This window comes from Corvus cornix, chromosome 2, assembly GCF_000738735.6.
Source record: "Corvus cornix cornix isolate S_Up_H32 chromosome 2, ASM73873v5, whole genome shotgun sequence".
In the NCBI taxonomy this organism is placed as follows: domain Eukaryota; kingdom Metazoa; phylum Chordata; class Aves; order Passeriformes; family Corvidae; genus Corvus; species Corvus cornix.
The window spans coordinates 145,139,377-145,261,272 of NC_046333.1; the positions used below are offsets into that span (position 1 = coordinate 145,139,377).

At 41.2% G+C, this 121,896-nt stretch overlaps 1 protein-coding gene across 6 annotated transcripts; it reads right to left on the bottom strand.

Moving 5' to 3' along the window:
• Window positions 1-45,688: 45,688 nt before the first annotated feature.
• On the bottom strand, window positions 45,689-121,623 carry CYRIB (CYFIP related Rac1 interactor B). 6 transcript variants are annotated; one of them, XM_039548817.1, is made up of 14 exons: window positions 121,492-121,621; window positions 87,966-88,044; window positions 86,131-86,232; window positions 76,177-76,213; window positions 62,568-62,650; window positions 56,609-56,730; window positions 54,835-54,940; window positions 53,682-53,818; window positions 52,977-53,054; window positions 52,766-52,882; window positions 51,605-51,684; window positions 50,348-50,474; window positions 48,901-48,971; window positions 45,982-46,481 (listed from the first exon to the last, which is right to left on the bottom strand). In XM_039548817.1, the coding sequence occupies exons 5-14, from the start codon at window positions 62,638-62,640 to the stop codon at window positions 46,418-46,420; spliced, it is 975 nt and encodes a 324-aa protein (XP_039404751.1). In that variant the 5' UTR covers window positions 62,641-62,650; window positions 76,177-76,213; window positions 86,131-86,232; window positions 87,966-88,044; window positions 121,492-121,621; the 3' UTR covers window positions 45,982-46,417. The 6 variants fall into 6 exon arrangements, with proteins under 6 accessions (XP_039404752.1, XP_039404749.1, XP_039404751.1 ...); XM_039548819.1 differs by lacking the exons at window positions 62,568-62,650; window positions 86,131-86,232 and adding an exon at window positions 63,642-63,724 and having other exon boundaries at window positions 121,492-121,623; XM_039548816.1 differs by lacking the exon at window positions 86,131-86,232.
• Window positions 121,624-121,896: the final 273 nt, after the last annotated feature.

Here is a 121,896-nt window from a genome sequence, read left to right on the forward strand (position 1 = left end):
GGTTGTTTTGTGTTCCCCTGCGCGGGCAAGGACTCTCGGGTCCCGTGATTGCCTCAGTTCCTCGGCAGAGCTCCAGCCATGCGGCTGGAGAAATAAACATCTCTGAAACATCTATCAAGAATCGGTCCATATATATTTCTTTTCCACGGGCTTCGTTGTCTGTTACACGTGTTGCAGTATCCCCACTGTAACAGTTTAGTTTACATATTTTGGGGCCTGGGACAAGGTGTCCTTCAGTCTCAGGCCTAGAGAGGATTTGTTATGTCCAACCAAAATGGGAGAACAGGAGCTAACAGGCTATATGGAGTTTTAGAGTTACACACCAAAGCAGTACAAGATCTGAAAAATATAAAAGCTAAATCCTAAGGCGTCAGGACCAAAGCAAGTTCCACCAAGAGGAAAGCTCTCTTCTTGAAACAGCTGAGGATACCCTGTGCAGTACATCTGTCATTATTCATGACTTGCTTTATCAACTCAGGAACATGACGACTCCATCCTCAGAGTGTTTTGGGGTACATTTTTTGGTCTGGTTTGGGGATGAAAGAATGGTCTAACTACAAGCAATTATAAATTCCACCCAAAAATGTCTTTTCGCAGAAGTTTCTGACCAGACCTGGTCTTTGGGAGTTTTGCATATGTCTGCCATGGCTCCAGCATTCATCTCCAAAATAAATTACTCATCTGGAACTGTCATCTACTGGAAAAGATTTTTTCATTCCCATATACTTTAACATTCATTGTACAGGATGAGGATATACTGTTCACTGACATTCTGAATTCACACATCTCTCCACTGCTCAGCCTGCATGGATCCAATTCATAAAGCTGAAAGACTTCAGGGATATTTCCCTGAAGGATGTATGTGAGTGAAATCCATTTCCCCGCTGCAGCCTCATCTTTGGAATCAGCAATGCCTTCCCATCCTGTTTCCCAGAGGCAAACTATGGTCTCTTCACCATCCCACTCCACAAACCTGGGACACTGCCAAAGATATCTGCAGCCGAAGGAGGGGAATGCAGTTTCCTACCACAAGGAACAGAGCTGCCAGTGCAGATGTTTAGCGTGTACTCTTCTCTGCAGATCTGTGCTAAATAGGGAAGCACTACTCAGTTCATGTGGAAGAACTGATGTGAACCTTCATCCACAAGTCAAACTACAACTGCTCTGAAAAGCATGGGGAAATGTGGGCCGGGAGCAAATACCCTGGCATTGGACACAGCTTTGAGTTACTCCAGTGCTAACATTGCTTACTACTTACACCGTACTGCATAAGCCACTTCAAGGAGTGCCTTAAAACTAATGCTAAAACATTACAGAACAAGAATGACGCGGGGGATATAATTTAACCATGCACTGAAGCAGCTTCATCCCAGAGCCAGAGGTACAAGACAACACCAGTGGTTTGTTCACATGTGGAAGTTACCAGCAACACCTTCTACAGCAAGGTTAGGGCAAAAATTCCTGGGATGTGCTCCACAATTCAGCCTCTCCCTCTTTAAAGGCAATTGTAGAGGTAAGTGTTGCTCACACTGTTTGCAGCACATATCCCTGTATCTAAATTCACTCACTGAGATGTGTGACTGCTTCTTTTGGTCATACACTATGTCTGTGAGTTCACGTGACACCTGTAACTTACAAAGGAACACTTTCTAAGATGCTGTGACATTCATCTGTTTGATGAGTTCAAACAACCTCTGTTCATTTTTTCATAAAAAACTCAGTTTGGGGCTCCAAACTTCTGGACTCAGAATAAAATTACTCACAAAAAAGCACATCAAGAAATCAGGAAGAGCCCAGACATCTCTAGTTTAGCAAATCAGTTAGAAATTGAGCCTTTTTCTTTTCAGCTGTCCAAATCATATGCTTTCACCTTTTCCACATATGCAGAGTTTCATGCCATGAGACAACTTTTTGGAGAATATCAGCTCACCCATTAGGTTATATATGGCTATAGCTGAGATCAACACTTGCTGGCCTCTGTACAGTTTGGACATTAAAAATAAGGAACAAATGTCCTAAAGCACCCTAACTAAATCCACTGGAGGTTCATTTATCAGACACTCTTTACCCATAGAACCAAATTTTCTGAAGCATACAAAAATCTACATATTAAAATCTGCTGTTAACAAAGTTTTAAAAAAATCCTTGCAATTTGTACTTGTGTAATCACTCTTTCTTGCAGCGCAAATACTTAATTCAGATTCCAGTGCCTGCTCATGTTGAGGAACCAGCATTTCTTCAGGTATCTCCTTATTTTTGTTAGTTTTGCATCATGCATCAAGTTTTAGAGACTGATCCTTCACTATCACACCCCGCTGACCACCATTATACACAAAAAGAGTAGATGTAAAATTGTTCTGAAGCATAGAAATTGTCCTTCTGCATAGAAATTGCCCTTCTGCCATCATGCCCCATCCTCTTCCCACCAGCACTGGATGCAAACCACCATGCAAATAATTAATACGCTTGCCTCCCTTTGGGTTGACTGATAAAATGGAATCAGACAAATGAATTTTTGGTCCCCACTGATCTTTGAGTACACTGTGTTATGACAGGGTGTGAGATGACATGTCAGATAATGTATAGTGTCACACTCCCCAGCTATTTGATGCCATTTAATGTAATGCATCCTGGCATGTTGTGATGGGATGACACAAAATGAGAAAGAAGTCAAACTGGAAATACCAATTACCCACTCTTAACCCTGAGGCAATAGGGGGAAAATATGCCTGTGTCTGGGTGACCCTTGCTCTGCTTATTGCCTAAGCTTCACCATTCAGGGAGTTTGTTTCGGGTACTCCTCGATCCGAGGTCATTGCCAACCATTCAGATGGTCAAAGTGTCTGTAACCCTCCACTTCATCAGAAATCCAGGAGAAGCAGCAGAGAAATCAACTGAAAAAAAATTGTAAATTGCTGTTCCCAGAGTGTCAAGTTGAGCTGATATTTTGTGTCTAATGAGCTGCAAAGCCACAGGGTATAAGGAATAAAAGGCAGGAGAGAGCAGGGAGAAGGGAGAGTGTGCTGGCAGGCAGGCTGAGTCAAAGCATCCAAGGACTGCACAGACAGAAATGGTCGAGGCTTGTGAGCTGTCTAGCAGCGTGGAAACAAGCAGGATGTAGGAGCAGCACACCCTGTTCTGCTGCAGGTCAGCCCTGGAGAAGGTTACTCTCCCAGCCTACCCTGAGAAGATCACTGTCACCATTCCCTCCATCTGAAGTCAACTCCCTGACGTACCAATAAGCTGCTCAGGTATTTGCTGCCTAAACTGGTCTCCTCCAAAGATCTGAGTCAAAGCATTGCTTCCTGTTTGACCCCTCTAGCTCTAAATGAGGGCACACTTTCACATGTGGGAATGCTGGCAGAGTGGAGGGAAACCAGAAGAGAGGCAGGTATGATGCCATGGGGTCCCATGTCTGTCTGCTGCACCAGAACAACACCTGTGGCCAACAGGAATTAAAGTGCCAAAATATTCCTGGCTAGTGGTACAAACAGGATGCTACAGAGTGGTAGTTTCATGATAGCTGAGTGTAAACCACAGAGAAGGCAGATGTCAGCAAGGTTTCAGCAGTGTTCCTTCTCACCTTCCAGTGTTCCTTCTCACTTTCCGGAAGTTTCATCTTCTTTCACCCTCACTACATAACTCTAAAAGCAACAATTTCCATCCACTTGCCTAGATCCCAAATTTCAAAAACATCATACCAGGAATGAGTTCAAATCACAGAGACACCTTCCACTTGATCCAAATCTAGTGTACCCTGTTTCGTAATTTGTATGAGGCTCTGCTCTCCAAATACTCCTTTACCAGTCTCAGTGGCTAACATTTTCTCATCACAGCAGTGTTTTTGCCCCCATAACTGGTTCCTGTAACTGCCCCAATGACTGTGCAGCCCCATTGCCTGTTTCTTCAAGCATCAGTGTGAACACCTACATATGGTTGCAAATGCCTTGCCATTATTTTCTCATCATTTCCCCAAAACCCATTATGGTGGGTTGGCTAAAGACACTTGGTTCTTCAGATTTTTAAATGGGATTAAAGGAAGGCAAACATTTTGACGTGATATAAAACACTTCTCACACAAATCCTACCCTCAACATGTTCTGCATTGAAACTTCTAAAATAAAATTTGTATTTTTGAGCTTATTCATAATACTCTTAAAAAAAACCCCAAACACCACAAAACAAGCAAATAAACAAAGAAATCCCCACCACAATTCAAACAAAAATTACACCTCCATGAACAATGTCATAAATATATGAGACACGCACTCTAAATATCTGTCAGAGGCTGCCTTGGTCTGTTCCCACTCAGGCTTGCAGCACTCTAGAAACAATAGTATATTTTCATTAATTTCTTCCATGATTGAAGAAACATTATCCTAGCTGTTGAAAAATATTTTAGCAATATTGTGAGAAAGATGGGGAAATTCTCCAGAGCACAATGAACACATCTTCTTCTATCAATTAACATTTAGCAGCTATGAATATGAAATGATGGATCATAGCTACACTGGACTTAGATAAGGAAAAATTACATATTTTTCACAAAATTGGAAAATTCCTCTTGTCAAAGCTGAAGGAAATATAAATTTATCAAAAGAAGAATTAATTTTGTTGGGCTATATAGTGTAGTTTATCTACTTTATTTGAACTTCTATTTAAACATAAGTTCCCTGTTTGCAAAAGAGAAAAAGCCCAACCAGTCTCCAACAGAGTAGCAAAACTGAACAAATTGAAAAACCTTCCAGTGTAATTGCCAGAAAAAAACTGCTAAAAGGATGCAATCAAGTTCCATCCAGTGGAATACTGAAATAAAACCAAAAAGCCAAAAATCCAGACACCTGAAACTGTTGCACCAAATCATTGTGGCAACTGCAGGGTCTAAGTGAGGTCTCTGTGTGAAGTCCTGATCAGATGATTGTGAGCAGGAATTCGGACATGAAACAGTCTAAGTTCAGACGGAGACACAGAATAAGTGTCATGGGTGACACAGCTCAAAGCTGCAGGATTTTTCAGACCTGATGATGACAGAGGTGGTTTTTTTGAAACACAATGTGTTCAACACCTGTTCAATCCTTGAGACAGTCCTACAGAGAATCAAAGTACTTTTAGGACCTTAATGAAGGTCAATAGAGAAATCAGGAAACAGATCAGGCAGCCTTGAGGTGATCAGCAAGATTCACCTCCACCTGAAATGAAGAGTATAGAGTTGAGCTGGTCCTCCTGACCTCCAGTACACTGCATCTCTGCACCAAGTCACAAATAGCATTATTCAACACTGTCCCATTTCTGACTCCTCATCCTACAGCCCATCTGTGGAAAAACACCAGCATAGCCCAGCAATCAGTGCTTTTCTGTTAAAGTATGGGTGCATCTGTAGAGATGTGTATATACTGGCATATACACACATGAACAACTCTATAAATAGAATATATCAGTGAAACAAGCCTCATCCACTTCCCAATGCATGTTTAATGTATTTCTGTGTATTTCTAGTTTGTTTTTGCTTGTGCCTCCAGATCTGCCTGTGCTGTTATCCTCCCACCATTAAAGTAACACACTTGTGTTCAAAACTTAGATTTCTCACTTTATAGACTATAAAAAAGTTAAATCTTAAAGGACAGGCACTACAAGAACAAGAACATAAAATCATAAAGATTCCACAGGAGCCTCTCAATTGCCTTACTTCCTTATTTTATTACAGAAAAACTTTGCATGTTTGAGTCATTCCAGTCTCAACAAACTGGTAACTGCAGGTAAGCAAAGTGCTTAAACCATTTGGATAGTGACCAAAATCTCAGTCCTGCCAATCACTTCATTTCTGTTGTTAGAGAACTGTTGGTGCTCTGTGAAACTAAAACTCTGCCATCCAAAGGTCAAGCATAAAAGCAAAGGAAAGGCATTAGCTGGTTAGTTGATAAACCTGTGAGCATTATAACATCCTAGAAATTACTCTTATGAGCATATTTTTCCCTGGAAAACCCTTTTCTCTAATGTTCAGCACTTGATCGGTTGACACAGAAAAGACTCATCAAAAACCAGCTTGAAAAACTAACAGTGGACTCTGCAGGAGCAATTCCCACAGGAGTTACACTGAATTTTGCTCACAGGGCAGTCGTGTGCACTTAGTGGGAAGGAGATGCCAAATATGGTCACAGTGTCTGTGGCCAGAATGCCTCTTACCAGAGCACGACACCTGTGTTTGTGCCACAACTACTGGGGGGCTTCAGCAGAAGGGAACACACAAGTCAGAATTGGAGACCCGCAGTTATCCAAGGATTTTCCAGTCTGTAGTTCCGTGTCACTAACCCAGTATCTGCTTCCAAGTATTCTGTTAGTAGAACATTCCAGAAAGCCTTGGATTTCTTTTCAATCAACTAATAGTCCTCGTGGTTTAAATCAGGAGCACCCATAGAAGATGTCACCCATACAGCAGACATAACAACTGAAAGGGTCTAAGACACTTGGTTAGGAAAATCTAATCCAAAAGTTTATATTTCTTTCTAACTTAGTTCCTTAAATAAATAAGGCTTAGATAATGATCTCTTCTGTCAGACAATCCTTCACCAATAGCTTGAAGATGTCAATCCACATCAACCAAATGTGGCAAAGGAGTAGCAGCCTCAGAGAAGCTGAATTCCTATGGTTTTTCTGGATATTGGTAACTGATGGGACAAAGGCTTGTTACTGACAGCAAGGTCGATGTGCAGAAATTTATTTTAGATACCGAGAATCCATAGAAATGGTACCTCTCATTCTTGCCAATAGACAAACATGTAAGAAACAAGATTTCTGAAGTTCTACTGCTCATGGTGCTTCCCTCCCCCCATCAGGCAGTAGACAATACTTAGAAAGGCCAAGAGTCAAACTCTTGGTGTTAACCCAAAGCAGAACATCTCCCTTTGCAACTAGATTTTATAAATAGAGGAAAACCAGGATCAAGATGCTAAGGCACTTATTCACAAAGACAAGGAGCTGTTAAGACATGAGTTTATGTGACATTGCAGCTCATTCACAGCTGACTGAAACGAACTGTGCATCCTCTGGAAAAAGGTATTACTCGATATTCAGTCAAGTATCGGGTGCTAACCCATAAACTATTCCATCACCTTCATGAGGTTTATATGGGTATAAATTTAAAGTAGTTCTAAATGAAGTCTTGAGCACTGTAGCTACCAGGCATAATAATTCTACATGGGGTCCTGTTACCATTAGAAACATTTTTATTTCAGAACAGTAAAAAACCAGTCTTTATCTAGCTAATTATCACTGAAAGAACAAATGATACAATGCAAATTAAGAAACAGTAGACACAAAATATTATTATTCAAGGCAAGATTTCTGTGGGTAATCCCACCTGAATAGTTAGCAGCACCATCTCTGTCCCTCAGGGGTTCAACAGACAGGGATATACAGGGGTACATGTATCACCCTCTGATCCTATTTTGCAAAACTAATGACTTGGTCAAGAAATACACTGATGGAAATTGAGGGACTCTGGAAAAAGTGATGGAACCAAGCCAAAAGAACATCCAATACTCTGGTGAGATTCCCTAATTATAGTCTCCTAAAAGGACGATCTTTCTTAGAGGGTTTGGGGAAGTAACTTACTTCAATATTCCTTATAGAGATGTAGCTGATTAAAGGTTTTGTGGTTGGATTTTTGTTTTCACTTTCACTGAAATCTTGGGAACCAGTCTGAGAAATGATGTTGTTATATTCCAGGAAGAAATGCAAGAAGTAGGGAGTCCTCCTCCTTTCATTTCCCTGCAAAGCCATTCACAAATTATATCACAGATTGAACCCTGAAGTCCTGGGGACCTGTGGTCAGCCTTGGCAGGCTTTTTCCCACCTTCCTATACAGAGATTTTGGCAGCATTTTGAGAAGTCAGAAAAACTATTCTGCTTCTCAGCTGACATAAAATGTAATCAGAGTATGCCAGGAAAAGCCTGGGAAAAGCGGCTGAAAGAAACCATGATCCAGTGGAGCAAAATCCAAACAGATCTGCTGTGCAGCTTTCCTCACTTTCACTAAGGCACCTGCAGAAGAAAGATTTGTGAGAGAGTGAATGACTGGAGTTTTCCTATACAGTGGATGTCCTGGTACACTTAGGAAAAAAATAATTAGATAGGAGTGGAGGGATCCTCTGAAGCACACAAAGTTCAGGTGAGAAAGGAGAAAAAAATCCAATATTAAAAAAAATCTTTGTTTTAAAATAATCTTTTCAGCAAGAAATAAGCATTTTGTTCTGTTTATTATTTGTACATCAGTAGGACAGGGATCTCCAAGAACAAGGTTCTGTGTGTTAGGTTCCTCACATTGTCTTTTTAAATAGACATGACAAATACGGAGAGAAAGTAAGCAGCATAATTTTCTGCATGAGAAACTAAAAAGAAATTTAAAAACATGCCCCAGGACATTGCAGAAATCACTATCAAGGCACTCATGGTGCCTTGGTCACAGTCACTAGAGAATGACTGCTGATACAGGAATCACCCAACCTAGCACATTAACCACATATTAACCCTCCCTGACTTCAACTCCCTTTTTTATTCAGTCCTCTAGTGCTTGTAGAAAATGGAAAGTAAAGTACATTACAGAGAACTTTAAAAAATCTGATCACTTTTTAAATTATGAATATTAAAAACAAAAAAAAAATTTAAAAGCTGCCACTTAGTTCTAGCAAAACCCACTTAACCATGATCTTAGCCACCATCTTAATTCCTGACCCTAGGATCCCTGATTTCCTATTGACTGTGGGCTCTTCAGGTGCTCACCAATTATTCCTGCTTACTCCAAACACTTCCATCCCTTACCTAAAGTTTGAGGGATCTGTCTAGCTTTTTCAGATGACTGGTGCCAGTGCAGTGTCTGGACTGGCTGGTCTGAAGAAAACAAACAGAATCACACCCTTGAAATACACTTTTCATAAGTGTATTATTGAAAAAAAAAAAAGAGATCATGATGAGGACAGCCATGCATTGGAACAGAGAAGTTTTGCTCTCTCCATCCTTGAAGGATTTGAAAGCCCAATGGGATGAAGCTCCAATCGCACAGCTGGCCCTTCTTTGAGTAGGAGACTGGGCAAATTTTTTTCTGAGGTCCTTTCCAGCCTGGATTTATCCCATGATCTCATTATATTACTGTGACAAACATATTCTCAGCAGTACTGGAAGTGGATTCTTCATTTAAACGTGTGCCAAATTCTGCAATATGATTAGTTAAAATTATGTCTCACTGGAAGAAACAGAAATAATAGTATCTCTTTCTACATTGATTTGATACCAAACAAAAACTTCATTTGTATCATTGATACCAGCATTGATGTTTCCAACAGCATTCAGAAAGGCCCAGGTGATTTCCTAGAATTATCTAGGAAATCTGATAGCAGTGTGATAAATGAGTTATTGAAACCTGATCTCCTGGCCCATCCTGGATCTTGTGCTCTCTTCTCTGCCTACCTGAGTAACAACTCACGCACCCAGCAGAGCCACTTGAAGCACCACAAAGCTCAATGCCCTGTGCATGTAGCCAAACACACTGGTCTCACATGAAATATGTTGAATTTGCTGAACAAACTTGAACTGCAAAACACATGGGCAGTAGAGGCTGCATCTTTTCAATGATCAGTAAGGGCTGGGCAAGGCAATAGGATACAAACCCATAACAGAAGTGAGTATCAGTGTCTTACCTTACATAATGTCACTTGAGGCAGACAGACTTTGTCCTCTATGTTTTTTTAAAAATACCTGTTATAAAGGGTCCCACATTTTAACTAGGCATATTCATTAATATTCAACACATACCAGGAGGACTTCAAAGTTCCTAATCTACAAAATCATTCTTGCTTCTTACTAGAAATTTACGTATTCTATTTGTCCAGATGCAGGATATTATTTGACCCTGAAAACTTTGATTCTGTTGTGACCGTCTTCCCAAAATTATATGTCCCTCCTGTATGGCACGTTTGATTGATGCAGTGTTTTCTGGATAATGTGCCATGAGCTGTGACACAAGAGTTTATAGGATACACTCTGGCTTGATTCATTACTTACACTGTTGGCTGGAGACTTCCAAACTGACTCAAATCCATCCACACAACTTTGGTTTCTGTTTGCTGAAATGTGAAACTGACATCCTTTCCACCGGCACAGTTTTAGTCTGATGCTGGTGTAGAATCATTCTACAGCACATTAAAAGAGAGAACATGGGCTACCACTGTGACAATCTTGAGGTTTTATCACTTCACAGAAGCTAGTAGCCCTATCAGGTACTAATATCACCAAGGACTTGGTGCACACAGTTGAGAAACAGTGGTTTCATTAGTTATCGCTGCTCAGCTGAATTGTGGAGACTGTCCAGAGGATTGCTTATCTCCAGATATGTGGAAATATAATGCAACTTTAATGCTCTTTATCAAAGTTTAAGATAAAAGACTTGACCTCATTATCAGGTCATTAGCATATGCTCTGAGGGTTGTGGAGAGCTACATCAGCTCTGCCCCTACAATTCAGTGGGTTAAATGTCACATCTCTGTTCCATGTTTGAGCCCTGTGTATGCTTGATTTAGGCTGTTTGACCCCATTGCATGAGATCCCCGTGGATTACAGGGATCTAGATCTCCACAGCTTCCATCATACGTGTGCAAAAACACAAATACCAGCTTTGAATTTATAGGAAGGGCAAAGGAACCTGTAAACATAGAGATATTCGAAGAAACACCTGCAACATTCCAATAAAATCATATTGTGCAACTGTTTAAGGCTAGTTATGGTCTATAGTCAAGGATCTGCAAAAGCGTAGCAGCAATTAGAGGCACCACACTTTCTGTTCCCCTGAGCATCAGAAAACACATCAGGTACGCAGCAGCAGTTATGTAATAGGAAGCAGTAATTTCCGGCAATTTCCACATCAGCATATTATATAGTGAACACATTGATGTGGAGCAGACCAACGACCAAGCCACAGGAGGATGGAACACTGGCAAGAAGATTTATAACTCTTGAAAAAAAAAAAAAAAAAAAGTGGAAGAAAAGAAGAAAAGTTGTCAGCTCCAATACCATGCTCTTTCAACTAGAAATCTTCCAGGAACCCTACAAACATTGTGCAACGTGATTCCACAGAGCCCCAAGAAGGATGCTGAGCAGGTACAAGAGCCTCTATTTCATATCTGTGTAAAGTTAGGGGAGGATGAGAAGTTGTAAGGTAATAGAATGAGACTGCAGGAACCTGGATTCCCATGTCAGTCCCAACAGAAATACACAAGGTGAAATTAGGAAAACTACTTTGGCCCAAAATTCAAACACATTTTAAAAAATTTGATTACTCAGACAAAACTTTAAATACTCTGTAACTTGAGATTATTGGTTTTATGAGAAGATAGTATGAAATTTCTCAGGAATCTTTGGAGGAAAAAAACCAGCTGGCACCTCTTGAATCTGGCACTGGTGATTAGCCCTGGAGCCTATACATGTCCTTCATGTTACACATACGCCAATGTGTAAGCTTGTGCTTAGATCTCTCTCTGAAAACTAGAGGTATTAATATTGTCTTCTCATGTATTCTCATGTTTAGGAGATTTTTGGAGCAAAGACAGTCAGTAACCTACATTTTATTGGCTGAGAGAGCCCCTTGGGAGGAACTTCTGGAATGGCAAAGGAATCGAGGAAGGTTGGACGTTGTTCAAGGAGGAAATTTTAAAGGAGCAGAATTAGGCCATCTCCCTGTGCCAAAAGATGAGCCAGTGGGGAAGACTGACCTGACTGAACAAGGAGTTTTTTCTGGGACTTAGGAAACAAAGATGTCATGAAGTTATGCAAGGAGAAAATTAGAAGTGCCAAAGCCCAATTAGAACTTAATCTGGCTACTGTCGCGCAAGACGATAAAAAATGTTTCTATAAATACATTAACAAAAGAGGGCGAAGGCAAACCTCCATCCTTTATTGGATGAGGGAGGAAACATAGTGACAAAGGGTAAGGCTGAGGTCCTTAACAGCATCTTTGCCTCAGTCTTTAAGAGTCAGACCAGTTGTTTTCAGCCCCTTGAGATGGAAGACAGGGACAGGCAGCAGAATAAAGCCTCCATAATCCAAGGGAAATGGTCAGTGATCTGGTACAGCACTTAGACAGACACAGGTCCAGGGGGTCAGATGGGATTCATGCAAGGGTACTGAGGCAGCTGCTGGAAGAGCTGACCAAGCCACTCTCCATCATTTACCAGCAGTCCTGGCTCAACAGGGAGGTCCCAACTGACTGGAGGTAGGAAATGCAACATCCATCTACAAGAACGGCTGGAAGGAGGATCCAGAGAACTACAGTTCTCTCAGCCTGACCTTGGTGCCCAGAAGGGTTACAGAGCAGATCACCTTGAGTGCCATCACACAGCGCACGCAGGACAACCAGGGCATCAGGCCCAGCCAGCAGGCGTTTGTAAAAGGCAGGTCCAGACTGATCAATGTGTTCTCCTTCTATGACAAGGAGACCACTTGGAGAATAAGAGAAAGGTTAGATGTGTCTACCTGGACTTTAGGAAAGCCTTTGACACCATCTTCTACAGTATCCTCCTGGAGAATGGCTTCCTGTGGCTTGGACAGGTGCACTGTTCACTGCATGGTCAGGCCCAGAGAGGGGTGGTGAGTAGAGTTAAATCCAGCTTGTGGACAGTCACCAGTGGTGTTCCCCAGGGCTCAGTATTGGGGCCAGTTCTATTTAATATCTTTATCAATGATCTGGATGAGGGGATCGAGGGCACTCTCAGTCAGTTTGTAGATGACACCAAGTTGGGTGGGAATGTTGATCTGCTGGCAGATAGGAAGGATCTGCAGAGGGATCTGGACAGGTTGCATTGATGGGCTGAGGCCAATAGTATGAGGTTCAACAAGGCCAAGTGCCAGGTCCTGCTCTTGGGTCACAACAACCTCCTGCACTGATACAGACTGTGGGAAGAGTGGATGGAAAGTGGCTCAGCAGAAAATGACCTGGAGATGCTGGTTGACAGCAGCTGAATGTGAGCCAGAGTGTGCCCAGGTGGCCAAGAAGGTCAATGGCACTGGGTCTGTATCAGCAACAGCATCACCATCAGGACCAGGGCAGTGATTGTTCCCCCTGTGCTGGGCACTGGTGAGGCCACACCTTGAATCCTGTGTCCAGTTCTGCGTCTGTCATTGCACAAAAGACATTGAGGGGCTGGAGCGTGTCCAGAGAAGGGTGACGGAGCTGGGGACGGGTCTGGAGCACAAATCTGGTGAGAAACTGAGGGAGCGGGGGGTGCTTAGCCTGGAGGAAAGGGTCTTTGGGGGGGGGGGCCTTATTGCTCTCTACAACTACGTGAAAGCAGATTTTGGTAAGGTGGGAGATTGGTCTCTTTCCCCAGGTAACAAGCCTCAAGTTGTGGAAATGGCCTAAAGTGATGCCAGGATGGTTTAAATAGGATATTAGGGAAAATTTCTTCATGGAAGGCATTATCAAGCATTAGAACTGGCTTCTCAGGGCACTGGTTGACTCACTGTCCCTGGAGGTATTTAAAAGATGAGTAGATGTGGCACCTGGAGACATGGTTTAGTGGTGGACTGGCAGTGCTGGGTTAACAGTTGGATGAGCGACCTTAAAGGTATTTTCCACTCTAAACCATTCTGTGCCTAAAACAAACTAAGAAAGTAATAAAAAACTTACAAATAATTACTAATAATATAATTATAAGAGGCAATATTAAGTAATCTTTAAAGGGACAAACTCGACTATGATTATGCTCCAGCTCAGGCCATCACAATTTTCCTAAGGTGAAAGAAGGCCTGATTCCAAGCAGGGTTAAGGTTCATGCATGCCCCCTTAACTCCCTGGGATAGGAACACTTCCCTGGACATACCATAGAAAGCCACAATTTTTTTAACCTCAGTCTTGCATAAAGTACAGTTTACTGTGACTGATAAACAGATGAACAGGTCATGGTACTTCTAGGAAAATCAATTGAAACTTTGCACAAACATCAAGGAAACCACCTGTGGCCCAAGTAAAAAAATATCATTATCCCTGTGGGTTGTTTTTTTTCCAGCAGTGAAGTCTACAGTCAGGGCATGATGAACAGAAATATCAGTATATTAGTATCTATTCAGAAATGTCAGCATTAGGTTTTACAAGGAACAGACTGAATGCAACAAGTCTTTGATTCTGGCAGGCAGTTTCTTTCCAGAGTCCTGAAGGTTATGTAGACTAGGAGACAATTGGTTTTATATTCAGTCTGCAGAGTCAGGACTCTGGGGAATTTTTTTTGTTTTACCTTAAAGTCTTTGGAACATTAAATTTTTTAGACAAAAAATCACATCTGCTTCCACACTTCCAAGACATTTACAGGTGATCTGACCTCTTTTCAGCCTCATTAGACACAACAAATAATTGCAAGCAAACAATTAGATCCCCTTGAATGAGAAAAGTGGCCAGACTGAGAAAGTAGAATGCACTCTTAATTGGCACATCCATCCACCACTGGGTATTGCTTGGCTCGTTGCTGCTGTGTGATTTAACGTGGTGGTCTGTGCTTCCCCTGGGTCTGATAGTAACGTGACAAGGGATTTTAAAATGCACACATCTGGGAAACATAATAAAGGAAAAATACTGGGGAAAAACCAAGGGAGCAGCTGTATGTTTATGTTTTGTGTAAACAGTGCCAAAACACAGCTCCACCAAAGTTTGAAACTGGGGAGAAAGTGATATAAAGGGGTATTTGGATAAAAATTCATGACTTAAAAGTGACAGAACATGTGGATGCTTGGACTCACTGAAAACCATAGAATCATAGAATGGTTTGGGTTGGAAGGGACCTTTAAAGGTCTTTTAGTCTTACCTCTCTGCCATGGACAAGGACATCTTCCACTAGATTATGTTGCTCAAAGCCCTGTCCAACCAGACCTTAAATACTTCCAGGAAGACAAAATCTAAGTGTCTCAAATTGGGAACCTAAAATGAAGGAATAAAAAACCCAAGACTCCTTGAAGAGAAACACTGATAGTTCATTGCTTGGAACATGACATAGCCACAAGGATTTGCACAAAGAGTTGAAATCCAGGATTCTGTATGTGTTCTTGATTTAAGCCAGTAATATTTCTACAGTCATGCTTCACTCCCATAGCTCAGGAGGTGATAACAAAGGCAGCACTGTGCCAGTTCTTGGTTTTGTCTGTTCTTCATTTCTTCTGATCTCCGAACCATACATCACATTCCTGGAAGGAACAGAAAAATCATGAAGTGACACCTGTGTGGTCAAGAAGAACTGTGTGAAAGGAAGTCTTGGCAGTGCCTCCCCTCTCACTGTGACACATGGCCATATTGACCAAGGAAAGAATTTGCTCAAGTTATTTCAATTCTCCAAACTTTCTCCTCCTCCTGGGGAGAATTTTTCTTCAGTTCATTAAGGAGGCTTTGGTGGCACTGCCTGAACAAAATATTTAATGTGCCAGAGTACTAAATTATCTTTCCACAGGCATAAATATTGATTTACAAGGTTCTTTACAGTAGACTCACACTTTAGAAGTGGTCCAAAGGGAAAAGACTAAAATGTGCTTTGTGGGAAATCCTGGGAAATTCTAGTTACACACATGTGCAAGTTTAATCCTAAGTGTTTTGAGATCTCTGTAGAATATGAAGCAAGCTCAGCTATTAAGGGATCAAATGTGCCTCTAACTTTTCCCTCAAGTAGCTAATGAAAAATGTTGATTACCCACAAAACTGGTTCAACAAAACCACATCAGTACTGCCCCCAGGAAGACCGCAGTGGTTGAAGGAGGAGTTCATTTTCCACAATCAAGACACATCAAGGTCCCTGCTGAAAGCACAAGCAATGTTGTTAATGTACCTCCACAAGACTGCTGTACCCTAGGGTGAAAACAGGTGTGATCACTGAAACATGAGCAAACGCTACCAATTCATTCCACTTTCCATTTCCAGCTTCCAAGGAAAACTTTGACCACTGCCTGGAAGGGGTTGGTGCAGGCCGGAAATGAGAGATATCCATCCAGTTCTAATCCTGTCTGTCAGCTTTCTCAGGAGTCACCTGTGAAATGGCAGGGACATCTCTGCACTTAGACATCAGCATCAAACACATATCTCAACATTTTCTTCAGCTCTCATAGGTACAAAGAAAGTTAACAGTAAAAGTCTGGGCAACCCACACCCAGTACTGAGGTTCAACAACTTCTAGCCTGGAGTAATAAGAGGATAGAAAGAGGTTTCTCTGTTTCACATGGATAGGGAGATCCAGAACATTTAGTCTGAGGCACAATTTTGTGTCCAATCTTGGACAGCAGCCAGAAGCTGTAGTCTGAGAAGGTGGTGGGAGAGCCAAGCTGGGCCATGGATGTGGACTAACAAGGCTGCCTGAGGAAGACCTGGTCCTCCACTTCCTCACAGCAACAGCATTCCAAATCAAACCCTGTTCCTCTCCCCCTAGAGCAGCACAACTCATTCTGGAGTCAACCCCACCTTTTTTCTGATATTATTTCTAATACTCAGGGGATTTGGAGCAGCGTTAATGTGTTTTATTTTTGCTTTTTCAAAGAAAAATATCCAAATATAACTGAAGTCAAAAGGAGTTTTTAGGCCTTGATGGAATCTGGACAGAGAGCAACAGAGAAAAGCTTTATTTCAGAGGAGACCCAGCAGATACTCACTGACAGTGATCAATGGGTCCCAAAGTGGAAGAGAGAAGACTGGGAACACTGATCTCATTTGGCATGCAGACAGCATCTCCAGTTCCCTGCATGTCCAGCTCAGTGGCAGAGCGATGAGTAAAGGTCGCCCTGGTGACCCCAGTCTCAGTAATGTCCCCATATGGTGCACTGACACACAGACCTGGACAATGAGTTGTCAGAGCAGAAAAGACTGGACACTTCTTCACATTCAAATTGCACTGTCAAAAGCTTAAGACAGAAACATGTATTTTCAGTCTTAAATCACACTGCTCAGCACAGACTGAAAAAAGTTGGAGCTTGGAAGACTTTTCAGAGTCTGCTTTCAGTAAAACAAGGAACTCTGTACCAATTCCCCCATTAAAACATCATAGCTGATACAGTAAGATTTATTGGATGAGATTACACAGAAGTGTAACACCATTTATGAAGATTACTCTCAATAACTATGAAGTTAGTTCAAGAATGAGATCCTTAATAGGGGTTGCTGAATTCATTCTGGAGAAATCAATAACAATACAATATCTACTTTTCAGTCATACCACAGCCACCAGGACACTGCAGACACTAAAAGTGCTCTCCTTGGCTGCTGGAGAAGGTTCCAATGATTCCCTCAGTGGAAGTAGGTTGTGATTTTTGATCTGGTAGGCCAGGCCTGAAAGAGAGCCTGGAGATTTTGCAGACTGTGCGCAGCCAGTCTGAGCACCAGAGAGCAAGGCTTTGTGCTCTAGACTTTGTATCCCCATTCAGTACCTTACACCCCAGACCAAACCACTCCCACAGAGCTCAGCTTGATAGACCTTGATGAGGTCTCCCTTTAGTTGTCTGTTCTCAAGGCTGAACAGGCCCAGCTCTCTCAGCCCTTCCTCATAAGAAAGATGCTCCTGTCCCTTAATCATTTTTGTTGCCCTCCATTGGACCCACACCAGGAGCTCTGTGTCTGTCTTGTCCTGAGGAGCTCAGAATTAGACACAGCATTCCAGATACACCTCACTAGGGCTGAGCAGAGGGGCAGGATCACCTCCCCTGACCTGCTGGCAATGTTCTTCTTAATGTGCCCCAGAGAACCACTGATCTTGGATGCAAGGACACTGCTGGCTTATGGACAGCTTGTTGTCCATCCATGTCCTTCTCCACAGAGCTGCTTTCCAGCAGGTAAGCACTCACCCTGTCCTGACGCCTGGGGTTGTTCCTGCCCAGGTGCAGGACCCTCCATTTGCCTTTGCTGAATTTCAGTCAGTTCCTCTCTGCCTACTACACTCTTCCTCCTGCCCCCATATCATTTCCACCTCCAGATACCCCATCACCTGAGTGTCTTTGATACCTGTAAAACACTTCTGCAAAGGGAAAATTTGGCACATGCCTCTGCCCTGGCTCCTTTTTACTGTTGCTAGTCACTGTGAGCAGTGGCTGAGATCAGGTGCTGGGGGAAATACTGGCCTAAGAGCCATGCAGATCCTTGACACAGACCTGCACATGTCCTTGGCTAAACACGGAGGCGTATGTGACCATCTGATGGCATTGACCCTTTTCCCAGTACTCCAGGCTTGAAGACAGTCCTTGCTGCATCACCTCACAAGAGGCTCTGTGGCAAGTCACACACCTGTTCATAGGATCTCCCGTCCTAGAAGATACATGCATGGTTGAGGGAGCTTTGTGATTTCACAGTGAGACAGTGCTGACAGAGAGAGGAGCAATTGAGGATTCAGGGAACTTGGGAAATCCAGACTCCTCCCTCTGGATGTATTAAACGGACCAAGAAAACCCTTTGGGTCAGCAGGACCTGAAGATAGACCTAATCAACATTTCTCCTGAGGAACCTTGAAGTCCTGCCTGGCAGAACCAGTGTCTTTGCCTCCCACAGGCTGGATCAGAGCTGCACTCCTGGTGGCACCAGCCAGGACATTTCTGCTGGAAGAGGAACTCAAAGCACATTGAATCCAGGAGGGGCTAAGGATGAGGAGCAGCTACCAGGCTCCCATATGCACTTACCTAAAACATCCTCTAAAATGTGACTAACCTGCGCCAAATCCATCTGCTGGCACACGGGGGAGAACATGGTACCTGGCAAAGGCTTTCTGTGAACTGGACCACAGCACCCTCCTTGGAAGAGCAGGCTGGAGCTGCTTGCCCTCCATGTTCACTCTTCATCATGATTAACTCCTCTGTCACAGAGAGGGACAGAAGCATCCATCTCTGCTTGGCCAACTGGAATCACTGGCCAGCACAGCCCGTGCCATTTATCACCAGCATTTATGTGGGAGAGGATGACAGCAGGTGCCATTTGTGTCAGTGTTGCTATGTGAGTCGACTGATTAATTAAAGCCACACAGCCCCCCAGGCTGCCGGGAGGGTGAGGAGGGGCAGGAGGGATCATTTGTTAGCTCTCCCTAAGCCCTCGCTGTCTCCTTCAAAGGCCCTTTGAGTAGGTGAAAAATCCCACTGGGCCTTTGGGCATGGAGGTGGGAAAGGTGATGTCCCCTGGGATGGCTCTTGGAGGTCACTGTTGGTGGAGGTCCATACTCCAGGAGTGGGCATGAGGGCTCCATGGACTCACTCCATCCCCTGTAATCTTGTTTTTAAACATGCTGCTTTAAAAGATGTGACAAAAAGGAAGAAAAATGCCAGCAAACACTGAGATAATTAAACAATTGTCCCACATCCTGTAAATGAGGAATCTCTATTACTCATGGACCAGAGCTGACGGGTGCAATATCGCTTCTTTTTGCTCTCACACTACAATGCATCCATCCAGTTTCACCAGCCCTCACGTGACCCTCTGTTCAACCAATTCCAGTAAGTTTGGACAGATACTGATGTAAGTGAGACCAACACCCACCCCTGCCATGCAAGTCCCCAGGCTGTTACAGAAGGGCTCAACGACAGACCCCAGAGCGCTCCTTGCCCATTCTCAGCTGGGCTGAGTTTTGTAACTGCATGAGTCTCAGTGACATAAGAGGCCATTTAAGAGTTGCCCAAGGGAAATTCGCACATGAGGCAGGTCTGCCTCACAAGGGATGAGGCTACACATTGCATTGGAGCAGCCATTTGTGATTGCCATCCATTCCTGGTACAGATGCTAACCTACTTCCCACAGCACTGCCATTGCTCATTCACCCACAGTCAGACAGTTTTCCTCACTGCTCTGGGATGAAAAACTCTTCCTGATCCTGATCAGTGGCCAAAACCATTTGTCATACTTCGAGACTGGGAAGTAGAAGACACATTTCACTGTGGAGAGACATCAGCCAGAACCCCGCTACTTTTGAAAACTTGCTTACATCTTGCTGGAGCAAAGGGCATTGGTTTTTCTCTTATGTATTGTAATCAAAATAAAGAAAATTCATGAACTTTTAACACCCTGGAGGTATTGCCTGTTTCCTAGACTCAAAATAGCCAGTTGGCACAACTTAAAGGTGGCTTGCACTCAGCCTGCCAAGTAACATTACTTCAGTGAAACCATTGCAGCTCTCATGCCACACCACTTGTGCATACCCTCTGCCCTAGTCCTACATCAGCAAAAGCTAGAAGGAGAATAAAGAAAAAGATTTAAGGTGATTTTGCTGGAGACTGAATGTGGTTCTTTTATTGGATTGTCCAAGAGGAAAATACAGCTTTTCATATTGTCAAATACACGTGCTGGCCCTGATCAGTTTTCTAGGGCATTGCAACTGACAGTTCAGGGAAGAGTTCGTAAAGTAGAAGTCAAGTGGGTAAATTCCCTCTGCTCCCCAGCAGCAGTGCCAGGGACACCACAGTCAGCATCAGGCCAACAGCTGAGTTCACTGAGGAGCAATTATCTGGATGTATTCCCCTGCATCTCTCAACACTCTGAGTTTAAATGGTAAGATGGCTCCCAGCTCGGTTACCCTGCAGGGAAGGTACAGTGTGAGGTTAATGCACCAAAGCTGACCCATCAGTCAGGAGAGCCAGCAGAGTTTACCCCTAAACCAGGATGGGCATGAGTGATGCTCCTGAAAGCCTCGTGACACGCTGATCATTAGCCCCAGCTCAGTTAGGAACCCTGTCTTTTGTAGGAGCAAATGTCAGGGAGTGCAGCATAGAACACACTGTCCCACCTGTTGGCTCTTCGTCTGACTGGGAATACAAGGGAAAAGCAGCCATAGAAGCTGAGACACTACAGGTGCAGTTCAGGGCAGGCTCCATAACTTGCACTCAAAACCAAAATTTTAATATCTGCATATCCAGTTGGGCACTATAATTGAACCTGGGAAAAAAGTCATTTAGCAGCTATCAAAGGAGAGCAGCACGACAGATGATTTGCTGCGCCTCCTTCACTGTCCCCTCCTGTCCCTGAGCAGTGGACAGGTCCCTTTGCACCTGGGGAGGAAGCAAAGCCCTCTGGCCACTGCGTGCAGCACCAGCCTTGTACATTGGCCAAGAGAGGGACTGAGAACAGCAAAGCACAGGCGGGATTTGCACAGTCCAGACAAGGCAGTCAAGCACACATCAATGCTCAGAGCTCTCTTCTCCTCTCCCCTTCTCTCTGTCACACTCCCCTTGTCTGCAGGACAGATCCTCTCTGATATCTTCTTCTCTTCTTCACCCCAACAGGGGGTGAACACCCTTCCTCTTCCCACTGCCTTGCAAAACTCGGGCCATCATGCATCCACCCACCGTCCCCCTGGGAGCCCCTGAAACCAGCTCTGACTGTGACTTCCCATCCTGCAGCCTTTGCTGCCATCTACAGCCCCATGACTCCCCACGGGGACAGGATGGGGACTGGCATGGGTTGTCCATCCCAGGGGAATGCACCTGATATGGGATGCTGGTCTCTGCCTGTTCTCCTGCAGAGCTCCCAACGGGTGGCTGAATAATGCATGGGTAGTAATTCCATTCAGGCAATTCACCCTTTTTTTCTGCAGGTTTAATCGTTAAGAGATAAATTGCCCTCATCCCTGGCTTCCCAGATGAGGAATTGTTAGGGGCCAGACCTGCAATTTATTATATTTTGGCAGAGAGAAGGTTTAAATGCTCTGGGGTGGGGTTAAGAAGGAATGAGCTCTCACAAAGACCATGAATTAATGCTGCTAAATACTCACCTCTAATCCCATGTGTTCATAGGCAGAGTGATTGCTTTTATTTGAGGAACAAAATGAAAGTGAGGCAGTGGGAAGTTACATGAGACTCTGCACAGTCAAGACCAGGCATTCCTATAACACTCCATGTTACTTAAGGCTGCCAGTGGGTACATTCTCACATCATCTTCCCTTCTCTCCATACCCAGAAGCATCTTTTCAGAGCACCACCCCAATATAAAAATAACAAACATTCATTCCTATAGGAAGGGCTTTCTTAGTAAGTTTCCATGTATTTTCAGGACTATTTGTATATGTCCTCTCTCCTTGGAAGAAGACAAGAAATAGTTTACCCACAACATTTGGGACTTGAACTTGATTATTAATGCAGAAGCACTCACTGTCTCCTGATCTGGCTTAATCAGAGTACAGGTAGTACCTGGTCTTTATCTCACTACCTACCTGCATGCTCTCCCTCTCTTCCAAAAAATACTTTACAAAGACATTGCCAAAATCCAATGGGAAAAGCACAAATCCAGGTGTGATATTTTAAACACAGCAGGAGAGAATTGTGAATAGCTTACAATAGCAACGCCCTGGAGCATGCACCCATCCAACTGAAAAAATGAATAATTGCTCAGTATATGTTTTAGGAATGCTATTTCTGGGACTCAGGATTTCCTGAGTAGGTTCACAATGACCACACAGGTTCTTCAGGGTCACATTTAAGCGATAGGTGATTAGTCATGTGTCAGACCATAAGAATTACCTCTGACTTTCACTCGTTACAGTGAAATGAAGACTTCAGGGTGAGTGAAGAGGAGGAGGATTCATTGGCCCATTTGGCCCTGTGCATAGTGGCATTTGACACTTGATTACTCTGTACAGCAGATGCAAAGATAAAAGAAGAAAGCTTTAGGGATATCAAAATGCCTTTTTATTGCACACAATGAAAACCTTCTGCATAAGCCCACTAGATTTCTAAGATCACCAATTAGAATGATCGTAATTTTTGCTCAAGTAATCATTTCTCTTTACTGGAGGAAAAAAAAAGCATATTTTTAACTGAAGAGGGGAAAATATCTCTCTTTCATTCTTATTCTCTACCAGCTTAACTATAAAGTGACAGAAATAAGACTTCAAGTCTTGGATTATCAACAATGGTTGGTATTTATGGAAGCATAAATACCTTTAATTCAGTAGTAAGGCTCTGTGATAAATCCTTTGCTGAAGTAAATTTTCATCACTTCATTAATTCCATGTTAAAAAAGGATTGGCTGATTTTCACGAAGAAGAATGACTGTCCATAGCTGCTAGAAAGCTGGTAAGTCAATGTCAGAAATTTGTCATGCCAGATAATAAGACTGGAGAAGTTAGGAAGGCAGAGAAAACCTTTCAGCACCTGTAGCAATACTCTGGTCTGCTCTGTAATTTAATTAATTTGTAATAGCAGAGAATCTAGTTCTTTACAACCTCTGTGAATCAGAAAAAAATATTTATTTCAAGCATCAGATCTGAGACTTAAAGAAATAAACCCCCAATATTTTAAAGCGTGTGTAGGGGGAAATCTATCAGTCAGGCAAGAAAAATGTTTATATAAAATTATGTAATTCTACTTATATTTTCCAACTCATATAATGGCAAATCAAAGCATATGGTGCTTTGGCTCGGTAGAAACATTCTCTCCCAAATATAAGAGCAAAGGCTTCTATTGGAAAAGATATTTAGGACACAGCCACATCCCCTTCAGCATGTTGGAGTCATTCTGCACAGAAGCCTCACAGCTGCAGATGACAGGGCCAAATATCTCAGACAAATATTTTGACTTGGGTTTTAACAGGCTTTTGAACTTGTCCTATGTCTTGCTGAGGATATCAAGTCAGACCTTCAGTTTGCATGCAATTGTCTGCATAAAACACAGTAAAGCCAGAGAAATTTCATTATTGCTGTAGCATCTAGAAATCTTCATAGTAAACTGTTGAGCTTTTGATGGGATACCCTTCCTTCTTGGACGAGGGTGAGAGAACAGAGGAGGCTGCTGTTCTGCTAAGTTCTTTATTTCATAGTCTCATAGCTTTCTTGAAGGCAGAGTTCAAAGGGGTTACATGATAAGGCCAAGCAGCAACAGCAGCAGCAGGCAAACAGCAAGTAGTAAACAGCTTCTTCTTCTAATTCTAGTCCTAATTCTTTCTTAAAGAAGTGTGGATTATATTTGTTAATTCACCAATAAAATTAACACATGATACTAGTTTTTCTTTTCTTAACCTATCCTGGTCTAATTCTAATAGTCATAAATCTCACACAAGTGTTGCATAGGTATTACACAGATTTGCGTGTTTCTATACAGTTTCTATCAGCTCTTATTGTTTATGTGAACACTCTGTCTAAAAAATGTGAACAGTATAGTTCTATCTGTATTCTGTCTAAAGCAAAGAAATTCTGTGAAAAGGTAACAGTGCTGCAGTAAAAACTGTGTTTTAAGTGTGTTTTAAGGTCTCTACTGCAGCTTTTCAATGTTTAAAGCACTTAGCATATATTTCTACTAAAAGTTAAAAATCTATATTCCTATTTCACTTTGGTGTGGCTTAATGTAGCTCAGCTTGTCCAAAGGTTTTAATTCAACCCCTGTGCTTTGGCTTTCCTCTGGGCCTGAGTCCAGAGGAGCTTTCACTCCCACAGTAAACCAGTAAAACACTGGCAAGTTTCCATTACAAGGAAAGAGAGGGAAAAAATATATATATAGGACAAAAGAAATCATCTCTCATTAGAAGAATTTACACATACTAGATTTTTGGTTTTGACAGAGAAAAAGGTCTTTGTCATTCCAAACCAGAAAGTTTTCCTGTAGACATTGTTCCACCTGCTCAGTGGGAATTGCTGTGATTTACAGGAACAGACTGGTGCTTTCAAGGAGCCATGCATTGTCCCAAAAAGGAAGGGACCAATCAGTGTCCCCTGGAAAATAATAACTTCTACAGAATATTCTTCAACATGATAAATGCCTTTGCGTGTGCAATGCAGGTGCATTTTCCACTACTAGCGTTCTGTAAGGCAATGCAGCATCTTCCGCTCTCACACACAATCCTGCCCTACAAAACACACACCTACAGCAAAACCAGGGAGCAGGAGTGCTGTTATTACCACAGACTAGGTAAGAGTATGCTATTTCTTCCCCACAGCTCTTACAGATGTTGATGGCAAATGTTTGGCTCTTGCTGGGAAGCTCTTGATTGCAGCTGAAGAAGTTTAAGAACCAGCCTCTGGCAGTCTCAGCGACATGAGATGCTACATACCCCATACTCTCCAGATCTTCATTCAGAGATTTCCAGCCCTACAGCTCTTGGTTCAGAGCTCTGGCAGCCCATGGACCAAGTGACCCCACCCAGTCATCTCTTCATCAAGCCCCTCCTTTCTGGGTTTGCACAAACATGTGCACATGTACAAGTGGAGGAGTGCTGGGGTGGGCAGCATCTCCCCTCTCACAAGCTCAGCCACCAAAAGGGAATGACGTAAGTTTGCATCACTGGAGGAGGAAATAAGTCGTGGCTTGGACCACAACAAACACTTGCACTCTGGCATCCCATTGGAGATCTTGTGACTCTGGTTGTCCCCACAAGACAAGAATGCCCTTCTTGCATGCATCTGCCCCACACTGTAACGGGGGCCCGAGGCCTTGTTCAAAGGCTTGACATCAGTGACACAAGTGCAAAATCAAAGCCAGAGCTGGCTGCACTCCAAGGATTCATCCTGCTGCTGTCTCAGCTGTGCCAGTTGGAGTTAGTTATTGAGGAAGAGATGTAGAAACTGCACCACAAGTGCTGAAGGGATTGAGAATGTCATGTATGACGTAAACAGGAACTGCAGAGCTATGGCAGGACCTGCCTGACCTTTGTGGTGTGGGAGAAGACATGATGTGGTTTGCTTCAGCACAGCCTTCCTCTCCTTCAGCCCAGGGCAATGCTCAAAGACTGCTAATGCAGATAGCACAAGGGTAAAAACAGAGCCTTAAAACATCAGATGGAATTGCTGTCTTCTGGCAAAATGGACAGGTTTCTTTCCACCTATATTCTCTCTGACCTAGACCAGTCCTTTGCAGCTTAGACTGGTTCCATGGGCAAGCCCAGCGCCCAGGTTTAGGGCTCTCCTCAATATTCACAGCTGCAACAACTAACATGAAATCACACTAGGGAAGAAGAGATCCTGCCAACTACAGGCTCAGTCCCAAAACTATTTCTTGGTCTCAGAACCCATCTCCAGGAGTTGCCTGCCCCAGGCAGCTTCTTCATGGGCTACAGATTTCACTGCAATGGGATGACTCCCTGTCTGATGTCTGGAGCTACTGCAAATTCAGAGTCTTTATTAAAGGGGCAATTGATATAGGCAGGACAACATATTCTATGTCCTTCCCTACAACATATTCCCTTGTCTTTGCTGGAAATGCTTCCAGCACAGATAAGCAGTTTTTGAATTTCCTCATGTCCTACTCACTGCAGCATCAACACACTCCAAGTTCCGACCTGCCCCCAAAGGGGCAGACAAGACACAGTTTTCAGACAGCTTTTGCAGCCTTTTTTTGTTTCCCCAAATGAGTACTCTGCAGATCCTGAAAAGGTTTGTGTGCCCCGAGCATCACCAGGAATCACAAGATGACAAGAAATAGGAACACACTGACCTTCTGGATGCTTTTAACTCTGGCCAGCACCAGAGAGAAAACATGTAAGTCAAAAATATGATCTTTTTGGGAGACTTAAGATGAAAAAAAGTAAAATGCACCATTTAAGTCTGACAGTTGTTACCAAACCCACACATCTCTCCTTACCTCCCTTCCACTGATTTATGAATCAGATGCCTCATCCTCTGGACAGGCATACACATGTTTCACATTGACATAGGTTTTCTTTCCCACACATCTCTGCTGTGTAAGGTGACCATTTGAACTCATTAATTCACCATACAAAGTGAGTATGTTCCCTTAGCTGGTGTCCTACAGAGCTCAGGTTAAGGGCAAGAGAGTGAAAAGGGCTCCCAGTCTGGGGAAAGGACAGGAGGAAGGAAGGGAGCACATGAAAAGGCTGCCCTTTAAACCCAGCACAACTTGCCTTCTCTTCACCCACAGCATATAGTGTGCACACGACTTGAATGGAACAAAATAACTCATTACTTCACACAAACCAAGCTGAGTGTATCTGTAACTGATCCCCAAGTCAATTTGACCTTGAGGAGGAAACACTGCAGCTTTTTCTCAACAAAGATACCTGGAGAGATTCAGGTTCTCATACAGTGTTTCATGGTGTCTCAAAGCCTCAGCTGAAAGAGTGCTGAGGCTCAGATCAAACAGGTGAGAGAGGCTGAAATAAAGCAGATTTCTGTTGGCCTCACTCTCTGCCTGACCCCATCTGATGGCATGTCTTCTCCCTATTGTTGGCCCAGCGTTGGGAGGTCCCATATTTCACACCAGCAGCTTGAGAGAAACAAGCTCTTCTTTGCTCTTCCCTTTAACTGCACACAATTTGGTACCAAAGAGGTGAGAACTCGTCACTAAGGTGCAGAGCAGTAACAGCCTTTAGGTAAAGTGCAGATCCTGGCACCCCTATTGCTCCTACTTTGTACCTTTGTGTCCAAGCCCCATCTGTGCTCTATCACTGTGGTACCTGGGCCCACAAAAAAAGCACTTTTACCCATACAAAAGGCTAAAGAACCCTCACAGCTCATGAGTAATGATCTCCTTTCTCTCTCCCAGAGAAATCAGTAATAATCTGGCAAATTTGCACCAAATTCATATTTACCCTTGGATATCATTAATGTTAGAGGTTGGGAATGACTCTGTTTGTGGCAAGCAGAAAAACTGAGAGGAGGAAGCAGCAAAAAATAATTGGTAGATGAATGATTTTAAGGAAATAAATAAGTGGTTAAAAGTAATTCCATGGTCAAGAAACAAGTTTCTCCAGGAACTTTACTGGAGATGATGTGTAAATGATAAACCAGAGAAACAGGTGAACAAAAAAAAAAAAAAGAAATTACCCACAGCCATCCATATATTCACTTCTTTGTTAAAAACCCTGATGCAAAAACAGTGCCTCCATCTGCCACTGAACTTTGGGGTTCTTTGCCATATTTCACAAAACAACATCTGTCACCCCAAATTGTAATGGAGATGAATTACTTGCTTTAGAATGCTCAGTACTCCTGACTCCCACAGACAGCCCTCTGCAACTGCCTGAAAAACCCATAATTAGTAGCCATACACCATGGATGGAAAAAATCCACCCCAAATATTACTAGAATGCAGTAACATTATTTCCAAGGCATTTTGAGATGCATCCAGAGTGATAGAGTCCTGGCTAATTTCTTTTATTTTGCTTTTGGCAGAAAGAAGTGGAGAAAAGGGATTAGATTGAAACTGCCAAGCAGCAGAAGAAAATCATAAATCTCCCATGCAGAAGTTGGACACAGCAGGTCACTCAGTACAGGGCACGTGGGGGAAACCATTTGAGTCCCCTCCTCACCACTTCACAGTGCCAGAAAACTCAGTTGATGTAAATTATTGTTTCCCCTTTGACTTCAGTGGCATCATGCCAGTTCGTAGCAGCTGAGGATGTGACACAACAGTTTTCACTCCCAGCAAACACTGACAAAGTTATGCAAAAATACAAGAACATATGAGTTTGAAGTCTAACATCCTACTGGGATAATGCCACTGATGGCCCTGGTATTTACATGAGACTATAAAATAGGCTTTTTAATCTTTTCTTGTCCTGACCTTGGGTTTAAGTATTACAAGGGTGGGTGATAAACAAGCAAATAAATTCTTACAGCCAACAAGGAAAGGATCACCACTGCCACACTGCTTCTGAGCTCGAGTATTATCTCAGGCAATCAAAAGTTTAAAGGGAAGAAAAGTCAGCTGCAGCAAAACCGCCGGCTGTGAGAGCGGAGTGTGTCCTTGTGTCCATATGGCTGCAGCGTGCCAGGAGGGGAAATGCCTGGAGCCACTGACACCAGCCCACTAGGGGCCAATTCTCCTGGCACAGCATTGAATTAACAGGAAAGAAACGTGTCCTGCACAGCTCAGCACTCTTACCTTCACAAATGGAAAATCCTCACCTGGAGAGAGAGGATAATGCTGCAGGACGTGTGGAAGAACTCCCTTAACACAATGCAGGCGGGAGGATTTACTATCCTCATCTGTCCCAGGCCCCACGGTGGTTGTTCCAAAGCTGAGCTGCTCTTGCAGTTATGCTCCAGGAGATGCTCTTTCTTTCCTAAGGCAGACACCCTTACAAACAAGAAGTTGAACCCAGCAAACCTAGCTGAACCTTGCCATTAAACCACTTCAGGAATTGAGTGACAATGACCTTATGCCTAACAGCCTGCAAGTGAACATGCTCTTCCAAATATCAACAATTTTGAATCTTTCCACTGGAAGCAAAGGCAATGGTAAATAAAGCAAATGTTCTGGAACAGTAACAGGTGAGGACACAGGCACAAGCCAGACAACGCAATCGTCCTTCCCCTCCTGTCCCACCAGTCTAACCTGCTTCCTGCAGCCTCACAGCACCAGGGGAATATTCGTGTTGCAGCAATAAAGTTAACTGGATCTTGGAGAAGTTTAGTGCAATAGGCGAGATAACATTCAAAATTCCAAGGGAAATAAAAGCTGGGAGCCCTGCCTTTCCACTGTCAATATAAAGGGCATTTCAGTTGTAAAGACTCTGCATTTTATTTCTGCTGCATCCTCATAAGGCTGCAAAGCAATCCTAAGAAAACAATAAAACCCAATACACAAAATTCAGCATTGATTGTGTTTTCACATGTTAGCAACATCAGAGGTCTTTCCCTGACCTGGAAGAGGACAGTAAGCTTTCACTTTCTGTCTGTGCACTTCATTTGAAGCAAACATTATGTGCACACACACACGCACCCCCACACCCACATATATATATATATATATATATATATACACATATACACACACAGACTACTTATGTAGAAGAAAACCTCTAACAGTTTGTCTTACCAAACATCCCCAGTGGCTTTTATTACAGCACTGCAACTTTCCTAATCTTTTATGTCCTCTGATCCTAAAGGGAACTATTAAAGGGCCGATGTGTGATTCAGCATCCATTTGTGGATGAAGAATGCTAACGGCCAGCACTGCCGCGGCAGGGGGGTGGCAGGTCCTGAGCGATCTCCAGACAATCAGGAGGCAGTTCAAAACATTGCTGCAGGGATGTTAATCCCAGCTCAGCCTGCAGTAAAAGCTCCCTGTACCATTTTGCAATGCGGCAAATATTCTCCCTCCTTAGAGCAGCAATTTCTTCTCCTCTAGGTTTTGTCTTACTACATTTAACGCCAGTGCCAAGGTTATTTCCTCCTCCAAAATCTCTCAGACAGAATCAAAATACTTGCCAGATGTCTAAGGGAGCCACTGACTTAACAGAGTCAATGTGCAGAAAAAGATCTGCCATTTTAAAAGAATATTTAATTTCCTTAGAACTTCTTTCTCCCCACCACTGCCTCCTAATAAACAACTGTCAGCTATGTGATATCTCAGCTGGAAAGAAACCATAAAGATGGTACAAAATTGCTGGGCACAGGAGTTTTCTGTGCAGAAGTACAACACCAAGGGGCAGCAAGATGAAGGATCTGGTGGTCCAAGGGTTTTTATTTCAGAGTTACAAATGATTGCCTCCAATCCGGAGTTTGAATCCTCAGCCAGCAGATGCTTATTTAATTCATGGCAAGATCTTGGCAGGAAGTCCAACATTTTCAGAAGATAACTGCAGTTAATAGCACAGATCTATTTAATCACTTCAGTCAGGACAGAATGACCCAGTGTTGTCTTCTGATCTGATTTATGAAATGATGGCATCAACTAGAATGAAGCAACTGGCTGCTACAGTGTTGATGACATGATGTTCCTGCAGTGCTCAAACACATGGTTTTGGGGAGAGGCAGAAGGAGAGCTAAAGAAGCTGCAGTGACAGGCAGTCACATCTTCCTCAAGGACCCCAGCTTGGCATGTTAGCATCCAGAGAAACAACAATTGGACACATTTTTTTCCCACAAGGCAAAATTTGGGCTTGGAAACCTGCATAATCCCCCTAAAAGAGAGTCTGAAGACATAAAGAAATAACTAAAAGGGGAGATACAGTTGTTATTTCCAGTCTCTCCTTCCTTCTAATTCTCCTTAGCTACTGTCCCCTCTCTTCAGAGAAGCCACCACCCCCATAGGGCTCAGCACATCAACACCACACTGACCATCAACAAACAGAGCTGGCTCCTTACTGCGACCCCTCCATGGTCACCTTCAGGCCAGCTCCTTCAGAGGAGTCACCTCATCAGTCCCCCCACAGCCTCTGAGATCTCCCTCCCACAGGATGCACTAGTCCAATCCCCAACCAGTGGTCTGCAGCCTGTAAGGTGTGGACTAACCAGTGATGGGCTGGAACTGGCCTGTGGAATGGGAACTTGGCCTGTGAAATGCTTCAAGGAAAAACAAACAATCCAGAAGAGGACTTCTCACTTATCAGCAGGACTTTGACAATGTCTTTGGAAAACACTGATGACTGGTCAACTGTCAGGCAAAGATCATGATTAATATTTTGTCATCATTGTTTCTCATTTAAGAAGTTTATAATTACAACTTTGCACAAGATTACAGTTCTGGTGATTTCACTGGTGCAAAACAAACTGGCCTTCAGGTTTTTCTTAATAAAGCTCTATGGTCCAATCACTTAACACCACCAGTACACAGACTTCAGGCTATCCAGTCTTTGCTGCTTCCAAAAAAGAAAATGAAAAAAGGAAAATGGAAAATGTCAGGGTATATTTACACCAGAATTTTGTGACTTCTTTGTCTTGCAGACACTTTACAACCCAAGGGTGTGTGCCATGAGTTTATATCTGCACCTGTGCTGACTCAAGTGTTGCCCTTCAGAAAATGGCAGCAATAAACCCATCAGAGTAAAGAATTTCTTCTGAATATCTAATCTAAACCTATTCTCTTTCAGTTTAAAGCCATTCCCCCCTGATTTATGCCTTTGTGGATTGATCTGACACACCTGACCACAGCCCCTTGATTCTCCCATAGTCACAAGGAGAGAAAGATACCTGAAGGTACCAGGGTGTGCTCCAGCCTTGGCCAGGCTGCCTCCTCCCATCCCACCTCTCTGCTGCCCACTGATGCCAGGAGAAAAAGTCCCATCAATTTCAAGATGTTACATCAGCCCTTTGGTCTGCAACAGCCAAGCAGTGAGACAGAAGGACTGGGAATGCATCCCCTCGTTCCAGCACACCATTTTGCAGAGCATTCCCTCACAGGAGGCTTTCAAAAAAAACCCCAAGCAACCAAACAAAAAAAAATATTATCATTCTTACTGGATTTTCTTGAAAGAATCAATTTACTATTTCTAAGTGTTTGGATCAATTTAAAGGCCACAATCATCAGGAAATTATCTCAATGAAGTTCTGAAAAATGAGGATTGTGTCATATCATCCACATCTTAGCAGTGAAATGAAAGACAGAGGGGGAAAAATAGTTTTCACAGCAGTCAAAATAACACCCTAAAATGAGAATGACCTTTATGTGTTCTTGCTGCTGAATCTTCAGGTTTTGTATTGTGAAAAAACACGTGACAAGATCCCCACACAAGATGCCAGGCATTTCCGCCAAACTGTACCAACTGCAGCATCATTAATTTAATCTTCCACTACCCGACTCTTCTCCTGACTGAAAAATCAATGCTAATAAGGAGCTTTGGGAAAAGACTCTGTTGATGCCTCATCTTGTATGGACTAATTTTAACCTGCTGTCTAATGACTAAGTGGCTTTAAAGAACCTATAAACTCAACAAAGAGATTTTTAAATGTCTCTTTCCCAAATGGTTCTCTCTGCTGATGAAGACATCTAAATGCATGAGGATGGGTTTATGTGCTACCTCAGCCACTCTGTCAGGAGTGCTGGGGGTGGAGGCCAAAGCCTTGTACTTCAACTGCATCAGCCGCCATGCTCGCGTGCAGGAAAGCACCAGCAATGAATCCGACAAGGAGCCATTCCACGTCGTCAGAGACAGTAATAGGATCTGAATCATCTGCAGCTGAAGGAAAGGAGCGTGGGGCTCTTTGCTCATTCGGATAAATTGCTGCTGGAGCAATAACCGAAGCCTGAAGAACAAGTGTGATCTTAAGCAATGGTTGGGATGAGATGAAACCACCACTCCGAACAGCCTCAGCTTCACTTCTGAGCACCCCCTCCAGAGCTGACCTGTGTGCCTCTCTTTACCTTAAAGTGTTTGTGGAGGCAGCCCACGGGGTCACGAGGCATCTGGGAGATCGTTCCTCACCTCTGAGGCTTGTCTGTTCTGAGCCATACAGATTTTTCCCACTTTTTGGAAGACTTCCAAAATTTGCTATATGGACACACAGCCCTCCTGTAAATCATACCACCTGGGGACCACTAAATTTTGAATTAGGATATCTTTTCTGAAAAACTTCGTTTTATGACCAGTCAGCTCTTCCAGTTCATTTGTCTCTTCCATTCCATGTTGTATCCCAATTTGTAACTAATAATCACATTGATCTGATCACCAGAACAGTTGCTCTCTTATTTTTTACCCCTTTCTACAATTCCTAGCAGTGTGACTGCTCAATCTTTAAATCAAAGGTCCTGAGACACCTTCATTTGTGCTCAAATAGAAATAAACATACCAGTATTTTTAGCAGATTTTTAGAAAGATGCTTTATTTTTTGAAGATCCACCTATCAACATTGGAAAGTGCCTATGAATTTTTCTTCCAAATGCAAAGCTTCCTCCATACTGAACAGAATATTTACTCAATGCTCACTAAACTTCCAAAGGAAGTTTAAATTTGTTTTCCCATCTATTCAGCAGCTTTGACCACAGAGGCAGATACAGGAAAGGATGGATCCAAGATTAAATATTGACTCAGCCTGAGCAAAAGCTGCCTCCCTTTTACAAGACACACTGAGAGATTCTTGACTGCTAGTTTCCTAATTCCCTCCTGAACACAGTAATACATTTATAATAATGCCTGCTATTAATACAAATGAAGGGGGAAAAAAAGCCCTGGGTGCAGGATACAGCAGAGTATTTATCCCAGCTAAACATCACTGTCTTATCATTGATAGGAGTAGGACAGAAACTAAACTCCACTACATCAAACCAGCTTTTAACACTAAGATCCATCCTGATAATATCACAGTAGATAGTTTATCAGCAGGATCTCATCCGTCACTAACTCCAGACAGGGAGTCTGTGATGAGGTATCATCCCACCAGAGCCCTGTTTCATTCTCCAGCGCCTTGCTTTCATCCCAGTATCAGCATGCCAGGCACAGACACCAGTCCAGCTCCCATGGGGCTAATCCCAGAGGGACCGAGGCGTCTTGGAAGAGCTCTGTGCTCCAGCGAGCTGCCAGCTGCAGTGAACCATCGCCACTTCAAACCTTGAGGCTGGAATGAGGCTGCTCTCACCTTTACACAGAGCCCCAGTCTGTGGCTCACAGGAAAATCAGACACAGCTGTGGGCTGTTCTGTGCCCCATTTCAGCACAGGGATGATCCTTGGTAATTGACCGGAGACACATCCCCAGGCACACGGGTGTGTGCAGCCCACTGAGCACCTCCATGAAGCTGAGCTCTATGTCTGACTCCGCTTCCCCTCTATGCCAAAAGTGGCTATATCAGCTACCAGGGCCACATCTGCCTCCATACTGGCACAACTTACCTGCCTCAGATGGCACAGGTTCCACAGCACACTGTGCCCAATCTTTCCAAAATCCCATGTGCCCAAGCAGCTCCGTGCCTGGGTCACCAGTGGTCCCCTTGTCTGCTCTCTGCAGGGCAATACTTGCAGCTCTGCCCTCAAGCACCACCCTCAGCACATGAGAAGGATGAGGAGGGGGCTGGTCCAGCCGAGGTCTTGGACCCCAGCACCTGAGGTGGCTCTGAGCCAGCAGCACACTGCAGCTTCCATCAGAAAGGGCCAGCTCTGGGTAACATGCTTTGGGATTGCCACCAACACAGAGTTATCAGGATGGAAAATAATCCCAAAAATGTGTTGTTGTCGTGCTTTTGTGCTCCTGCAACAGCATGTTACATGAAATGGAAAAACTATATAGAGAAAAAGTTTATTGTTTTCCAGTAATTTCCAAAAACTCTTACCATTCTTTATTTGGTCATTCTACAGCTCTCACCCATCCTTAGATTATCATGCAGAAGGAAAATGGGATGAAACTGAAAGATAACAAAGCCCTGGCAAGACTCCAACCACAATTAGACATTTTGATGAGTAATGAGCATGACCAGAGTTACAGCAGTAAATATTGAATGTTATTTTTGAAATGAAGTCTGAGGAAAGATGTAAACTCTCATGATTTGAGAGGCATTAGTTAACCTCTAATTACAGAGGGAAGGGGAGGAATGGAAACTTTTGTGAGATAAAGGATAACCTAACTGCTTGTTGCAGGGTTTCTTGGAACACCCTTGGTCTGCCCTGCTCTGGTCATTGTCAAAATCCTGGGCTAGAAGGCTTGCAGGTCTGAGGGAGCTTAGCAGCGCCTAAATTCCTAGAAAAGCAATTGTAACATATACTTTGCTTGCTACAAACATTTGATTTTCTACAGTAGTTATAGAAATATATTATTATCTAAACCCAGATGTTTTGTTACAGGCAAAAATTACCATAGCTACCTTTTTCTTCTCTCCCAGGAATTGCAATTAATAGCTTGTCCATTACAAATATCTGTGGTTTATATATGCACATATACCTATACGCACACATAAATATACAACTTAGTCACTGCAAACTATACTAAAGTGTTTTTCTAGCATATAAGAAAGGTAGAATGAGAAAACAGCTTCCCATTGCAGGAGACCCAAGCCTTAACACTTTTACAGGTCGACTGTATAAAGCAATAAGGGAAGACCATAGGATTCATTGATATACAGCATGATCTATTCAAATCTCTGAAACTTTATTAATGTGCAGTCTGCTTTATTCTCTTTCTTCCATACAGTGTTGGATCCATTTATTGTTCTGGGCTTTTTTTTTCTCCAACTCATTTTCACCACCCATTTTGTAATGGCCAAAGCAAGAGCTCTGCAACCTTGACTGGGTTCGTCAATACAAAAGCCTCACGACATTACATCACTGTGTGCCCAGGTTACAGCTCCTTCTGCTTTCAGTCTGCCAAGGCAGGAATGTAGGGAGTGCTTTATTGTGGAAGCAGTTGGGTTTTGGTGTTATACAGAGGAGGGCCAAAAGGTATTCCTTACAGCAGTCAAGGCTGATCGTGGTCCTCAGATCCACAACCTCAACACTGAACGGTTTCACTCCCGCCCAAACGTGTGCTCTTTTGCTGTAGCAGGTCACCAAAGGAATTTAATGGTAAACCACAAACTTCTGTCTACACCACCTAGCAATTTCTTGGGTATTATAGGCTCAAGCCCACCAATATTACCACCACCCCAAGCCCCCCCCCATCCCTGGAGAAGGTGCAAGCTGAGGAATGCCACAGGTATGCAGAGAGGTGGCCAGAGAGCTTGTGAACTCCCCACCCCTGGAGGTGTTCAAGACCAGGCTGCACAGGGCTGTGTTCAACAGAGCAACCTGATCTAGTAGGAGGGGCAGGGGGGCTGAACTAGCTCCCTTCCAACCCAAACAATTCTATGATTCTGTAATACAGCAGCGCACAGGGCAGGCGCCAGACCAGATGTGCTGGAGCAGCCAGTGCTGGTCCAGTCACACACAGCAGGATTTTGGACTAGTGAGAGCCTCCACGTGCTGCAGGCTGTGCCAGATTTACAGACACTGTCTCACCAAGGGTGAGTGTGTTCTCTCTGCAAGAAGGAGGTACAGAAATACCTGAGCTGTGCAAGTCAGACAGCACCAATACAGAGAGCAGGGAGCCTCAGCAGAGATGCCCAGACAAACGCGTCTGATGGGGCTCCTTTTGGGGCGCTGCTGAGCCACGGCTGAACTGAAGGAGAAGAGGAGCAGACAGGTTTGTTTAGGATCTGCCAAGCCCGTGGAGCTGATCAAAGCATGGCAAGCAAAGCACTCCAGGCAGTGCCTTGACCAACAGGCAAGGGGTACAGTGGCAGCACTGACATACGTTGACAACGCCACCATGGTGTGCCACTACCTCCAAAGCAGTGGTGCCAGCCAGCTGGGGCTGTGCACACCCCCTCACAAGCTGGAATGCTGGGAGCAACAGCCTGACTTTGGTACAGACCGTGCAACACAACACACTCCCACTGCAGCACTTGCACAGGCTGAGCCAGCCTAATGAGCTTCTCTGGTGGCTGCATTCAGACAGCAAAATAAAAAAGCGAAAGGAGGGTGATTCCTGTGGGACTCAGCAAATCTACCAACACCAATCCTGGGCAGCCCATTTGGTGTTGCTGTTCACTGTGCAAGACTCCCTATGAAAAATTCACATTATTTTTGTGCATTTTCCTGAAGAATTACTCCTCTGTGAGATGGCACCTCATGGTCAACAGCACTAACAGACACTGATGGGGTGGGAAGCAGCATTTGCTCTGCATCCTGATTGGTTCTGATCTTCCAGTGATGCTACTAAAGAGTTACAAGCCCTTCCTCCTGGCCCAAATCCAAATCTCATGCTTGAAACCTGAGGTTTGGCAAGCACTGATGTTGTTTGTCTGCTGAGAAATGGGCATTTCTGGCAACAAGATGTTGATTAGAAGAGGTGACAGAACTGCTGAGCAGCCAAATCACTCCTGAAGAAGAAATACAGTTCCATTAGCATCCCCAGAAACTCACACAATGTATATTTGTCTGCTTTCCCCATTTAGAGCTTACACTGTGCCTATCAGCATATCTGTTATCCTTGCACAAAAGTCTCCTTAAAAAGGGTGTCTCAGATCTCATCAGTGACTGGGTCACACATACATTGTTTGAGGTCCAGAGCCCTGCTCCCTGATGCTCAGGCATTGCATGGTTTATAAAAGCATCAGGATATGTCTGAAGTGGGGCTGCCCCCGCCACTCCTCGGTGCATCCCCAAAACCGAGCCCAGCGCTTGGCCCCAGCAGCCCTCCTCCATCTCCAGCGCCTTGCTGAGGAGGAAGCGGCGCAGACTGACCGAATTCCGATCCCCTTACACAGCCCCTCCGAGTCACTCTCTGGACGTCTCAGCACAGCCTTGGCCGCTTGCTCAGACCCGAAAATGTAGTGAAGATTCAGAGAGCTAGACTCTTCCTTTACAGGAGAAATTGAGTGTGGGATATTCTCAGCCTCAGGATAATCACACCCCAGAAATTTCCCTGCACTGGATGTAGTCTCAAGATGTGGTGGCTGTTGTTATTGACATTGTTTGAAACACAAAACAAACAAAACAAAAACACCAAATTTTTTGGGGGGAATAAGAATCCAGCAAAAGCCCCAGCCCAGGGGTAGGAGGGAGATGTAGCAGGCTAAAGAAATCCCTGCAGAGCCCAGTATCAGCTCCTCCCTTACCTGCAGCAAAGGTTTAATTGTAACCTTATAATGCTGACAAGAGTGGCACAGAAGGTGATGAGATAGATGTACACACACAGATGCACAGAGCACTTCATAGTAATTGCTTGAAATGCTGATCTAGGTTCAGACCACAGAAATTTCCTATGGTCTGATCTCCAGCTTTCCTAGACTCCAGAAGAAATCTATCCCCAGAGCAGATGGGGTAGGCTTGGTCTCCCTTCAGATCACTCTTTTAAGAGTTTCCAGATCCAAGCCCCAGATGAGCCATCCCTGTGCTGGGGGGCTGTTTGGGGCTGCAGAGACCAGGACTCAGACCTGAAACCTGAAGGGTAAATACGAGTCCAAAGCATGGGAGGGACCGTGAGCTGGCCACGTATAGAGCAACTTCTGGGTGGAGGGAAGCAGCTGCTGAACTGTGAACAGCATCATTCCCAAAGCCTCATTGACAAGAGACAGCTCTCCTGGCTATAGGTGAAGAGGGACAGACGCTGAAGATGATGGTCTGTGAGGCTGAATGTCCTTGAGCTAAGCACCTGACTGAAACCCTCCTGCTCTGCTTTCTGGGCAAGAGCTTCCCATGACAAGGACCTAAACAGAGCCTTCCGTAACAAAACCCACTCTGTAAAAACTAATTAAAATGTTTAATTAGCTTTTGATTAACAGCATATTTCAAAATCCTTTAGAGACTTGCAGATCAGCAGAGGCACAACTTTGGAGTCCAGGACCGTTCTGTTTCGAAACACATTCCCTCCTTGAGAGCAGACACACAATTACGTTCCTGCTTCAATTGCTCCTCATTTGCAAAGCCAGAGCATGAAGCAAGTTGTGTTAATGTGTCAAAATGGGGAGAGAAATAAAGAGAGCAATGGATCACTGAGTCTTTGAAGGCAACAGTAAAATTGCAGTAATGTATAGGAGGGCGAGTTTGCGGGCGGGACAGTTGCTCTCAAAGAACAGCGGCGCTCAGCCAGTAAATAGGGCTTGTTTGAGAAGAGCATCACTGCCATCTTCAGGACGGCTGCTTTCTCTTTCCCAACATGAAGCAGCTTTTCTGGGAGCAATTTTTGGTTTATGCAATACAAAAGAAAGCTTTCTGCAACTCCAGCCAAAGTTATATTTTCAGTTATTATTGATGCTCTGTGGAGGATGTTTTGGTCCAACTCTTTCCAGCTTCTGGATTTTGACACCTCGAACTGCCTATGCAGAAACACCTCATAAACATAATTTCCAGTGCAAATTTCAATTTAAGATGAAAAAGACCTGTCAGTCAGTCTGGGCCACTTCAGTGCAGTAAAATTTCCTAATGGACACCTCTTGCCCTTTATTCAATCCAGATTAAATGTCTCCAAGGAGCCACCCCCTTCCACTTCTCTTGCAAGATGTTTACGTTAGCGTAAGAGAAGCGTTACAAAACTCCTCGTGACATCAGCCAACTTTCCTTCCAGTGGCATTAAATCATCATTCTTCTAGCCAGAACAGTCAGTCAGATGCCACACACAGAAACCATCTCTAGCCTGGGCCTCCAAGCGGTATTTCACTCTCAGGCACTACAAGTCATTTCAAAGATGTACAGTACTGAATGTAGAGCCCATCACCTTAAAAACAACAGTAAGGGTACTAAAGATGATAAAGGCAACTGCTTTAAAGCCAGAAAGAGCACAGTTAGGATGGCCACATTACTTAAGCTCACATGTTTCAGTAATGCACTCCCACGCTGTGTTTAATCACACCAATGCTGATCAGGGGTCACATAGCTGGCCATGGGGACATCAGTTTTATACTGCAACATCTCATCTCCCTCCACCCTGCACTTGGACACATCTCATGTGCCCCTTCACATGATGGGTGTGTTTCCAGCCCATTGGATGAGCTGGATGTGTGCACATACTCCTTTCCCAAGCCTGGACACTGGCCCGTCATTTGGCCAATGTTCAAGCATCGCTTTGACACAATAGGCACATGTGAAATCACGCAATGCAGGAATACGGGGAGCCAGGACAAAATAAGCAGCTCAGTTGTTTCCTTGCTGCATCCAAGGAAGAGATGGGTCAGGCCACAGATCAGGCCAGATACATGCTCCTGCCAGACCAGCTCTGACTTGGAGTTGTCTTAGACTCCCATGACCACAGAGGCCACCTCTGTTACCTGCAGCAGGAGCTCTCCCTGCTTCTGAGGATGGGGACATCAGTGACACACCCTGAATGGCAAGGAAGGGGAGAATGCACAGAAGCATTCCTCTGGAGACCTTGGGATCAACAGGAATTTGCCACCTCTAAGGAGGGAACCCCATGGCAGGAACCAGGATAGGGCACAGCACTCCTGTATCTCACTTAATCATCACGGTCACCAGGTGCTTGTAACTCCTCACCTCAACTACTGGACACCCCTGATCCCTGCAGTAATGCGTTGGCTCTGGGACAGGGCTCAAGCATGAGCAGGGAAGGCAGGGCCCTGGGGCAGGAGCCTGCAGGGGGTAGCAGACCGCTGCAGTTCACAGCACACTGCTGAGGGCGAGAAGACAAGTACATCTCCTGAATTTCTCCAACTCCTCTTGCACCAACTGAGGTCTCAGGAGCTATCGTAAGACCTGTCCTCAATAATTTCTTAGAAGCACATGGAAGATAACTAACAGCACCAACACACTTCCATATATGACAGGTAAGATGAATGCTTTCAAAAGGAAGACAAAGGGTCTTGGGTGTAGCTGTAGCTGTGAAACACAGACATGACTGAGCAGGGCAACAGAGGAAAGCCTTCAAGTAAGCGTGTCCCTGGGAGCTCCAGGACCACTCACATACAAGGGCAACCTCGGCAGGCATGTTCATGACTCACCAAGTCCATGTATCCTGTTACCAGCTGCACTCAAGCATTTGCTGGTGAAATAATTACAGCGGTGAATCCACATAATAAAACATCCAAGAGTTCAAGCAATTCAGCAGTGTCGGCTTTATCTGCAGCATGCAGTATCCTTGTATACCTTCAGAAAGAGCAGTGTTTAATCTGGCAGATCCCCTTGAGAAAGCTCAATTCTACCACTTGGCCAAGTCTTGTAATTTGTAACACACCTGTAGTAGCTTGATAGCTTCACCACTGTCCCCTAGAACCCCACAAAGGCCGGCTTCTCACTGCTGTAGCTGTGACAGAGTCCACAGCATGGAACAGATGTAAGAGACCAGGTGATACCTCCTGGCTAGATGTGCTCACCGGATACAGCCCCCTTTGTTGTAACCTTGGCAGAAGAGGTAACCCTGTCCAGGCACCTTTATCACAGTGATAAAACTGAGGGATGAGACCAGCCTGAAAGGGCCATTAGCACAGGGGGAAGCAGATCACTGGCCAGATCCAGGGCAACAAGTTGGTTGCAATCATCCAGTTTTTAAATATCCTGTGTGACAGCATTCATTACAAAATTCATATGCAAACTGATACCATGAACTTTATACTGGGATTGCTTTAGTCCTTGCTCCACTACCCCCAAGCTGCTACTATTGATCTGCCAGCAGGCACTATACTGGGCTTGGGAGAAGGGCTCAAAAAACTTTCCTCAGGCTTATCTGATAAAAAGACCAAAAGGGCAAGAAAGGGCAAACAACTTGGTAGTTTAGAGATAGTTTTCTGTTTTCATAAAAGAAGCAGCTTCACAGTGTTATTTCTCAAGATTTTGAGAAAGAAGCAACACCATCACCACAGCCAAAAAAGGCACCCTCAAGGATGCCTCCTGCATCCAGCAGGACTTGTGACTACAAGTTGTGGCACCAGGGAACACCACAGTGAACTTCCTATTGACACACTCCTCAAATCCCACAACTAACTATAAACTCACAGCAACTGCCTTAACTACTCCTTGTTAGTTATTTCACAAGTCTAAGTCTTTGCAGGGACAGAAAGACAACATCAAACTTAAGAAACCCAAAGAAAAGGAAGATGAGCAGCCTTCTAGTGAAGCAGCAATCTGAAGAGTAATCACATCCCTGCTGCAAAAGACATGCTGGGATTGGCCTTGCAAGCCAGGAGAAAGCAGCCAGAGGACAGTTCATCCAGAATGAGATGTTTGCACAGGAATGCTCCAAGTCCACATGCAAGAAGGCCATTTCAGGGTCCTCTTCTCCAGATTTGCTCCAATCATAATAAAACTACATGGAAATAGGCAGCATTTCTGGCAAAGTGAAATCCTGATGTGGTTTATAAACATAAGATATGGACAGGAAAGGACACTTTTTTAGGAGAGACATTTCCATAATTTGAAGTGAAATTTAAGGAACCAAAATCAACATCACTCAAGCAGGCTGGTACTAGTGAACTGCAGAACCATTCCAGAGCTGGGGGTGGCACACACTGTCAGCCATGCAGCCTCCTTACTGTCTGTGACATACACCACAGTAGATGTTTCCCCAAGAGACCCATCTGTGCCTGGAAGCTGAGGCTCACAAGAAGGGAGCAATAGTGTTTACACTCAAGAGACACAGCACCACAAGGAGAAGGCCTTTCACCCACAACAGTTACAGGCTGGTTACACCAGCTCACAGCACAGGGAGGGTGGCTAATTTGAGCATAGCATTTATTTTAACCATTGAGTGCCACCCAGCCCAGCCCCCCAAAATTACAGGCTATCACACACAACAGGGTGGAGCCATCCAAACTGTGTAGATTTTCCCCCAAAACTTACATAGAGGCTGTTTAGTGGCCAATACTTAGTGCTGGGTGCGCCTGCCAGCTGCTCTCCTGCCCACCAGCACAGATAAAGTGAAGACAAAGATTAAAGAGTGGTTTTGCAAGGAACAAGCACCAAAACTTGAGCAGGAACACACAGCAGTTTCAGCTCAAAACTGCTAACAGCTGATGCCTGGTGCACTGGAAGAGCCTGTTTTCTTGGAAAGCTCATGAGTGGGGAAGCTTGTGGAGCTGTGGGCCAGCCAACTCCAAGGCAAGCCAGCTCTAATCTCCCGTCCCAGCTGTGTACCCAAAGAAACTGCAAAACACAAATGCCAGAGGAAAATAAAGGAAAGCTCCAATTATTCTCAGACCACAAGAACAACGATGTTTAAAAGCAAAGATGCTGTCAGGGCGGCAGAAAGGAAGATCTGTCCAAAACAGTCGACTGAAGAAATTGTGTTGTTTTAGTCAGCAGCCACAGAGACAAGACAAAGAAGGAATCTGCTGTATGGCTGGTTCTGCCACAATAGCACTCCAGCCTGATTTACTGTTTCAAGTGTTTTTCAACAAGATCAGAAGTAAAAAAAAAAAAGTCAGATACACAAGCTGTGCTTAAAATCCATTTTCTGTAAATTAGATTTCTTTTAGAAAGCTTTACTTCCCAAAAATAACACTGGACAGGAGCATGATTTGCTCCTCCTGGGATTATTACTCCTTAACTGTATTTGCAGCACCAAGGATGACACAAAAATACTTTTTTTTCCTCAAGGTGACGAACTGATGAAGACAGTTTCCTTTTCAGATCCCTGGAGAAGGGTTGGTTGCATACAGTTTGTTACAATCACATGATTCTGGGGAAAATATTTTTTTTTCCTTTTTAAAAACCCCAAACAAATCCAATTTTGTTTTTTATCAGCTTGATTCAACTGTGATATTGTCAAAAGGACTAGAGTAGTATCATACCAAAGCAAGAGTATTTTATTCCTGTGGCCAGCAAAGCACATGGGTTGGCTTCTCTGCGGCAGAGACCTTGCCTAAGCATCTTTGGCAGGAAAGAAAAAATGTATTGCCCTGTCTAACAGAGATGGACACACAGGTACCCAGAATACACCTGAACCTCCTCCAAAGTCTTCAAGTGTAATGATTTACAAGTTTGCAGATCTCTTCCTTCCAAAACAAACAAACAAAAGATAAAAAGGAAAACATTTCTTGATGGTGCAGAAGGGGTATCCATAGGAAAGCCACCACGGTCACACTGATACGTTCTATCTGGAGCCAGCATGCAAAGTTACAAAACGTTACTTGTCCACCAAATAAAGCTGAGGGGCTCACAATTGCCTGCAGCTTTCAAGTCTCCTTTCCAGAACGCTGACAACTCATGTTAAACATAATCACAACAGCACCAAACACATGAGGAGCACTAATGTTTACCCATCAGGGCAAAACATACCATTTTCCAGTTTTCTAGTCATTCTCAATTCCTGTTTACACAGCATACCACAATGGCTAAGGCTGGAAGGGACCACAGTGGGTCATCTGGTCCAACCTCCCTGGTCAAGCAGGGTCATCCCAGAGCACATGGCACAGGATCATGTCCAGATAGTTCTTGGAAATGTCCAGTGAGGGAGACTCCACACCCTCTCTGGACAATCTGTTCCAGTGCTTGGTCACAGCACAGTGAAGAAGTTCTTCCTCATATTCAAGTGGAACTTCCTGGGCATCAGTTTCTGCCCGTTGCCTCTTGTCCTATTGCTGGGCACCACCGAGCAGAGCCTGGTCCACCCTCTGACACCTCCCTGCAGATACTGACAGATGTTGATGAGGTCCCCTCTCTGTCACCTCTTTTTGAGGCTGAACAGGCCCAGCTCCCTCAGCATTTCCTCATAAGAGAGATGCTCCACTCCCTATGCTGGACACACTTCAGGAGCTCCACACCTGCCTTGTCCTGAGGAGACCAGAACAGAGCACAGCACTCCAGGTGAGGCCTTGCCAGGGCTGAGCAGAGGGGCAGGATCACCTCCCTGACCTGCTGGCAAGGCTCCTCCTGATGCATCCTAGGACACCATTGGCCCTCTTGGCCCCCAGGGCACTGCTGACTCATGGACAGCTGCTCTCGCCCAGCTCCTTCTCCACACAGCTGCTTTCCAGCAGGTCAGCCCCCAGTCTGTGCTGTTCCCCCCCAGGTGCAGGACCCTGCATTTGCCTTTGCTGAATTTCAGACAGTTCCTCTCTGCCCATCTAACTACCAAGGTCCTTCAGAAGGGCACTATGTTTTCCCCTTCAATCCTTTCCCCTCCAAAAGAGCTTTTATTTCTTCACCAACCTATGCAAGACTTGTTGCTATAAATTGTTACCCAAAGAAGAAACGTTATTTAGTATGCTGTGATTATTCAGATTTTACACAGTACAAATACCTAGACCCATAAGAGTACACATCAGTAGAGCCAGGGGAGTTCATCTCCCCACCCCTGGTATGGAAAGAGCCCAGTGTCATTTCTGATGGCTGTACTGAGGAGCAAGGGTAGCCCAGATGCAGCTTCATCAGCAACGTCCACTGGGATCCATATGAATTGCACCAAGTTCCTCACCACAAACCCTATCTGAGTAATAATTCTGGAGACAGGGAAGCAGCACAGAGTGAAGAGTAAGAACCCTAAAACATGCTAGGCTTAAATCAGTGAATTAGACAACTGGTTACTGGTAATGAAACAGAAGAGTTTTCACTATATAAAATTTATAAATTTATTTTTTTGTAAAAATCCAAAGAGCACGAAGACATCTCACTCAAAATACTGGTAAATCAAACCACACTTAGAAAAATGAAAGCTGATTTTATTATCTTATCCACAGCCAATCATTTGACATGAACATGCATACGTAATTTTGCTACGCACACACCACAGTTTAACGTTAGTTATTAAAGGTTAAACATACAACATACATCCTTACAAAAATGAGTCAAAATGCAAACGTAACTTTTAAACAAAACAGTTTTTACTCATTTAAAAAAACTTTTGTGTTGGGTACCATTTTGTACAAACACAGTTAATTTAAACAAATCTGCTTTTAGTTTCCTCATGGTTGCACATGAAAATAAGCTGCAATAGAAAATGAAGTCATCAAGGGATTTTTAAATAGCAGAAGTAGGCAGTCTTGCCATGCAGAAGAAGCAATATTAAATATTAGTTTTTCAAAAAAAGAAAAAAACCACAAGTTTAAAAATATTTAGTTCAAGTCACAAATCTTTCCCCAGTACAGAGAAATCCAAATGCAACGCATAATTAGCTGCCACTTAGGATGGCTATTCTGAGAAGTAGAAATACTTTCCAGAATTGATAATTTTCATTGATTTGGCACAGAAAAGAAGTCTGAGCTTACTTAGGTACAAGAAAGTGATTAAAAAAAAAAAGGTAAACAGGAAGAGAGAAAATAAAAAGCAAGAATGAACGAGATAGTAGTTGCAATCACTAAAAAAAAAAATCTGTGCATCTCAGTCATTGCAGAATACTGTCTACAGCAGGTGCGAATTCCAGGTAATTGTTATTGCAACATGGATTTAATTTGCTTGGAGGTAGTCTCATCATTCAAATGCTTTGTTGTGTACCTAAACACAGAAATAAAGTCAAGATGAGCATAAATGCTATTGCACTTTGGCTTACAAATGTGTAATTTTTTTGTTTATGGTTCAACCTGACTACACCAGAGCAAAACCCTCAGCCATGGATCATCACCCACTCCATGGTCACTGAGAACACAAATCAGACGTTCTGATCAGAAAATGCTATTATCAATCAGAATTATAACCCAGCAGCCTTGCACCAAGGGGAGCTCAAAATAAGCCGCAGCTGGACATTGGCTGTCATAGTAAACTCACAGTAGCACTTGTGACAGGTAATTATCCACCAGACTAATGCTGAGGGCTCTGCCCACAGGAAACATCTTCAAATAAAGCAGCTTCAGAAATTCTTCTTCAAAACTTCCAGTGACCAAACCTTTCTAAGATCCCTCAAAGACAATGGATTTAACCACTTTTCAGCTTAATTTGCTGCTTAGTTAAGTGACTGTGCTGCTAAAACTACAGAGCATATACGTGCTTATTTCAGCTCCTTCCCCTTTCAAAATTCTCTAGAACAATAGCACATTTTTAAATCACTATAAAAAACTTAGCTATCTCTATTTTTAAAATATATCCTCATTGCACGCTTTTTTATGATTAATTTCCTGATCCTCCTTCCTAACTAATCTAAAAGCAAAAAAAACTTATTTTGTAATTTAAATTTAACATGTTAAATTAGCACTTTCATTGTTATCCACAACTGCAGTACTATTTCACTTGTTCACTTGATAAATATATAATGACTTTTTAGTTCGGAAGTTAAGACCACTGTAGATTTCAGCACTTTTTGGTAATTTATACTTTCAACAAACATGTAGCCCAAGGTTTTCTGAAATCCTGAAAAGTTATTGCATTTGGTATTCTGCCCATGTGGAAAAGCTGAACATGATTACAGTACTCAGATGAATTTGAAATTACAAAGAGCTGATCTCACCCCAAAATCCATACCACCTTCCATTTGCTTTGGAAACATATTATCTGTCTCTTGGGAAAACAAGAGAACTTCTTGTTCCTCCAGAATCAAAGACTTAGATTTGGACTTAATTTGTCATGATGACATCTTGAACCTGTTCTCATCACACAAGCACACAGCAGCTCACCTCTGCATCTCTTTCTAACAATTCCAAATGAGGTTTAGAAAAGATTTAAATACCCTACCCAGATGAGCAATCAAATGTACAAAACCAGGACTATTACAGCATCCCTGCATGGAAAGGGTTGGAGCAGGGAAAGAACAGCTTTGAGAGCAGGGACTGGATTTACACTGCTAACCATTAAGTTAATTGTGGTTGTGTAATTAACCAAAAGTTAATGTCACTGCTCGGTGCAGTGAGAACCGAACTACACCTTCCAGGTACTTTCATGGTGTCAACAATGATGGGAAAAAATGGGGTACTAGTAAAGACTGGTGATCATTGCAGCTGCAATCACAATAAACTAGTCAGAAAATAAATGATAATGCAGCATTTTCCCTCTGGAAGCCTGTGTTTTTACTGACCACCATCTCAAAGACTGGTCATGTACATGAAGTTCAGAGATGAACATGATTTTAGCATGGAAATAATCACATAAAGTTTCTAATTAGGCATGGATTTTTTTTATTTTAACTAATAATCTGAAAAGACTTTGCAAAAGAACCCACCTACAATACCACATTATTTCACTACTAACCACCTCATAACACAAAAAAATTAAAAAGAGAGCAAATGAAATTAAAGCAGTTTCACTGCAGATAAGGAAAATAAATCACAACCGGACACTTTCAGGCAAGACAAACTAAAGCTTCCACATTCCAAGCAAGTGCATGAGTAACAACACCCAGTTACAGTTATTTGTTACCAAAGGAATGATACTTTTCCAAGTCAGGACAAGAAGGAAGACTTCATCTGCCTATCGCATTTTGGCACTTTCTGCCACTCCTCCAATGCTGGACACCCATGCAAAGAACATGGTACTGACTATAGATACAGCTTTATTGGCCCAAATTAGCAGGTTTTAGATTAATATACTGCATTATTAGTTTTTCTTCTCCAATCAACGTAGCAAATTCCTGTCTCGTCTATTCTACAGCAAAACACAGAGACTTGTGCCTGAAGTACTTTCTCAAAAGGAACAATTTCTAGTTACTTACCACGCCATACTGACTCATTCTTAACCTGCATGCATAGAAAAAGTTATCGTAGAATGAACAATTGCAAGCTCACAAACCGGTTTAAAACCCAGAGGCTGCTTCATACATCCTTGTCTCAAGACACATTGGAAGAAAAGCCTGCAATAATCACATTCACCTCTCCCTGTAAGAGTCACTGAATACTTTGCTATAAAGAAAATATCCTGAACAATTCATGAAAACTCATATCAAAACATTAAAAAAAAAAAAAACAAACCAAGAAACAAAGAGGAGTACCTGAGAGCATTTAGAAGGCCTTCTACACTGTTAGGAGGCTGGTCTTTAAGAACTTTGATGCATCCTTTCATCTAGGAGTTAAAAAAATTAGTTTTTTCCATGCTAATACCTTCTGAATTTACAGGAATGTTTTGTATTCAGTTTGTCAAAGATCAAAAATAAATATTTTAAGATAGCAGCAGTGTAAAGACATTTTCTGGGTATTAGAAAGGAATTAAGCTTTCAGTACTACATTTTCCTACGACAGACTGGCTTAGCTACTTAAAAAGCTGCATCAGTGCACCCTCAGCAACTTTGCTGGTGACACCAAGCTGTGTGGTGTTACTGACACTCTGGAGGGAAGGGATGGCATCCAGAGGGACCTGGACAGGCTGAGAACCTCATGAGGCTCAACAAGGCCAAGTGCAAGGTCCTGCACCTGGGTCAGGGCATCCCAAGCACAAATACAGGCTGGGTGGAGAATGGATTGGGAGCAGCCCTGAGGAGAAGGACTTGGGGGTATTGGTGGATGAGAAGTTCAACATGACCTGGAAATGTGCTCTGGCAGCCCAGAAAGCAAATGTGTCCTGGGCTGCAGCAAAAGAAATGTGGCCAGCAGGGTGAGGGAGGAGATTCTTCACCTCTGCACTGCTCTTGTAAGACCCCACCTGGACCCAGCTCTGGTGTCCCCAGCAGAAGAGTGTGACATGGACCTGCCAGGGTGAGTCCAGAGGAGGGTCACGAAGATGATCAGAAGGCTTTCCTGTGAGGAAAGGCTGAGAGAACTGGGGCTGTTCAGCCTGGAGAAGACAAAGCTCTGGGGAGACCACAGAGCACCTTCCAGTACATAAAGGGGGCTACAAGAGAGCTGGAAAGAGACATTTTACAAGGGCATGGAGTGATAAGATGAGGGAGAATGACTTTGAACCTTGTGGCTGCCACATTCCTGGAAGTGTTTAAGGCCAGGTTGGACAGGGCCTTAAGCAACCTGGTCCAGTGGAAGGTGTCCCTGCTCATGGCAGGAGCGCTGGAACTGGATGATCTTTAAAGTCCCTTTCAATGCAAACCATTCTATGATAACTTTAGACAATGCAACTTTCATATGAAACTCTGCTTTATCAACGTTAAAAAAATGGAACCATGAGCAAAAATATATGTTTATCATAAATCCACTAAGAATTATTACATTCAGCCATTACATTTCTGATCTGGATCTTTCAACACAAGCACTGTCTACAAATATTTCTAGAAACTACCTGAATTACATAAAAACCAGATTTTTCATGACCCACTTGCACGTCCGAAGGCCTAGTTTGTATTTCTCACTACTTAAAGATATATTTTTGCTCACGGCTACCTGTTTAGCACCAACCCAGTGTATATACCTGATACTAGAACCTGGAAGACAGAAAAGGAGCCTACATAGAATTTAAATACTCAGGAGATTATTTAGCAACAGTAAACTTACATCAATTTTTGAAGTTTTGGCAAAAGCGCCCACCGGATGCACGTGGTCATAGAGTATGATGACACCCACCATTACCCTCAGACAGAATGATACTGTTTCCTCATTTGTAAACCTGCTTCTATATTCACTGTAATTCAAAACCACAGGTTATTATCTATGAAACACAAGATAACAGTACATACTAGTAATACCCAAAATAAGATTAAAGACAAAAATTCTACTACAAATCCTCAGAGAAAAAACAAACAAACCAACCAACCCAACCAAATCCACCAACCCCAAACTTTTGAGAGTTTTCTTTATTCCTTTCAATAACCTGACAAAAGCCAGATGACCGTTTAGAAAGTTACCTGAAGATTAATAAAAATTCTCAAACCTAAAACAGGATCCTGCTATACCATTTGGATTTTTTCAGAGACAAAAAACATTAAAACAATACATACTAACTTGGTCTCCAATGCTTCCTACACTTCTCCCTGCCACCTTCTAATACACATCCAAACTTCTGACTTAGGAAAAAAAAAAGGCAGGGTAATGGACAACATTTAACTACTTTTTTTAATGGAACAGTCCCTTCTTAAGAAGGGTAAGAGTATAAATGCTTGGAGCTCTTAATGTACTCCAAAACAAATGTCCTGTGGTATTTGGACAGAAACTTACTGAAAAAGACATAGCTCATGCCCAAATAATTTTACCAATAGAAAACTATTTAGAACACAGAAGAAACAGATTTAAAAAAATAATCCAAGTTTAGTCTGACTTTGGTCATACTCCCAGTGCCTCTCAATGTACAGTAGACAACTGACTGCCTTCATGCCTAGAAGTTGTCTCTTAATTCCCCTGAGAGGAGCACTGTCATTTTGTTAGAGCCATCAGCCGGGCCAGCCCGCAAGGACAATCCCCTGCATTGCCCACAGCCCCCACTTTCAGGAGGCCCTAGGCAATCATGCTCAAATAGTCTATTCCTCTGAATTATACATGAGAAAACCACTTATAAAGAGTGCCAAGAAGTTGTCTAGCTTCCATAGCCATTCTATTTTTAAATATTAATGTGTTCAGAAAAGTAGACTGCATGATTTGCGTGGCTAGCAAAATGAGACAAGGGGGTTTCATGTCAAGGTAAACAACTAGGCTGATAAAAAGGAAACACCATAGTTCCTAATTACCCTGATTATATTTCTTTCACCTCATGCATCACTAGTCAGGTCTGAAATAGAGAGATGACTCATACCCAACCCAAGCACTGTTTGTACTCACGGGGTTTCCAGCATGACCCTGCACACACTTGCCATGGTGCTTAAGCAATCTGTTGTATTCTCTATCGGTAAATTTTTATTCTGCAAAAGAAGATTAACAGTTTCCAATTCAATTACTGTGAAATATTATACGTCAAAACCTAAGTCAAACCAGTTATCTGCTGGCATGGCAATGTGGAGCAATTAAAAACATCAACACAGCTATGGTAAGTCAGGTAGTCTTGGTTTTTTTTTTAAATGTTACCATACAGATTAGCAATTTACAAAGGAAAGGCTACCACATAGGCTTTGCCTGCTTGTTTGTAGTCAAAAAATTACACCATTAACATGGTTGACTTTTGGAAAGTTTTGAAGGAATCATCTAACCTACTCCTACAAAACCAAAAATTTCTATAGCCAAATATATTCATCTGCTGTAATAGTAAAACTTAAAATTGTTGCAGATAAATATCATAAAGAAAACATAAAACAAGAGGACAATTTTCTTCAGGCATTTCAAGTATAAAGCAGAACTCAGCAAAAAAACCATTAGAAGATAAATGTAACTTTGTATTAATTATGTAAAGTACAATTATTTTTTACTAAGAAATAGTGTGCATTTTTTGCATGTAAGCCAAAAATCATCACAGTTACCAGAGGGCAAGCACAATACTTGTAGTGACTGGGTAGTCAAGGATAAATAGGGATGTCTCAAAATGTTGAAATACTTTTCCAGTTCAGGTTCCTCCTCCCTTTTGCAATAATGCAGTATACTTGACTTTACACAGTGTAACAAGAGTGTCTTGGGAAGGAGAAAAGAAAGCTACATTTCAATTCCATTCCTTTTCAAGCACAAAGAATCAAGCTGTTTCCCTTTCAATTTTCTGAAATTTCTGCTCTATATCACCATCACAATACAGGCAAAATAGTTACCTGTCCCACCTCCCTCTTTGAGGAAAGTCATCACTACTGATGCGACACTATCCATTAGCTTTTGGCAACACACACACAGAGTGCCTGGCTGGAGTCCCTAACCCTACAACATCTGGGAAAGACATGTTACATTTCTTGAGGCTTCAAACCCTAAGTTTTATTTCTAGATGGTGGAAGTTGTGTTCCCCATTATGTCTGGCCCTGCAGTGCTCTGAAGCACATTATCCAAGCCATAAATTTATACTCTTACCTCTGACACAAACTTTGTTGTGGCATCACTTAAGGTTTTCAACATTGGCGTCGCTTCAGCGTAAAATAAAGACATTCTGTTTGCCAACTCATTATTTACTTCATTTTCTCCCTCTGCCTAAAAAACAGAAGAAAGGGTTTAGTTGTTCTGTGTATGGAGAAGAGAGGTGGTAGCAGAAGATTACATTTCATCTCATCCAAGGGTTACCTACTGGGACATTGTTAATCCTCATGCGGCTCAGAGTTCTTCTATAGTAGCTGAAGTCATTCTGTATAGCAGGATTTGTCATCTATGTAGACACAGAAGCAAGAGAGTTGTGACAAATTCAAGAAAAATATTAGAACAAGTTTTTGTAAAATATAATATACCCAACAAGAAAACATTCAACTTCCTGAAGCAAAAAGGCCTGTGACATGTTGGGAACTGGGAACCACAACAAGAAGCTTTCTGGTTTCTCAGATTCAGAACAAGCTCTAACTGGAACAAGAAAAGGATCAGTCTTCTAAATAAAAGCTGGAAATTAGTAGGCTGAAAAACATTACTTTGCTAATTTGACTCGAAGGACCAGACCAGCAAATTAATTATCATTTCAGCTTACTTCTTTGCACATTAGGAAGAAAATAGCTGGACTATGGGTGCACATGAGCTAAAAGCAGCAGCATTATCCCAAGAGATATGCCAAATTTGGGTGAAGAAACATGATTAATATAAACTGAAATACAACAAGTGCCTAAAGCTAATATGATATTTCATCTGCTTTCCAGTTTAATCTAACTCTAGGTCAGGAGAGCAAGCCAAGCATATTGGATATTTGAATACCCACTGCACATTCTATTCCAGAATAGAACACAACTCAGACTGCTTCACTGAACAGACTTGGCTTCTTTTTCCAGCCTTCTTGATTACAAACTCTTACCTTGAGCTCATCAAAACGGAGTGTAAAGTGAAGAATTTCTGCAAATTGCTTAGCAAGAGCCTGCTCTCGCTCCAGGTGCTGTGTTGGGGAATACGGAGTGCTCGTCAGGGCTCCCAGCAGGCCTCGCAGTCCTGCCTCTGCAGTGACAGGAGACAATTTTGCAATAAACAACTGCACCTGCTTCTTGTATCAATATTGGCTGATATTTGCATGCTAGACTTAAAACATACGTCTGCCAAAATACATGGTGATTAATAATAAAGAGGCTTGACTGATTGCTTATCTATGTGTCACTGCTGTCATATTTACTTACAAATTGCTGTACCAGGTCTCATCAGCACTGACAGCCACCAAAAAACCTTCTTGAAAAGTTTTACTCAAGCTTTGTCTGCAATACTTGTGTAAAACACATTTCAATAACCTGTGTTAGCAGACTTCAGCCTTTACGAGAAGACAGAATTCAAGAGGCACTTAACTGTAAGCACAAGTCACGTTATTCAAGATCAACTTATAATCTAACTTCCTGTTCATCTTCTTGAGAAAAATACCTCACCCATTTAAAATAGCAGAACTTGCTTGCACAAAGTTTCCATGTTTTAAACACATTTTTTACAAGCTATGCTAATAAATTTGATAAAAAATGAGATAACAACAGAAAGCTGGTGAAAAAACAAGTCTGATAAGTTTTATCAGTTTAGCCACCACATCAGTGAGTTTCAAAAGAGGCATGAAGCACCATCTCAAGTATTGCATCTGTATGAACCAAGACCAGGCATTTCCCCAGATCAAATTATTTCTGGTGTTTAGGGAGGAATAATACAATCTCTTTTAAATAGTCTTGGTAACAAAAATACTGAAAGAATTAATTTCTGATTATTTAGTCCATTCATTTCGAGTCAGTCAGCTAGTTACTGCTTTCCAGAGTAACTAAAGGAGTACAGGAAGAGTAACAAGTATGCTGCCAATCTCTCTCTCCTCTCAGGTATCCACTGAAGCAAGTTTGCTGTCATCCAATCCAGTGTATGGGAGGAATCTATGCAATACGAGCTTTTTTCCACTAAGGAGCTGACCTAGATGTGATCACATATGAATATGCCAAATATACTAATTAATGAAGAAAAAAACCCCCTTTATTTAACACCTTTCTACTCACCTAGTCTTTGAGAAAATTCATAGAATTTCTTTAGTTTGCCTACTAGTGGAACAACTGCACCCCATGCCTTCTCTTGCAGCTTCTCATCATTTGGATGCTGTATTGCCTTAAATTAGAAAAAAAAAGAAGAAAAGTATGCTTAGATTGGGAATAACTGATGCACTGCTGACAAAACAGCCCCAAACAACAAAACACAAAAAACCAAAACACCTATGCAGAACAACTGCTTGAAGAGCTAATAATTAAAAATCTACCTACTAAGAAGTTTTCAGTTGAGAGACAAGTATGTACTAACCCATGTCTGTTCCAAAAAGGTCTAAATAATTGTGTTGAAAGTAAGCATCCTGAACAGGAAAACAGCTTGGAGAGAGTATAAAGAAATGGTTAAAAATCAAGTTACTCAGATAAGAAAATTTACATAACCAGATCTAGTTAATTAAAATTAACAACTTTATTGTGGTTACTCCAAGCAAAAAAAATTTAGCGATCAAAGCCTCATCCTAATGTTGGTATCTATCACTAATTCCCAAATTTGCAAAGAAAAAAAATGGCTGTGAAATTCAGGCTAAGTATTACAGTAGGAACATTTAAGCATAATCAACAACATAAAGCACCGCCAGGACATAATGTATACCACAGCCTTGAGGGATAAATTTATAGGCTTTGTCTTTGCAGTAAACTTCCCTGACACAGAATACCTTAAATGCAACCTCTCCAGTTAGCAACTGGAAATATACTAAGAAAACACAAATAAAATGCTCATAACTCTCCGGCAACATTTTCACTGTCAAGTTCTTGATTACAAAAACTGTTTTGGCCAACCCTGGGCTGTGGCTTGCAGCACACTCCTCTCTGGTTCTAGAAACTTTCCTTCCTGCCATGTCTACCTCCTCTCAGAAGAGTATCTCTCATTTCTCCTTGGGATCTGCAGGCACACATTCCTGCCTGATCCTACAGCCTGTCCCTGAAAACACTCCTTCCTTAAAGAACAAGTAAGCTATCTTCCCTCCTAAGGGTTTTGTGTGACAGTTATCCTTCTTAAACCTACCTTATGAATTCCTTGAAGAGAAAAACTCTCAAAGCTGAATGGCTATTAGTATCTCAATTCATATGGAGTGAGCAGACACTCCTCCTATCTAGTACTATTTTTTAAGGGTATGTTACAGTGAGTAACTCCTTCCTTCAGGAGCAAAGCAGCCCCCATTGCTGCATGTGAGGAAGAAAGAAAGGGGGTTGGGAGAGTATTTATCCCACCCTTTCTTAAACAAAGGAAAAATGGAGTGACGTTCTGTACAGGAACTTTGCTTCTGATCCAAACATCTACTTTAGTAAATAAAAGTCAATTAAAAGGGATTGAAAATGAGATGCCTTTGTGTTAGGATTACCAAACCAGGCTTCTCCAGTTACCATACAAGAGGATGCCAACACTACTCAATATTGCACTGTAGTCACACCACGCTCTTTCCAAATTCACTATTAACTCAAAAAGAGCATATGTGCGAATACAAAGAAAAATCAATAGCAACAATTCACTAAAAACTCTGAGAAGCATCATTTGCTAATATATATGTGGATTAATATGATTGAAACAAGCAACATCTGTTTTGCTGTTAAAAAGAAACATTCCAGAGCAGAAATTCAAGACAGTGATTTTAATAGACAACATGCTCTGCCAAAACAGCTCCTGCAAGCAAAGTTAAACCCCAGCAGTATTTGGTTAAGATCAGACAATGAACAACCACAGGTTGTGCACAATTGTAGCGCTCTAGCTCACCTCTCGTATTTCATGGCCAGCTCCTCTATATGACTGCAAGTCTTCCAGTATTCCTTCTGCATCCTTTAACACTACATTCACCTGATTATAAATTTCCTTTTCAGATTCTGTAGGTTGGGCATCTAAACAGCAGAACATATTAAATGTATATATATATTTTTTTAACAACAACATGGAATTCAATAGGCACACCATCACCTATGGGACAAATTCTTCATGCAGCAACTCATCAAGAATTTTCATTCTCTGAAGAGCTACTGCAATGTGTAAGGAACTCCAAGAGACTAATTGTATTCATTTTAGTAGTCTCTTAATTTACCATCCCAAAAATTCACCTGGATTCAATCTTCTTGACTTATTTAAAACTGAGTTAGGAGAAGAAATTCTGATGAGTTGTCTTTATGACTATCATATAATATCACCTTGGGGTGCAGTAGAGGCTGGAAGAAACTTAGCTAAACACTCAAAGGACACGCTCACTGCAGACAGCACAGGAGATATCCATGTCTATTGTTATCTAGAAACACTGCATCAGATTATTTTCCATCTTGTCTGCCTCATCTTTAACTGGTTGGGAAAGGAGCTGTATCTTTTATTTCTAAATATATTTAATTCTCAAAACATATTCTTTATTGCACTTTATTGCACAATCAGAGCTGAGAACAAGAAGATCTAGTGTGAGTTTGTGTAGGGCTTTTTTTTCTTGTCCCCTGTCTTTAAAGATATAAGCTGTCTCCCATTTTTTTTCTAATTAGTTAAGGACTTCCCAAAAGTATATTGGGTCATAATTTCAAAAAGCTACAGGTACATTTTTAAATGTGATTCTGTAAGAAGTATGTTTTGAGAAGAATCAACAAAAGGTTTTACCCTTTAAAAACAATCACCTAGTACAAATATCTCAAACATGGTTTACCTGAAACCATTTTTTTTCTTTTAAAATTCTGATGGAAGCTATAAGGTTAGTTCCTTATAGACTCATATTTTAAAAAATAATTGTTAGTTACTGAAGCTCTTGTAAAAAAATCCCCACTTCTCTGTTAACATGGTCAGAATAGGTTATGGATTAAATAGAATTGTATTTTAGTCCATTATTTCCAGTGCCAAAAATCAGGGTATTAGCAATAGATTCTTTTTTATAGGGACAAACAAAAGTTATTAAGGATAATATATCCTCATGACTTCGTGTTGTTTGAAGAGTCTGGGAAATGTCTTTTTAGAAGCACTTTTTCCATGATCCATATGTACAACTTCCCATGGAAGTTAGGTACATCTTTACATTGGAAATAAAACTCCCACAGTATCTTAGTGTTACACACTAGAAAAATACAAGAGAAAACAAAGTTTGTATTAGGAGAAAATAAATTTCACATGCATTGCCTGTCTGGATTTTGCTGTAATTTTTGCATAATATCTCTTATGTTTTGTAGTTTAATGCATTAAGAGTGGGCTTTATTAACAAATATCCCTATATATAGACCTTGCAACAGTTTAACTCATCTTTTGAGAAACAAAGAATTAGCACAGGTTAAAAAGAACCTGGTCGCTCCTTTAAAAATAAATAAATAAAAGAGCACCACATTGATTAGGCATCGAGTAAAAGTGGCCAGTGCTTTTCAGATCATCACAAAGGTCACATAATTTTGAAAGCTGCTGAAGACTGCTGTAAGAAATGAAGACAAAAAATGAGGGAAAAGAGCAGACAGGGAAGCACCAGTTGACTGGCAGCAGTTCATGCACGAACATGAAATGCTATAGTGAAATACAGACTAAGACGTAAAGCTCTGTAGCATTCCAGATTGAGTTGTTAAATAATGCAATCAAGACTTGTCACTTGGATTGTCTCACACTGAGAACATCTCCTGCCTATTTAATTTTTCATGCCATTTTTTTCTTTACCCTGTGTAGCAAGGAGAGTTCATTTTTCAACACTGGAAGGGGCAGAGCAGGAGGGGCCACAAGAACTCCTGCTCCTCATTTCAAAACCCACCAGTGAGCAGAACAGCTGTAGTACTATGACCCTCCATGTTTAGAAATGAAAATCATCTTCTAGATACAAATTTAGTGCTCTTCACTGGACAGCTGGCTAGGCAAATCAACACCATCACCACCTCTCAGTGTAGGATGTAATCAGCCAACTACTGTATTTCATTTCCCTAAAATGTTCCAGGAAACTTAAACCAATGGTTGATACTTAATTTGTTGGGGTGGTTTTTGTTTTTTTGGGTTTCTTTTTGGTTTTTTTTTTGTTTGTTTGTTTTTTGGTTTTTTTTTGTTTTGATTATTACCAACTTCTAAGTATCAATCTGTTTTAAAACCAAGTAGGTACTGAGTTATTTCTTTTGGTTGGTATCACATTTTCAGTCAACCTAGTCCTCTCCAATAAAAGAAATCCGTAAACCTGATTTGTCCCAACTCCTTTCCTCTGCCATCTCTAAAACAGAGATCAAATTTAAAAAGCAAATTTAAATTATTTTAATTTAAAATAAATTTAAATTATCCCTTCACAAAATATTTAAGATGTTATTAGGGGTTAAAAGGCATGATATAAAAAATCTTTAGGGCCTAATGCTGGCTGACCCAGAGCAAAATTAGTTTATTTGCTTCCCAGTGCTGGTCAGGGCACTGTATTCCGTAAGCCCATCACAGGGAAGAACAAAGGAGAGGTCCCTCTTCCTAAGCACTGTTATCATCTTGAATAGATGGAGGCAGCATTCCCATATTATGGGAATAGCATCCCTCAGTATGTACCTGAGGACTCAAGCTACAGGACCTTCACTTGAGAATCACTAACTGTGGAACTCCTTTTTCCCAACCGGGGCGTGCACAGAGCAGGAAAGGGAGTTGTACTTCTGGAGTTACTCTTGGCAGCTAAAACAACAGCAGCCAGCAGTGCCAGGCATCCAAACAGGAGGCTGAAAGAGGTATAGAATTTCCATGTCCATTTAAGTTCCTGCTACAATGTTACAACACAGCCGTGCCTTTATCAGCAATGCTTTCCACAGAAAGAACAAACCCGGTAAGAGCAGCACAGCTCACCGAGATGTTCTAATGCTTGATATTGTGGCCACAGGAGTTGACCCCTGGTTATTCAGGGCAACTTTACTATTTTTAATCCAATAGGAAGAAAAGGGAAGATGGAGGTTCTGCAAGTAAATGGGGAGTTCAACTGTAAATTAATTTTAAATTTAATCAGAATGTTACTGCACCAGATGCAATATACATTTAGACTGCAGGATGCTCACACGGTAATAGAGACAGAAGAGGAGACTTGAAACAATATACAAACGCTGTTATGTGAACTAAATGCTACAAAAGTGAGACAACATATTGCATGTGGGGAACACACACATTTAGTGACTATTAAAATAATATTTGGCTAGCCTACAGAACTAGTAGGGAGAGAAATTTGGGGTTAAAAGTTTACACTGCACAGCAAACTATTTAAACTGAGATTTTTCCCAGGGAAGAACACATCAAGTCATCTGAAACTGTCTGGGACAAAACTCACAAACAAGGGGGGAAAAAATGCCAGACTACTGGAGATGAAATAATTTATTCATCTCTGTTGGCATTACTATGGAGAATGCTGTCTCTGTGGCTCCTCTGAACCATGGCCAAGTTCTCTGGAGATAATGCAGGATACTGTCAGCACTAGCTTGAGATCGCCATCTCAAAGTACACTACATTTTAGCTACTATTCAAATCAGTACATTTGGAAAGGATTTGCAACTGTGACAGTAATGACACCAACGTAAAAGTTGAGCTGGAAGTTTCCCACATTTTAGGTGTCCGTTTTATGTAAACAACATTGACCTGTGCACTTTGCTCATGTTCTAAAGGCACTGCACAGACTTTAGAACAATACTCAAGACAGCTATTTGTTTCAAATAGGTAAGGTTAATGACCAAAGAAAGCATAAGCTTAACCAATGTGGAGGCAAGCAAAAGCCAACATTTCATCGTATTTTTTGCATGGATTCTGATAGTCAGTCACACAAATCACTGGACTCTAGCACCAAGATAAACATCTGGGGGAAAAATAACGGTTAGAAGTCTAAAACTTTTCTAAATTTGAAGTTTCTAGCACTAGAAAGCTTTATGAACATTAGTTTTTAGCTCTTTATGGTACTATGCAAGAAACACTGGAGCCTGCTCAGTCCAAAGACATACATGGCTTTAAGAACAAAAGACTTCAAACTGCCTATTATTGGGCCAGGCGTAACAGAGAATCGGCAAATTTGTTTTTAATACAGAGCTTACTTGTCCTTCCACACAAAACCACAACATTAAGTATCACAAGATTAAGTGCCAAGTCTTGAAGAAAGATCTTGGCTGTGTCAAAGCCAAGATCCTGTCAAGGCAAGCTATCTGAAACAGAGGAGAAAGAAGCATGGATACACAGTATAGCAGCAGAGACAAACGCAGAACAGGGTCCAAAATGAACAAAGAACAGTCTAACAATTCGGCCATAATATAAGTCACTTAATTTGACTGCATATGTAAGCATTTCATGTCAGCAACCTGCTTACTCTCATGCCAAATCCTGTTCATGCTCAAAACATGCATTTTAAAACAAAACTGATAGCTAAAGAATCTGTATTTAAAAAGAAAAAAACCCAGTAATTTTATTGCAATTTATTTTAGAACTATGCCTCTTCTATCCAGCTAACTTGAATTTCATTTACTCCAATTAAATTTTCAATATTTGCAGATTAGGCTGGAGCTTCACAACTCCAGTGGTCTCCCACAAGAGTTCTCCCACTTCACTAAATTTTCCTACTCTGACAATATGCGAGAGTTGGTCTTACACAAATTTTACTTTCTGATTTTTGAACACAGCCCTTGATAATCTTCCCTTTATGAATAACTTGTATGACTAGCATCTTTTAATACCAATATATTCAGAAGAGACAAGTGATAAAAATCAACACTACAGGGTAAGGGTTTGGAGAAGTTTTAACTTTAAATGTCATTGAAGCAAAACCGTATTTCATCAAGCATTTTCTTTTGTATTATAACTAATATAAACAACTGCTACTGTTTCATCAAACTGAAAAACAATTCAAGGGAAAAAAAGATATAATGCACCTCAAATTATCCATATCATAATACTTCATCAATATTTTTATTATGCTATTCCATTGTATTTTTATTACATGGTCAAAATGTACTTGAACATTAATTTCCTTATTTTATGCTTGCTGATGTACAGCTGGGTAAAGAAACAGCACATCTCAAAAGAAAGTAATAAAACATGCATAGCAGAAGCCAGCAACACTTACCTGCCATTCTTAGGCTATACTGTACCATGCAACAAAAACTAAAAGACACTGACATATGTGAACCTTCTAGAATACCTGGCATTGATCAGACAAGCTACGTGTCTCTTCTTTTCAAAATCAATTTCATCTCTATACACATTGAGACCCCCTTTTAAGAAGGCATGAGGTTAAATTTCTGTGCCAGATCCAGTAAGGTTCACATATAGACCTTTAACGTGATGATGCTGGAGCTATGAATAGCTGTTGTGAGCCAATCTGGGCATGCAGCATCATTAAGTAACACTGGAAATTACAAGAATCAGGTTTCATTTTCAGTTTTTCCTTTAAGAAGCATGTATCCCCTTGGAATTTCACTAAGCCTTGAAATAATTACAACTATTTTTAACATTTTGATTAAAAGTAGCCAGAATCTTGGTTTAAAAAATAAGAACCATATCAAGGTTTCAAGAGTCAAATGTAATTTGAAAGCCCTTTGTGGAGTAAAGGCTTTACATTTAAGGACCTGAGGATATTTTAGAACAGGTTATTGCTTTCTACCGAAGTTTGCTGAACAATTATTCATAGCTCAGGCATGCAAAGCAGTTAGAAAGATGGCAAAATGAAAACATACACTTAGTACATGACAAATGCAGTCTACTGCAGGCAAAGAGTAATAAATATATAAAATCATCTTCTCACTTTCAAAATCAAGGAAAAAATTTGGCCCCTGCTCAAGGTCTGTGCATGTCAAAACTTTTAGAAGGTTCCCCATGTTAAGGTACCTGCCAAGACAAGAATGAGAGAAAGAAAATTTTCTTTTTATAAGAAAGAACAGCCCAAATGTAGTTGATTGAAGCAGTGGGAAAAGAAGACCAGAGAGTTCCATCAGGTACGAACCCATCCTTCAGGCTGGGTGAAGGGAGATCCCCACCTCAAGGATGCACAGCTGGTGACTCCAGCCATGCAGCTTTCCTGTAAGAGTGACCATGTCACCAACATCCTCACAGCTGCCCCCTTGGGGAAGGGACAGAATCCAACCGAAGGCTTTGCCAGGAACTGTTCAGTCCCAGTACATCCTAGCACCAGTGTCCTGAGCAGGAGTACTGCCTTGAGAGCCAAGTACCAGATTTGAAAGCATTAGCCATGCTAGATTTTAACCTGATGGGACAACAGAAGGAAAGAGCTTTAATTTTGTCAGCCCTTATAATTGTGTCAGAAGGCCATAATAGAAAACCACATCAAGATATACCATTTCAGTGTGCAGAAAATGCTAACAGAGATATGCCACAGATCTTTTACACAAGGTACCTAAAACATCTGTGAAACTCAGATAGTTTCACTTTGGACTTTTGGATGTAAAAAAACACATCAACTGCACGATGAATGACCAAAGCAGGATCAGGAATGATTTCGCACTCACTCTTGTGTATGAGAGGATTATAGGGAACAACTGCTCAGCACAGATTACTATGGCATACCAACAGGAATTCTCATTTCATGATTACTTGATTTGCAGGCAGATGGATGGACATCACTGACCACAGAGACTCAAAATGACTAAGCACATGGAAAGAAAATTTACACAGCAGCGTGATGGTGGCTTGGCAACTACTGGAGGAGGGAGGAAAAAAAAAATAGGAACAGAAAAAACACATGCAACTCCTTCAAATTCCAACTTTACAACTGAGTCCCCTGGCCTTCACTGCAGCAGGTATAAGCAACCCTACTGTTACCATTTGAAATGCACCAGCTGTGAAGGGCTGAGAGACTTACTTTCAAAATCCAAGAAAAAATGTGCTGCATTGTGGTCTATGTCCCTGGTTAGCACCTTAATGAGATTACCCATGCCAGCAAACCTAAAAATAAAAATGGCAAAATAATTTAGTTCCAATAACCATTTCCTATTTTAAGTACACGCCTGGGTCTCACTGGAGCAGGGCTCCCCTTGAGTTTTGCACTCTGGATTCATCAGTTTCTGGTGGGGAGCAGAACTCATGCACTACACAGTGCATTTCCATGCCCCTTCTTCTTAGGGAGCAGTATTTGTTGAAAAACTGGAAAAGTTATAAGCTTTGACAAAAACAACGATGTGAATTACTGGCTCTTTTTCATCTTTGTTTAATACATATAAAGAACATGTGACCTATGATGACTGAGCAATTGTTTTGCATAACTGCAGCACTTAGTGCCAAACAAACCCATTATTGTTTAGGACAAAAGCAACCTCAAAGGGAACTGGTGTCATCATAACATTTTTTTCACTACCTCTCTGTAATCCAAAACAGATATCGGAAAGCCTCTCAGTAGCAGTCATCTGTGGCCAATGAACAGTTTTCCCATTAAATCACAGAGTTACAAGTAAAGCACAAATTAGACTTTTCCAAAATCAGGAGAAAAAAATCAAGTTTCAACAGTTCTTCTTATGTTTGCTGTCACATCCCAGCTAAAAGAAATGAAAAGTAGAAGAAAAATTAAATAGTTGTTAGATTACTTGAGATCAGATAAATTATCGAAACAGTTTCAAATGTTACCTAAGTTTCAGAAATCAATACCTGCAGTGGGAGTATGAAAACTGCATTTCATAACAAAGCAGCCTTTTCATGAACCTTCCCATGTTTTACAGAGGCTGAAAACATACCTAATAACCATTGCTCTGAAATGCCAAGAGCTCACTAGAGTGCTGCTGCAAGACAAGCAAGACACCACCCAAAGATCTCACCTCAAATTATTTAAGAATAAGCCATCAATAATCTGACATTTGGATTCAAGCACAAGATATAAACAAATCAATTTTCAAATTAATGTAACTATACCAACCAACAAGTATATGCTCTATTTTTTCCTGATTTTTACTTTTACTCAAGACTCATATTTACCTGGAGGGAGGTAGCACGACACTAAGAATCATTACTTTATTAGGCATCAAGGAAACTGAAGCAATGTGAACTCAAAACAAATTGTCTGGCGAAACAAATTTTCAGAACCTGTGTTGACGGATTTCTTGATCAAACTAAGAACAGCATAGGATTTCTTTTTCAGGATCTGCAAGATTCAGCAATCAAACAAAGCTTGAGAAGGAAGGGGCAATTAATCCCAAGTTGCTGAAAATAACCCAAGTCTTTGCTCCAACAGCTTCTACAGAACGACCAAATGACTGTTAAGAATCTAGATTTTTAGCACCGTGACTCTGAGTGTAACCCAGCTGACCACAGTGGATTCTGCACACAGCACTTCATCAGGAGGTGTATGCTGTCTTTTTCACATGTTCAACCTTCTCCTTTTAAACTCAAGAAAACGCAAGACCTGCTTCCTAATAATTTGAACTTATTTCCTGGAAATTCAGATCAGATTTCTTAGCCTGTGAGAAGCACCTATGAATTCAAGGAATTTTAAAATTAGGGTGTCCAGCTGAGAGACTCTTCTTAACAGCTAATCCATTAAAACATGGTTCTTCGAAGAGACAGCTTTCCCAGCATCTTCTATCCCACAGCTTAGCAAACTATTTTAAAGCTAAATGTACACCAATGCTGTGTAAACACATAACAGCAGAAAGCAGAGAAATTACTTTTCCATATCTCTCAAGCATGTTCTGTAACACAGGACCGAATAAGCCACTTTGTATTTCAGAGTTTTCCAGAGAGAGGCATCCTTAAACAAGTATTTTCAACAGGGCCAATTAAAAAAACAGAAGCTGCATAATGGTGATCCATCTACAGATTCAGAAATCAAAGCTCAATCTCAGAACAGCATATTACATATTTCAATTCCAACACTAACAAACAAGCAGCAAACATGTGGCAGTGAATAGTGCTCATGGCCTAAAGAGATCTCCTATACCTGCAATTACTGCTGTGCTTCAGCTGCACCATCCCCTCCTCCACCAAAATATTTTCCATATCTCAAAAAAAAAGCCTCTGTGTAGGTTTTGCCTTTGTTTTGATACTAACCAGTCTCCTAAGAGTTTATAGGCTCATGCATGTGGCTTAAATATTGGATAGTATTATTTGTGAAGGTCAGAGTAGGGGCATGCATATAGGGTTGAAATATTTTGAAGCTAAGAGAAGAGCACATAGGCACTGCAGAACAGCTTGTTTCACTGAGCACCTACACCTCCTAAAACAAGTAGGGAGTTGGGGACTTGGTTTTGCAATACAAATACCTTCATCCCTCAGGAAGGTTTGCCAGGAAGAATATATGGTTTCTTTTCCAGGAGTTAAGTTTAACAAATAGAAAAGCACAATAAAAGTTTTGGCACTACAATGGAACAGTCGGTGTGATATTCAAGCAGAAGATGCAACTGACCTAAAGGTAACAGCTCAGTGAAGAGCCTCCCTGAGCAAAGGAGAGAAACTGATGATAATGGATTAGTTCAACTGTGACAGCAGCAAGATGACAAGATGAGCTATAGGAATGTATATCAATTTACATGACCACAAAGCTGCTTGAACACTTGTTCATAACAAAGTTCCTAACAAACCTCTCCCCTCGTGCATTCATTGTACTGAAAACATCTTGATAAACACAAGACGTGCAATCACATTTGCTTTCTTAGCAGCAAAACTTCACTGTATATTCAGTTTCTATGAAGTGCATGGAAATCTAGCTGAAAGTGGACAAATCCAGTATTTTTGAAACTTGAATCAAGATGCACTGTAACATTTACTCAAGGATCTCAAGCATTCTTTAAAACTGGAAGACCTGCTGTACTTTAAGAACTGTGAAAACAAAAATTTCTCAAAACTGTAATCCAAGAAGACTTTAGGCTACGAAGAACTTGAAAACTCCATTTAGACAGATATTGAGAAGATGTAATTTCTTTAGCATTTTTTGGGAGGACACTTTCAGCTTAGCATTCAAGGTAATGAATGCAAGAGCCAAAAGGTCAGAATCTACTCTTCTGACAAAGAAAAGCACTCCCTTCTTGAGCTCTGAAATGACCTTTTAGAAACAAGACCATGGTGCCACCTGTGGAACTTCCCAGATTTGTGGAAGCAGCTGCAGGTCAGTATGTCACAGCTGAGGTTAGACAGACCTACACTTCTGTACATTTTCCTTCAGAAGGTATAGCTGAGCAGCAGGCAGAGCTGACCTGTTGTACTCAGAGGGAACACTACAGAGAGGAAAATGAAATCTGACCCTTCTGAGAAGCTGCTGTGTCAGCAGAATACCTGGACCAATCTCGAGTAAAGCAACCTAGCTCACAGCTGCATCAGGCTCTGACAGATAAGAAAAAGATTTACTAGAGATTCTTGTTTTGTTCAAGTGGCTCATCATTTGCAATTTTTCTGGGCCCAAAACACACGAAAGAAGGACCACTACTGGCTGTAATACTAAAGATGATGACAATTTGCCCATAGTGTGAGAAGCAGACTACAAACCCAGCCATTGCATCTACCTTCAGTGACCTCTTCTGCTATTTGATCACCAAAAAGCATCACCAGCATGATGATTTTGGCAGTTCTATGAAGACTTACCTTGGTAATTAACCACATAGTGGCATGCCCAGCCAGTATTAATTTACCAAGCACTCTTCCAATTTCCTTGCAAGTCCACAACTCCATCTGAAGTAAGTAAAATTACTGGTTTAAAAAGACAGATGTCATCCCAGTTAAGTAGCCCTGACACTGAGCTACCATTGCCTAGCCAAGAACATCTCCCAGCGCTAACTGCACCCTTCTTGAGCAAGTTGCCACATCAATCAGCCCCAATTCAAGAACGAGTTAAGCCTGTATGAAGACCAAAGCCATCAGCAAGCACTACTGTTGATTTTAATGTCCTGCAGCTGGGCTTTGTCTTGGAGCTAAATACCTGATTCAGAGCACTGATTGGAGGTGACCCCTGTGGGTGCTAACCCACCTTTTCACCCACAACTCTTCCAGCACAACTGGAACAAAATGCACACTGAAGCTGTAATCCTCATCAAGAAGAATTCTGCATATTGCAATCTCTAACATCAAAATAGTCAGTGCCCAGCCTGAAGTACACTTTAGGTCACCACCTATTTGTTTTTCCACAGCTTCAGAGCATCAACCTCTGTCCAATTTTATTTGGTATTCTCATTCAGAATTCAGTACACTTCGAAAGCTGAAAACCAGTTTCTAGCTCATGGGTATTACTGATTTTAAAATTTTATAGTGCAGTGTCCAGAGGCAACTCTTTAGGTAAACTAACAGCCTAGGACTCAGTAAAAGCACACATTTAAACCACTGAAGTTTTCTCGTGCTACAAGTCCAACATCACAAGATTAGAGCAGAACAAAACCACTAATTTTCTGTCCAAAAACTGGCTGTCCCTGTGAGGCTGCTCAGAATCCCTGCTGGCATGCTCTGCACTCCAGCACAGTACTCGAGCCACGTGGAGCAGGTTATGGGAAATCAGAGCGCAAGCCAGGAACAAGGCTTAAACTTGACCTACTTGCAGAGGAAGACATACGGAATGCCACATTGGATTAGGATGATTTGGCCCATTACAGCCTTATGGGGTTGCATGATGTTGCGTGTGGAGCCATGATCAGACAAGCGGAAAGCAAAGGCATATTTTCAAAACAAGTCTTGCACGCATGCCCTTCCTGTGGAAAACATCCCCGACACATTTCAGTGCCCCCCACCCCCCCCAGGCTAAGCCCAGGGGAATTTTAATAAAAATACTCAATGCAAGTAAATTCATCTGAGAACCAAAGACATTTACCCTCTCACACCTGAAAGAAAAAACTGTGCATTAACAAGGATGTTGCTTGCAACTGGTGAGCAGCTGGAGAACTTACTCTCATTACAGGTAAAATACTACAAAGGTGTTCATAAATGATATTTTCTATTAGTTTTTGTTCTGTTGGGAGAATAGCATGTTTTCAAACTAGTTTAAAAAACCAGTTAAATAAATAATTTAAAAATATCTGGTTTTGATGCCTGAAGAAAATCTGCTTCAAGAAAACATCAGCTCATCTTTTGGAAATGTATATGCTATTCCCAATACTAAAATCCACAGTATGAAAACTGTGCTCCCTGAAAATCTCATATATGTAGCTAAGCACAACACTGTATGGAAAGCACATCTAATGGAACAACAAACATTTTGTTTCTGGGATTTGAGTTTTAAATTTTCATTTGGTCATGTAAGTGTGGCATAAACCTCCAATTCAGAGATATTTCTGGCAAAATAATAAGCAAAAAAAAACATTGATAGCATTAAAAGCCTAGCATTATAGTGGAATACTACTGTGTTATAACACTCACCGTGTTACTACATAAACAAAACACTGAATGTTTCCCTATACTGTTTTTCTAGAAGGATAATCCTATCAGCCTGTCAATTGTTTCAAGGCTTACTGAACAGTATCTAGCCATGAACAGGGAGAAGAAAAAAAAAAAAAAAAGAAAAAAGAAAGAGGCAGCAAATAGGTGTCTGCCCACATCAGCTGAATTCAAGGCAGGCCTTAGCAACACATGGCATCACAGCCTGGCAGCCTATGGGATCCCGTGTCGCTTTCTCTGCCAATGAAACAGCAAAGCTTCACAACCAGTGAGAACGTTTCTGCTCTCCACCTTAAATGCTAGAGACTGCTGCAGAGATGGAAACAAGCTGGTAAAATGCACTGCAGGAATCACTCTTTTCTGACTTGTAACATTCTCCCTGGATACAAACATGTTTTTCCTAGACTAATGCACATTTACTTCTCTTCTGAATAGTGCCGGAGCAGCAGAGATGCCTTCTGACACATTCCAATTCCTACTATTGATGTTAGTGGTGTTGCAAGTAATAAAGATCTGCCATTATACAAAATCCCAAAGTAATAGTATACGTACCAGAAAATAAATAATTAGAGTCAATATTAAAAAAAAAAATAGTAGCTATCACTCATTAGCACCTTCAGATTTAGGAAGGGGAAGCTTGGTGCCATTAGCTTGAAACAAGTTATATTTTGGATAAGCTGGTTTCATTTACAGGATCCATCATAGTTCTAACATCACTAATATTAAAAGTAACAGTTCAAATTGTGTCACCTGTGTAAATGTTCTGAATCAAACACATGAATGAAGTGCCAGAGCCACCCCCAGTTCTGCACAAACCCCACAGTTTCATTCACCAATGGACAAGTTGTTTGAGCAAGCATTAAGATTCCAGGAGTTTTTACAGACGCTTTTGGGACACAATTCCCAGTCCAAACCCATGCCCAGACCTGCACACGGCTCTGCACTGCTGACACCCAGTGGCCACGAACCAGGGACTGCAAACCAACCACATGAAGAATAAAAGATATGCAGGCCAACCCACCCCCCACCCCACCTATATCACTGAATTACTGGGGCTTCAATCATTAGCATCTTATCTCAATAGCGGAAAAACAAATTATACAGTCAGATAGGAAACGTTTTTGTATAGGAAGGTAAGTATTCAGGCTACTGAAAAGCTGTTTGAAGCCGCCTCTGATGTTAGTTCATTTGGCAAAACTGACTTTGATACAATAACCTGTTTTAGTTGAAACTGAAGTTTTTTGTTTTGGTTTGGGTTTTTTTTGAGATCACACATCATCAATAAAGTCTCCTTTAGAACAAAACTGAATTCAAAACTTGTCATATCAGGAGGATGGAGGTCTGCCAGGGAAAACAGACTAGTGAATAGACTCACATTCCTCAAAACCAGAATTGTGAAGTACGGTCAGGGCAGTGTTTATTCAGTCCATTTTTCCTCTTAGAGGAAATCAAGGGAAAGGCCCTGAAGAATCCACAGTTTCTTTAGAAGCAGTCTTACAGCCTTGTTAGTTTGGGAACATTTTAGTGGCACAGCTGACACTGAATAACGCATTTGACAGGAGCTACAATAAAATAACTAAGCATGCTCACACAAGTCTGGAATGAACCCAATTTGTCTGGAAGAATTACGCTTGTTTTTAAAACAGAACTTGTATTGAACAGGGTAGAGACTACACTCCAAAAATCTGCTCTGATTTACCCTTCAGCAAGTAACCACACAATTTTTCCAAGAGTGAATCTGGGGCTAAAAAATAATTAATTTTGCTTTCCTCTTTCAAAATAACACAAGCCCAACATGCTTTAACTTAATTCTGCAAAATGCTCTTTTTAATTCCATTACGTTGCAGCCATCGGGAAAACCCACCTTTTCCAGTTCAGGGACATTTCCACTGCAATGCAATTTACACTCTGCTTTCTCCTCCAGCGCTGGAGATGCGCAGAGCCTCTTGCAGCGCTGCGATTCCCCCAACAGAGGCCGCTGCCCCTCCGCTGGATATCCCAGAGACGCGGCAGCTGGGACCAGCGTGCCCGATGGATCCCAGAGCCCCAGAGCTCGGAACCGGCCATGGCCCTCCCGTCAAAGCACTGCCTTCAGTACTGCGGCATTATCCTGGAAACACGGGCTGAGCTCGAAGTCTGCCTTTTTTTCAAAGTAAACTGGGAACATTTTTATCAGGTACATAAAGAAACAAAAAGCCCATTTATTAAGAGCTGTGGCAGATTTACATGGTTTTTAATTCTTTTAGAGAAAAGCTGCTTACTCTACAAAAGATGGCATGCCTTTTCAAACTGTGCTATACTACCACAGTACTAAGACAGTTTCATATTTCAAGGATGTCAGCCTATAATTTAAGAACCCTCAAGCTCTCGTCTCCAAAAAAAACCAAACCCAACAGTAATTTGTATGGTAAGTCCTTCTCCTGCCAACTTTTCACCTCTGTATAAAGAAAAAAAGCAAAACCCCAACCAAAAATAAAAAAAGCCCAAAACCCCCAAAACCAAATCTCTAAGTTTTATCTAAATGCTAAAAAAAGGAAGTACTGTTTCAATTCATTACTTCCTAACTAATCCAGTTGATGTACCATTTTTCAGTTGGTATTTCACATGTGAGACAGCACGCCTCTTCCTGCCTAGTTTGATTTGGAAATGGTTATCTTTCAGAGCAGTTGAATTCCCATCTATCACTGCCACACGTTTCGGTATCAGAGCTGGATGCAGCTGCACTGAGGGATCTTGACAGTGCTGCCATCTAATGCACCAAGACAAGGAGTACAAGCACCCAAACTGCTCTGCAACACTCAGGTAAAATGTTCTCTTTGAGTTTCATTCCAAAAATGTTGCACCCCTTCAGTGCCTTGGCTTGTAATCCTGCACTAACAATTGCATTACAAATTATCTCATCACCAAGCTGACAGATATAAATAGCCATTAACGTATTCCATCTCAAGGGACTTCTACTGGAATGTCACAGTGCTAAACCACAAACCTTGTGTGTATGAACCTGACACTGACTGTCCATCTGAGAATTCAGTTCAGCGACACAGCAGCTCTGAAATATCAAGGAAGAAGGGAAGGCCTATGGCCTCCCAGATCACAGAGCTGGAATGGCAGGTTTCCATATTTCAGGACAGCTTTCTGATTACTCTGTAGATTTCCTTTTTCTCAGACACCAGTCAAACACAATATGTTTGCAGAATACAGAAGGCTAATGAAGCACATCAAGACGATGATGGTATAACAGAGGATGAGTAGCAGGATGATGCTCCTTCCCATTCCATCTGTTTTCAGAAACAGCAACAAACAGACAGGCATTAGGCAGGGCAGAGGGATAAAATTGGTCTCCACATGGTTGTTTATTTATACGAAGTTTCAAGAGACTCACTGCAAGATAAGGATCAAAGATACAGCCATCTTTGTTACATCCAGTTACTTCTTCAGATCCCCTCATAACATATAGCACCAACTACTTCTACTGAACCTGCATAGTTTTTCTTGTTAGAAAGCGTTAAAAAAATTCCACCTAAACAACAACAAAACCCCAACAGCAAACAAACAACCAAAAAAATTAAACCAAACAAAACAACAATAACAACAACAAGAAAACAGCCCCCCCAAAAAATCAACAAAAAAAACAAAACAAAAAAACCCCAAACCACCTGACCACACTGGTCCAGATTCCTCTAGCTGTGCAAATATGATAATTTTTTACCCCATCTTCCATTTCTCCCACCATATCACTAATATTATTTTAACCTTAAAAATCAAACTAAAGGGGCCCAGTAAGGCTAAGATGTAAGACAATTAATTCTCAGCCACCTGTTGGAAATATGGGGAAACATTTGCTATTCTTCAGTGGTATCATACAACCTGCAATCGTTTAAGATCAGTAACAATATACAGAATATCATGCAGAATATCATGCAGAGTGTCTTGGGGTGACAAAGAGTTATGATTTTCTGCATTGGTTCATCTGTGAACTCTACAGGTCCATCCCATCCCATCTCACAAGAAGTCTGCAGCAGCTCTTGGGGAAAACCAGGTACATACGCAGAATGGAAACACATTAAGAATACAGAATGCATTTAATAATAACATCTGGCTGTTAAAAGTACTTGATCTGAAAATACTTACATACTAGAAGAACACAAATATACATGGTAGCTCTGTTGCCGCTCTTCCCTAGGCACCTGCTCACACAACAGTTCAGGTTTTACACGATATTAAGCTTTTTTCAGTTTTTAACCTTATTCAACAGCAACATCTAGTTCAGTTTGTCCCATTCTTTAAAGCTTAACCAAAAATTTCCAGTCTCCAGTTCTTTACGTGATGGTTGGGTAGGGTTTCTGTCAGTCCCTCCCAACCCTGAACACTGGTGATTCCCTGATGATTTATGATGCTGTCAAGCATCTGGCAGCTACTTTGTCTTAGCATAGTTGGAGAAGTTGAAAGAATCAGAAGTCTGACACCCCAGCTTCTGCTGAAGCAGACACCACACCACCTTAACTTGCAAACATTCTCCCTTCAATACCTGAAACACTGTTGGTTCATAGTTTCTTCAAAGAAAACAGAAGTTATTTGCCATGTGCTGTAGCCGCAGCATTCCTCTTCCTGCAGGCAGTACCATTCCCAGCAATGCTCCTTGAGCTTTCCTAGCTTTTCTGGATGACTCTCAGCTTGCTGAGAAGAAGCAGCACTGCTCTAGTAGAGGAATAAGTGAAGGGTGTGAAAGGATGTGCAAAACCAAGTGCTCATATGCAGAGGGAAGAAAGATGGTGATCCTGGAGCCTGGACTTGCCTAGATGGACCCATGGTCTGACTCAGTTAAGTGACTTTTATAATGTATCCTTTGCAAGTACACACGATCCTGTAAATTAAAGATCTGCACTTTTAACTGCAGATTTAACAACACCCCCAATGACTTTGTAAATAAAAGTTATTAAAGGAAAAAGGTACTACTGCTGCTAGCACTGGATGTTTTTCCATCAGTTCATTAAAGATTTGGAAAATACTGCTGTATGCTTGCCCAGTTCCTAGGCTCATTCCTTAATGCAGAGACACAAGCCAGTAAGCAAGAAGGACTGTGCGCCTGAACCAGCAATATCATAAACTCTCCTGAGAATGACAAAAATGTGACAGTTCATCAAAACCTGCAATTCTGCAAAATAAGTATTTTAAAACATGAATTCTGCACTGAAATAAAGACAATTACTTTAGTAACACATTTTTATGCCATATATTCCTAAATCTGAATGAAGGAGTCAAATAGTTTTGGACATAGCACTAGAAAACGTTCTCTATTCTTGTTGACAAAACTGATGACAAATTGTATTGGGTTTGTGTGGCAATGTTGTGGTGGCAGGGGGGCTATGGGGGGGACTTCTGTGGGAAGCGGCCAATGCCAGCCAGCTCCAGGATGGACACACCGCTGGCCAAAGCCGAGCCTGTCACTGGCAGAGCCTCGGGGATAATGTACTTAAGAAGAAAAAAAGGAGTTATGGCAGAGAAGTAGCTGTGGCCAGAGAAAAGTGAGAATATGTAAGACACCAGGAGTATGGTGTAGACAACCCAGGTCAGAGAAGAAGGGGGAGGAGGTGACCCTGACACTGCAGCAGAGATCTCCCTACCACCCATGGTGAGGCAGCTGTGCCCTGCAGCCCACGGAGGTCCACAGGGGAGCAGGGATCCACCTGCAGCCCATGAAAGAGCCCACAACAGGGCAGCCAGATGCCCAAAGGAGGCTGTGACCCTGTGGGAAGCCCACGGTGGAGCAGCCTGTTCCTTCAGGACTGCACCCCATGGAAGGGACCAACACTGGAGCAGTTTGTGAAGAACTGTAGCCCTTGGGAAGGACTCATGTCAGAGAAGTTTCTGGAGGACTGTGCCCTGTGGGAGGGACACCCCACACAGGAGCAGTGAAGGGCTCCTCTCCCTGAGGAGGAAGCAGCAGCAGAAACAACCTGTGATGAACTGACTGTAACCCCCATTCCCCATCTCCCCACACTGAGTGGGAAAGGGTGAGGTAAAGAGCTGGGGATAAAGTTATGTCTAGTAAGGAAGGAGGGGTGGAGGGAAGGAGCTGTGATTCAATTGGTAATAAACTCAACTAATTTTCCTAAGTTGAGTCTGTTTTGCCTGTGACAGTAACTGGTGAATGATCTCTCCCCACCCTTATCTCAATCCGTGAGCCTTTTGTTGTATTTTGCCTCCCTTGTCCAACTGAGAAGGGAGTGGCAGTGGCTTTAGTGGTCACCTGGCATCTAGACTGGGTTAAGCCACCACACAAATCCATTCAGCTCCCCAGAATTCAAAGCCTTTTTGATGATTAATCAAAAACAGAAGAAAAATAAATCCTACCTCACATTTGGTACCATTATCTTCCCAGTGTGACAGAAGATTGATAGCTGTGCTGACAAAGCACAATAAACACAAAATATAACACAGACACTATGCAGTAGCTTAGATGACAAGCAGCAGGCTATAAAACTAAGAGCTAAAACCTTCACATGAGCATGTGCTACCTCTTCAGTCTCACAAAGCTGGTTCAGAGTACTGGTTTTTGGCACAAGGCATCTGGTTCAGCTACACAGTAGCTTTACTAAAGAGAGAGGGAGAAAAACCACCAAAACATTATCTCTTCATTCAAATTGTTCAGGAAGTTGCAGTCTTCTAGGATAAGTTCACACAAGTGGCCAAACCACTTTAACTCTGTGCACAATAAAAATGCCTTCTTTGAAGTAATGGGACTTCATTCACATCACTCTGGTGAAGAGTTTTCAAAAACAGCCTCACTAGGCTGTGTGGTGAGGCCCTGTACAAGCAAAAACCAAACCCTTGTAACCTGGTTTAGCACCTTTAAACAGAGAGACATAAATTCAGTCAGGGATCAGGAATCCCAGTGAACACCACAAATTTCAAGAGTTGTTGATGGAAGAGAGGGAAAACAAGTTCTTGAAGGGAAAATTACTAATATTCAAACGGTCCCACTTTCTCTCCTTTAACATACTACAATTTTGCTTATTTGTCAGCAGTTTTCAAGCAGGTTACATTTCAATTCTTACCTACAGCCAGTGCTGCACTCTGTTCTTGGCCTCCAGTCTGTTTTAAAAGAAAAAAGAGATTATGGAAATTAATTCTTTTGCACCAAAAGTCTTAAACGCGATGCAGTGTGACCTTGGAAAAGCAAGCACACATCTGATCCAGACACACTGTTTTTGTGTATGTACTTCATAAATATAGTCCTGGATCCATACACCACTGGGAATTTTAAAAAATATGTTAAGAAAATATAATGCAGAACTGTGTTTTATCTCTAGGCATACAAGTACATAGGGAATGCCATTATTTGGCAACAAATGTGATTCCAGGGAGAAGGGCTGCCATGTTAAATAATCCATAAGCACATATATCCCAGAATAAATTTAATAACTATAGAGTCAAAGCTGCAATAAAATACCAGTGGCAAACTGTTCTGCTTGCATTTCACTTTGCTTTAACAAGAAAATCACACAAGATTCTAAACCAACCACACAAACGTGCACTTGAAAAAATTCAAGGCTTGCATGTTGACCTTCAGAGAAGGCATTTTCAAGTCACCACTGAAAACCATTTGCTTAACAAACAAAACTAGTGTTCTTGGACAGCTTCAGTGTGCTGTACACATCATTACCACTGTCTTAACATGGTGAGATAATTATGTTAATAGTACAGTTTAAAGGAGAAGATATGGAGTATTACAGTAACTCAAAGCCTCACAGGAAATAATAGTCTAACATTAGCTAAGGAAGGCTCTGAAGATCTACAGCACCACAGGCAAGAAAGCAGAGACCATAGTAAGAATGACTCTTCACAGCCCAGAGAACTGAATATAAGCAAAAAGATGACTATCTGACATGGTTGTAACTGTAGAAATTTAACTCTCTATTCTTTCCAGAGCATGCATCTCCCTCACAGAAGCCTTCCCCTTCACCAGGCTTCTCTAGGTTTGGGTAGCAGCTGCTTTTGCCTTTGGCTGTTGACTTCAGCATCCCCTTACTTTCTCAGAAATAAGCAACAGCCAGTACCTCAGGACAAAAAGATGGTTAACAGCACTGTCTTTGTAGGAGCTGCTGCAATTTTCTAAAACTCACCCCCTCTCACTAGGCATATTTTAAATACGGTTGGTTTTTTCCCCCCTTCTCATGACTTCAGACTGCTCAATTTGTGCTTTGAGACAGCACAACAAAAATAAAACCCTGGAAATCACTGGTCCCCTGCAGATCGGGGCTGAGCACAACTGACTGTGCAAAGAGAAACTGAAACCAAAGTTAGACCCAACACTACTGCAAAAAGCTAATTTCCTGAAAAAGAGTGAAAGAACAGTCAGATAGGACAGAGCTATAAACAAAAACTATAAATTCATTAGAATGAGCAGACTATAGAAATAAATTTGAAAATGAGCGAGAAAATCCCACTATGGCAGCAAGCCTAGTGACTTTAAAAAAAAAAAAAAAAAGGTGCCCTAATGGTACTAGTTCATTACTACAGAAATACCCATATTTCCAACTGATAGAATTATTAGAAAAAGAAGTGAGGACTGCTCAGCTCTTTCCATCTTTATGGACACAATGCTGCACACAAAGACACAAGCACTTACCACCTGCAAGAACAACGTGCTGATCCTCAGGTGGCTTGTCCTGAAGGCTTCAATGAATGAGTAGAAGTTAATAATTAACAAAGCCTTATAGGACTCTTGTGGTAATGAAGGAGGAGAAAAAAAAAGCCATTAGGCAAAAGGGAAGCAGCCAGGAAAGCTGAGAATTATAGGTCAGTTGGACAATCATCGGTAACAGGCAGAGAGATGTTAGCACAGGAATCCATTAACTGGTTTCCTATCTTTTAGAACCTGTGAGCAAGCCTTCAGGCAAAACAGCTCACACTGAGCACAGCCGATGCTGACGCTTGGTTTATACTGGCAGACTGATAGGTATTTGATTTTTTTGCATCACATCACAGGGTATTTTAAGTTTAGAGGTTAGCACTGAGCAATATAATAAAGCATTGCCTAAATGGGTAAGAAATTGACTTAGTGGGGAGGAACATCAGCAAAGATGCATTAAAAATGGCCAGATGTGAAATTAATGGTGTGATGGATTCTTTACAGAATTAATTTTTGCACTTCAGATGCACCTTAATTCAAATGAAAGGAATATCTAAATGAACAAATCTGTCGGGTTCAGAGCGCACTAGTTGGGTTTTCCTGCTGGGATAGAGGATCTGCAAAACCTCTGAGCATCCTTCTGACTTATTCTCAAGGTTTAGATCTGCAGATTAATATAGAAATACCACAAACAGGCATAAGATGAGACATGTATACTATATAAATAAGTAGGTAGTGAAAATTGAATAATACAGATTCAGCATTTTTCAATTCCTTGTGACTCCGAGGTAGTCAAATATTTAATGTTACATTACAGAGAAAAGCAGTTCTGAGCAGGAAAATTAACTTTACTTAATGGGCTACAGCTCATGGAGTCAAACAGCAGAACTATTAATGGATCCCATCCCAGGGATCTCATTTAGACACACAACCCCTTCCCTTGAATTGCAGCCTAACTTCACCATAGCAGAAACAGGGCAAAGCATATGCCAACATCTCAGGCCAACTACAACAGAAATTCAAAGAATTGTCACAACAGCTGGAGAACAAAAATGGAAAACTGTCTAGAGCCATCAGAGAGGGACAGCGAATCATCTAAACTGCAGCATAACAGAAACAAAACCAAGCATCATTCAGTTTGTCAGAGGAAAAGTCTGTAGCTGACACAAGTCAAATGGTACCCAAATGTAAAATATGAAGTAAACCTGGCATCACTGTGAATAACGAAACTGGAGGAAAAAACCCCAATAAAAACTGGGTAACCACTGAATAAGCCCAGTGCTTTGGGCATCCACCTCATGTTGAACTGATGTTGCTTAACTCAGCAATACATGAAAACGGATTTCACATGAGAACAGCTGACCATTAACTTCCCATATGAAACCACTGTCTTCTGCCCAACTCTGGCTGAACTAAGAAGCCTCTACACTCAAGCATAAATTTGTCAGTGACTCTCGGTCATGATTTGCTACAAGAATGGTGATTTTTCAGGCTTTTCAATACTCAGGTTCTTGTTCCTATTAAAAAATGAAAACACTGAGTGGTAAGAAATAATTAACAACAACTTTGCGCCGAGTCTAAATTACTTTGTACTCAATTGGTATCTCAGCTCATCAGGGAACTTCAGAAAGTATTAACTTCACAAAGCTTGCAACACTTACTAGCAGAAGCTTTCACAGGATTCATGCACTCCATGCGAAATACTTGGCACCCCGACTAAAGTCATTTTCAGAACACCATCGGCTGCTGCTTTCACAGAGCAAATGTTTAAATTCCTAGTCTACAGTTCAAGCTTGAACTATTTCTCCCCTTGGTAAGCATCATCAGCTTGAAATCCATGTGAACCAGCTGTGGACTACGGCACAGATGTTCTCAGCCCATTAATCTAAACTGCTCTTGGATACAGAACAGGATCTAGCTCAAAGACTACCTGCCCTGGCAATTTTTAGATGCTCCTGCTCTCTTGGTCCAACTTCAGACTTGAAATTACATTTGAGGAAACAGCTCTAAAAACTTGTTACCCTTAGAAGCACGCACTAAGACATAAAACCCAAAACTCTGCTCAGTCCAAAACAGAACCGCAAGTCAAATACATCCCGCATCTTGTGGGCAATAAAAAGAGAAAACTAAGAAATGTTTAGTAATAAAACTTGATTTTTACTTTAGTAACAATAACAGATGGGTAAGCTATAAAAAATAATTCATTGCGAAGATCATGTTTCAAAGGAAGTTTCAGGGCGTCTGCAGATGAACCCATGGTTCAATGCTAAATGGATGCAAACTCCAAGGCTTAACATCATTGACTGCAGACAGAGATTCTTCTATATCTGCATGGCAATTTTATATGAGACTAAGATTAGCAAAGGCAGTCTATCACTACTGCAAAGTGACCTTAGCTCTTCAAAAAGAGCAAATGTACTTGTTGCTTGCTATAAAACCACTTTTTGGACTTCTGATTGTAAAGCTGCAGCTTTCTTCTCCATTTTCATCTATCCTGTTGAAGCTAAATTGCACCCTAAAAGTCCATGTGTTATATTAAATCTTTCCCTATACTATATAATTTCTCAATGCTGTCACAGTACCTAATATTACTTGCTACACTCAAACTCATGTTTTAAATTTGTAATTTAATGATAGAAATGGACTGTGAATGTATCAGAGGGTTTAGTGTTCCATTATAATTTTTCAAGCTTATTTCATTTTTCCTAATTATTATACTTTCATAGGATACATTATCTTTAAACTGATACTGTTGCATAGCATCTTCACTTTATGTGACCTTAATTTCAAGATTTTTTTTTTAGTACCTTTTGTAGTTAATTTATCACCTTATATTGTTGTGGTGGATTATTGGTTGAACTTGATCTTACAGGTCTGTTCCAAACTAAAAGATTCCTTGAAAGCTTTCAAAAAAGTTTAGATGCTGCATTATAGACCAACAGGAGGGACACAAGGTTTTACACATACATCCCTTTCAACAAGTTTAAAAAAAAAAAAAAGGGGAAAACTAAAAGATACTTGAGAAGCTTGCATGGCAGAAGAGGATATTCACACAAAATTAGTATTCAGCATGAAAATTTATATTTCATCCACTTACACATATGTGTTCCACAACAAACCATTACTTTGGCTTAGTGGAAATCATAAAATAAACTATCATAATATTAATTTTTGCATCTCAAAGTTCTACACAGAAAAAAACCCCTGTAAGTTGAACATCAAGTAAAAGGGATTTTTTAATCAAATCAAAAAGTTAATTTAAATATGGTCAAATAAACTTTTTCACTTCTAAAAACAAGTTAAGAAAAATAAATGTTGGGTAACCAGAAGACAAATAAGGGATTTTAGTAAAAGAGAGATGGGACTTTGTCAGTTGTTTAATTTGGAGTTGGGTTTTTGTTTGTGGTTGGTTGCTTTTTTTGGTGGTGGGGTAGGGGGTAGAGCTGTGGTACTTTAGTCCAAGCTACACAGCTTCTGGTTTTACTGCAAGAAAAAAAAATGTTTAAAAAGCCTGCAAGAATTATTAAAGCTAGTCCTGTGTCTAACAGTCAATTACTCAAACAACTGAACTTTCTATTTTTGGTAGCATATTATCTTGTACTTCTTTTGAACATTCATAAATCCAAATCCTGAAATGATTTAGTACCAGGTACATAACTTGCACAGAATTTTTAAGAACTATCTAGAATTCAGGCATCCACTCCTCAAAAAAGATACTGAAATATTCCTAAGCTAGGAAGATATGGGATATCATCCCTACACCTTTAAGTGATATTGGCATCTGCTCTCCATTGCATGTTTAACTTCTCCATGACTAACTGGCATCACTATTTTTCCACAGTAGATGCTTCCTTTGTTGTTATGCTGTTAACACCCAGTTGTGAAGTGTTCCTGAATACCACCCGAGTGATTCAACAGCTTATTTATCTAAGATATACAGATGATATAATTTATTAGGAATATGGCAGAGTTTAACACAGAATTTTGGCTCAATATCATCATAACAGAAATTAAGTCATGCCCTGTCCCAGGAAGTTTGCAGCAGCGTTCATCCACTTGCACAACACAAACAGTAAGACAAGCCAAGGTCAGCAGGGCTTTGCCATTCACATTCTTAGTGGTGAAGGAGCAGCTCTGAGCAACCCCAAGACCCACAGCCCTATTCCCTAACACTTGAACAGAGGAGTCCTTATTTCTAATAGTCTACATTTCTACTCTCAGGGTAAAATAAACCACTTTTGTCAGGATGGTACTAGGTCATATGAACAGCAAGGAACTTCTACCACAAAAAAACCCCAGCCACAGAAGAGTTACAGTAACCTACCACCTAAAAGGTCTTTTTACTGGTTTTAGTAAGTTCTCACCATCAACTATCCATCAACAGTATCAAAACTTGAGAACTGAAGCCCTAGTTACCCCCGATGATAGGTAAAACTCTAAGATGAACTTAGACCTAAGCTGATTATGCCACAGCTGTGGAAGTATCCCAGACAGCATCTCTGCTGCTCAGAGACAATGGATGTGTTTATTTCAGATGGCAAAGAACACAGTTTAGATTTTTAAAAGCCTGAAAAGCCCTTCCTATGGGCACCAGCAGCAGTAAGTTTTGCCACAGGCTCAGGGCTGAGAAGTTTCTGGGGAATACTACAGCAGTTCACTTTAACTCCTTCCCCCCAGGGTCCCCACTGCTGCCCCACTATGCAAATCTCAGCAGAGGCAGCTCCTTCCAGTTGTAACTCATCCACAAAAGGAGGCAGGACTTTTCAAACCAGTAAAAAGACCTTTTAGGTGGTAGGTTACTGGTGACTCCATGAGAGCCTTGGGACGAGCAGCAATTTCTGTCGAGAAGGATAGAGGATCTCTGCTCCTGCCAGAGGAATTGACAGAGCGCTGAGACTCTTCACAAGTGCCTCCACCTTGTCCAGGATTTCTGTGAGCTCTACCTACACAATGATTTGCAATACTTGTTGCAGCTACAATAAAAAGAAGAAGGGGGCAGGGTATGAAGAAGCTTTTCCAATCAGCTATACAATAACATTGCAGTAATACAGTTTTGAAATTATTCTAGTAAAAACATGGGTGATTAGAATACTAAAAGCAATTGTATCAATCATCAGCTGTCCAGAAAGGAAGAATCTAACCATGTCACTTTAACCTGTGATCTCAAATGTTCATTGGGTAGCGTGTGAGATGGAAAAACGTACAAAAATTACAGAAAACAGGGTAACAAACATGAGAGAGAAAACATGGGAATGTCCAGGTTCAGCTCCTAGGGACCATTGTGTATGTTCAACAGCTTTGTCCAACAGGAGCTATACAACAAGGTCTTAATTGTAATTTAATGGCACTGAGTCTCAACAGCTGCACAATATTTGTGTTCAATAATTTCTCAAATTAATTCCATGATCACCTAAAAGGAGGCAAGCTTCATCAGAGGAAGTTCAGAGGAGACATTAAGGAAAGCTTCTTCACTGAGGGGGTGTCTGGTCTCTGGAACAGGCTCCCTAGGCACCAAGCCCGACAGAGTTCAAGGAGCATCTGGACAATGTTCTTAAGTCATATAATTTAATGGTAGTGAGTCCTGCAAGGAGCAGGGAGCTGAACTTGATGATCTGTGTGAGTCCTTTCCAACTTGAGACATTCCGTGATTCTAAATAATGGAACTGCAGTTATGTAGTCAAACAGTGAGCTGAACACTAACAAGATCTGAATGACTGTATGTTTATAGTTTAAGCGCCTACAGAGTTAAAAACCAACAACCCTCCCTCCAAAAACCTAGAATTATCATTTAACAAGTATTAAAGAGTTCTTCTCTAAGTCAGGAAGTGAAATAAGCAACATCTGACATTAACCTAATAGAACAAACCACATGAATCTCAAAATGAGCATTCAGTCACCTGTCTCAACAAGCATAGCTTTTCAGGCCAAATGTCTTTCTGATGAGAAAAGTTTACATAGTTTGCTGTCCTGTTTAAAAGCGGCTTTTTGAAAAGTCAAAACAACGCTAAAATTAATGCCTTTGATTTGAAGGCTCATTGGACAAACTGAATTAAACAGTTCATGTTGTCCTGAGCAACTATTTACAGGTAAATAAAAATAGCAGCTTTACCTTCATAAACAAATCAGGATGGCTGAAGTCTCAAGCAGAGCACAGTTTACTAAAAAAGTCTTTAAACCAAATTCAAAACTCACTTATTTTTAAACTTACTCTATTAACTGTTGAAGTAGGACTACTACATATATAGTAAGGATATTTTGGAAGAGCTCAACACTTAATTCTGCTTGATTACAGTGAAAAAATCTTGTCACTGATCATCTGCAGATTACTATGATCTTCATTCAAGGTTCAACTTATTTTACACCTACTGTGGGAGAAAAGATACCACATTATGTTTCCTCAGCATAGGCACATTATTTACATTGATGATACGCACTATTAAACTCTAAAAACACAGCATTGCATAAAAGCTTCTAACACCTCAATCTATTCCTGTGCTATTGCAGTGGGGCACATTAAACAAGCCCCAAGACAAAAAACAGCTCAGTTCAGCCTAAAACAAGTCAGCTGTTCTTCTTTGCCTTAGACACCACCATTAATACAAAATAAATGTATGCTGGTAGAATATCAGCATCATGATGAGAATTTCTACCACACCATCTTGAGTGTCAAAATCACAAGTACTCAACCTCCACGTACTAAGAGACATTTTCACAAACCCACTTTCACATGGATGAGAAATCAATTCACGAGGTTCTGCTGAATTTACAGGCAAACCTACAACAATATATTAGAGCAACACATCCAAAGGAGATTGTTTTTAACTTGTGGCACAAATGGGAAGTACAAGTGGTTTCAGTCGTCAAAAAGACAATCTTTCTTCATGTATTTACAGTCTCTAACATCATTGTGGCAGACTATTCTTTTACCCCTAATGTTCCCACATTACTCTGCTGTTGGTATCTGGTGGGCTTTGCACTGAAAGCTTTTAGAAGCATTTGTAATGTCACCACTTTCTATGTTGATTACGTAGGTTTCCTCAAACAAACAAACAAATCCTTCTGAAAGCAGCCACTAAAAGCTGCTCATTTATAAAACCTATTTCCTTGTTTAATAGAGGAAACATTTAGTACTGAGCAAAACAAAACAGTACCTAACTTTGTATTTCTTGCAGCATATTTGACTTTATATAAACTTCCCCACCAGTCAAAACCAAACAGAATTCTCTAAACACGTGAAACAGGGCCTTACTCAATACAGTATCTCTTCTGCATGAGATCCTTCACTTCAAACCTTTTTTAGGCACATAGGTATGGGAACAACAAACCTTCCTCCTCTTTTTATATTTAACACATATTAAGGGATTTGCACGAAAAGACTCACATTGTTACTGAAGAAATTTTCAAGATTCTTCACAAAAGGAAGCAAAACATTTAGATGTGTCAGCCAGACAAATGTTACTTTCATAAGAGCTATACAAGGCACAACAAAGTGTTTTCAAAATTAATAAGAAAATGACAGGCATACATTTGCTTCCACTTTGCAAACATAATACTGAAGGTGTTTTCATATTTATTAAAATTAGCATAAATGCAAAACCTGTTAATCCACCAACAGTGCAATATCGGTACTGCAACAGAGACTTCCCAACATGGTAATCAGTTTGCTCAAAACAACTCCCCGTCATCATTACAGGGGAACAATTCTAAGTTGCATGGAAAGATTTAAAAATCTTCAAGCATGCAGACAAGTTCAAGCTGCATGTAAGAGATAACACTGTAAAATGAGAGTGAATAATTATCAGAGATCATACATGAAAGCAGAAGACAATTATCAAGATCTTTTCTGAACGACTGATACTCTGCAAAAATAATCCCATACAAGTTAAGTTAGCGTAATGAAAGAGAACAGCTAGTACAAGAAAAATAGGGCAAACACTGAAATGTTACATGTCCTTCAGTGTCTGTGGTAATGGACAGTTGAAACATCATAACCAAAAGAAATACCACCTGGATAAAACGGGCATGCATGTCTTCTACAACCATTTGGGCTAGTCTGCACCACATCAAGGACCAGCTGGGTTAAAATTTTTATCTTGGCACCAGTTGTGCAAGCCCCAGACACAGACACACTCTGCCCCAAGGGACACAGCATCCATGTGTCACATTCTCTTTTCAGCACAGTCCCAGAGTTGGGGGCCGGAGCTGAGAACCTCGGTCAGGTCTAAAATGCAGTAGAGCTCAGCAGGCTCTCAGCTCCTGTCTTCCCAAATCAAAGTTAATGCTGGAAACAGTGAAACCAAGTTTGTGCAGCACTACCCCAAGCTAAAAAGGACTTACTGATCCTAAAGGAAATACTGAATTAAGACAAATACTTTACCACAGCTGCAGACAAAGAACTACTTCATAGAACTACCCAGTCTCATTCAGCATGGCCATCCTGTTAAACTTCTCTCTCCGAGAGAGATGGGGAGATGATGGGCTGGAAAAGGAAGCCAAAGTAGGGAAAAAGACAGAAGACTTCAATTCTAGACTAATGAGCTTTTCAGTCTTCTGTACAGGGCAAGCTATACACCCAAATTTAGTGACAGACGCATTACATATATACAATCAGAATAATCTGAAGTATTATCCTGAAAGTTACTATCAGATAATTATAACCTGGTTCAGAACTTACGTTGTCAATACAGTGCTTTGGTACCTCAAATGGTGGCATGAGGTACATGCCAGAGGTTTTTTCTCCTGTACATTGAAGGTCATACACTTTCAAACCCAGTATTTAGGAATGAGTCTCATATGTATTTTAGCTTCAGGAACTGCAATTTTACAGGCAACAAAACTACTGAAATCATCACACAGAAATAACTGTACTATGCAAGTCATCTTTATATTTAAAAAAAAAAAAAAAAACAAAACTAAAAAAAGTCCAAAAAAAAGAAGCCCCAAAAAAAAAGTCTAACTTTTTTTTTTTACTGTGTCATTCTGACAGATGCACATTAGTGACTACTATAAGCATTCAGAACTTTCCTATCATTAATCTAGGTTTGGCAGAGTAACCAAACAAAACATTTTAATATTCTCTGCAACAGCTACACAGAAGTACTTTATAAAGTTATCCTCGACTGCTTATAAAATTTAGGCAAATTAACTGGCAAGTGAAGACTAATAAAGCATCTGTAAATGCTTAAGTCATGAACGCTTAATGTTTTCTTATTGGCTAGGATGTGTTTCTTTCCATATTCATCCCTGAACCCAGCCACATCAGCCCATTGGGGCTAAGAACACTCTCTTGACACCAGTTTAATCAGCCCTGCAGCTCGAGTGGCAGCAGTAAACAGAAAGGTAGGATCCAAGCTTTAGAAAAGGTGTATAGTAAGGTATAATTACAGAGGAAAACTGCTACTTCATCTACAACATCAAGTATTTCAGAAGAGAGCTGTAACTCTGGTACCCACCATCAATGTGCATATGATTTACCTATGTTAAGACATTCAAATGTCCTAACTTCTCAGGTTTCCTTGTGATTGCTGTGTAATACTGTAGCTCAACATCTTAATTTATGGGCTGGCAAATTGCTATTAAGTGGTCATAGCTCTTCACTGATGATCCTTTTATCATTCTGTACCTAAAAGCAGGCTGCACATGACTTTGTGTCTGGGAATCACAAGATATCCTTAGTTTTATTATCATACATTATTCTCAGTGAAAATTAGGCCTCAACAAACATCCACTGAATAATTACAAGCACATTAATGGCATCTTCCAAAGCATCTGGATTTCTGTTAAGGCTTCCTTTTTTCTCTCTCCAGACTCTGAAGCACTATATTTGAAGTTTCACTGTTTGCACTATCACATTTCAAATAGTATTTATATAGGACACAGTACAGACACATTGTATTTGTCTCAGCTAAAGAGGCAAACAGACTATGTTTAACATGCCACTACAGGAAAAAAAAACGAGTCTTTTTTCTCCTACTGAGAGAGCAGGAATTTAATCAATTTGTATTCCAATTTAAATACCCACTATTAGTATTAGTAGCTATCCACTGCTACTGAGTCTTTTGTCTGGTAAGCTACAGACAGTTAGAAAGAGAAAATATTGCATGAACTACTTCTTGTTTTCAATAGATCAAAATTCTTTGTACTCCTTGGCCTAAAATATTATGGAAAACAAAGAAATATTCTACAAGCAAAGAAACCCAAGCAAGTGTTTACCAGTTAGTAGTATCTTCTTGCAGTCTTAACAGAGAACGCCCTTCTTCAGATTATCGATACAGCAGCTCGTCCTCAAAATCTGAAAAAACAGAACAACTCCATTAAACATAAACAATACACAGTATTTTAATCACATAAACCAGTGCCAGGGGTAAATCAAAGTTAATCCCGCAGTGCCAAGAAACCTACATAATCCTTTAGGAATGCAAATAAAACGTGCCAATTTCAAAAACGCCTGGTGATTTTATGGAAGTGATATTACAAGCAAACAGAGAAGCATCCTTACAAACTCTTCTGTGAGTCAGTAAGGCTGTTAGCTAGCCATGATCACAAGCATCAGAAATAGAGCATTGCATCTCAGCATTACCGAGTTAAGTTACATATAGTTACAGCACAAAAAATAGAGCATTACATCTCTGCATTACAGAGCCAAGTTACACATAATTGCAGCAGAAAAAAGTAGGTCTCAGTTCAAGCTTTATTTACAGTGTCACATATATTGCACACAGGGAAAAATACTTCACTGCTACAGTTTTCATCAGTTAAAGAAAAATGTCACCAATGGCAGATTTTACCTATCTGAACTTCTCTAGGATCACTAGGATTTTCTGTTTCAAAACTAAGTTTGTTTTGGAAAAATCAGTATTTGTATGGCCAGACAAAAAAGCATTTCCTACGGAAATGCAGCACTGAGATTCCATTGCAAGCATTTGGAGGGCATTTCAGCTCATTTGGAGTAGACTTATATAACAAACAGCCTTCCTTTTTTGGTACAGTGACTGGATGGTGAACTGCCCAAAACTGGTACCTTTCTGTTGTGGTGAAAGGTTCATAAGCCTTTGGGGTTTTGTACGCTCCTTCTCTTTCAGGGAATTCAGCTAATTTAAATACTTGAGTATTGTCACTTAACCTGTCTCCAGTAAAACCACTGCTGCTCCTGCTTCAGGTGTTCCTGGTACCAGAATCCTTCTTTTTAGTATCTCACATCTCAAAGTTTCTTTTAAAGAGTGATCTTCCCATTTTGTCCTCCAATTCTCTTTCTGCTTCTTAAAGCAAAGTCAAGCATATTCTGCAATGTGTCTGTTTTTAGCCCAAACTTGGTTTAGGAATATAAAATCCCTGTCATGTCATTTCAAATCCAGCTGAAGAGGCATGAAATATTCAGCGTTAATTTGTATTTAATCAGCTATCAGCAGTTCCTCTTACATCGGGTAATCCTGATTAAGGAGCATTTAACAAAAATATGCTGCTTTGCAGTTAAATTTCTAATCACAAAGGCCGTAACATTACTGATTTGTCCCAGCTTGGGAAGGGTGGAGGGAAGAGGAAGAGCTACAAATATAGGGGCTGGGGAATGATTTTAGTCACAGTGAAAACTGCCATCAAAAGATGCTACCCGTTGCCTCCTGCCTCTCTGCAAAGGAAAACTTGCAACCTGAAGAGCACAGCTAGGAGAAAAGGCAAGGATTCTGAGATACTACGCAAAATTTAAGGGCCAAATAAAACCAAGGGATCCTATGCACAGCTACACTGAAGCAAACAGTTGTGACAGTCAGTTGAAAAGCAAAACCAAAAGAAGAATAACGTTAACTAAGGACAACTTTTGTGAATTTGTGTCAAGGCAGCACTTAAGATAAGCAAGTGCCTGTCAAGTTAATGTGTTGGTGGTTTTTTTTCTGAAAACGTTGTAAGAAGCACTATTTCTCTCTCTTGCAGAAGGGGAAATCTAAAAAGACCCAAAACACATTCATTCCGTTAGCACATAGGTTTTGTTTCAACAATTGTTCCACTACCCTATTCAGCCCCTCTCATTCATGGTCCTCTTGTCAGACAACTGCATAGGTTAACAATTCCCTTAAAAACTGAATGGAAGCCATAAGATCCTTTCACTCATGCTGCTTGGCAAGAGCTGCGCAGAGCAGTTCTATCACTGCCTACAGCCCATAACAGGACTGAAAGTCTGGCTGCCCGAGTGACCATTTAAGAAACTCAACATGCGCAAGTTCCTTCAATGCACTCAATCAAAAACACTTCCTTCATACTGCTACACTGCAGTATGAAAAGCTTCTTATTCAGTACCAGAAATGGATTTTTTTTCAAGCATAATTGATCATTTCATTAAACAGAAAAATTATTTCATTTCCACTGTTCCACTGTTAGGACACATAGCATCACGTTGCCAAATTTGAACGGTTAAACCTCCTTGTAACTACGGAAGCCACAACTACTGAAGCAGGATTTTGGTTTACTGAAAGGAATATCTAAGCCCACTGGAGACCCTTCTGCCCCCTCCAGTCCTGCACTGATCCCACTCCTGGTTGCTCAGCATTTCCTGTGCTGTAGCTCCTCCTCCCTGACAACCCATTCTTGCAGGCTGGCTTCAGGTGAGAAAGGGAAGCAAGAGCCAGCAGCAATAGCTGTGGAGCAAATCTGGATGGGAGAATTCCACCTGGCAGAACTGGCATATGTAACAAGTGGATTGAAGGGATGATGGAAACATCCAGAAAAACAGTGGAAGCACATCATCTGCCAGCATTGGGCAAAGAATTAAAGCTGGTGTGACAGGAAGAACTGGAGAAGAAGGAGGCTGCTGCACAGGAGCACTGGGCAGAACTGCACACAGAAAGGACAAGGAAGCTGAAGTAGGAGCACACACAGAAAAAGCTGCAGAAAACATGGCCCCTTTGGAAGATCTCTACAGCTTTCAAGGCAATGATTCCTTATATATGATCTAGATTAACCCAGTTCAGTCCATAAAACCTGTCAGGAGCGATTTTTTTCTTTTTAAATAACAGATCCCCAAACTGTAACCTATGGTATAAACAGCACAGCTGAGAAAAACCAAACTAGCTGCCATCTTAGTTTAAAGACAAGATTTGTTCACTAATTTTTTTTACTTCAATGGACTTTTGTGGAGTAAATTAACACTGTTTCTTTGACAGTCTAATGAGACTAGCAGGTGAACAACAAAAGAGTAAGCTCATTCCCAGGAGATATCCTTGCCTGCCCTCCACACACTGTGTTGGCATAGCTTTGTAGGATGATGAACTCAAAAGAAGGAAGCAGACAATAAACCTACTTGTTCCTGCTAAATTAGGGAGACTTCACATCTTCATTTAAGCGACCATCCCTTACTTCATTAGTTTTGTCACTTCAGGGGAAGGTGGAATTAGTACAGCAACTGATTAAATCTTGTTCTCCACACAAAATTCATGCTCAAGAAAACTATTATCCATAAAGATGCAAAGAGCCTTCTGTGAATTGCATGGTATTTGCTTTTCCCTGGCGTACATGTTTCAACAGGCCGATGCTTCCCAAGCACTCATCTGAGCTACAAGGAAGAAAACTTCTGAGAAATTTATTAATGGTTACATCCTCAAGAGAAAAGGGTAAAGCCACTGACACAGGGCTTAATAGGTTTTACTGAGGGGGTCAGGGTGCTCCATTCAAGACAGCTTGCTGAAATATTGAGGCAGAACAGGCCATTATTATCAAGATACAGCAGTGTCTACATAGGGGCTCCAAGTTAAATAATTTTGCAGTCTTTGCCACCATTAAAGCAAGACTGACACTCACAGCCCAGGTAAGCCCTGTGTCAGAGCTGGCTACATGCCTTCACAAGCAGGCAACACGGGTGACTCAGGGCTGAGAAGCAGAGGGAAACATGCAGAGGTCAGCCCTTCCCGAAATTCTGCCCAAACCCTCAGCTGCTGACCCAATAACCCACACTCCAGTTCTCCACCTTGCCTCAGTCAGACAATTGCTTCCCAAGGACACTACTGAAGTGACCACCTGGGGTGGCCTGAGATGCCACTTCATTTCCCTTTTAATTGGTAACCTACACAGCATCTTCAAAAGCCCAGACAAATGTAGATTTCACAAGTTAACAGGCAGGTTATTTCAACTCAAAAGCTTTGCCTGAATTCCATTTAGTAGTAACTCCACCTGGCCTGTATACCCAACACTGTTGTATAGATATGAACCGTATTTAAAAGTCACACTACACACATAATCTTTGCCAATGCCTGATTTTGCTTAGTCCAAAACACAGAAAGCACAGGAGAGACAGTAATGTGGATTTAAGGTGATGTATCCTCCCTAACACAGATCACAACAGACTGCTAGACACAACAGCCCATCATAAGACATATCTGAAATGCAGAGTATACAAAATGAGTTGAAGAAAAAATGAGCCATAAAGATCCATAAAGATAACTAAGTGTCAGAAGGCTTATGGTAGCTTACAAACAATTCTGGTGTCAGGCATAAGACAGCACACACATTGAGCAGTCAAAATAATCCCTGCAGAGCTTCTGGCAGGCTACCCTTCATAGTAAGGCAGCTATGGAAAAACAGGCAGAAAGCAACACAATCAGTGCTGTTTTCTACAAAAACAGGAGAACATACAAATACTAGAATTCACTAATAGCTCTGTGGCAAGCAAAACTTGAGAATTTTATATCTCACTAAAATGATACAGACTACTTTTTCCTCTTACGAACATACATTTCCAAAACTTTAATTTTCAGTTAAAAGAGGAAAGTCTCCTGTGATTTGAGGAATTGGTAGTCTGAGAACTATTCAAAGATCTCCAGTTATTCGCTTCTGCACAGCTGATAAAGTAAGTTTTCCTTCCTTTACTTCCAGGACAGAAACGAAACCAAGTGTTTAAGATCAAATAATTACACTGAAACTTAACAGTTTGAGCTGCAACTGTACATCATGCAGCTAATAATACTGATGCTATGACACATTCCAAAGTTAAAACTATTTGCCTTCAGAAGACTGCAGCTCTGCTTCCATGCAACATCGGAGCACTCTACCAACACCCTGACCCTTTAAGACAGCAAAGAATTTCTTTTGTTCATTCATCAGAATAGCCTCAGTTACAGGACTTAAGCACACTAGTCCTTACAGGTTTGAACTACAAAACCACTAAATATGGTTAAAAATGTACCTCTAGTATTTATTCATGTACTAGAAGCTAATTTTGTGAGTAAATTAAGATCACCCAGTTAACTATGAGTTGCAAAGACAGAGATGGAGAAGACTCACACATAATAACCTTCCCCTGTCCCACAGCAAATATTTGACACAGGTTTAAAGTATTATCAGCCCCACACAATGCATTCACTGAAGTGTAATTTACCAAACAGAACACTGACCAGCTTTTCCTCTGATAATTACTCCAAAGTCATAGAAAGGATTTCCAGTTGTGAACACTTTCTCCTGTCAGTGTTGTATCGCAGCTTTCAAACACTGAACTTGGTATTTCATGCTCAGTACTGTGGCACGGTTTAGCAACTCCCCTTAAAAATACAGGTTTTCAAATTAACTGTAAGTATTACAGAAGGGCTGAATTTTAGTTGATGATTATCCTTATCACCTTTTTTTATTATTTACTAATAACAATTGGGAATAGTGTGTGCCCCAATTCCATAGACTTTGTTCACACTGCAGAAATTCTGACTCCCACCAGACCATTACTGACCTTCAAGCCCTCATTCACCCAGCTTCTTGGAGCTCAGGAACCTATGTCTGCATTTACTGTAAATGCAGCAATAAGAAGAAAGTAGCTTTTGTTTAAAAAAAAAGTAAAATGAAATTGCTAAATACTTACTCCATTTAGCCATACAATAAGCATATTTCTCTGTTTCAAAGACAAATGCAGAAGCAGTAAATATGCCAATCATTTGAATACTCTTACATTAGACAGGCCTAAAGTTTAGCTATGAGCAGAGAAGAATATATTTGATGCTGGACTTGAAGTAACACGATGAGTATTTTCTCCAGTTCCCTTTTGAAACAGAGCTACTCCCCTTTGAGAGTGACTCAAGTCCTTAGAGTGACTCAACTCAGAGATGAAGAGGCAGGACACAGATGACATGTTCTCCAGATTAGCTATGGAGTAGGTTTCCATAGCAGGGTGAAAAGGGCACGTACATACAGTTATACACGGACTGAGGCAGGACTATCTTTTCCTATTTCTAATGAGAGGATGTTCTTGATACAATACAAAGGAGGAGAACAATTAAGTTCGGATCATGTAACTTATAGAAACTTGGTCAGAAGTGCACAGTCCTTGCAGAAAGTCTAATAATTCTTGTAACAGATGTCAGGAGCAAGTTCTTTTGACTTATAACCTTTTTGCCATATAGAGAAACAGGCACAAAACACAACCTAGAATTACTTCTTCACTCTCAAGTACAGATGCCACATATCTTTTGACCTCAGACAGCTTATTTTTTCTCCTTGAATACACAACACTCAACCTAGGCACTGAATTACATTATAGAAACCAGAAATTAACCCATGGAATGATGAGTGAATCAGTCCTGTCTCTTCTACTATCTACAGAGGTACATTAAAAGAAGATTCTCATGTGACCAGAACCAGTGGACTCTGCTTTCTAAGAGTTTTAACTGTTGAAGTTATGAGCAAGCTACACAAACTCTTCAAGAAGTTAAAGCTTGTAACTATAGGAGAGAAGCTAAATATCCTAACTGCAAGGACAGTTTAAGTTCTCCCTTGGACAGAGAACTCTCCTAAGCAAAGACTAAACACAAAAGACTTTCCCATTCCATAAAAATTCTTTCTCACCAGGCTCTGCTGTGCTTAGTCTTTCCTGGATACACACCTTAAGCCTGTATTCATAACATGTCCCAGCTTCAGTGTCCTTCATATTTTTACTTATAAAGTGTCCCAGCTTCAGTTGGGAGGGAGGCATGAGCCTGGCTCTCAGGCAGATGATCAATTCAAGACTCCTTAAATAGAGGATCAAGTCAGGTGTCCCTTATGCTACCCATCATCATGCCAACAAGTCCGTAATTTAAAAATTCTGAAGGGGGAAGAGAGACTAGGAAAGATGCTATGAAGCCCTTGCTCTGGGTAGTTGGTCAATATATCCTTTTTTCCTCCCATTTTCTCATCAGCTGGATTTAGACAAGTTATCTAGTCCACAGAGAGGCAGGCATTAGTTCCAGCTCTTAGTGATGTTTACAGTACCTAACTTTATCTGATGTGTAAACAGTTTAAGCTCTTAGCTTAAGCAGTCTGAATGATCTTCTTAGGATCCAATATTTGTTAAAAGAAAAGAAAAAAATACTGCAAAGATGTGTGAGACCTTGAGTAGAAAATCTCACCCTCAGAAGGTTGTCTGCCGACTCTCAGCTTTTACATCCACTTCTCACTATCCGAGACATTAAAGGCAACTGGACTCCTATTTCTGCACAGGAAACCTGATGAATTTTAAATCACTCGTGCACTCCCACATCCTCTCATTTAAATCTGTACTGAGAAAGCACAAGATCTTTGTTCAAAGAGTACTTGTAGATGCCATCATCTCCACAGGCATTTTTCCTACATTTAATGTGCAAGTTACAACCTCAGTCAAAACAGGAGCACAACAATTTTTCCATATTACCCTGTATTTGGAGTAACAAAGGAAGCATTTAAGAAAAAGTCTTACATTTTTCTCCTTAAGCAAAATAACAAACACCAGTGTTCAAATATTCACACACATGTTCTAGAGACTGCAGCAAGGCAGTTAGTTCACGCTTTTGAAATCAAACTACCCTGGAACAGAAGTCAAATTGTAAACCAAAAAATACCCAAAAAACTTTTGCTTTAGAGACATATCACACTACAAAGGTGTTTTGCTATTCTAAGGCTAGAAAGACTTCAGACTAAGAGATCCTGAAGAACCACTTTTCATGAAGAAATGCAGCCAGAAAACTCAATACACACATGAAGAAAAGGAACTGTGCTATACAAAATTATGGAATCATGGCCAGCATAATTCTGGTAGACACAAAGTTGCTGTATTTAAGTAAAGCTCCAACAACAGACATGCAATTCCCTTCATTCAACTACCGCTAATTTGCAGGTGGATGCCAGTGCATTCAGCAAGAGTATCATCAGTTCAAGCACTTCAAGCATCCTGAAAATGTCCTAGGACCACCAATTACAAGAGTATCATCGAAAACCAGGGAAAAATTGTACTAGTATGTGTAACCGGACTTGAAATTAAGGTGCCTGGCTTCTGCAATCTCCAAATTTAGATCAGGGACTCCATCAAACCATGTGATGAGAGAGTTGCTCTGCAGGCAGAGCATGCTTTAGGCTGTTTCTCCATGAGAAACCCACAGGGCCCTTTACCACACCGTGTAACCAGAGCATGGGCAGTGCCACACATGAGGTTAATGTTCAACCAAATGAAAGGCAGAGGCTCCCAAGCTCCTCAGAAAGACGGTAACCGGAGAAGTGTGACAGGAACTGTTTAAGAGAAGCCCAGCAGCAAGCTCCAGCTTGGTGAGAGGTACAAACGAAAGCGCGTGCACGTGCACCATGGATGCGTAACTTCTAGGAAGGAGCTGGATCCATCACGTGGTGCTGTAGTATTCATCTGTTCAAGGACTATGATTCAGTGCCTACAGGGTGTGTTGGATTTAGTACAGATGCACAGAATAATTGCACACCGCATACGTGTCTGGCTGCTGACAGAAGAAGGCTACACACACACATACACAATTAAGAGCACTCAGAGAAGTTAAATCATCTGCTCTAAAAGGACTGACTGAAGCCTTGTTGGCCTCACTCAGTGCAACTACAGAAAGCTTCCATATCTCTCTCGGAAGGAGTCTCAAATTGAAGCTACTTAACTTTCACAAGGTTTAGTTTGAGGGTCACCATGCCCAGCATGGGCCAGAACAAACATTACCTACTATGGAATTATTTGTATTGCCATTCATGAACTTACACAATTTATCAGGGACATCTCATGTGGCAAAGACACTGACGAAGAACTGGATGATTTATGGGTGTTGTTATAGCAGAAATCTCCTATAGCAGGAACTTTTCCAACAACAGACATTTTCCAGCAATCTCTGAATACTGGAATGTGACAAAAACAAGACAGAGGAAGTAAAAAAACTTATATAACAATAAATCTTTTTAATGAAGATATGCTTGTCACTGTGGCTGAACCAGAAAATTTCTTTTGCCTTACAGCATTGTCATAAGCACCACAGAAAGCTCACTAACAAAGGGAAGGGCAACTTCATAAAGAGCAATGCAAAACCCCTTTAGCTGATCAAGGGGCTTCCAGTAGCTTTTTTGTCTTTCCATAAAAATTAATCTGGCTTTCAAAGATTAGTAAAAAGACAAATAGAAACTTACCCATTGTCTTACCACTCAAATCTAGAAATGGACGTTGGCTGCCTGGGCCTCCATCTCATATTTTTGTGGAAATTGTTATTTTCTTAAAAATACAAGTATCAGCAAAAATAGTATTAAAAAGAAAGCCACCAACAATGACTAAGATCTTCCAGATCTGAAAATATGAAAAGGTTTCACTTGGATGTACTTTCAGTTAATGTATCACTGCAGAGAAACTAAAGGAGTCCCATATTCTATTACTAACCTTGCTTCTATCTTATAAACATGTTTTATTAGGAGTCATTCAACTACTGAAATTCGGTCCAGTGTTTCAGTAACTAGAGAAACATGCATTTGATCCCTGTTTTTACTACAACTTCCTATTTGCTTCCAGGTAATTAACACTGCCATACCTCAGTTCCTTATCTTATCTTTCTTAGTGATGAGGCCAAACATTCAACACTAAGAAGAGAAGGACTTTAGCCAGGTGTGTTGTCTTTGAATTCTGCTACAGCAAGAGTTGGTAAGGGCAGCAATGGATAAAGGCATAAGCGTAGAAGAGGCTGTTTAGTGACTCTCCAGGCAGTCAGTAAGAATACTCTGGGTGAAACACACGTGCAGAATACCTCCAAAATCTCTGCACTACATCACATTACAGACAGAAGTTGCTGAAGCAGTACAGACTCCAAAAATCAGACACTGCATTCCTATCCAGCAAAGATATTCATGTTAAACTCTCATCCATCAGCCTGAAAAATAATGGAATTTGCTGTTTTACTGCTGAAAACTTGAGCTTCTTAAGCCTTTAAGTTAAGGCCCTACAGACAGTAAGAAGTTAACTAATCATTTGAGACAGTCTAGTCTAATCCAGGACATAAACAGTAACTTCACTTCAATATGCATGTTATAGTTAAAAAAAAATCTTTTATTAAGACTATTTTGAATTATAAAATCATTCAAGTATTCCAAACTGCTGATCAAATTATCCTTTCACAGAGATAACAAATGAAAGTAATTTAAAAAAAAAAAAAGGAAAATATGCACATGTCAAACAACGTGCTTGAGGGGAAAAAATAAAGTTTCATCCAGATCAACCAACTTCAACACTGACTACGGCTGGATTATTAGAGGGGAGTGTCATAAGACATCCTGTAGTTAGAACACACTTACTAAGAAACAATGCTGAACCTACACTGGGACAATTTTCTAAGATGAAAAATGAGCGTAAAAGTACAATTTGCATCTTAGTAGGTGCATTTAAGTTTATAGAAAAAGCTGCTCCCATGGAAGAAGCCTTAGAGCAAAAGAAATTTGTGCTCAGACCATTAACAGGATCCACAAATTCTATCCTCTTTCATACAACAGCGATCTGTAACAAGTGTATGTAACTATTGAAGAATGAACCACACCTAGAAAAGTAAAACCAGCTTTTTGTTTTGCTGGTCAGCCAGAGTATCCTCCATGATCATGAACACCACGCTTATGACACAGTAGAGAAGTCCTTCAGCAGTTCATGAGACCATAAAAAAAGTTCTCAAGAACCAGGCAAGGAAATGAGTAGTTCAGAAAGGTGGCATCTCTAACTCTGGTTCTGTGTCACATTCCTAAAAGATAGCAGAGGGCACGAGCAGCTGCACCTCCTTTGCCTACTTTGAAACCTGCAAATAAAACATAGCACAAAAGTGGATTCAAAACCTGTAATTTCAGGCACACAGACCTTGCCCTAAAAGGTATCACATCCTTTTAATACCAGAATACAACAATAACGAGAATTAATTCACTGAGAAACCTCATATTTGAGGCAGTTTCTGGAGCCCCATGCGCTGCCTTTGTGCACATACACAGCACCACAAGAGCAACAACACATGGTAGGAAATTAAATTCTGAGGAAATAATGTCTTCCTTACCTTAAACTCCTGTACACACTACCAAAGTTTTGACTATAATAAGGAAGGAATTATCAAACAGTATTTTACAGACTTAATTTCTTCCACTGAGCACACTCTGCCTGGAATGGGAAAGAGCTGCTTCAGCACTCACTTATGTCAAGGATCACTTTCCAAAAAGGTACACTGGGGTAGTGCCAAGCCACTGAAGCAGATTTATTTCAGAAAACAGAACTGTAACTTTTCTACTAGACAATAAAAGCTACTGCTTAAAGGCAGTGATTCTCAACCTCCTTCCAACTGCAGCCCTTCCTAGTTTTTGGCATAATAAGCCCATAGGCAGAACACTTACTTTACTTCCTCTGAGACATCCATCTGCAAGAGCAGGGGAATGGCAAACGGGATCATTCCCCAGCCCACAAACTCAAGCAGAATTAAGTAACACACAGAGTGACATGGAAGTTCAAAAGACACACAAGGTGAAAAGAAGTATACTTAAGACCAGATAGGGACAAAAAAGGGGTGGGGGAGAGGGGCAGAAAAAGAGACACAGACAGAAACCAGCCCACTGATGGCTGTACCTAATCCATTCTACTCTTTTGAACGCTTCTGTTGATGGGAAGCTTTTCACTATAGTCACTGCAATCTGGGTTCCCACGAAGTTGCTCTCACACTCTCAAAAGAAGGACAGCTCTAGAATTTCTGGTTTAAATTGAATTAGTATTTCATGTTATCAATTTTATGACTGTCAAAGTTCCATTGTGTGTCCTAGCAAGTAAATAAAACGCTTAAATATGGGCTACACATTTCACACCACTTTAGATATTTACCATGAAAAAAAAGTGAGGCAAAGAATCCTAATCATCATGTGCTCTACACAGAAAATGCTCTAAATTACACTCAGCCACATCAGCACCCTTCACAAGTTAGCACTTAGAAAGGTGCTCTGCAGAGAACAACACAACAGTTTAGTGCTTTCACCTGAATTTATTGCTACATTTCATCAGAAATCAGAGCTCCACAAAAGTTTTCTTAACTATGAAATCTTTTGAAAGCTTGATTTTTTTATATTATATTGTCTGTGCCAATGTTCATGACTTTGAATCTGCCGTCAAGCTGCATGCCCCCTCACCCTCAACACACTTCTCTGGTGTGCAAGCATCATTATCAGGCATATTCAAATCAGTAAAGCACTCAAGTGTTGCAACACAGTTTAAAGTCAACACCATAAACACCATTCCCAACATGTAAATTCATAGCTTTCAGCCTTCTCCTTAGTGTGCAGCTCTGTGCTGAAGAATAAAAAACTTACTTTTGGCCTGTTTACTCTTTAAAAATGCCTAGCTGGATATTTTATTAGAAAATGAGCACTTCTGAAATGACTGACCCTTAAGATTGTTTCCACTTCCAAAAATTCTAACCAAGTCTACTTTCCCCTATTCATAGAATGGATACTCAGAGGCTAAAATAGACACTCTTTTAAGTTAGAAAAACCAAAATCTGTCCACGTGCATTTTTCTTCCCCATTTCTGAAAGCAAAGAGCAAGCAATTCCAGATCCACAGCTTAGCTAAGAAAGACAAAAAAAATGTCCTACAACTATGTGAGAAGAGACCAGGCCAAATAGTACAAGTCTGGGAGAAATCTCTGTATATGGAAGCAAGTCCCTGGGCAAATTATTCAAACATGAATAAACTTTGCACTTACCTGATGGGAAAATGAAGAAGTATCTGTAGCTACCAGCCTTGTTCTTATAAACCTCTTAATTCAGAATTACTCCAACATTAATTTTTACAGCTGTACTGTATCACAGTTAAGACTAGGCAGGCTTTCAGCCTACCACTGTTACTTGACTTAAAGGGGAAGCTAAGCAAGTTACAGTATCTATTCAGTCAACCTAGACTAATGTACTTTGAGTTTTAAAAGATTCTTTAATTCACGCTGTCTCTAGATAGCTATAATCACAAAGAAATGCAGAAGAGTATTCTTAATTGGTAGAGAAGTCTTGGCAGTTTGTTCCTCTCCATGGCAAAAAGGAGATAAAAATCAAGGAATGCCATTCCTGGATGCTTTCAGTGAGGAGATAACACACAAACTGAGAAGGAAATTTTGTTGTATATATATAAACAGGTAAAGAAAAAGGGTGAATTTTATACCTCCTTGTAGGTGAACGGAGCCTCCCATTATATTCTAACGTACACACAAAAATAATATTAAACTGGCACAACTGTACAGAATTCAAAGGCAGGCATCAGGGCAATCAATTTCATGTTACTACTGAATCACATTGATAGTGAAGATTGCTTGTGACAAAGATCACAGGATTAAACTTATCTGTAAACTTATTTAAAGCATTTGCCTTCACAACTTTGACAGGAGGATATCCTATAAAAGGTATCTGCAAGACAGTAAGTGGCTCCTACCTTAAAGATCTCTTCTGTCATCAGACCTGAAAAGGCCCGTTTCTCCTCTCAACAAAAATGAGATTAACTGGCCTGAATTACCAGCTTTTTCTCTCCTTGATAAACACCTAAAAGCAGGAAGGATGCTGGAATTTCCTAGGACAGTTACAGACATAACTCATTCAGGTCCCCACAAGTAACTTGTCAGTGACAACCCTTTATTGAAATTTTATTAGAATTATTGCTACTTCTTTACAAGCCTGATACTGTCTGAGGAAAAGCCTTGAGATAGAAGGTTTTGAGACTTAAAACCCCTGAAACTGAAAATTAACATAATGGACTATAAACTCTGAACAGAACTACTATAAATTTATTTAAGCTTAGAAGGAGCTACTGGACAGAGGCAGTGGTAGGAGGCAATATTAACCACTTTATCACCTGCCCCCATTATCTCCCAGGGGAGACAGGAAGACACATCTTTTATTGCTGTACAGCACAGAAAGGTTAGCTCTGAGAAAGCAGGAAATTAAAAAAAACCCAGCATTATAAAAATCAGGAGGGGAAAGGCTGTCATGCCAGGAATGGTTAAAGCCATGCTGGAAACGATATAACTGGTTCCAAGAAAGCAGCTGTAGTTATGGGTTATGTAGCAGCCTGTCTTTTCACCAAAGTCAAAATTCCATCAATGTTTGTGTTACAACGGAGGAGTTCTGCCTGTCACATACTTGCAGGATTTAATATCTGTATATACTTGCACCTTTTCACCATCTAACCATTAAAAACAAATCTCAACTTTCTTGTTTACAGATTAGAGTTAAAACTGCAACTTTCATCAACCACCTTTAATTCCAAAGGAATTGCCATTCACACCAATGCTTTAGCCGAACTCCAATCCCAAGCACAGCCCTTGACACAAAAAGCATGACAGTCAGTCAACATGTTACTGTTACATCCTCAGATTTCAGTTTTACTTTTCATGGTTATTCAACACAATTCCTCCCAACTCCTAAGAATAAATCAAGATTTCTCTCCCACTGGCTTTACTCGTTAAAGACTGCAACACCAGAGAGATCGTCAAGTGCTCCGAAGTTCCCCAGAAAACTCAGTTCTGCCACCATGAACACTTACATAGTGAGATTGTCTTATCTTCTGAACTTACACACCAGAGATTTATTATCAGTTGAGTTTTGGTTTGGTTACTTTTTTCTAACCTTCCACCCTATCTTTCACACAGCTGAGTCTAGTCCTTTTATTTAATGTCACTTCAAGCTGTATCTGGGAAGAAAAATACTGTCCATTCTTGTGAGATAATTTTACATGTAGCTGTCTAAAGTCAGGTCCAACCAAATGGTGCTCAATGAATACTGAGATAAAAAAAGAAAGTACTTTGTCCTTGTACAACACAGATTACAGCAAAAAGAATTTGCTGGTATGTGAAATTTTTTTTTTTCATTTCCCCAGACACCTTTTATAGGACCGTGCCAGTTACTTTAACAGTAGCCAGCAAAATGTGCTGTTGTGCAGTTGGGACAGCCATCGTTTCCTGCTCATCTTTACACACCAGCACAAAAAGCTACTACTCAGCAATCAAAATCCTTGTAAGTTGAAAAAAAAAAAAGTCACTTACAAATACTACCAAATTACTGTTTCAGTTACATGCACAATTTATGTTGGTTTTACACTAAGATACAGTTTAGAGTTTGTGTTTCTTGTGAATATGACAACTACAAAGACTGTGATTCCTGATTTTATTTAAACAGAACAGTCTGTCGGCACTATCTGGGAGACCAATACTTAACTCAAATTTGCTTTGAGACAACAGGTTAGTAAACCAAGGTCTTAAATAATGGCTACAGTGCAGAGACATGTCATATTTGGAACAGATTTCTGAAAGGATCAGAAGTACAGCATTGGTTTGAAAGAAACCTGATCCTGGAAGGATGGCCTGCTTAAATTCTTGGTAGGACTTATGTTTAACATGAAATGCAAATCAACAAAATCTTGGATCTTTAGGATATTCCACTAACTGCCAGCATTACATATGCCTACAGTTTCCCAGGCTACTTTCCCTAGCAGCACAGAGAATATATAAAGCATAACCAGTAAGAGTTAAACTCTAGCTTTCCTTGACAACATGTTATTGACTGCCTCTGATGGACTTCAGATTAGGCCAAACTGTTCACCATTTTTAGCTGCAAAAAAGTTAAGCTCATTTCAATTCTCCTGGTTGAGAAGATTTAACTACTGCTTCTTTCCAAATAGTAAAGGAGGTCAAAAACTACAAAACAGACAAAAACATTCACAAGTCCAAAAATTAACTTGATCTAAGTTACTTTTCTGCTTCTTAACTACTCAACAGAACAAGATGGAAACAAGCAACTCAGACCATGAATACATAATGCAAAGTCAACACAAATCAGCAGATAAGAGAATCTCAAAACAGATTTTCCCAATGCATCATTTCCTGCCAAGAACAGAATCAGAATGGTTTGGATTAGAATAGACTTTTAAAGGTCATCTAGTTCAACACCCTTCCATGGGCAGGGACACCTTCAACTCAAACAGCTTGCTCAGACCTGGCCCTGAATGCTTCTAGGGATGGAGCATTTACCACCTCTCTGGGAAAACTGTGCTGGTGTTCCATTATTCTCATTGCAAAACAGTACTTCTTTATATCAAGTCTAAATCTGGCCTCTTAGTTTAAAACCATTGCCTCTTGTGCTAGTGCAACAGGCCCATGTCAAAAGTCTGGCCCCATCCACCTTACAAGTGCTCTTTGGGTACTGGAAGGTGCTCTAAGGTCTCCCCAGAGCCTTCTCTTCTCCAGGCTGAACCACCCCAGCTCTTTCCACCTGCCTTTATAGGAAAAGTGCTTCATCCCTCTGATTGCTTGTGTGGGCCTCTTCTGGACTCACTCCAACAGTTCCAAGTCTCTCCTGTGCTCAGGACTCCTGAGCTGGACACAGTATTCCAGATGAGGTCTCATGAGAGCAGAGTAAAGGGGCAGAAAGCTGGCCCTGCTGTTGGGGATGCAGCCCTCAGGTCTTTCACCTCAGGGCTGCTCTGAACCTCTTCATCCCCCAACCTGCATTGATACCAGCGCTTGTCTGGACCCAGGTTACAGACCTTGCACTTGTCACTGTTGAACCTCATACTGCTCTTGGCAGCAAGATCCTCGGACACTGTGCTGCCCACCACATCCAAGCTATTGGGAACCCAGCAGGAGACCTTCCACTGCCCGATGAGATGTACTGGATTGCTTCTTGGTCAGCTAGGATGGTCCAAGAAACATCCTCACGGGACTGGCACTGGCAGAGGCATCTCCCACTACAGCACTAGCTTGCTCTCACTGCCCAGAGCTGCTCACTGCTGACTACAGCATCCCTGAGACCTCCAACACTGACCTGAGCCTCAAGGACAGGACAGGACCCCAGGAGCTGTGATGGGATGCAGACAGCCTTGTCACTGACCCAGCATGGCAGGCTGGAGAAGGGGGGGGGGGAAGCATAAAACATCTCTCTAAATCCACCCAGGAAGTGCAGGGCTCCCTCAGTCAGCACTAGGGTGGGGGAATTAAACCCACTGCAGTGATACAGTGGAGTTTGGGGGGCTGGAGGTGGGTAGGAAGCTGTAGTATAGTGGGAAGTTGGTTGTGTTATATTATATAAGTTCTTGCTATACCTTTACTCTTCATTTTTTCTTGTAGCATGCTAAACCACACGTAGGCTATTAACTTCTGAAAAAAAGCAAAGCCACCAAAATAGCTACAAAAAGTCAGTTTACACAATATTTTAAATACAAGCAGGAATCACTATAACTAAAAACCCTGAACTACATCTGCTAGCAGAAAAGTCCCACTTTCAAGCAGCAAAACCCATCAAGTTCTGTTTCATGCAGACCACTATCAACAACACAGTTTTTATAGCACTCTCATAAAATGAAGAAAACTACTGGCATGAAAATGTAACCACCCAATAAATACAGCCCCACCTTTACAGAGTTGTACAATTCCATACTAAACAAGACTGTCTAACAGGGTAAGTACAGCTCTGTTTGAAAATTACCGTAGCTGTTAATCAACAAGTATTTTCTTCCTGCCCTTCTCTCCCCCCACTTTTAGCACTGTTAGCCTCAAACAAACAAAAGAGAGAGAATTTGTTGCTTTTCCATTGAGCAGGTTAACCTGTTTCTCCTGCTGTACACAGTAGCAAAAAAGACTCCAACTGAAGCTTAACCCAGTCACAGAATTTGGTTTTGCAGAGCAGAAATGCAAACAAGTTGATTGATGCCAGTATGCAGGTGATGGGGGGTTTGATTAGAGCCTGACACCAGCAGCTTTCGAAAATCACCTTCCACCCTGAATAGTGGTATGTGAATAATCATTCAGCATCTTTTATAAAGAAAACTGCCACAGGAATGACACAAGATCCTGACTTAGGACTACTTCAGAAACAGCTCTCAAGGTACAGGATTTTGTATCTAGTGGCCTTTAATAAAAAAAAGGTGATTGGCTTCTCTCACTCTATTCTTCGGTGTCAAAAAAATCTCACAATCAGTATCACAACCAGCACTATCACTAACTCTAAACACATTGATTTTCAGCAGTGATAAAAGAATTAGTACAGACATGCTCCTATTTTTACAGAAGTTATAAACTCAAGCATTACTTAAAGCTGAACATCCTCATTGTAACAGAAGCTTTTTTTCATGGAATAGCCTTTCTTTGTCTCTATACTTGCTAAAATCCAAAGACAAAGAAAAGCCCTGAATTTCCTCTTTAAACGTTAAAGGACCTTGACACTGAACACAGACAATTTATTACCCATTACACTCACATATATTAAATGCAAATGGATGTTTTTTGCAGTGTATAAACAGCCAAAATGATTCACACCAAGTGTTTACCTAGTCCAACAGCAGGTATTTAAGGAAATATCCTCGGGACCACTTCAGAGGTAATGCAGAGACTGCCTGAACTACAGGTTACCTCTGCACATTGGATATGAACATCTTCAGCCTCTCCAACCAATAGTGACAGCAAGTGCCACAGTGCAATTAAGTTCTGTGTGAGGGGAGGGAGAAAAAAGAGCCTCATTTATTTTACAGATATTGCCATAAGTTCCTCAGCCATTCTGTCAGCCTGTGCTATATCATTTATTTAATATACCTTTATCACATTGCCTTTCAATTTCCTTAAAATCAAGGCCTAAGGTATTTAGCTTAGTGAACTAAATAGACATTCTAAGATATCCAATCACCTTACACATTACCTTGATCTATGACCAGCTTTTACAGAAAGCAGACATGTATATTAGTTTGCTAGCCAACAAACTAGGTCAACCATTTACTGAAATCCATGCAGACTCAATCTCTGCAAACAAGCAGAAAAAGGCAGTGATGGTGTGGTGGGGTTTTGTTTGGTTCATCTGGACTCTTCAACCTTTCTCAGAACAAGGCTGATCTGCAGAAGCTTCATGGAGTTTCTTTAATCTATTCCTAAAGCCCTGGATGACTGTACTCTTTTAGGTGGCACCTGAACAGATCATTAATCAAATACTAAGCCCACAAGACTGCAGCTTTAACAAAGTCCACCTTCTGCCACCAGTTCTCCTTCCATCTCTACTTTCCTGAAGGTCTCCCCTTTTTCACTCACCCTATAGCTCAAATTGGAGCACAACAGACCAAGAGCGAGGTTATAGTGCAGAAGTCCTGGATCAGCAATCAACCAGATCTCAGACGCACCTTTTTGTTCCTACTACCAAAGTACTGGGAATTGCCACTCGCCTCAGCTGCCATGAGAAACTGCTTGTATGGCTGTGCAAGTCTCTCCCCTGGCTCAGAGGTACCACCAGTTGTGATTTGTGTTGGTTTTTTGGACTTTGTTTGGGTTTCTTCTTGCTTTTTTTACTTATTATAAAACTGTACTTCAGCACACTGTCCATCCCCAAGCCAGGGAAAAACAAAACCAGTTAGAGTAATGCCATGAAGAAGATATCTATCCTGGGACTATGGCCTATTTTATAAAAAGTGGAATAAAGACAACTTCTGCTCCTTAGCTAGCACACTATTTTTAAACAAAGAAGATTACCATAAACCAAGAAGTTTAATATTTATGATTGCCACTTCGGCTTCTAAATTTGTATTGAATACAAATTTTTTTTGGAACAACAGATGACAGGAATAATCGTATTCAGACCTCTTAAGTGACAAAATGATTCAAGTATCTATAAAAATGGAGAACCAGCAGTACTATCATCCTCCTATCCACACTTCTCCTGTTTGCACACCAATGTCAGCAAACCTGAATCCACCACCTTAAACTCCCCTCTCACAACAAGGATACAGAGCATTTTGTTCACACAACCTAAAAACATGGGATTTGATACTCCTTTGGACTGAAACTATTAAAATGAGGGTGTAGGTTACTTTTGTTTTACTGACATGCAAGATGTCATTAAATGCAGTGTCTTTTCCATAAAGCCAGAATACTCACAGTGCCGTGCTTCCCCTGTCATGCAGAGTACAGCAGTTCTACACTTATTTAGCAACAATACAGAGCCCTCTGCAAAGGTCTGCTGTAAGTTCAGAACAGGAGACAGGAGAGTAGCCTACATTTCATATTTCCTTCCTTCTGCAAGGTTGAGTCACATCCTTAGGTCTCCTTTTAGAATGCTAACAAACCACGGTAGAAACAAAAAACCCACCCTTTAACAGAAAAGCCTTGCATTCAGGGGAAGATACAGAACTGCCAAAGGCCACAGTTCAATTCTTTGGCTCATCTTCTGCTGTGTCAGACAAGAGAACTGCACACCTTTTTTCTTGTTAGAAGCAAAACCTGATGCTCTTCACAGCCAGACAACTTCGTCAAAGGATTTCCAAGATAAATAAAAGGCGTTAGTATTTATGAGTGAATAATACAGACAAATTCCTCATTTGGAATACAAATTACTCTATTTACTGCATATAAAAAAAATACCCAAACCCAACCACCATCACATGGCAGAAAACAGAAAGTTCAGCTAGCTATAAGACAAAGCCTTTCTACACAGCAGGTTCAAAAGTATAAAATTAAGATCTGTATTTATGTCCTTTGGTCTCTCTAGCACTTTAAATATTTTAAGCCATGACTGCCAGAGATGAAACAGTTCTTGCCTTACTTCCTCTGTTCTACCAACAGCAACACCACTGGGCTAACATGGGTGAGTTCACTAGTTAAAACTACTACAAGCCCACAAGCTGTTTGTTTGAAGTCTGGACCAGTTTCACAAGCCTGTTTTGTGTGGCCCAACCAGTACACAGGCTGGGGCAAGCAGAACTGTTAAATCAAGTAAGTCCAAGCTTTAGACGACTACTTCTATTTATGCAATATACAATTACAGTTCGTTTCATCACACTGGAACAGATGGACCTTTGCAAATCACCTACCCTGCACACCTGTATGACCAGAACAATTAAGCAATTGGGACTAGAGCATCTCACTCAACAAAAAAAAGGAAATAATAGATCAGCTGGTACAGTTGTTTCTGCTGCATAGCCCACCTATTGAATTCTGAAATAATTATTTGCATAGCCCAGAGTATTTCGTATCGCGTGTTTAATACCAATATTAATATCAATATATTTTACACTGATGTATTATAAATAGTATGCTTGCAAGTATTATGCAATAGAAGATGCATTTCTATCCAAACCTTCCAGTGAGTCAGAAGCTGGGCCATGAGACAAACGCAAAAACAATCATTTTCTTATAAACATGATAAGCTGAACTGATCCCCTATTAGCAGGCAAATAGACTAGAAAATACACTTCCATCCTTTCTACTCTCGGTAAGTCAAAGGTACTGATATTACTGTTTCAATCTTTATACGTGCTGCAGTTTTCTATAAACACAGGTTTAGATAAAATACATGTAAGTCAATAGTAAGAGGTGCAAGTCTCATTAAGATGGGGTAGTTCTGGAGCTGTACCTTTCACAAGTGTTTTCCAAAATAATTTCTTTGAAGTCTAGCTAGCTATTAAAACAACAGTGCAGCATGTTTAAAAACCATGACCATACTATTTGTATTTAAAGATTAAATCAGTCTCATTTTGTAAGGTACAGAGAGTCAACTACTTGGCACTATAGGCAAGGTGCTGTATGCAAAGGAGGAACTAATCACTAAGTTTCCGGACTGAGGACACAGCTACTGTGTCAGAGACAAACTTCCCCTAAAGGCTTCTTTTCATAAGCAACTTACAAAATTTGGAGAGGGAAGGATATTGACCCCACCTGTCTAAGAAAAGAACATTACCTTTTTCAAACTTGTCCAAGAAAAACTACAAAAGCCAAACCAGATTTTCAGAATTACTCCCATATAACTAAAAAATGCATAAATGTATTCTATTGTAAAATCACAGGTAATAGATGCTGAATTTAGTTCTTCTCAAATGATACTAGGAAAGTTTGAAGTACTGACTTTGAAGATAAGTTTCACTGCAAAAGAAAGATGATTTTTTTTTTTCCCCTGGAAGCACTGTTTTGGAAAAGAGTAGTGTCTCACGGCTCTTCACAAAGAAGAAAAGTTTGCTTCTGCACAGTAAACTTTACTCAGATCCAAAAGGAGTATTTGTCAGATATGCAAACCAGACAACTACAGTCCGCCCCAATTACAAGTACTGAGAAACCGTGAGAAACAGCATAAATAGGAAGAAAGAAAAGAGAAAGAAAGGAAGCCATGTCCTATTCAACAAGCCTTCCCCAATTCCAAAGCACAGTTCAAAACAAACCTCTCTGAACTCCTGGCCTGACTGGCCCTGCATTCAAAACTGATAAACAGGCTACAAGGAGCACACTTCCAGAACCCCTGAACCTCCTCCATCAGGAGAAGGGGGCCTGCCACTAGGTGATCTCTAAGGTCCCTTCCAACCCAAATAATTCTATGATTCTATGAAGAAAAAGGAAAGTTGAAAGACAAAATTCAAACAACTTCCTTTTCGGGCAGTTCTAGCCTCAACTTTGCAGAGATGATTACAAATATTAATGATGCTAAGTGAAAGAAGCAGTACTGTACTACTGTACTACTCAAACTCTACCAATAGCTCCTTTTAGTTACTCTAAACTTTCTGGTTTAGGAGCATTCAGGGGGAAGCATAAAGCAGAGAAAAGTATGGCTGGTAAGAGCAAAAGAAAACACAAAGAATGCTATCTATGTCAGATATTTCCTGAAGGACAAGCAAGAAGAGCTTTTTACACAAGTGCTAAATAAAAGATGATAAGGAAGGACAGAGCAGTGACAGTGAAACTATCTGAGCAGATGTAAAACAAGAGCATGAACCCCACCTTCCAGTTACTTCTATTACAGCACTGCAGGCAGGACACAGCCTCCACATTTCCGCTACGGGCCAGTCCTGTAACAGCAGCCTCAGCAATTTACAAAGCAGAGCACAGCTGACAGCAGTAAGGGAGAGATGATGTTACACAAAATAACCACCTGATAAGAGAGAAAATACTTTTACAAGGTGCCCTCCTTCAGTGAAGGGCAGCAGATGAAGTGCAGAAATTCATACTCTGGGACTGCCTAAGGCAAAGGGTAAAAAGAATACCTTAAATAAACCAGCTCTAAACCAAGCAAAAAACTACACATAAGCACAAGCACTTCAAAGAATTAGGGTATTTATAAAGGGCTATGATGACTGCTCAGACATATCTAACACAGCTTTCACTCACTGGCTTCAATTTTTTTCTGTCTCTAGACTTCCAAAAAGTTGTAGCATAAGATTGAACACTGTCCTTGAAAACAGATACACTGAAGTACCAACATAAAATAGCTTATCTTTCTCATGATTAAGTTTTTAAAAAATATCTTGAACTGTGAAATGAAATTTTTGCTTTTTTACAACACATGACAAAAACAAAACACCAATCCTTTTGCAGAGCACAACATTTTACCAAGTAAATGCATTTAGTTGGTTTTTTTGTTGTGCTTTCTCTATTTCTCAAACACTGATTCAGAACCAGGAAACAGACCAATTCTAGGCACAACAATTGTGCTCTTCATTTTAAAGAAAAAGTCTGACTTTCAACTTTTTTTTTAACATGCCAAAATACTAAAACCAAATATGACATGTTCTCTTAGGAAGTAAAAGCTATGTAACTGTGGAAGCTAAACACAAATTACTGGAACTCAGTAAGTGATTTTTAGTTCCTTTACTGAAGCTATTGCATATACATCAAAAACACAAAATTATGCACTACTGAATCATCCTGGCAGTGTTGTAAATCCAACAATTGTAAGAAATTGAATTTATTGTACATGGCATTTTTTATTTCCTGACAACTGTCAGCAACACACAGTGCCCTGATGAGGCAGTGTGTGCATGCTTGTCCCCTGGCAGGGAGGACCTGCCCCCAACAGATGGAACATGAGCATAAGCAAAGCCTGTATCACTCATATACCAAAATAGGGTCTTAAAAATCACTGAGGTATTTTGGCCAGCAATTAAAATATTAGTTTCCTGAAAGTATACGTGGATTCTACATCAGCTCAGATGTAGAATTTGCTTTGGATACAACTGTCCTGCTTGAGTAGTGTCTTGAGACACAATCCAGCTGACTACCTGCACAGTGTACAGGCACACCAAGCACATGGGTGTACATAACAACATCTGTAACAACAGATTTATACACACACAAAAATCTATACACACGGAGAGTAACCAAGATACAAACTATAGCACTATTATGTCCCATCCTCTGGAGACAGATGGCTTTTGATTTGCCTTTTTTTTTTTTTTTTTTTTTTGTTGGGTTGGTTGCTTTTTTCCCCTTCTAAAATAAAGTTTTATCATGACTGTACTTCCTTTTCTTTTTAGTGCTGCTACTCCAGCTCTCTCCTGACTCACCCACACGTAGCTGTGCTTCAGCATGTTGTAGTTCGTGTTCTTTTATAAAGTGTCACTACAATTCCTACTTGAACTGAAGAGACTCAAATTGAATAAATCCACCCACAGAGGTAAAGGTGGGCAGAGCTGACATCACACAACTAAATACACAAAAAGCCTATGTAAGGCCAGACACAGCACCTGAGGTTCTAATTGTTTAAAGATTTTGTTTATGTGTCCTTTTCCACATGAAAGTACCTCAGGTTTGAACACCAATGTTTGTCACATTCCCAGTATCACATCAGAAGCCAGCTGTGCTTCTGAGAAACCCAGACTGACTCTTGAGATCAAAAGCACTCCCGTGATCATTTCCTTCTCTGACAGGGAAGAAAGATCTCTGCCTTAAGACTGAAGAGACATTTGCTACCAATGAATGCCACAGTTTCAAGAGAAAGCAAGTTTCCACCAAATTTATTCCATAGCAGAAGTGTTTCTAGTCCTCCAAGCTGCAAAGCTGATCAGCCAAATGTTAACTGAACATAAGCCAATACAGCAGGTCTGGTAAGAAAAGGCAAAATACCACAGCTCCACCCATAGAGGCTACTGGTCTTTTCTTTACCCAGGAATAAACACTTTTTCTTTTTTTGTTGTTTTTTTTTGTTTGTTTGTTTTAAACTACTAGTTTTCTAACCAGAATAACCTTAATTCATAGCATTTCTCTTAAAAAGGAAGTTTCCAAGAAAAACTGAGTGATGAGCATGATTCAAAATAAAAATGAAAAAAAATTAAAAACTCACACACACACAAACCACCAAAAAGCCAAGAGGGTAGCAAAAGGTTTTTTACCATTCCTTCTACTGACAGAAGAAACAACAGTTTTATACTTCTTATGTTGGTTGATACAATTTCATTTCAACAGAGAAACTCAAGAGTCACAAGGGTCTACAAAACAGAAAGAGCTTACAGGTCCAGTGGTGACAGCAGGACAGAACTGTCAAATTAAACAGATAAGCAGAGCAGTGTGGACGATTATGAGACTCCCACCTGAAAAATAAAAACCAGCCCATTCCTCCTTCCTTCACCATAAAGCAGAGAAAGGAATTCATTGCCCACAATTCTGTTAATAAGGCTGCAGCAGCACTTCAACTCCTCCATAACATCTAAACACCAAGTAGGTGTCTTTTCACAACATGTGCCTGTTTGGCCCTAAAACTGTGTGAATACTGCACAGAGAAGGAACGCATCAATACCAAATGTTTAAAGGAGCTACTAACACCAGAGTACAAGTTCTCCAGTCACACAATGCCGGAATTAACACTTCCTCATTTCTCTGAGCAAGCTACATAGTTACAAAAGAAGAGAGTAGAAACAACTTTGCCTTTTGAATGGCCATGTGCTGCTGCTGCAACAACCCGCAAGACCTGGAGCACTGCCTGGTTCTCCGATTCGATTAGGGCAGCTACATGCCCAAAGAGACTACAAAAACAAGAAGCAAGTGTGAAGTAAGAATTCATTATTAGAAAGGAATCAGAGCAAGAAAAAAGTAGCAAGTTCTATGGAGATGTGACTGCAATATGTAAACCAGTCTAAAAAGAGTCAGGTTACAGTCATTTCTAACCATGCAAAACTAACTGAACTTCTCTGTGCCTTTGCTCCTCGTGTAAAATAGGAAGCAAACTACTTCCTCATCTCACTAGACCATTCTGATAATAGATAACTTTACAGAAAGCAGTACCAGACTATCCATGAGGAAATTACCTGTATCTCTGGAGCAATCTAGCAAGAGCATGGTACTAAAGTCTAAAGCAATGAAGACATACTGCTGAGCACTATGTTGGCTAAACTAGCACCAGACACCTGGGGGGGGGGGGGGGATGAAGCAAGGAACTAATAGAAGAAATGGTCTCCAATTATGTATTCATTCATGGCTCCTTGCTTTCTGCAATTTCTGGACTTTTGAGCACTGCTTTGTAGCCTAGCGGTATAAACTCTTAACCAGGAAATGAGCCCAGACAATTCATCCTCTTGGTTACATAGCACACAACCAGAATCAGAAACATTTGCTCACAACATCAATTTTTACCGCTCAGAGATACATATTAAGCTAAAGTAGTGAAGACATGTTGGCTACTATTGGCAATGGACAAAACTGTTTTATTTCACTTTAGTCCCTTCCTTACAGATTTTCTAACTCTGCTTTTACCATCACAAGTTCCTTGTCCAACAGACCTATTTCTTTACAAAATACTCCTCCTGTCCACTGTTCCCTGCCCATCAGCTCTCTTTTACGTATTTTCTTTGTCCAGCAAGTCCTCATTTTCCATGATGTCCCCAAGATGCTGGGTGAGAGGCAGCATCACTCCTATACACTTCCTCAGTACTGACCAACACTTTCCACACAGCCAAAGAGCCCAACCTCTCTGCTAGTTTATCATCAACCTGGGCCTAACTCAGTCCCAGATTCTAATTAATATTCTTCCCTTCTTTCAACTCAAAGTGAGCTGCTCCTTCTCCTAATTAATTGCCATCTCTCCTCACCTCAGCCATCCTCTCCATCCAAACCTGTTTCTTCTTCCATGCTGCCTGCCTGGATACATGTTTATTAGAGCATGAGTTTTCATAGGACTGTAATGGGGTCAAACTGAGGCCCGTTCTGGACTAGGGACAGGGAGAAAAGCAAAGCAAGAGGCATCAGCCCTGCAAAAACACTCTGCTCTAAAGCTGAGATGCACTAAAGTTATTTGAAGAGCTGTCAAATTTTAAGACTCCCATTACAACATCTGTTTCCAAGCTTCACTTTTGGCAGTTACTGAAGTCATTTGACTGAAATTCCTTTGAAAACCTGACACAATATTAACATCAATATTATGTCACACTCAAAATATTAGATCTTAATCAATAGTCTCTTACACTGCCATTTACTAGACTCTACTGCCAGTCACACCTACAGTGAGTTTCCCAGCGGGACACAATTCTACCCCATGTTTATTAAGAAGCCAGAGTCACAGAATAATGGAGAGTTTCCCCATAACAGCTTCAAACACTGCTAAAACCGGAAACTTCAGAAGAGATAAGAAAACAACTTGGGCTTTGTTAGGCTAGTTGAAAGTTCTTGCAGGATTGCTCTCCGAACTTCAAGGCTGGAGATATCAACTAGATTATGCTATTCTGTTACTCCTGCTAAGAAACTAATTCAGCTCTGAACTCTGAGATGCAAAGGTAAGAACAGGTAAAGCATTTACTATTTTAGTGCTTAGAAGAACATGACTTTAGTCAGTTATACATGGGAACAAGCAAAGTAGCCATAGCAAAAGATTCAAAACCATCATTACAATTCAATTGCCTGTTCAGCTGACAAATCCACATCTCCCCACACAGAGCTTCTACACAGAAGCAGGAAATCTAAACTCCGAATCAATTAACTGCTTCCATAAGCAATCCTTACACAATGCTCTCTCTTGTCTGTATGATCTTCATTTATATAAAAGGTCAGCGATTTTATCTTTGAGCCTCATGAAGTCTAGTGGTTACATATTTCACTTCCACCTTTGAAGGGAACAGTTTCAAGTAACTGTATGTCTCAGCACATAAAAGGTGCAAATACAACAAGAAATGAACTGGCTTTTCATGCCCAGAATGCACTTTGCTTGAGAATTTTCACTTTCAAGGACACTAAACAGGAAGGTTTTGTTTTAAAAAAAAAACAACAACAAAACTGCCAAAACAAACAAAAAAAACAACCCTGCTATGAATGTATTTCTTATAAATTCTCACAGCTTTTTTTTTTTTCCAAAATGACAGTACTAGAATCAGAAAAGTGTCTGGTTTTTTGGGGTTTTTTTTGTTTGGTTGGTTTTTTCTGGTTTTTTTTTATTCTCATTTTTTTTATTCAGGAGAGGGTCAAAATGATTTGTACATCAGAGACTGAAACAAACACCTTTGTTGTGCAACACAAAAAGGCAAGAAATCCATTTCCGTAAGGATGTTACCCTCAAGACTGCTATAATAAAAAGGAGAACAAGTCATCACCCAGTGCCACACCTGACTGGAAGAATATGCAATTAGATCTAACTTTTGAAGGTATTCAACTGCTACAGCCACTAGACACAGAAACGGAGCTTTCCAGTCACCTAATTTACAACTAGGGCTCCTAGGAACTCGTCCATTACCTTGTGTAGTACACCAGAAAAAGTTACTCACACTAACACTCCATTTAATTTAATCATCTAGTACTGAAGGAGAACCAGAATTGCCTCATGGCTGAATTTAAGAGTCTTTTGAACTACGCCAGTTAAACAGAATTTGCTCACAGAACAGCCTCCCGCTATTGGGGAACATTTAAGCCCTGTAGTCTGAAGTAAAAAGTGCTTTTAAAAACATATCTAGGACAGCGTTCTGCTGCACTTTCTTATATATAAAGTGATTACCAATATAAGATTTTTTTTTTGCCTGGTGGACACCAATTTCAGGTAAAGCATTTGCTGATGGAATCAGCCTCCCAGATAAAACGTATTAACTGCCTACAGGATCAAGCTTTAGGTTTTGGTGTGGGTGGCAGACAGAAGGCCTGTTTTGCAAGGCAAGCTATTTTTGTAGCTACAGCCACACCAAATTGAACACACTCAAATCTCACAAGCTAAGCTGTCCCAGACCCAGTCACACTGTTTGCACAGGGACCACCTGGGAATCCCAAATGCTGTAGATACAAGCCAGAGAAACAGTCCAGCACTTAGTAATCAAGACCACAAACCATAGAGCACTTTCACTGAATGGGAGTAATTGAATAAAAATATATCCTCCCATACAAACATCATTAGAGAAAACTAGTTTTAAACACTTGAATATTGTACTTATGTACAATCTCTTTGTTTCAGAGATATTTGGTCCCCAATTTTTCCTACAGTCCCCCAATGATTTCATGTAGTAGAAAAAAATGGCAGGTTTGGTCAGTCATATACCATTCCCTAAATGCAGCATCAGAACTTTAGGTTAGTGCAAATAAGGGAAACAACAGCCTTTCCCAAGACACACAAATTAGTCAATACTTGTCCAGGTACTAGAAACATAAAAATTCTTCTTCTAGGTGCTGAAAAAGCAATGCTAAAGAACACTCAAAGATAGTAAGTCTGGTACTAAAAATCCTTTTACAAATCAATTTCATGAACAGCATTAACATCATCAGAGTTCACCAGAAATAAATTACTAAACATTTCATCAATATCACTGTATTCAATAGCAACAGTAAATGAAAAGGGCAGAATAACAAGACAACAAAGATTGTAACAACCGATCTGAATTCTGAATAACCCACACAAACAGACTGAGAAGGACAGGGTCAGCCCTTACCTCACAACCATGACTGTCTTACAACTATCCTGAAATTCAAATGATCGTGAGTGAAAGGCCAAAGAACTCACTATTTTCCCTGCACCTTTCAATTATGTTTTGCCTGTAACTAGTTCCACTGTTTCCACAGTGAAGCTATTCTCTCTACATCAGGCTTTCACGTGACAGAGAGAACAAAATGCCATTTCTAAAAAGCAGAATGCAATTAAAACCACAGGGGATGGGGAACACAGGAGAAAATGCTGCAACTAAAAACACTTTCAGCTTTACCTAGTCAATTCTAAAACTGCTCATTGTTTGTTACTGGTTTCTGTTAAGCTCTGCTGTTTACATGATTGCAATACACGTATCCCCAGTAAGCACTGGAACTGCAAATGTAAAACAGCGCCTATATAAGAGCCTATTACTCTCAGCAAATTTTAGACAGTTGGAAACACTCTGCCAGCTGCAGCAGCCAACTTGTGGCACTCAAGAGAAAATTCTTGAATCACAGATGGGGGGAAACTGAGGTGATTTTATACAAGATCCTGAAATTAAAGGCAATCAAATAAGTCCCTGTCTCCGTACACATGAAGAGAAATGAAGATTTCTCAGCATTGGGTAGAGGTGCTAAATTTTCCACGATTCCAAGGAAGAAAATATTGATACTCCTAAGTAAAGTTTATATGGCCATAGATTAATAATAAAGGAAAACTTAAGTATGCAAGAGGACTATCCATTTATTTAAAAGCGCTCTTGATATACGCAAATGAATGGGAGTAGAAAAGACATCAAATGGTACATACAAGTGGCCAACATTTACAGCTGGAAAATTATTTGAAATAATTCTTACCCTGCCTAACTGGTGCATGTATTTCAGGTGCCATGGCTAGTAAGCAGTGCCAATGCCTCAGGGTCCCGAGAGCTTAACTCTTTCCAATCCAAGCACAGTTGCCTTCATATCCCCAGTCCCTGCACTCTCAATCGCCTCTGAAGCCATGTTGAGAGGCCAGAGGGATTCAGTTGGACCAAAATGACTACCAGGATGACTCTCTGCATCCTGGTTCTAAGCACAGGAGCTGGCACTGACATTCAAGCCTTGTGTGGATTCAGCACATATATTCACATGAGCTGCATGCCTTGCCTGTAGCACATTTGCTTGACAGCTGATAATCCATGAGATGCAATTTGACAACACTCAAAATATTTCAGCTTTGAAGATACATTTTCAAATATTTTTACAATGAACGTGTCTCATAAAATCGATTTGTAATATACTTCAGGGTAGTTAACATTACCTTAATGAACAGGAGTCATTCTCAACTCATGCCCATCAACATCAACTACAGAAACTCTTGGTATAATTAAAGAGAACAAGCCTTTAGGAAGGACAGGCAAAGGTGACAACCTTGACTTACACTAGCGCCATCATTTCCGAGAAACCACCAACCAAATGAACTTCAGCAGCCACACACAAACCTGCTGAAGAAACAAATCCAACTCCTTGCACACAAGCTTTAATTTTGCCTGTCTCCATTATATCAAGATATGTGTTGGTTCCATCTATGCCCCCAGCTGGCAAGCAGGCACAAGAAAAAGGGGACTGCAGGCTGTTTGTGTGTCTGTATTCTCCAAAATACACAGTGAGAGGAAAAAAATCTGCATTTATGTTTACCATGCCACAGCAGCTGCAGAAATCCAAAGTGGCCCCTACATATGCTTTTCCAAATGACAGAGACAATTTCTGTTACTGTATTACTCAATAATTCAGTAGTTTGCAATACAAATATTCCCCACCCTTCTGTCTCTTTACAGTATTAATTCCAAGTGTTTAGTGAGCACTGTTAGAGATCTGGTGACAGATACCTTAAGGTCCCCACATAAGTGTCTTTAAACTATTGCATTCAATTAATTTAACAAGTAATTCTTTTGCAAATATATATAACTATTGATAGACGCAATGAAAAATTGATTCATTTCTTTTTATTAAGAGATTAAGACTCACACAAAACTCAGATAAAGGGACAGGACAGTTTTGTGTGCAAGAAGAGAACTGGCTGACACCAGGTTTCCACAGCCAGGGGAGGGAAAGTTTCACAGGAAGAGGCAGAGACTTTCAGAAGACAATCTCTTCTTTAATCTGTCCCCTCAGGTGGCCCCAGCTAAACTGCAAACAAGGAAGAAAATCTAGAGCACCTGATGACAAATGGAAGTCGTATAACAGATGGGATCAAATTCATTCCTTACTTTCATACAACCGTGGTACTTCTTGACAGGGATATTTTGAAACAGATCCTGGGATCACTTCTTTCCACAGCCCCTGCTCTCAGACAGCTAATATATGCAGTAACAAATGTGACAGTCTGACTGGGATAAAAAGCTATCTTCTCTCCTACTCAAAGCTTCTGTTTCAACAATAGAATACTCTCTGTATGCCAGGCAAGAAACAATCCAACTTCATGTAACAGCAGTATCTTATTCATGTGGTTTAGGATTTTGCTGTTAAGCTTGCCACACAGAACCAAAGGTACATTCTGCAAAACACACCTTGCTGAACAAAGGAGTTTGTTGGGAGAACCTTTTAAGTTTGGATCCATGTTCCAACCTTGACAACAGTAATCTCAGGCTGTTTACTGTCCAACATCTGTATCTGCTACAACCTACAACAGAAAATGCTCATTAACTAATTGCTGTATTTAAAGTCCAAGTAGTCAGAGCACAAAGAAAGAAGATTCTTCCAATGAGAGGGGAGAGAATTTGAGCAAAAGAGACTTTGCAATTTTTACCATTAGAAACAGTAATAAGGAAGAATCCAGATTATCAGATCAATCTAGAAAATGTTTTACTGGTTTAAGGATTAACATTCATGCTAATGTACACTTGTGTTTCCATACTATGTTACCAGAAACTCAGAATGACAGATTTAAATGTTAGTAAGACTCCACTAACACAGTAGCATGACAGCTGTCACACTATTGCTGACATTTGGATCCAGGATGCTGATGCTATGGAACAGATAAAGAAAAAAACTTCAAAAACCTTTGTAACACACAGTCTCTTGATTTCTTTGGTATCTGAAATGTTTCTGTGAAGAAGCTTCTTATATTTTACGACCAAGTGAGATATAACACCAGATTAAAAAGTAACAAAACAAAATTAAGTTGCAGGCATCCTTATTCTCGAATTACACGGGAGAAAATTATAATGCAATTAAAATTTGACTTTATCAGCTATATAATGAATAGGTTAGAAACAACACTCTCCTGTTACAGACTCCAAATTCACCTTCACCCCACCTGGAATTACAGTCCCAGCATCACAGCGCCGCACACAAACCTGCAGGATACACCCTAACCATGACAAATACGCTACGATCCCTGTATTCCGCTTAACCCGCTGCATGCTCAGCCACACTCCGAAAGACTGCAGATGCCCCTTCAAGAGGTCTCCCCCTCCCGCTGCTCCCGTTATCCATTAACACTGTCACTCCATCCCGCGGAACTACCTGCATCCCAGGGGAGCCGCCCGCACTCGCACCGGGTGCCAACCAGACCCCGTGCTCGCGACAGGGAGAAGGAGCCGCCGGAGCGCCGGGGAAGCCCAGGGCAGGGCGGCCAGTCCCTGGTGACCCGCGTGCTTCCCCCGGCGACGGAGCAGCGGTCGCCGCTTCCCCCGCGCCCCGGGGCCCCTCCCCGCCGTGCGAGGGGAAGCGGCGGCGGGACGGGAGAAGTTGCGAAGCGCTGGGGGAGCGGGGAGAGCAACAGCTGGAGCCGGGCGGGGAACGGGGGCCCCGCGGGAACGGGGCGGGGGTCGCGCCGCAGGCGCCGCGGTAACACGGGGGATGCAGCGGAGAGCGCCCCGCCCGGCCCCTCCCGCCCTCCGCGCCGCTGGCACTCACCGAGCCGCCCCGCGCACGGCGATGCGGGACCGGGATCCGGAGCGGGACCGCGATCGGGAGCGGAGCCGGAGCCGGAGCCGCCGCCTCCCCCGCTCGGCCGGAGCGGCGACGGAGCAGCGCGCGCTGGTGGCGGGAGCGCGCCGGGAGCGCGCGCGGCGGCGGGAGCGCGCGCGGGGAGGGGGAGCGGGGGGGGGGAGCGGCCGCACAGCACCGCGGGCACCGGCCGTGCGGGCGGGCGTGCGCTGACCCGGATGTACCGGGGGGGCGGCCAGCAGCAGGTGACTGCGCAAGCGCGCCCGGGCGCCACCGCACTGCGCATGCACCTGCTTCGACTCCGAGTGTCTCGGGCAGGGGCGGGGGAGAGAAAGAGAGGCGGGCGGGTGAGGCGCCGAGTGGGGCAAGCCC

Excerpts from the sequence above, each read along its gene's own strand:
- CYRIB (XM_039548815.1), bottom strand. The coding sequence starts at position 71,002 with ATGTCCCTGAACTGGAAAAG. Across the intron at positions 48,972-50,347 it reads CCAAAACTTCAAAAATTGAT|ATGAAAGGATGCATCAAAGT; the intron begins GTAAGTTTACTG and ends TTTAACTCCTAG. Across the intron at positions 46,482-48,900 it reads GGCCTTCTAAATGCTCTCAG|GTACACAACAAAGCATTTGA; the intron begins GTACTCCTCTTT and ends TTCTGTGTTTAG.